Source organism: Chlorocebus sabaeus, chromosome X, assembly GCF_047675955.1.
Source record: "Chlorocebus sabaeus isolate Y175 chromosome X, mChlSab1.0.hap1, whole genome shotgun sequence".
Classification (NCBI taxonomy): Eukaryota; Metazoa; Chordata; class Mammalia; order Primates; family Cercopithecidae; genus Chlorocebus; species Chlorocebus sabaeus.
The window spans coordinates 150,075,882-150,209,064 of NC_132933.1; the positions used below are offsets into that span (position 1 = coordinate 150,075,882).

The 133,183-nt window shown below is 45.4% G+C and overlaps 2 protein-coding genes and 1 long non-coding RNA gene across 7 annotated transcripts in view; all 3 read right to left on the reverse strand.

The window, feature by feature from the left end:
- Positions 1-7,680: 7,680 nt before the first annotated feature.
- Positions 7,681-13,231, reverse strand: LOC140710808 (uncharacterized). Its single transcript, XR_012091875.1, has 3 exons — positions 13,155-13,231; positions 9,527-9,668; positions 7,681-8,630 (listed from the first exon to the last, which is right to left on the reverse strand). It is a non-coding gene; the product is annotated as an uncharacterized lncRNA (long non-coding RNA).
- A 3,570-nt stretch (positions 13,232-16,801) lies between these two features.
- XG (Xg glycoprotein (Xg blood group)) lies at positions 16,802-82,099 on the reverse strand. 2 transcript variants are annotated; one of them, XM_007990946.3, is made up of 12 exons: positions 81,621-82,099; positions 81,206-81,366; positions 61,380-61,421; positions 57,725-57,748; positions 49,908-49,970; positions 42,480-42,542; positions 37,679-37,741; positions 34,970-35,020; positions 25,851-25,895; positions 24,301-24,336; positions 21,069-21,185; positions 16,802-18,206 (listed from the first exon to the last, which is right to left on the reverse strand). In XM_007990946.3, the coding sequence occupies exons 2-12, from the start codon at positions 81,264-81,266 to the stop codon at positions 18,190-18,192; spliced, it is 582 nt and encodes a 193-aa protein (XP_007989137.3). In that variant the 5' UTR covers positions 81,267-81,366; positions 81,621-82,099; the 3' UTR covers positions 16,802-18,189. The 2 variants fall into 2 exon arrangements, with proteins under 2 accessions (XP_007989137.3, XP_072870000.1); XM_073013899.1 differs by lacking the exons at positions 16,802-18,206; positions 81,206-81,366; positions 81,621-82,099 and adding an exon at positions 63,367-64,195 and having other exon boundaries at positions 21,075-21,185.
- A 13,105-nt stretch (positions 82,100-95,204) lies between these two features.
- LOC119623714 (CD99 antigen) overlaps positions 95,205-133,183 on the reverse strand; it is a 49,692-nt gene continuing 11,713 nt past the window's right edge. The window contains exons 2-11 of one of the 4 annotated variants that reach the window (XR_012092092.1): positions 123,278-123,310; positions 120,093-120,140; positions 118,403-118,447; positions 117,689-117,757; positions 115,101-115,148; positions 114,345-114,395; positions 110,773-110,886; positions 103,752-103,770; positions 98,594-98,647; positions 95,205-95,744 (exon numbers count right to left, since the gene is read on the reverse strand). Coding sequence is in view for 3 of the 4 variants with exons in the window: in XM_073013902.1 (XP_072870003.1) it covers positions 95,719-95,744; positions 98,594-98,650; positions 110,773-110,886; positions 114,345-114,395; positions 115,101-115,148; positions 117,689-117,757; positions 118,403-118,447; positions 120,093-120,140; positions 123,278-123,310 (491 nt within the window). In the remaining variant the exon portion in view is untranslated. Of the gene's footprint in view, positions 95,745-98,593; positions 98,651-103,751; positions 103,771-110,772; positions 110,887-114,344; positions 114,396-115,100; positions 115,149-117,688; positions 117,758-118,402; positions 118,448-120,092; positions 120,141-123,277; positions 123,311-133,183 lie in introns of those variants that run through there. The other 3 variants (XM_073013900.1, XM_073013902.1, XM_073013901.1) reach the window with 3 other exon arrangements.

Below are 133,183 nucleotides of genomic sequence, written 5' to 3' on the forward strand. Positions count from 1 at the left end.
GAATGAATGAGTGCACGAAAGAGAGAATAAATGAGTGTTTCAGATCTCAGCTGTTGAATGCATAGCGAGCGAGTGACTGGCTGTACGCATGCGGTGAGTGCATGCACGCGTGAGTGCATGTATGCGTGAGTGCATGTGAGGCGTGAATGAACAAACAACTACTCATGAATGAGCGAGCCAGGAAATGGATGAACCAGTGAATCAATGTTTGCGCCAAGGAGGGAATGAATGCATTCACACGTGAATGCACGAGTTGAAGGCATGAATGAGCCAATGCATGTGTGAATGAATTTAGAGATATATGCATGAATGGAGGTGTGACTGTGTGGAAAAACCAGGTGAATGCATGCATGCATGAATGAAGGCATGAATCTATGAATGAGTGAATGAATGAGTTGAATGCATGAATGATTGAGTGAACAAGTGAATTCATGCATGCATAGTGCATGAATGAGTGGAAGGTGAATTCATGCCTGCATGAGTAAGTGCATGAATGAGTGAACAAGTGAATTCATACGTGATTGAGCACATGAATGACTTAAGAAGTGAATTCATGCATGTATAAGTGCATGTATGAGTGAGTAAACAAGTGAATTCAGGCATGTATGAGTGCATGTATGAGTGAGTAAACAAGTGAATTCGTGTATGCATGAGTGCATGAATGAGTGAGCAGGTGAGTTCATGCCTGCATGAGTGAGTGAGTGAATTCATGCATGCAGTATTGAATGAGCACATGAAGGCATGCATTTATACAGGAATGAAAGTGTGTGTGTGAGTGAATGAACAGAATACATGACAAGTGTGAATATGTGGATGAATGAATGAGTGAAAAAATATGTATGAGTACACGAATGAGCTGAACAAACTAGCATGTGTGTTAATGCACGCACATGAGTGAAGATTGCAAACACTTCATGAATTAATGTATTATGTATGAGTGAACGAATGAATTGAATGCATGGACAAGTTAAGAGAGGAATGAATGAATAAGTGAAAGTGTGCATGCATGTATGAGTGAATTCAGTGAATGAATCCATGAATGTGTGAATGCATGCATGGATGAATACATGAGTTGAATGAGGGATGATTGTGTGAGTGCATGCATGGATGAGTGCATGAGTTGAATGAATAAGTGTGTGAATGCATGCATGTATGAGTTGAATGAGTGAATGAATGTGTGAATGCATGCATGGATGAATACATGAGTTGAATGAATCAATGAATGTGTGAATGCATGCATGGATGAATACATGAGTTGAATGAATCAATGAATGTGTGAATGCATGCATGGATGAATACATGAGTTGAATGAGTGAATGAATGTGTGAATGCATGCATGGATGAATACATGAGTTGAATGAATCAGTGAATGTGTGAATGCATGCATGGATGAATACATGAGTTGAATGAGTGAATGAATGTGTGAATGCATGCATGGATGAATACATGAGTTGAATGAATCAATGAATGTGTGAATGCATGCATGGATGAATACGTGAGTTGAATGAGGGATGATTGTGTGAGTGCATGCATGGATGAGTGCATGAGTTGAATGAATAAGTGTGTGAACGCATGCATGCATGAGTTGAATGAGTGAATGAATGCGTGAATGCATGCATGTATGAGTGCATGAGTTGAATGAGTGAACTTACTTGGAGAAGAAAAGCCTTCACGTGACCATCAGAAAGCGACGGCAAAGGAACCCAGATTCTTGCCGAAACTGTCAATGGCGATCAATGCAAGCTACAGTCAGGACTTCCTGATCTAGATGAATACCTAGGATGATGGATGGTCTGTGGATACCAGGCACTGTGCTGAGGGCTGTTCCTGCATCAGCTCAGCCTTGGGGACAGGTATGGGTGGTGTTTTTAGCTCTACTTCATAGATGGACCCAGAGCTGTAAATAAACAGTGGAGGCTGGCTCTGACCTCCAGCAGGCTGCATGCAAGGATTTTCCTTGCGGCTACTGGGGCTTTGTAAGATATCTGCAGACATAGTAAGCATCAAGAGGGCACCTTTATTTATTTTTTATATGTTATTACAACATTTTTTTCTGCATTCGTTTGTATTAAACAGGTTTACATATCAAATTTTACTGATGTATTTTATTTGTGTAAATGTATGGGGTAAAGTGCAATTTTGTTACATAGATATACTGAGTTGTGGTGAAGTCTGGGTTTCCAGGATAAGCATCACCTGAATAGTGTACATGGTACCTATTAAGTAATTTCTCATTCTCCACCATCCTCCCACTCTCTCACCCTTCTGTATCTCCACCGTCTATTAATGCACTGGCTATGTCCATGTGGACATATTATTTAGCTCCCACTTAGAGTGAGAACGTGTGGTAATTGACGTTCTTTTTCTCAGTATGAAAATGACTTCAGATAATGGCCTCCAGTTTCATCCATGTTGCTGCAAAAGATAGAATTTCATTCTTTTGCATGGCTGAATACGGTTCCATTGTACACATAAATCACATTTTCTGTATCCAATCACCTGTTGATGAGCACCCGGGTTGACTCCATATCTTTGCTATTGTGAATGGTGTGTCTTTTTGACATAATGACTTGTTTTCCTTTGGGTGAATACCCAGTAGTGGAACTGTTAGATCAACTGGTAGATACAATTTTAGTTCTTTGAGAAATCTCTGTACCATTTTCCACAGGGGGTCCACTTTTAAATCTGTCCAGCCTCCGAGTCATTGGGGAAATCCTTAGGAGCCAAGAAGTGCCCCGGCGGAGCCCCCTTTGCCAGTACGACCTCAGTTTTCTATCCTCTGGATGCCAGCCCCAAAGAAGAGAAATGCCAGGATGAAGCTGGCTCCTCCAAGGAAGTCTCAGTTCTTGTGCAAGGAAGGGGAGACTTTCCCAGCTTCTATGCTTTCTCCTTGTTGGCTCCAATAGTTGCCAGATGTCTGCACAGCCTCGTGCTGCCAACTCGTTCCAAGGGGCCTGTGTTGGCTTCTCATTGCTCCAGCAGGGAAACCGTGGAGTGCTGTGATCTTGCTCTGGGTAAGGGAGGATCCTCCTACGGGAAAGGGTCTTATGAGTGCTCTAATGAGAGGTGCATTTACAAATGACTCAGACAGCTCCTGCCTCCTGGACTGTTCAGAATGATGTGATTGTCAACCTGATCCCTTTCCCAAGGTTGGATGGAAGTTACTCCTGGAGTTTTTCACCAAGGCGTTTGTGGCATTCAGGGCTGGATTCTCGGTGGTGGGCCCGTCCTGTGAACCGTGGGGTATTGAGCAGCGTCCCTGGGCTCCATCTGCCAGATGCCATTAGCACACTTTCCAGTAATGACAATTAAAACTGACCTCAAACATTGCACAGTGTCCCCTGGTGGGGGCAGGGGCAGAAACAGTCTGCGACTGTGAGTCACTGTTTAGATAAATGATAAATAAATAGATAGATAATGGATAGATAAATAGATCAGTAGACACATGATAGATGATACATAGGTAGATGATAGATGAGATAGGATGGATGGACAGATGATAGATAGGATGGAGAAATAGGTGATAAATAGATGATAGATATACAGATACATAGACACATAGATGGAGATAGATGATAAACAGATAGATAAGAGATTGATGATGATGATGATGAAGATAGATACATAGATAGGAAGACAGATATTAGATAAATGACGGATAATAGATAAATAATGATGGATGATGGATGGCTAGATGTATAGACAGGTAATAGAGAAATGATACATAGGTAATAGATAAATGATGATGATAGATGAATGGGTGGATAGATGGATACATAGATAGACAATAGATAGAGTCTTTCTCAACTTTATCACTATTAATATTTAAGTTGAATGACTGTCTGTTGGGGGCGTCCTGTGCCCTGCAGGGTGTTGAGCAGCGTCCCTGGGCCCCACCCACCAAGTGTCAGGCGCACTGCTCTTCTCTCTGAGAATCTCAGGCTGCGTTTTGCTGAGAACCCTCACCCCATCTTTTGATTTTGAATTCGGGGTGAGATGTGCAGGTTCAGTCCTGGTCCGGCAGCATCAGCATCACCTGGGAAACTGTGTCATGCACATTCTTGGGCATCTGAACTCTGAAATGAGAACCCTGCGTCCCGGGGCTTCCCCGACCCGGCTATGTGAACCAGGCCTCCAGGAGTTCCCACGCGCAGCCAGGCTTGAGACGCACTGCTTGCATTTCTGAGATTTGAGGGCGCTGGGGAGGGTAGCTGGAGCCAGGAGGGCTGGAGAGGGGGGAGCATGGATTTGGTAGAGATAGAAAAGGGCTGAAACAGCCAGAGAGAAAAAGACGTTGGCGCAACTGCAGGGATGTTTAAACAACATGTTTAGGGCATGCAGGAGGCCTCTGTCTCCCAACACAAACAAGCGTAGGTGTTGCACCATTCTCTGTCCCATAAATCACCCCACCCTCGTCACCCGCCTGTTTCTCCCGTTCCACTGAGAACTGGTGCTCTGAAAGCAGAGTATAAGGCACTAAGTCACAAGGCAACGCTCATGATCCCCGGGCAAAAGGGTAGCTCCGTTTTTAAACCCGGAGGAGGCATCTTCCCCTGGGGGTTGCCGGGCTTCTGTTCCTGTGTGTGTTGGTCTCCAGGAAGCCACGGAGAGCTTGGCAGCAGGTGAGTTTTGTCGTGGGTGCATTCGGAGTAAACCTTTCTCTCCTTCCTGTTGCTGGGAACAGGTGTGTGCCAATTTTCCTAGGGAGGCATTTGAAGACAACGTCAAGACATTTATACGCCCAGGACAATTTTATTGGAGAGTTAGTTACAAGACCTTTTTAAAGTTACATGCGTGCTGGGAAAGGAAGGATTGAAACCCAGCAGGCAGCTGGGCATGGTGGCTCATGCCTGCCATCCCAGCACTTTGGGAGGTAAAGGCAGGAGGATTACGTGAGCTCAGGAGTTCAAGAACAGCCTGGCCAATACAGTGAGATCCCTCCGACTTTACAAAAAATTTTAAAAAAAATTAGCCGAGAGTGTTGGTACACGCCTGTAGTCCCAGCTACTCAGAAGACTAAGATGGGAGGATTGCTTGAGCCTGTGAGTTCAAGGCTGCAGTAAGCCATGATCGGCACTCCTGCCTGGGTGACAGAGCAAGACTCTGTCTCAAACAACAACAAAAAAAATCAAACTCAGAAGGAACAAAACAGATGTTTGTGCCAAGCTATTTGATTGCACAACATGATTGTAACAAAGTTTCTAAGAACTGAAGACAAGTACAGAATGAGAGAACACATTTGCAATACACAGAACATGCATCTACATGTATGTGTGTGGGTCACAATTGCAATTACATCTCAATATTTTATATTTTGGTAAAGATTAACATAATAATATATAATATATAAAGAACTACACTGGCAAACAACTTGACACAAAATAAGCAAATGATTGGCAGCACATGCTACTGGCTTCCCAGTCAACCATCATTTTTCCTTATTGTTGGCAGAGCCTGTATTTTTTCCCAGGGTTCCTTCAAGCTTTCTCATGCTTTTTTTTTTTTTTTTTTTTTTTTTTGAGAGGGAGTCTCACTCTGTCGACCAGGCTGGAGTGAAATGGCATGATCTTGGCTCACTGCAACCTCCACTTCCTGGGTTCAAGCGATTCTCCTGCCTCAGGCTCCCAAGTAGCTGGGATTACAGGTGCCCGCCACCATGCCTGGCTAATTTTGTATTTTTAGTAGAGACAGGGTTTCACCATGTTGGCCAGGTTGGTCTTGAACTCCTGACCTTAGGTGGTCCTCCTGAGTCAGCCTCCCAAAGTGTTGGAATTACAGGTGTGAGCCGCCATGCCTGGCTACACCTGATTACTTTTAGTTAGGGGCTGTGTGTAAATCAGGGATGAGGAATTGGGGGCGAGCCCTGAAAGAATGTCTTTGCTCTTAAAAGAGAAAATCTGGGAGGAAATGATCTTAATTGGGCTTACATATATTAGTGGATGAGGCTGTGATGGCTGGAGGTACAGCAGCCATCTTCTGCCATGAGTGAAATGGGCTGATGACTCATGAAACACAGGACTGCAAGACACAGAGAACCTGGCTACTGGAGGACATTGTTAAGCCCTCAAATTGACCCAGCCCAGAGGTCCTGAATCTAAGTACATCTTGTTATGGATGCTGTCTTTATTGCCTCAACCATTTTGAGTTGGCAGAGAGAGAAAAGGATTGAGGCAGTCAGATAGGGAGGGAGATTTATAAAACTGCAGAGATTTCAGGGGAAAAGTGCCATCACTTATAAAATCAAGCAGAAATTGTGAAACGTGTTGGTCACAGGATTCCTTTGCCCTCTTTTTTTGTTTTGTTTTGAGACAGAGTCTCACTCTGTCTTGCCCAGACTAGAGTGTAGTGGCACGATCTCAGCTCACTGCAGCCTCCACCTCCCAGGTTCAAGCAATTCTCCTATCTTAGCCTCCCGAGTAGCTGGGACTACAGGCATGTGCCACCACACATGGCTAATTTTTGTATTTTTAGTAGAGACAGGGTTTCACCATGTTGGCCAGGCTGGTCTCAAACTCCTGACCTCAGGTGACCCACCTGCCTCAGCCTCCCAAAGTGCTGGGATTACAGGCATGAGCCATCGTGCCCTGCCTCTTTTGCCCTCTTAACAATGATTAAGGGCCTTTTGTTTTTGTGCATTGTAAATGTCTATATGTTCTGTAATTAAATTACATTGCATTAAATTTAATGCTGTAATAAATTAAAATTAACATTTCTATATTTTCTGAAATTAAAATGAAGTTTTGGACTAATTAATAATTTTAAAGATAAATCCAGTACATTTTAAATATATAATGTAATTTTATGAAAAATGGGATGTATTTTTTCAAACGGAAAAATTTTCATAGGGGAAGAGTACTGTTTCACATGTTTACAAATCGTGTTAATATCTGACTTATGAGGAGATGACCAGTTTCTCAGATCAACATTTCTTACGTTGTTCAGGTTAAAGTAGGTTAAAGCAGATGAAGAAAATATAACCTCATGAAGATATATAGTTAGAAAAAGTATTTTAGTCATCTTTTCAAATCACTGTGAATGTTCTCCTTTGATGACAAAACTTGATCATCATTAGCTTCTCAAAGATAAGGTAGTGTGGAATCTGAAATCCTATCACTGAATTTTTAAAGTCTATAAATTTAAAACCCACAGGTTTATCTTAAGCTTCAGACAAACCTTTTATCCATTCATGATTCTGCCACTTCACACATGGGTCATTTGTAGAATATTGGTTCCTTGAGTTATGGAGGTCTTCCGGATGTTTTATTTCGTAATATGTATATATATATATTTTTAAAAACACATTTGTTAATATCCTTATCCATCTCATCCGAAAAGTCTTTAGCTAGAATACCAAAAGAAAATATCTCCTCTTTAATATTATTAAAGCTGTGGCCTGAACGAGGGCTTCACTCATTCATTTTCCCATGTGTTTAATAAGTCTTTAGGGCCAGGCGTGGTGGCTCAAGTCTGTAATCCCAGCAATTTGGGAGGCCAAGGTGGGAAAATCACTAGAGCCTAGGAGTTCGAAACCAGCCTCGGAAGTACAGTGAGACCCCATCTCTACAAAAACAACAAATAAATTAGCCAGGGATGGTAGGACATGCCTGTCATCCCAGCTACTCAGAAAGCTAAGGTGACAAGATCTTTGGAGCCCAGGAGTTTGAGGCTGCAGTGAACCATGATCACACCGCAGCACTCCAGCCTGGACAACAGAGCAAGACATTGTCTCAATGAATAAATAAATAAGTCTTTAATGAGCATCTACTACATGCAAGTCATGTTTCTGGAAACTGGGGACAAATCCATGCCTTTGTAGCAGTTGCATTCTAGCGGGTGATGGAGCCGGGAGAGAAACAATAAAAGGTGATACTTTATCATATGTTGGAAGTTGATAAGAGATAGAGAGAAAAGATTAAAACAGAGGATGTGGGTGAGGAAGTGCTCATAGTGGGTGGGGACCTGCGATTGAAATGGCCCCACCTCCCTGCAGCCTCCCTTTGGTCTACAGCCAATGGTGGACAGTGTGAGATTTTGCCCCCAGCCTTCCCACCAGCTCTGCTATGGGATCAAACGTTCTATGCTTGTTAGGTCCAAGCACTGTTTTCACTTTTGGTTAGGGAAAAATTGGCAGCTTCTCTTTCCATATGTCATGTCTACATCCCAGCTATTCATAAACAAGCAGTCACGTTTCATGAATACCTGTTTAGCAAGGGGCAGATGAACAGGACGGGGGGGCGAGGAGGAGACAGCTGTGAAGCAAAAACATGACAACGGCTGGCAGGAACCCAGGGAATGCATTGCATTTATATTTGGAACTGTGAGGGAAGATGCAGCTTAGATGGAGGCCATTCCAAGTCACCCAAGTGCTTCAATGTGTGGAACCAGAATAGCACGTGGTGTGAAACTCTCTCGTGGGCTGAAATGGGCAAGCTAGTTCCGTTCTCTGACAAGTCTGGTCTTCTGGACTCGGCCCCTGGAAAGCTGCCTTTCTTCCTCACTACCCCAGCTCCTCTCCCCTTACCATGGGACCTCGTGAGCCTTTCTTCAAGAGACACAGGCTCCTCTCTGCAGCTTTGTATGAAGTTCATAACCGGGGTCAGATCAAAGTTGTGGCGGAAGCCTTTATAATTCTGAAGGAAGCAGAAAAGGCATTGAATGACACCCCCAAGACTAACTTTTATGTTAAATGAAAAAAACGTTTAGCCAGTGGTAACATTTTTTTGAATGTACAATTCAGAAATGTCCACTGGGTGTCGCATGGCCCTGCTGGGAAACTACATGCTACAAGATAGTGATGCTTACACACTTTTCACCATGACAAGCTAATTTTATAGCTATGCTCGAATTGCCCATCGCTGAACTAATAACTAAGCACTATTTGAGAGACTGTCTTTATACACCTGTCAAATTCTGCAGTTACTGTTTTGACTTTTAAGTACCAGTCCCTGACGGGCACATGGTAGGGGTTATAATACACTAGACCTCCCCAGTCATCCCTGGAACTCTAATTCTATCTTTATAAACAACTCATTATCACTGACATCCTTTTTTTTGACAGGGTCTTGCTCTGTCACCTGGGCTTCAGTGCAATGGTGCAATCAGAGCTCACTACTGCTTCAACATCCCAGGCTCAAGCGATTCTCCTGCCTCAGCCTCCCAAGTAGCTGGGACCACAGGCATGTACTACCATGCCCAGGTAATGTTTAAATTTTTTGTAGAGAGAGTCTCCATGTATCACCAAGCTTGGTCTCAAACTCCAAAGCTCAAGGGCTCAAGTGACCCACTCACCTTGACCTCCCAAAGTGCTGGGATTACAGGTATGAACCACCACACCCAACCAACATCCATTTTTATATGTACATGTGTAAAGTATTTACATTATTTTAAAAGGCCGGGAACAGTGACTCACGCCTATAATCCCAGCACTTTGGGAGGCTGAGGCGAGCGGATCACCTGAGGTCAGGAGTTCAAGACCAGCCTGGCCAACATGGCAAAACCCTATCTTTACTAAAAATACAAAAATTACCTGGGCATGATGGTGGGTGCCTGTAATCCCAGCTACTCAGGAGGCTGAGGCAGGGAGAATCGCTTGAACCCGGAGGCAGAGGTTGCAGTGAGCCGAGGTCATGCCACTGCACTCCAGCCTGGGCGACAGAGTGAGCCTCCATCTGAAAAATAAATAAGTACATAAATTATTTTAAAAGCTTATTTTTCTCTTATTTTTCTACTAAAATAAAAGAATAAGCAAATGGTATTGTTATTATCTATTACTCCTACTGGCAGTAGGTCTTCCTAATTAGAACATTATTTATTAGCTTTCTAGATTGCTGTATTTTGATAGATCGATTTATCATTCTCTGGGCAAAATAATAAATTATTCTTCATTTTCCAGATGTAAAAGGATTACTTCTAAAATCACACTGAATGGAGAAGAATTTAACTAAAGTAATCAATTTCAAAAAGATTGTAGGCTTTTGTAATGTTCTAAATTTTTTTTCTTTTTTAGAGACAAGGTTTCACTCTGCTCCTCAGGCTGGAATGCAGTGGCACAATCCCAGCTCACTGCAGTCTTGAACTCCTGGCTCAAGTGATCTTCCTGCCTCAACCTCCTAAGTAGTTAGGACTATAGGCACACACCACTGCATCCAGCTAATTTGTACAAAATTTTTGTAGAGATGGGGTCTTGGTCTGTTGCCCACGCTGGTCTCCAACCTCTGGCCTCAAGTGATCCTCCCATCTTGTCCTCCCAAAGTGTTGGGATTATAGACATGAGCCACTGTACCCAGCCTGAAAAATCTAATTTTTAAAAGATCTTTGGGTATATATGAATTTTAGTGTGGTCACCCCTTCGTAAAATTTTTAGTATTTTAATTATTAAATTTAGTGACAATTAATATCCTACATTCCCTCTTTTTTATTTTGAATATTTTGTGAAATTGTTGTACAGTTTATTTTAAAAGAACTTTCATACTACAGACCTAAGAATAATATTTGAAAAAAAACAATTCTGAAGCTATAAGGCCTCCTTAATACAATATATTGTTTCTATTTTTACAGGAGACACACACACACACACGTATATAATATGTATAGTTTTTCTTTTGCACGAAAATTCTGTGATTAAAGCTTGAACATCATTAGAACAACAGAAGTGTTCTCCTTAGCTAAACTAATGAGCCTATTTCCATTTGGATTTGTTTATCCCAATAATTTCTTTCTCTGCAGCCTCAAGGTCTCATTGCATAGAAAGGTTATGAAAAAAATGAAATAAAATCCATGGTCCTCACCACAAAACATGACTTGTGCACAGAAATCATACAGGAGGAAAAGTCTGAACTCTTTAGCAAGTCCTCAAAGGCAAAAAGTGGCATCTGTGCAGTCAAGAAGCAAGTATCACCTTCACTCAAATGCCTCATATAGCTGCAGAATCCCTCACTGTATCCATTTGAAGGAAAATCATCAACCCTGTGATTTGGATCAATGAAGCCAAGCGAACAGGACAGCGGCTGCTTTTGCATGGTGCTCTCAGAAGATGTGCTTTAGATCTGTCAGAGGCATTAAAAATTTTCCTCTAGGCCTGAGTCCAATATCAGAATGATACATTTCAGAAAAACCAAGTTGCCCATTTCTGACTGTTTGGAACTTCATAGTAGAAGATATCAGAATCTTGCCATCTGCTATTTCCACCAAAGCAGGGCAGCTTTCCAAAACTGGCGCTTCATCACAGGTTTATGGGTGGAAAGAATCAAATTTATTTCCTTCCTTCCTTCCTTCTTCCCTTCCTTCCTTCCTTCCTCCCTCCCTCCCTACCTACCTCCCTCCCTCCCTCTCTTCCTTCCTTCCTTCCTTCCTCCCTCCCTCACTCTCTGTCCCTCCCTCCCTCCCTCCCTTCCTTCCTTCCTTCCTTCCTTCCTTCCTTCCTTCCTTCCTTCCTTCCTTCCTTCTTTTGACAGTCTCACTCTGTTGCCCAAGCGGGAGTGCAGAGATGCTATCACAGTTCACTATGGTCTTGAATTTCTGAGTTCAAGTGATCCTCCCACATAGCTGGGACTACAGGTGTGCACTACGACACCCAGCTAATTTTTTAATCTTTACTAGAGATGGGGTCTCACTATGTTGCCCAGGCTGGTCTTGAACTCCTAGACTCAAGCAATCCTCTCACCTAGGCCTCCCAAAGTGCTGGGATTAGAGGTGTGAGCCGCTACGCCCAGTCTAATTTTTTGGAAATCTATACCCAAGCCACTAGTTTTTCAAGGTTAGTTATTACCTTCAAATGACGCTTAACTGACATTTCTGACCATCTAAATGAACTTAACTGAAAAAAAAAAAAATCAAGGGCTGTATGAAAATAGTGTGTACTGAAAACTTCGATGGGTTCAGAGCAAGAATTTGCTTTTGGTGAAAAGAATTACATCGTTTGCTGCTGGTGGTTTTAGAATTTGAATCCTAAAGAAGAACTGTTAAAATGAGCAGGACCATATCTGTGCATGTGTGAAAAGAAATGTCATTGTTTGGAAATACTAGAGAGGAAAAAGTTTGATGGTATTTGAAATCCACTGACCCCATCACAGTACACCTCAACATGACATACGTCAGTGAGTGATATGGAAAGACCTATGAGATTTAAGAGTCTCACTTAAGATGGCGATAAAAGATGGTGTGAATGAAAATTTCCATTTTCATAGATGCATAAACGTGATTTCCCAAGAAGCCAATGGATGCAAAGAAAGAGTGAGTGAATTTAATGAACAAACACAAACAATATTAGAAAATACTTGCTGAAGACAGATCAGACTGCTGTTCTTGGAGATGATGCAGTGGATGGTGAGCCCTTGTCATTGAAGATAAATGCATTAGAAGGTGGAGACGTGCTAGAAATCAGAAGGAATGTTGATGAAACTGATTTATGTGTTAAGGTAAATTAGTCTTTAAAATCTCTGGAAGAAAAAGCAACGAAATCCACATATAATTATCTGAAAGTGGATAAAATAACAGTTGCACATACAGATTATATGAAGTCTCCAAAATGAACATGTCAGAAAACACACACACAATTTGAAAGTCAAATTCCAAAATGTCTGCAGAAACATAAAGTCTTAGTAAATTGTACTCCCCCCATCAATAAAATGAATGATCAGCAAATATTTAAGGTGAATTTATCCTGGAAAGAAGGAGGAGAATCTTCCCCAAGCAGCTCAAAACATCATCTATGCATTCAGGGAGCTGAATGCCTGTGGAATTCAAGCAAAAATTCTTCCAGCAAAAAATATCAGAAAGAACTAATGATTCTTAGCAATTATCCTGAGAGGACAAAGCTCATGCTGTTTGAAGACTTAATGAGAAAACTTGGGGGCTTGGTTAACTTAAGAAAATGTATGTATCAGAAAAAAAAAAATTGAGGGGGAAATTAAAGTTTTCAAAAAATATCTTTATGTTCTCGGTGTTCAAGTAAAGCAAGGTTTGGGGGGATGTGTAAAGGTTCTCACAGGGCTCCCAGGAATTCTCTGGATAGATAACTGGATCCCCAAGAAAAATTTAAATTTAAATTATTCCCTCAGATACTTTTTGCATGCAAAAAACACAGGGAAAGGGTTCTTCCATTAGACCTACTGGGTCCTGACAGTAATTTCTCTCCAAATGCAAGACTGACTCACCGTGGTGTTCCTCATGCTGGAAGACGATTTTTGGTTAAATAATGAAAGTATCTTTCATCTTCAGAAATAGAAGTGACTCACCATTTGCCAGAGTGCAGTCATGTGACTTCACCTACCCACAAGGAATGCTGGGAAATGTAGTTCAGCTGAGGAACCATGCCCACAGCTCCATACACCAGAAATATAGCACTATTGAAACTATTAAGACAGAAAGAAGGGATTTGGGTGGACAACGTGTGCATTCTCTAAGACTGTGTTTTTAGTTAGGTTGAACAGTCTTGACTTCATGGTCTTGACTTCTGAACCAATTCTTTTATTTTTATTTTAAGTTCCAGGGTACGTGTGCAGGAAGTGCAGGTTGTTACATAGGTAAACGTGCGTCATGGTGGTTTGCTGCATCTATCAACCCACCACCTAGGTATTAAGCCCAGCATGCATTAGCTATTTTTCCTAATGCTCTCCCTCCCCACACTCCATCTGCCAACAGGCCCCAGTGTGTGTTGTTCCCCTCCCTGTGTCAATGTGTTCTCATTGTTCAGCTCCCACTTATAAGTGAGAACATGCAGTGTTTGGTTTTCTCTTCTTGCATTAGTTTGCTGAGGATAATGGCTTCCAGCTCCACCCATGTCCCTCCAAAGGACATGATCTCATTCCTTTTTATAGGTGCATAGTATATAGCTGCGTGCGTGTGTGTGTGTGAGTGTGTGTGTGTGTGTGTACCACATATTATTTATCCAGTATATTATTGATGGGCAGTTAGGTTGATTTTGTATCTTTGCTATTGTGAATAGTGCTGCAATGAACATACACGTGCATGTATCTTTGTAATAGAATGGCTTATATTCCTTTGGGTATATACCCAGCAATGGGGTTGCTGGGTCAAATAGTATTTCTGGTTCTAGATCTTTGAGGAATTGCCACACCGTCTTCCACAATGGTTGAACTAGTTTACATTCCCACCAACAGTGTAAAAGTGTTTCTATTTCTCCACAATCTCACCAGCATCTGTTGTTTCTTGACTTTTTAATAATCACCATTCTGACTGGTGTGAGATGGTATCTCATTGTGGTTTTGATTTGCATTTCTCTAATGATCAGTGATGTTATGTTGAGCTTTTTTTCATGTTTGTTGCTTCTGAGCCAATTCTAAGAAATACCATATATATTTCAATGAGGTTGATTTTATTTACACTAAGAAAAGCTTGTTTTTTTCCCCCCAACCCCTGGGCAGCCCTTACTGCCTCCCAGGCACCACTTAGAATGCTTTTCACACATTAAGTCTTTTTTTTGTTTTGTTTTGTTTTGTTTTTGTTTTTGTTTTTGTTTTCTTTGAGACAGGGTCTCACTCTGTTGCCCAGACTGGAGTGCAGTGGTGTGATCTCCACTTACTGAAAACTCAACCTCCCGGGTTCAAGTGATTCTTGTGCCCCAGCCTCCCGAGTAGCTGGAATTACAGGCGTGCACCACCATGTCCAGCTAATTCTTTGTATTTTTGGTACAGACGGGGTTTCACCATGCTGGCCAGGCTGGTCTCAAACTCCTGACCTCAGGTGATCCACCCGCCTTGGTCTCCCAAAGTGCTGGGATTACAGGCATGAGCCACCACGCCCAGCCTTCACACATTGAGTCTTATATCCTCAACACATCTTGGAGAGGAAGATCTTCTTAGGACACCTCCCTTTTTTCCCCCGACATGGGATAACCATGGCCCAGAGAGGTGGTATAACTTGCCTAAGTTTGCACAGCTTGAAATGGAGAAGCCAGGATATGAATCTATAAATTGAGTGTCAGAGTCTGGAATTTAACCCTGACTAATCTTGCGTACTACCTCTATAGGCAAGCTAAATGAATTCCCCATCTCTTTTTTTTATTAATTAGGGGGAAAAAAACATGTACACAGCATGTGTTAATGTATGTATTCATTCCATGGGGTGGCTATAGCAACGTATTGCAAACTGATTGGCCTAAACAATGGACATTTGTTTCTTCGTGCACAGTTCTAGGGGCCAGAAGTCCAAAACCAGGGTGTCTGCAGGGCTATGCTCCCTCTGAAGTCTCTAGGGAAGGATCTGTTCCAGGGTCCTCTCCTTGCTTTGGGTAGTTCTCTGGCTTGTGGTAACATCACTCCACAGCATTCTCCTTATGTAACTACCTGTGTCCAAATCCCACGTTCTTATAAAGACGCCAGGCATATAGGATTAGGGACCCACCTCACTCCAGTATGACCTCATTTCAATAAACTAGTTACCTCTACATGAGCCTTATTTTCAATAAGGCCACATTCTGAGGTGCCAGGGGTTAGGACTTCAACATACGAATTTGAGGGGACATAAATCAACACGTATCAGTGTGTTAATACAGTGCTTGTGTGTGTGTGTGTGTGTGTAACTGGATATTCCAATTCCAGTAGTCAAAGGCAAATCAGCAGAATCATACTTTCCTCTCCCATACAACTAGAACAATTTCATATAGTGGTTTATACTTGGGTAAAAAAGTTGTTATTTTTTAGCCTGTGTAGAAAAAAATAAACAAAAATATAGCTCACGTGTTTGTGATTTTCCTCTTCACCCTACTAAATTAGTCATGGCTTCTCTTCATTCCAACACAAAGATATTTATCCATTGACCACCAAACGCATTCAAGTCCCCACAAAGGGGAGGCAAGTGTGGCTTTTAACACCATATAATTGACCCTTGAACCAGGTGGGGTAGTGAGAGGAACTGACCCTCCGCACAGTTGAAAACCCATGTATAACTTATGACTCTCCAAAAAATTAACTACTCATAGCATACTGGTTGACTGAAAGCCTTACTGATAACAGCTGAACACATATTTTGTATATGTATTACATACCATATTATTACAATAAAGTAAGCTAGAGGAAAGAAAATGTTATGAAGAAAATCATAAGGAAGTTAAAATTAATGAATTTCCTATTTATTAAGTGGAAGTGGATCACCATAAAGGTCTTCACCCTTATCAGCTTCACATTGAGTAGACAGAGGGTTGGTCCTGCTGTCTCAGTAATGGCGGAGCCAGAAGCAAATTCACATATAGGTGGACCTATGCAGTTCACCCTGTGTTGTTCAAGGGTCAACTGTACAAGCAAGGTTATCCTTCTCTAAAATACATGGAGATGACATTTTATCAAGGCTTTTCTCATCTGTTCAATTCTCACCTTCTCAGCATGAAAACAGAATACCCAAGAGGTGATCCTCATGACCCCTCAGAGAGGTTCCCCCAAGCTGTCATTATTCAAATATTTTCATTTTAAGTAGGTTGAACATCATCCTTGTCCCCCAGGTGAATTTTATCTCATTATTAGGTAACTCTATGTATTTCATATGTTCATAATCTATCTTGAGCTTTAAAAGAGATTTGTTGCATATTATTCACAGGTATGAAGGTTCATAATTTTGGGGCCACTTCTACAGCCATTTCATAAAATTTATTTGTGAAATATAGAAAAAAACTACGCAATAATCAAATCCAGTTATTTTTTCTTTTACATTTATTTAAAATGATCAAAAATGGTTTATGACAGTTTTAGAAAATGGAATGGATTAAAGGCTAAAAGTGTTTAGATTCCATTTAAGTAGGTATGTGTGTGTATATACAACTAAAAACACAGAGGCTTTTTCACAAGAATTTAATTAAGCTTATGCTGAAACTCTTATAGAGAAAATAGTAATTGAGCATCAGACATCACCACTCCTGAAAACACCTTCTACAAGAATTGAAAAGTGTTGCAGGACCTAATACTGAAGTAGGAAATACGGACTATCTTCACATTGCACAAAGGATGCATGAATCCACAATCTGAGACCCACAGCTCTGAGATCCCTAACGTGAATGATTACAGATATTTTACAAATTGGGGAGCTCTTTCAAGGGCTTTCCACTTTCAACCTTCTTTCTTTGAAGACCCCAGTTCATATTGGTGAGCATAAAACATGTATACTGGGAATTTTTATGGGTCCCGTATATACATTCCAGACTCTACATGAATGTCTCAATCTTTGGTTCTGATATTTATGGCAAAGTCTAAATGTTACATAAACATTAACCTTAGTTTCCTCAAACTATACCAATATGCCCAAACCATCCTTTTTTCTCTCCCCATAAGTATTTCTAAAAGAGAAGCAAAAAGCTAGTATACTTCTTGGATGCCTAAGGATTTAAGATTTCCTACTCTGGTGAATAGAAAAAGTATAAACCAAGGAATGCAATGTTGTTGCCTTAGGAACCAGTACTTACAGAGTATCAAAGACTACAAATACTACAAAAGGACTCAACACCTGATAATCACCATTTCTGTCTCCTATCTGCCAAAACATATCAAAACCATGTGATTTTCTACGAAAAAGTATTCCAAGATTTCCCCCAGATGGTTTTAACATCAGTCGCTTTGCCCTCAACATTTCAAAATGCAGCCTTATTTTCTTCAGGTAATAATAATTTTATGTGCAGATACATCAAAGCTGAAAGGATGCTCAAACCCTTCTTGTGGGTGTCAGAAATAATGCATCCCCACTTCATTCGCAATAATGAATGCTCAATGATTTTTTATAACATTGAAGAATTTAGCACAGGCCCAGCATCTTTGGAAACTCAATGATATTCTCCATCTCCCAGAAGCTGATAGCATCCCCTCCCCACCAAGATACTCTGCCTCCCTACTGCTCACTGCTTTGTGTCATCAACATGGTTAAGCATGTGTGTGTTATTGCACCATGAGGTAGCTGAAGATCTCAGAACAGAGAGCCACAGTCTCTTTGTGCAAATGAATGGCCAAACCAACAGATCAAGCAATCCTTTTTTAGAATGCAGGGTCTAGCTGCCTAACTTATCTCTATAACCACATCACATCCAATGAGTTGGGAATGCTTAGTGAGGCACCTCACGTACTTCACACAGAAGAAAACACTTTAGGTCATCAAATTGTGTCAAGAATAAAAGGAAATTTCCACAACAGTGATAAACAGGGTTCTTGTTTTAGTTGTTTTTCTCAAAGTAATCAGGGGATCTTAACGTCTTCAGACATTTTCTGGTTCTGAAAGGCAGATTGGAAACAAATGTCATTATGGGGGGAAAAAAGTCTATTAAACAAAGAAAAAGAAAACCAAGATCCAATTCTATGCTGTTACAGAGACTCTTGCTGTAGATTCAGCAGAAGGAAGATTAGAACAGAAAAAAAATGAAGCAGAAACAAAGTTGCACATCTTAAATATATACAATGTTTGTCTATTATACTTTAATAAAGCTAGAAGAATGAAAAATCTGCTTCAAAAAAAGAAAACCAAGATCCAACTATGTGCTGTCTACATGACACTTGCTTTACATTCAGCAGAAGGAAATAGATTAGAACAAATAAATGATGCAGCAATGAAGTTGTACATCTTAAATATATACAACGTTTATTTGTCAACTGTACCCTAATAAAGCTGGAAAAATTAAAAATAGAAAATATTTAAAAACTGTTAAAATCATATCTGGAAACAAATATTAGTTTTCTAAACATTGTTTTTTACATTTTGCTATTTGTTAAGGATTTTGATGATCTTAAATGAATTGAGTAACTTTCTTTTTGGTTAAAACTAATATTTGTAGGAATTTCTTTTTTTTAATATGGCCTTCTTGGTCTTTATAACTTCTGAAGTGGTGTTGTCATTTGCTCCACTTTACAAAATAAAAGCAAAGTACGATTCTTAAAAGTCCACATCAAGTGACAGACATCTGCTGCTATCTATGTGGCTCTGTTACTACAACTCTTTCTCTACAAAGTATGCAAGCTTCAGTGTATGGCCTCAGCAGGTATAGGGTGTGCACTGCATCACATCACCATGGATATGGTTAGTATACCATGCACATCATCCTTTAGGAGAGAGAGAAAATTAATGGCCCAACTAAGGATAGGTGGACAGCTGGGTACCATTAGCAGCAGCCTGGAATCTTAGAGTCAAGTTCACAGAGCTCTGAGCCCCATTTGATACCAAACCCCTACATAGTGCTGTCATACACATATTTCCTAGATAGTATAAAGGTTTTACAGCCAGCAAGATGATATGGGCCCAGGATCCACATAAATGTCACTGCTCACCTTGAAGAGATCTCCCTAACATTATCTCACTCTGTCTACATCCTCCTTTCTGATCTCAGGAACTTTAAGGGAAGGGAAGATAAACTTGGTGCTTGGGAATACTTGGTGAGGGTATCACTGAAGTACAATGGAGAAAGTAGACAAAATACTTACCAGGTAGCCAAAAGGCAAGAAAGAGCTTCAAGACATTACACCCCTTTAGCAAAAACATGCTTCCACCTCAGATAAATGGGGCAGGCATCATCCACGTTTTTAAAACTACACCTATTTCAGAAACTCATCGGGCCCCCAGTCCAATGATTTTCCTTTAAAAATATGGCACTAAAATATATTTGCCTTGATTATTGAGTTTGTGGATGTCCCCTGTTCCCTGCCTTTACATTTTGTGCTTGTGGAGACGGGTGCCTCTCTCTGCTCACTCAGTTTCAGCCCTTGGTTAACAAAGGCTTACACATCACTGCCACAAATACTACTGAAATTAACACGTGGTGTCTCATTAATGATGGCTGCCATGTTGGTGAAAGAGTGTTGTCACTGAACCCAAGAATCTGCTGTCAGGTTGCCAGGGAAATAAGACTGTTTTTCAGAAACTCAGTTTCCTCCCAAACTTTCAGGACGGGGTGTAATGTAGATGGAGGCTGACCCCAGAGGTTCATTAGCTAATGGTTGATACTGCCCATTTACCAGCAGAGGGAGCGCAGGGGAAGGTTTTAGGATTTTTGAGGCCAAATGCAAATCCTAAAGCAAACCCCGTAGGAATGGGCATCCCTTTCTGGTTTCCTTTAGGGACACAAAGAAGGTATGATTTAGAGGGCCCTGGGCAAACTTCAGACAGATTCTGATGTGGGTGGCCTGAGGTTTAAACCAAACCTCCAGAGACCCCCAGTTAAAGATCTGTGTCACTCTTTTGTCTACAAAACAATCCCTGACTGTTGTTTCAGAGATTTCTTTAGGGCATCCTCTGCTCTCAAATCCCCAGTGATTCTTCAAACCCAAGAAGCCACAGCAGATCTTTCTTTTCCCCTATGGTCTGAGCACAGCTTTGGAATTCCATCAAGAGGCTTAAAATTTAGTGTTTCGGTAGTTTTCTTTGCGGGTCGGGTTCTGTGGAAAACATTCACATTCAACCCAGATATTTTTCCTGACTCACCTGTGACGAAAATGTCACTGAATACAAAACAGAACAGAACTGTATTTGGCTAGTTAAATCAACCGCCATGCTTATAGTCTTGCAATGTAGCTTAGTAATTTTTTTTGTTTGTTTCTTTTTCTTTCCTTTCTTTCCCCCCTCTTTTACATCAGGCAGATAATGTGCCAGTGTCATTGTAACCAAGTTTAGGGGAAGGTACAGCTTACACCTGACCAGGAAAACCCAATCGGTGGCCAGGCACGCCTGTAATCCCAGAACTTTGGGAGGCCAAGGCGGGAAGATCACTTGAGGTCAGGAGTTCAAGAACAGCCTGGCCAACATGATGAAACCCCATCTCTACTAAAAATACAAAAAGTAGCCGGGCATGGTGGTGCACGCCTGTAGTCCCAGCTTTTCAGGAGGTTGAGGCAAGAGAATCTCTTGAACCCGGGAGGCGGAGGTTGCAATGAGCTGAGATCGTGCCACTGCACTCCAGCCGCGGCAACAGAGTGAAACTCTGTTTTAAAAAAAAATAAAAATAAATGTTAAAAAATCACATGATTAGGCAAGTTATGTATATTGAACTTAACCAGAAATAACCTTGCTAGTGACAGACATCTGAAAGTAATTTTTAAAAAAAAATCAGGCTTAGTAACAAGGAAAATAATGTTCAGAGCCAAACTTACCACGGGTCCTGAAACAATTTCTCCCGTTGTTCAGTTTGAAATAACTGGCTGCTGCTCCCAGCAGTGTCACCACCACCACAGATACGATGGGAGACACGATTTTTGCTACCATATTGCCTGCAGGAGTGGAGAAAAAGCAAAGTGCGTCTGAGAAAAAAACACGCCTGCAGGAAAACTGCTTAAATATTAGGTTGGTCCAAAAGTTATTGCCGTTTTTGCCATTGAAAGTAATGACAAAAACGGCAATAACTTTTGCACCTATCTAATAACTTCTCCATCACATCCCTTCCCATCCTTGTACTCACAGAAAAAAAAAAAAGAAAAAGTTAATTAAAAAATAAAAACGAAAAAAAAAACACCTTAGGAAGTAATTTTGTTTTCACAAAGAGCCAAGCTTGTCAACCACATTTTACCACTGAAGACATCCAAGGCCAGGATTTGCACAGACAAGGCCCTTGGCATTTTTGTTTGTTTGTTGAAGTCAATTTGTGTATGCCTTTTAATTAATTTTATTAATTTTTTCTTTTTATTTTTGAGATGGAATCTTGCTCTGTCGCCCAGTCTGGAATACAGTGGTGTGATCTCGGCTCACTGCAACCTCCTCCTCCTGGGTTCAAGTGATTCTCCTGCCTCAGCCTCCAAAGTAGCTGGGACTACAGGCCATGCCATCACGCCCAGCTACTTTTTATATTTTTAGTAGAGACAGGGTTTCACCATGCTGGCCAGGCTGGTCTCGAACTCCTGACCTCAGGTGATCCACTTGCCTCGGCCTCCCAAAGTGTGGGGATTACAGAGGCGAGCCACCGTGCCTGGCCTGATTTATTTTTTTAGAGATGGGGTGTCACTATGTTGCCTAAGCTGGTCTTGAACTCCTGGGCTCAAGCGATCCTCCTGCCTCAGCCTCCTGAGTAGTTGGGATGACAGGCACATGTCAAAACTATGTTGTGCCTTTTTAGATGTAGAACTCTCACTCACGCAAAAATATTGTTCAACGAAAAATTGCCAGATAGGCCTGCTTTCAAAGGCATGCTGGAACTCTAGACCCAAGCACACACTAGACACATGCATCTTCAGTGCCTCGATGGCAGATTCCTCCAGGGCTTTGGTACTCCTGCACAAAGAACAAGACGAAGGAGCTTGATGTGGCAAAAATCAACACTTCCAAAGGGAAAAAGGAAGACATCACCATTTCCATTTGAAATAGCCACCCTTTCCATGCATGCCTTTCTTCAGACTGGGTTGAACAGCTGGGCCAATACGCGGCATGGCATAGGTGAGGGACACAAGGCTGCTCCATGAATGAGGCTGCCATGCTGGGGGGAAGAGTGTTGCCACTGAACACACGAACCTGCTCCAGGGCTGATGCTGCGGCCCCCCCGCACCCTGCCCCCTGGGAGAGACAGCTTTCTATTCCTCCCCTCCCTATGTGCACACACTCCACAGTACGATTTCACAGTGTTCCCCGTCCAGAGGTGCAGCTGCATCTTCATTCTGAGAATCCAGGTTTAGCCAACAGAATGCCACACAAGTGAAGAGGTGGTGGCTGTAAGCCCAGGCACGCTTCTCTTCATGCTCTTGGTACCCTGCCTGGTCACCATGTGATGAAGCCTGGCCTGGCTTCCTGGAGGGATGTGACAGCCCACATGAAGCTGAGATGAGCCATTCCACCTAAGGCCCCAGATACATAAGAAGATGCAGGAAACATGGTCGAAGCGCTGGTCACACCTACAGCTGACTGCACACAAGAGAGGGAGTTCAGAAGAGACCAGGAGGACCACTAGAATGGTTTCAGCCCACATTGCTGACTCACATAATCATGAACATAATACATGCTTGTTATTTCCAGCCACTAAGTTTTGGGGTCTTCTGTGACACAGCATAGCTGACTGATACATACCTTTTCCTCTCTCCCATCTCTTACAAATTAATCAAGTACAATCAATTATTATTAAAAAGTGGTCATCCAAGCTGACTGCTTCTCTTTGCCTCCCTTGCCAAGGCTTTAATTCAGCCTGCCATCATTTCCAAGGGGTACTGAACTGGTCTGAAAGGGGGTCTCCCCGGGCCTTAGTGAGCCCCCTCAGGTCCATTCTTCACCTACACATCAACAGGGGTAGGCTCTTTCCCATGAAGGTTCTATGAAGTGCAGACTCCACCTCTGCTAACCTGGCAGTCTTTCCTGGTCACCATTGCATCCTTCCCTGGTTCCTGTTGCATTCCACACCCTGGCTACACAATTTCTGGTGTCCCCACATGTGTATCCAGCTCTACCTAATATACACTATCTTCCCTGACACCTCACTCTTCTCCTGGGCACCTCTCACCCATATTTTGGGGGACAGGCTTGGATATTGTTCTCTCCAGGAAGCCCTACCACCCTCACCTAACCCAGTCTAGGAGTATCCCTTCTGCCTTGCTACAGGATCCCATATGTTCCAGCAAATTATTCATCAGATCTGACTGTAATTACTTGTTTATTTGCCTTGCCTTTTCCATCTCTGGACCTCACTTTACACCACAGAGGGAAAAAGGAGAATCAATAAATTTTTCTAAGGATGCCAACATACCCCAAAAATATTGATACTAGTACTCTGCATGTTCATTGAAAGGCAGAGGTCAGCTTCAATCACTTTCTCATCCCCGATCATTGAAAACTCACAAGAGCCTTGGGGTTGAGTGCGTTTACTCTCAACTTAAACTCAAGCAGGCATCAGCCCAAATCTCCAAGAGTATGACTCTGAGGGAATGGGGAACCTGTTGTCCCAGCAACACAGGACACAAAGTCAGCCTTCTGGGCTTCAAGTTCTCCCTCCTTTGATCTGAGATGGGATTGACAGTGCACTCTGATGGCTTCTTTGGGCAGAGTGTTCATAACTTCCTTTCTTCTGTCCTTCTTGGGTTTCAAGTTAGTGCTGGTCAAAGAAAGGGGAGTAATGGTGGTACTGGGAGAAGTGCAATGGTCTCAGCACTCATTCACAGCCTTACTCTAAAAGCTAAGGGGCATCTTCTGCAGCGAAAACCAATGCTTGCCTCTCCTTTCTCTGAACTCTGATTGGTCCTGTGCTGAAGGTCAGATATTTTTGTTCAGAAGCTACTTTATATACAAAAAAAGTGTGAGTGCTCCATGAAAGTCGTGAGGTTGGGAAACAGAAGCCCAAACAGCTCCTCCCAGCACTGACTTAGGAGAGTGTGCTCTTATTAAAGGTTGGGACAAGGTGAGCCAATCAGTTACCTTCTGGATTGCCATACGTTGAATGGTGATCTCCACCTGTAAGCGGAAAAGGGCGTTCGTGTTTATTCAGCAGAGCTTACGGAGTGCCTTCTATTGCCGGGCACTGTCGAGGATGCGACTGTGAACACAGCACACAGATCCCTGTTTTCAGGGAATTTACATTCTTGACGGGGGAGGGGGACAGCCAAGCAGCATAAGGAGGAGGAATGTGAATGTGTATGCCATGTCTAATGGTCATTAGCGGAATGGGGATAATACCAGGGAGAGGGAGATGCAGCCTTAATTTCGGCATTGGGGAGTCTACATATGTGCGCATGCAAAACACACACAGGCTGACAACTCCATGGAGACACATGCACACACACATGCACACACACACATGCACACACACACACATGCACACACATGCATGCACACACACATGCACACACACACATACACACACACATGCACACACACACGCCATTCATCCACACGTGCCATTCATCCACACACACGTACAACACACACTGACATGCACAAATGTGTGTGCACATGCATACACACATGCAGCATGCAAAAAACGTGCAACACACAGGCAGACAAGCACGCATACACATGTGCATGCACACACGCATTTACACACATGTGCAACACGTAAATACAAACGCAACACGAAGCACACGTGCACATCCTACACATCCCCACATACACACACATGCACATACCACACACACAGGCAACAAAAGCACATATAAAGCACAATTCGCCTAAACATATACATGTACACATGTGTGCACATGTTAACACATGTATGCATAAACACATGCATGTACACACAAATATGCACACAAAAACACATTCATGTGTGTATGTGCATGCCTGTACACACGCATGTATATGCACAATCCACATGCACAGATGCACATGATATATTCGTGCAGTATGCACATGCACCACACGAGCACACCCAGATGCACACTCCTGCATCTATCCACGTGCACACATGTGCTTGCACACCCTAAATGTATGCATGTGAATGGACACACATGGGAAACATGCAATGCATATGCAACCCAAGCACAAACATGCACACATGCAAAACACACAAGCACATGCCAACACATCTGTGCACATACACAAACATGCATGTGCTCAAACAATCCACATGTGTGCACACCGACACTTGCACACGTGCACATGAAATCCACATGCACTTATGAGCATGATTACAAAAATCCACATGCACATATGCACATGCATGTGCACACAATACACACAAGCATACCTGTGTGTGAACACATGCATACCCACACATGTGCACACACATGCACCCAGTACCACCTGTAAGTGGGCCATAGTTCCTTTCAAGAAATTAAGTCCTCAGGGCATGCACGACATCTCCCCCCAGCATGGATGACCAAGGAAAATGCAAATTAGAGACCCGAATCGCCAGTTAGTTGTTGTGCATTGGATAAAAGCATCAGCTTCCCATCAGTACAGACAGTGTGTTAGTTATTTGCAAATGGACAGCTTTGCCTCACGTATTCTGTAAGACATAATTCCTTTACCATAAGTATTTCCATAACGAGAGTTGGGTCTATAGCCCCGTCTTCCTGAAGGATAGAAAAGAGACCATGAAATGCTAGATATTGCTCAGGAAATCTACATGATCTCACAGAAGCAAGCAGGTCAGCAAACCTGAAGCGAGATGCTCTTAAAGGCTGCAGAGATTCCAGTGGCTCTCCCAAGGCCAGGGAAGGTGCACAGGTGTCGTCTGGCCCTGTTTACTGTTTACACTGGTGGCTGAAGGTGCATTAAATGTACATCCCTGAGGGTCTTGAGGCCTGACATAGATGGGCAAATGTGTTTCCTTGGGTGTAAAAAAAAATGCCAGCAAATGTTGGTTAAAAAAAGAGAATAGGAAGAAAATGCAGGCCACAAATAGTAATCATAACCCATTAAAAAAAAAAAAATTCCTCCAGGTTGGGTGTGGTGGCGCACACCTGTAATCCTACCACTTTGGGAGGCCAAGGCAGTAAGACCACTTGAGCTCAGTTGGGGCCCAGCCTGAGAAACACAGTGAGACTCCGTTTCTACTGAAAAAAAAAAAAAAATTAGCTGGGTGTGGTGATGTGCACCTGTAGTCTCAGCTACTTGGGAGACTGAGGCAAAAGAATGCTTGAGCCCAGGAGGTGGAGGCTGCAATGAGCTATGATCATGTCCCTGCACTCCAGGCTGGGCTACAGAGTGAGACTTTGTCTCAGAAAAACAACAACAAAAAAGTTTTTCTACATTTTTCTAATGTGTTAAGAGCAATTTTTAAAAATACAGACTTGAGATTTGTAAACTAATGCTTTGTGCTGATTTTGAAGTGGAATGACTATGTGGATAATGGGTTCTATGGGCTGAACTATATTCCCATCCAAATTCACAGGTCACAGTACTAATCCCCAGGGCATCAGACTGTGGCTGTATTTGAACACAAAGTCTTTAGAGAGGTGATTAAAATAAAACGAGATCACTAGGGTGGGCTCTAATCCAATAGGACTACAGACCTTATAAGAAGAGATGGGGACAGAGACACACACAGAGGGATGACCCTGTGAGGACACAAGGAGAAGATGGTGTCTACAAGCCAAGGAGAGAGGCCTCAGGAGGAACCAGCCCTGCCCACACCTTGATCTTGGACCTCCGGCCTCTAGGACTGCGGGAGAATCAATGTCTGTTGTTTCTAAGCCACCCACTCTATAGTATTCTGTGATAGCAGCCTGAGATGGACTAAGACATCTCATAAGAGAAGAAGATGAGGACACAGACACACACAGAGGGATGACCCTGTGAGGACACAGGGAGATGATGATGTCGACAAACCCAGGAGAGAGGCCTCAGGAGGAACCAGCTCTGCTCACACCTTGATCTCAGACCTCCAGTCTGCAGGACTGTGGGAGAAGAAATCCCTTTTGCTTCAGCCCTCCTGACTGTAGGAATTTACTATGGCAGCCTTAGCAGACTAAAACACTGGGTGTTAGAGAAACTTGTCCACTAGTATTTAAAAACCACAAGTGCAACATTTTCTCCCCACTCTCCACAGGGAGGCCAGACTTTGGGCTTCCCTCCGCGGCCAGCCAAGGTCAACCCCCACCCCTCAGTGCTCTGCATGAAGTTAGAACAGGCCTAACACTCTTTGCCTCCTTCAGGGATTCAGGGAGAAGCCATGTAACTCATCCCATGGCGGCGGCTTGCATCCCAGCCGGCACCTCCATGCTACTGTTAATCCGAGCACTGACTCACAGCCTCGCTCTGCTGGGGCTGGAGAGCAGGGGTCCAGGCAGGAAGGGAAGCAGCGGCATCCTCGAAAACAAGCATCATGCTCCCAAAACTGGGCTGTGCCCCATGCACACTTGATGCGCTTGGCCCAGCTGGCCCTGCCAAGGACCACAGGGCTATCTGCTATTTTCCGCTTGGCCCAGCTGGACCACAGGGCTATCTGCTATTTTCCGCTTGGCCCAGCTGGACCACAGGGCTATCTGCTATTTTCCGCTTGGCCCAGCTGGACCACAGGGCTATCTGCTATTTTCCGCTTGGCCCAGCTGGACCACAGGGCTATCTGCTATTTTCCGCTTGGCCCAGCTGGCCCTGCCAAGGACCACAGGGCTATCTGCTATTTTCCGCTTGGCCCAGCTGGCCCTGCCAAGGACCACAGGGCTATCTGCTATTTTCCGGCAGTTTTGCCCCAGGGATACAGCAGCACCCTGACCAGTAAGCTTTGATCCATTTGGGAGCCAGATAATGGTCCCCAAAAAATGGCACAGTGCAGACCTACTGAGACTAACTTCACAGGAAAACAGGAAACGATCAGGGCTCTCCGGAGAGCCACTTGCTGAATCATTTCTTCCTAACTGATGAGTATGCCAGAGAACAAAAGAACATGTCCTGAACAGCCCTCTCTCTGTAGAGAGAGAATTTTCAGAACATCGTGCATGGGGTGAAAAGGCTCATTCATAGGCTGTAGGGGTGTGGGGACGGCTCACTTTATATAACACACTCCAAGGTGGGCCGGGTATGGTGGTGCAGGCCTGTAATCCCAGCACTTAGGGAGGCCAAGGTAGGAGGATCGCTTGAGCCCAGTTCAAGACCAGCCTGGCCAGCATGGTGAAACCATCTTTGCAAAAATTGTACCTGAGGAAATGATGACAGTGAAAGAGGCCAGACCTAACTGATTCCATCTTGCTTCTAACCCTTAAGCTGTCCTTGTTCATTCCCAGGCATAGGCCGAACTAACTTTGGGAAGGAATTCAGTTCACGGTTTCACTCTGAAACAAAACTGATCATAGCCTTTTCCTGAAAACACCTCCTTCTTGCCTGGGGACCAGTCGGCCTTTGTAGGACTAACAAATTAGCTACAAGACTAGAAATTATGGTTTAGGGCTGGGTGCAGTGGCTCACACCTATAATCCTAGCACTTTAGGAGGCCCAGGAGGGTGGATCGCCTGAGATCAGGAGTTCGAGACCAGCCTGAACAATACGGTGAAACCACATCTCTAGTAAAAATACAAAAATTAGTCGGGCATGGTGGCGTGTGCCTGTAGTCCCAGCTACTGGGGAGGTTGAGGCAGGAGAATTGCTTGAACCAGAGAGACGGAGGATGCAGTGCACCGAGATCACGCCACTGCACTCAAGCCTGGGCAACAGAGCAACACTCTGTCTCGAAAAAAAGAAAAGAAAAGAAAAGGAAAGGAAAATTATGGTTTAGGGGTCGGGCAGTGTCTGGCTCAAGAGTCTGAACCTCTGCAAATTGCTCCTGAAGGTAATATCACTATTGTAAAATGTAAGCCCAGTGTTTGAGATATTTTGCAGACCCTGAACTGGATGGATGAGCTGACACCACCCAGACCGGTAGTCTGGCTCAACCTGTTCTGCCATCCACCCAGGAACAGAAAACAGCAAGAAAACCCCACTCCAACCCCCTAGGGTTCCCTCTCCAACCTGACCAATCAGCCCTCCCCGCTTCCCAAGCCCCTACCCACCAACTTATCTTTAAAACTCGCCCCTGAATGCCTGGGGAGACTGATTTGAGTACTAATAAAACTCCGGTCTCCTGCACAGCGGGCTCTGCATGAATGACTCTTTCTCCATTGCAATTCCCCTGTCTTGATAAATCAGCTCTGTCTAGGCAGGGGGCAAGGTAAACCCACTGGGCAGTTACAACAGTGAGACCCTATCTCTAAAAAAAGTTCTTTCAATTTAGCTGGGTATGATGGTGTGTGTCTGCAGCTCCAGCTCCTCGGGAGGCTGAGGTGGGAGGATCTCTTGAGCCCAGGAGTTTGAGGCTGCAGTGAGCTATGACTGCACCCCTGCACTCCAGCCTGGGCAACAGAGTGAGACTCTGTCTCTAAATAAATAAATAACAAAATAATAAAAAACTACTCCCAGTGGCTTTCTGTAAAAATATTAAATTTGGTCTTTGCCTCACATTTTCAGTTAAGTTGAAACGCCTCTGCAAAAATTATAACAGTGAGAAAATCACGACAGTGAAAGAGATCTGACCTAACCGACTGCATCGTGCCTGCAGCCTTCAAACTGCCCTTGTTCGTTCCTGAACACAGACTCAGATAACCATAGGAGGAATTTACAGCTTAACATTCAAACAAAGATAACAGCCCTTTTCCGAAACAAACTCCCTTCTTCCCTGGGGATCAGACTGTCTTTGAAAGACTAACAAATTAGTCACAAGATTAGAAATTATATTAATAGGTTAGGAGCCATGCAGCCGGAGGCCACAAGATTCCAAACCTCTTCAGGTGCTCCTAGGGATGGCATCACTATTGTAAAACCTAAGGTTGAAGTTGAGATATTTTTTAAACCCTGCATTGAGATGCACCAGCCAGCGCCACCCAGACTGGTGATGCGGCTCAGCCAGCTCTGCTGTCCCACGCAGGAACAGAAGACAGCTAGAAGAACCCATGTCCATCCTCTGTCATTCCACCTCCAACCAACCACTCAGCACTCCCCACTCCCGGGTCTACTGCCGGCCAAATTATACTTTAAAAATCCCAGTGTCCAAATTTTGGGGGAAGCTGATTTGAGTCATAAAAACTCCAGTCTTGGCTAGGTGCAGTGGCTCATGCCCGTAACCCCAGCTCTTTGGGAGGCTGAGGTGGGAGAAGCACTTGAGGCCAGGAGTTGAAGACCAGCCTGGGCAACATAGTAAGACCCCATCTCTACAAAAAATTTTTAAAAATTAGCCAGGTGTGGTGGCACACACCTGTGGTCCTAGCTACACAGGAGGCTGAGGCAGGAGGATTGCTTGAGCCCAAGAGGTTAAGGCTGTAGTGAGCTATGATTTCACCACTGCAGTCCAGCCTGGGTAACAAAATGAAATCCTGTTTAAAGAAAAAAAAAGCAAAAACTGCAGTTGGTATAGGAGTTAAGAAGGAATTAATTACTTAGGCACATAGCAAGGGTATGGGAGTCCTCGGTAAGGCTTTTCTTTTAAATGAAAAGCAGCCCCAAATAATTTTCTAACAAAGAGCAGCCTGCAAAGTTGAGCTGCAGACATAGACGAGCCAGTTAGGAGCTTGCATGGGTGAATGCCGGCAGGAACTAGGGCCTAGACATGTTCAAGATGGCGGCTTCATCTTCCCTCCTCTTTGTCAGCCACGTGTACAGTAAGAAGCAGACAAGATGGCACTGACCAACTGGAAAGCCTATTTGCATAATAAGATTAGGGTGGGGCCACCAGCCTTCCCCACACACTATGTAGAAGTCATACCTGATGGAACCAATTTGTGAGCCCTATGTAAATCAGACACCACCTCCTCCAGCCTGCCTATAAAAGCTGCTGCGGTCTACAACCTTGCAACTTTTCTCTCTCTCTCTCTCTCCCTCTCCTCTCTCTCTCTCTCTCCCTCTCCCCCCCTCCCCTTTCTTCTATTACACTTTCAACTCCTTAACTCACCCACATGTGTCTGCTGTGTCCTGAATTCTTTCTCAGTGTGCAACAACGAACCCCAGGGTATGTACCCCAGGCAGCATAACTGTTTCACAGGCTCCCGTTCAGTCAGCTCTGTGTGAATTAAACTCTTTCTCTATTGCAATTCCCATTTTAATAAACCAGGTCTATCTAGGTAGTAGGTAAGGGGAACCCCTTAGGTAGTTACAGAAAGATGGTGGAAGGAACTCATAGTACGTTGAGTTGAAGGTGGTCAATTCTTTTTTTTTGTTTTTTTTTTTTGTTGTTGTTGTTGTTGTTTTGAGACAAGGTCTCAATCCATGGCCCAGGCTGGAAGGCAGTGGTGCTATCATGGCTCACTGCAGCCTCAAACTTCAACCTCCCAAGTAGCTGGGACCACAGGCACACACTTCCATGCCCAGCTAATGTTTGCATTTTTTTTGAGAGACAGGGTTTCACTATTTTGCCCAGGCTGGTCTTGAACTCCTGAACTCAAGTGATCCACCCACCTTGGCCTCCTAAAGTGCTGGGATTACAGGCGTGGGCCACCATGCCCAGCCAAAAGTGGACAGTTCTTGACCCCAGGTAATGAGCACCTTGTCACGAGCCCCCTCCCACCCTGAAGCTTGTCTGTGTCATAGGGAGTGAGTTCTGAGGATGAGCTACCTACAGGGCCACAGCCATTGCTCCTTTGAAGTGGACAGTCGAGCGTCATGCATTGCTTTCATTTTGTTAAATGGATCTGATGACAACACTCGCTTCAGAGGTAACGAAGATGACAGACATCAATTATTTACTCCAAAATATATCGCTTTGCCTTATTTTGAAATTGCCGCTCTAGGGCCAGCAGACTGAGGTGGGGAAATTGGCGTCTGTAGAGGATCTTTGCTGTTGCAGCCAGGACTTCCCTTTCTAAGCTTTTCCTGGATGTAGGAGAGAGAAACTGAGACTCTGACACCTTTACAGGTCTGAAAAGAAACATTTACCATGGTTGTCTCTGAGTGCTGCTACCTGGGAACCTTTATCTGCATAACAAGGACCCCCTTGCAGCCAGGCCTTTTCCTGTCTCCCTCTCATCACCTGGCTTGCCACCTGTTAAACCTGCTTTACCAACATCACCTATTTTGGGCCATGCTCTGAGCCCACATTCTTCCTGCAAAGAACAGCAAATAGCAAACTCAAACAGCAAAGACGTGGAATCAACCTAGGTTCCCATCAATGGTAGACTGAATAAGGAAAACGTGGGCCACGTACATTGTGGAATATTACACAGCCATACAAAGAACAAGATCACGTCCTTTGCAGCAACACTGATCGAGCTGGTGGCCATTCTCCTAAGCAAACTAATGCAGGAACAGAAAACCAAATACCATGTGTTCTCACTTACAAGTGGGAGCTAAACACACAGTATGCACTGTGAAAGGAAATTAAATTTTGTGATCCTGAATTCATTTAGTCAAAGGGAAAAGTCAAGCTGGGAACTGGGTCACACAAATCTGCCTCCCCATTTTGGTTCCTAAATAAAATGGCTACAAGATGAAAAGCTACACGTCTCCCCCATATTTTGCCCACAAAGAAATTCCTAGTGAGCTGTGAAGATTTCACCATGACAATGCAAATTGATAGCTTATCTTTACAGGTGCAGTCACCCCCGCCCACCAGACATAAGTCATATGTGATTGCTTCCCTGCCCCATTTTGTCCAGATTATCTTATGCAACATGCAGATTCCCTGCATTTTCCCTCTGCCCCATTTGTCCCTGTCATCTTATGTAAAAAACACAGATGCACTGAGCCAGACAAAAGCATGAATAACTATTTTCCCTACCTCCTACTTCCATGAAAATTATGTACTTCTCAATTTCCCACCCTTTCCCCTTTAAATTTGGAGCCTTCAAAATCATCTTCGAAGAAGGGCACAGACCGGTCTCCTGGGTGCGCGTCCTTAACCTTAACTTTGGCAAATAAATCTTTTAGACTCGTCTCGTCGTTTTTCTCGATTGACAACGTGGACACAAAGAAGGGAACACCAGACACCAGGGCCTACTTGAGGGCAGAGGATGGGAGGAGAGTGAGGATGGAAAAACTACCTATGCTTATTACCTGGGTGATGACATAATGTGTACACCAAACCCCTGTTATATATTTACCTATATAACAACCCTACACAAGGACCCCTGAACCTCACATCAAAGTTAAAAAAGATGCTCTATAAGCTTTTGCATCCCATTGGTGGTTGAGTCTTGGTTCTGAAGGTTTGCGCGTATATCCACTCAATACATTTGTATGCTTTTTCTCCTATTAATTAAGCTGCCTCATGTCAGAGATTCAGAGAAAACTTGGCTCTCACAAAGCCTAATGAGACCATATCTGAAAAAAAAAAAAAAAAAGAAAAAAAAGTACTTCCCACCTTGCCAGAGCTCTTGGCACATATTAGTTTTAACCAAAAAGATGGTTACTCAAGGCCAGGCGCGGTGGCTCACGTCTGTAATCCCAGCACTATGGGAGGCTGAAGAGGGCGGATCACCTGAGGTCAGGAGTTCAAGACCAGCCTGACCAAAATGGTGAAACTCCATCTCTACTAAAGATACAAAAATTAGCCAGGTGCAGTGGCTTATGCCTGTAATCCCAGCACTTTGGGAGGCTGAGGCAGGAGAATCACTTGAACCCAGGAAGCCAAGGTTGCAGTGAGCAGAGATCATACCACTGCACTCCAGCCTGGGCAACAAGCAAAACTCTGTCTCAAAAAAAAAAAAGGAAAAGAAAAGAAAAAAAGAAAAGAAAAGATGGTTACTCAATTCACTGAAGGTGTGCAAAACTCTTAACAAAGGGAAAATGTTAAAATGGAGACAATGGTTTAAAATCAGCCTCCAGAGTGTTTCGTTCTTGTTTTCTTTCTCAGGGATGACATTTTGTTTCAGTCCTCCTTTTCCAATCCGGAGAGGATCTGAGGGTTTCAAGGTCCCCTGATCTCCATGAGAAAAACTCAACCAAGCCAAGAGCCTGTTTATGGCTCCTGTAGAACATTGCTTTCATTCTGAGCATAATCACCGGCCAAAAGAGTTATCTTTTTTTTTTTTTTTTTTTTGAGACAGGATCTCAGTCTGTCACCCAAGCTGAAGTGCAGTGGCACAATCTTATCTCCCTCTGCTCACTGAAGTCTCGACCTCCTGGGCTCAAGTGATCCTCCTATCTCCGCCTCCTGAGTAGCTGGAACTGCAGGCACATGCCACCACGCCTGGCTACTTTTTGTATATGTGTATTTTTTGTAGAGACAGGGTTTTGCCATGTTGCTCAGGCTGGTCTCAAACTCCTGGGCTCAAGCAATCCTCCCATCTCGGCCTCCCAAAGTGGTGGGATTACAGGCATGAGCCACCGAGCCTGGCCATTGAAAGTGTTTTCTATTCTGTTTGAAGTAAGTGAGCTGCGCCCCTAAAGAATTTCCAGTTTGTTGGATGCTGTCTCTCTCTAATTAGTTGTATAGTTCTTTGCTCTGTTTACTTTTACCTAAACAAAGGTGTGTGTGTGTGTACGTGTGGCTGCACCCACCTTCCTGGGGAACAGAAGCAGAACAGTCCAGCACAGACAGGTTCTCAGGAGACCAGGCACCGGCACACAGCACCCCACTCACCAAAGACTCCAGGTAGAAGGCCCAGGGCAGAATGCAACCGGGAGCCCTGGAAAGACGACCCCTCCCACCCTCCACCCACCACCGCGTGCCCAGATGTGGAGGTACCATGCGTGTTGCCGGAGTTGTCATAACTGGAGTAGCCACCGCCGCCACCTCCTGTTAGACAGAGAAGGTAGAGTTGAGGGATGTTCAGGTGTCCTAGCGTGGCGTTTCCTGCAGGTGTCAGTCTGTCCAGCTCATTGGGAATGGCAACAAGTCGTGTGAACGTGTCACTGCCAAGAGAGCTCCAAAGAGTGACCAGTAGGGGAGAGTGAAGGGTGGCCCCACCAAAGCGTCCTCTTCCCCGTGGGAAAACTCATGCCAACACTGAGCTGTAGCTATAAAAACACTTTGCCATCACAGGACAAACATTTACCCCGGGGACTCCAAATTCACGCAGACGCACCCGCTTCCTGCCGAGAAACCAATAAGAGACCAGCCACCCCTACTCCGGATTAGGAGGACCTTGCAGCAGATGGTCTCAATCACAAATATTCTCAGTTTCTCCTTTCAAAAATAACTAGTAATTTTAGTTTATTCCTGATTGTTATTGTAATAAATTCTAAGACAGTGCTCTTTATTTATTGCAAGTAAACACGGCAGAAAAGATGACTGGATGCAATCTGGTTGTCCGAAGGATGCAGATCCAGCTTTGCAAAATATGTGGGACAAGTCCTTTATGTCTTCTAAAATAAAATTGCAAAACTAAACAGACCAGAAACCTCACATGCTTGAAAATAAAGCCTCAAAGATCACACTCTTCAGCCCAATGTTGTATGCATCTCCATCTCCTATTGTCTGTACTTGTATTTCTATATGAAAGATTCTTGGTAGACATTCACCTCCAATTATAGAGAAAACTTCATATTAGAAGTGTTTATATATGTCTGTGTGTATAAAGATATATGTACATATACAAAGGTATATATACACACACCCCTAAATGTATATATACATATACATGAAGGGACCTATATACACATATATAAAACAGTATGCATATATATAAAGGTATACATGTATATATAACAGTATAGAAACATATGTAAGCTACATATGCATACATATATGGAAAGACATTTACAAACGTGTGTATATACAAAGAATGCATATATACACATAAAATATATACTTATATAAGATATTTATACCTATATAAAGGTTATATATAGATATATAAATATATTTATGAAGATATTTATACACATAAAGACATATACATATGCATATATAAAAGTGTACATATAAATGCACACATACATATATAAAAGCATATATACATAAAGGTATATATGTGTATATATAGATATATATAAATAAAGGTGTATAATTATATATGTATAAAATATATATTTATATAACATAGACATAAAACATAAAAATCTATATAAAATGTTTATGTATGTAAAGATATATTAAAGACATATAAAGATACATTAAAAGATATACATATAGACCAGGTGCAGTGGCTCATGCCTGTAATCCCAGCACTTTGGGAGGCCGAGGCGGTTGAATCACGAGGTCAGGAGCTCAGGACCAGCCTAGCCAAAATGGTGAAACCTCGTCTCTACTAAAAATACAAAAGTTAGCCGGGTGTGCTAGCAGGCGCCTGTAATCCCAGCCATTCGGGAAGATGAGGCAGAGAGTCGCTTGAACCCAGGAGGCAGAGGTTGCAGTGAGCCGATATTGCACCACTACACTCCAGACTCCAGCCTGGGTGACAGAGCGAGACTCCGAGTCAAAAAAAAAAAAAAAGATATGTATATACATATATAAAGACATATACCTATATAAACATATATATACATGTATATATAAAGTGTGTGTGTATATATAACATATATAAAAGTATATACACATAAAGGTATATGTGTACATATATAAAGGCATTTATACACACATATAAAGAGATACACATGTATATATAAAAGTGTATATATAAATATATACATACATAAATAAAAGCACATACACATAAAGGTATATATGTACATATATAAAGATATATATAAAGGCATATATGTAATTATATATGTAAAGATATATATTTATGTAACATACACACAAAATATAAAAATATATATAAAATGTATATGTATTTAAAGATATACATGAAGATACATTTTTAAAAGATATATTAAAAGATATACATATAAATACATAAATATATATAAAAATCATATATCTGCATATAAATATAAAGATATATATACACATATAAAACATGTACCTATGTAAAGATATATATAAGGATATATATAAAGTCAGGAATATACATATATAAAAGCATAGAAAGGTATCTACGTAGTGTATATATACAAAAGCATGTATATACACACATGAAAAAACCCATATACCTACATATGTAAATGTATTTGTATATATTTAAAAGTATACATACACACAAATATGAAGATATATAAACCTTCATATACACACAAATGAAGATTGAGAAGCATGCAGCTATATAAAGGTGTGTCTGGACATATACAGCCACACTTACACTATACAAGTCTAAACAGAAATGACCACAGGTGTTTCAGTGGACCCTCCAGTTCTACCAGTTCATTTTGTTTCCATCCAGTCCACCAGCCTGGAGAGGTGGACAGATGCCCAGACCGCAAACCCCACTGATGCGGCCATGGGGCCTTCTCTGTCATCCCCTGCACCAGCCTATCGTCCACCCGTGACCAACTCTGCCCCAACCTCAGGCCTCTCACCCCACCCTCTCTGCACAAATACAATGTGTCGCGTCTGGAGAGGCTCGGCACCTACCTGCAGGCGGCCTGGGCCTGGGCGGGTAGCGTCCGTCATCACGGTCCACATCATTGAAGTAACCTGTGGGGCAGAGCACATGGCATTGCTAACGCGACCTCTCCAAAGGTCCCCTTCACACCAGGTCCGCGTTGGGGGCACTGGGACAGGTTTTGGAGAAGAGCGTTCCGATGCCAACTGGCTCTTTCCAGGACACCCACAGGCACCAGGAATTAAATTACCTTGTGGGCTGGCCGCCTGGCCTGCAAGGAGGCGTGTGCAGCACCCAGAACGTTTGCAGTGTGGTCTCCTGTTGCAGGTGTTTGCCCACCTTCCGCTCAAAGCCCTCCCAGGGCCAACCTTGAGCTGGGGTGAAGCTCAGGCTGTGGTGTCTGCCTGCCGCCTGGATCCCTCTCTCTCTCAGGGTGCCCCGTCTCCAAATCCCCTGCCCTTCCCTCCTTCCCTGGACGTTCTCCGCTGCCCCTGCCTCTGGGACCTCTGCGCGCCCCTTTCCCTCTGCTCCCTCCTGGCCGTCCTTCCTGGATGAGCCAACATCGCCTCTCACCAGGTCCTCCTCCAGCTCTCCTTCTGCCCCGCCTCCCACCTAGGCCCGTCCCCTGCTCAGAATCCTCCAACATCATCTCATATCCTGCCCCTCCCTAGTCCTTAAGCAAGCCTGGAAGGAGACTCTGGGCTTTTCCTTCTCTGCTGACGGCTCCTCTCGTCCCATCAAGCAGGCACCTCCCCCAGGCTTCTCCATCACCATAGGCACGCTCCTAACCCCACCCCTCACGTTGGCAGTGGCCGATTTCCCAGGCAGAATTCCAGTTCCTCAGGTCCTCACAATCCACTCTCCTTTTCTCTTTCAAGTTCCTGCTCAACTATCTTGTCTCAAACCAGCACCATCCCCCTGTCTGGGCTCCCCAGGGCACAGCCACTACCCACCCCAATGGATTTGTTTCATCCATTCGTTCCTGCTCCTTATTGCCCTGACACATGAGATCTACCTGCTTCCTCCCAAAAAACAGAGGCACCCGCAAGACGGAGAAGATCCCAGAGCCCTGAGAATCCACCCTGAGAGAGCTTTCTCAATAACCCAAGGCTGCTTTGCAAGCCTCATTGCCTAAGACGTCCTTTGCTGCCCTGACAAAGTTCCCACTGCCGCGTTCACCTGCGCTCCTGCCCTCTGACGGTGTCTGTCATAGACTGAACTACTTCAGGCTCAAATGAGATCCAAGGAGACCTTCCTCTTATGGTTCCTGGACCCCGAATTAAGCCTTGGCCTCTGCCTTTCCTCTCCAAGACTGATCAATAGATAAGTAATTAGGTCTTTGGTCTTGGTCTATAAGAAATCCTTGCTAATGCGCACTATTGTCACTCTGCGGGGTGGGACATGCCGATTGGGTTTATTAAGCATGTGAAATGCAAGCTGGGTGCAACCCAGCACTTTGGGAGGTGGAGGCGGGAGGACTGCTTGAGGCCAGGAGTTGGAGAACAGCCTGGGCAACATAGTGAGACCCCCCATCTCTACAAAAAATACAAAAAGTTATCTGGGCTTGGTGGTGTGCGCCTGTAGTCCCATCTGCCAGGAGTATCACTTGAGTCCAGGAATTGGAGGCTGCAGTGAGCTATGATCACACCACTGCATTCCAGCCTGAGTGACACAGAGAGACCCTGTTTCAAAAAAGAAAAAAAGGATAAAATACAAAAGGCAGAGTGGCTGTTCTGCTTTGCTTTAGCATGGACCATTCCCTCAGCACAGACGCTCCAGAAATGGGGGACTGCCGGTAAGTGAGTGCCCTAATCGGATCCTGCAGTCGCATAGGTCTGTGAAGCTGAAGTCGAGTCGCAAGCACAGAGGCTCTGGGGAGTTCAGGAGACATTGCACCTGACTTAAAAGGCTGTTTCCTAGGCTGGGCTCAGTGGCTCACATCTGTAATCCCAGCACTTTGAGAGGTCAAGGCAGGAGGGTCACTTAAGGCCAGGAGTTTGTGACCAGCCTGGGCAACAGAGGGAAACCCTGTCCCTACACACACACCAAAAAAAAAAAAAAAAGAAAGAAAAAGAAAAAATTAGCCAGGCGGGGTGCTGTGTGCCTGTAGTCCCAGCTGTTCAGGAGGCTGAAGTCGGAGGATTGCTTGAGCCCAGGAGGTGGAGGCTGCAGTGAGCTGTGATCCCAACACTGCATTTCAGCCTGGGCAACCAAGCAAGTCCCTGTCTCAAAAAATAATGAAAAAGGGATGTTTCCTAAAACAGCTTTTTTATTTTTACTGTTTTTGAGATGGAGTCTCGTTCTGTCACCCAGGCTGAAGTGCAATGGCATGGTCTCGGCTCACTGCAACTCCAACTGAACTCCATCTCCCGGGTTCAAGGGACTCTCCTGCCTCAACCTCTCAAGGAGTTGTGGTTACACGTTCCTGCCACCACTCCTGGCTCATTTTTGTATTTTAATGGAGATGGGGTTTCACCATGTTGGCCAGGCTGGTTTTGAACTCCTGACCTCAAGTAGTCTTCCCACTTTGGCCTCCCAAAGTGCTGGGATTATCCGAATAAGCCACCACGCCTGGTCTCTAAGACAGCTTTGAACAGGGAACCTCTGACATAAAGATCCTTTATTCCTGTCTTGGTGGACGAACGCTATGAATCACAAGACCAGAGCCTTTTGAGGAGGAAGAGCTATTGTAGAGCTTTCCAGGAAATGGAGTTGAAGCTCTACACCCTGATGAAGGGATGTAGAGGTAAGTCTTTCATTCATGAATCCAGCTGTTTGCCTGTTGGGACTCAAGCATTAATGACTTAACTGACCTTCATCCAGGACTCATTGTGTGCCAGGCATAGCTTTCCGAACTGGGGAATGCAGCAGTGAATGAAAGGCAAAAATCCATGCCCATGTAGAGTTCTCATTCGAATTCAAAGGAATCAACTAAACACAATTGCATAGCATTGCATGTAAGAACATATTAAGTAGTATGGAGTACAGGAACACAGAGGAAGGAACCACCTCCTGGGGGAACAAAGTCTAGGATAAAATATTGTGGTTTTGGAGACTTGCAGGAGGTGGGTGAGTGGGCAAAAGTGTGTTAGTTTTTCTAGGGAAGAAACACAATTCTTCAGTTGCAAGACCCAAGGGAAATGGCACTGGGACATACCCAAAGCTTGTTTCCTTGGATTTCATGAAGAGTGCCTTGAACCCTAGGAATATGACAACATCCAAGCAATGTCCTGAAACAATCAGAATCAGGGGAACTCCCAACGGTTAAAGTAGGTAGAGAGAAGAGGACACCCAGTGTATCGTAGCTTCCCTGATCTGCACACATTTGCCCCAACAATGGAATCGCTGAGACTCTTCCAACTTTACAGACCAGCATCTCTTTCCTGAGTATCTCACGTTCACGAGACACAATTGCCAAGGTGGAGATGGGAAGCGCTGTAGGAACACAGGCAAAGTGGCCACAGATAACTCTTGCAGAGGGACGAATAAGTGAGTAGAACACAGACCAACAACAACAACAGCAACAAAAAAAAAAAAAAACAAGAAAAATTTGCCTTCCTCCATCATAACTTGAAACGTCTTAGTGTGCATGGTTTTTTCAGTCAATGTCATAAAAAAAATTTAAATTTATTTACTATCAACTAAATGTAATCCCCAGGTGCTGGTGGATATAGCAGAACTGAACTCCTCACAAAACAATGTCTGTGCATTTCAAAAGCGACTGGTCTTTCACCATGGAGATGAGAATTTTTAAGTCATTAAATAATACTTGTATCCAACCACACCCCCCCTTTTTTTTGAGACAGAGTCTCACTCTATCACCTAGGCTGTAGTGTATAGGCACAATCTTGGCTCACGGCAACCTCCGCCTCCTGGGTTAAAGCGATTCTCCTGCCTCAGCCTCCCCAGTAGCTGGGATTACAGGCACGCATCACTCTGCCCAGATAATTTTGTATTTTTAGTAGAAACGGGTTCACCATGTTGGCCGCTGGCCTCGAACTCCTGACCTCAGGTGATCTGCCTGAGGAGACCTCGGCCTCCCAAAGTGCTAGGATCACAGGTGTGAAGCACTTCTTCTCTCTTTTTTTTTTTTTTCCTTTTGAGACGGAGTCTCACTGTGTCTCCCAGGCTAGAGTGCTGCGGCGTGATCTCGGCTCACAGCAGCCTCTGCCTTGTGGGTTCAAGCGATTCTCCGGCTTCACCCTCCTGAGTAGCTGGGATTACAGGCATGTGCCACCACGCCCGGTTAATTTTTGTATTTTTAGTAGAGACAGGGTTTCATCATATTGCTCAGGCTGGTGTCAAACTCCTGACCTCAAGTGATCCGCCCACCTCGGCTTCCCAAAGTGCTGGGATTACAGGCGTGAACCACTGTGCCTGGCCCCAGACACTTCTAAAGTGGATTTTAATACTGATTACCAGGCTGGGCCACAATAGCTGGTGCCTGTAATCCCAGCATTTCGAGAGGCTGAGGCAGAGGATTGCTTGAGGCCAGGAGTTCAAGAATAGCCTGAACAACACAGCAAGATCCTGTCTCTGCAAAAAATTTGAAAAATAGCCACACATGGTGGTACACATCTGTTGTCCTAGCTACTTGAGAGTCTGAGAGAGGAAGATCACTTGAGCCCAGGAGTTCGAGGCTGTGATTACATCACTTCACTCTGGCCAGGGCAACAAAGCGAGACACTGTCTCCAAAATAAATAATAAAATCAAATAGTAAAATAAAGTAAAACAACATAGAATCAGATAAAATGGTAAAATAACATAGAATCAAATAAAATAATAAAATAAAAATAAATAAATAAAATAAATTTAAAAATACTCATTACCTCCACTGTTGCCGGGATTGCCAGGCTGGGGTTGAGGATGTGGCTTTGGCCTTGGGTAGATATCTGTTGAAAAACAACAGGATGATTTCAGAAAAATAATGACATCTTTCAGGTAGATACCATCTATAAATAAGAATGCCAAAATACAGAAAAGATGTAACTGCCCATTGCTTTTATGGAGCTTATTCGTCATGTAGACAATATTCATAATACCACCTCAGAGCTTACAATTAAAAAAAAAAAAACTTTTATTTTTGTGCCCTAAACTTACACCACTAGTGCTTTCGCAAGAAGTCCAGGGCTCTCTGAAATGAACAGGGCAGAAAGTGTGTTGTTGACCTTTCCCTGTTTAGGGCTACTACAAATGCCAGCACCATTTACAGAAGTCAGTCACCAATATTGGGATAAAACATCTGACCTTTTGATAGTGTATTGTATTTCCATCTTGCTTGAGTTACACTCTTTCATTTGAATTTGTTTTGTTGTTGTTTTGAGATAGGGTCTTGGTCTGTTGCCCATCTCAGCTGCCCATGTAGCTCAGACGACAGGTGCACACCACCACAGTTGGCTAATTTTTAAAATTTGTGTAGAGACAGGGGCTTGCTATGTTGCCCAGGTTGGTCTCAAGCTCCTGGCCTCAAGCAATCGTCCTGTCTTGCCTTCCCAAAGAGCTGGAATCATCATAGGCATGAGCCACACTGAGCCTGGCAACATTTGAATTTCTTAAAACTTTTTGCAGTGACTTTTGCATGTTCCTGAAGTTTACCATGAGTTTTCTGCTCTAGGACTTTTTTTTTTTTAAGACGAAGTTTCACTCTTATTGCCCAGACTGGAGTGCACTGGCGCAATCTCAGCTCACTGCAACCTCTGCCTCCTGGGTTCAAATGATTCTCCTGCCTCAGCCTCCCGAGTAGCTAGGATTACAGGTGTGTGCCACCACGCCTGGCCAATTTTTGTATTTTTAGTAGAGATGGAATTTCACTATGTTGGCCAGGCTGGTCTTGAACTTCTGACCTCAGGTGATCTGCCCACCTCGGACTCCCGAAGTGCTGGGGTTACAGGCATGAGCCCCCATTCCCAGCCTTGCTCCAGGACTTTTGCAGGTGACATTCCTTCTGTCATGGCCCCTCCTGTTCCCTGCCCATCACTTTACACACTCCCTAAATATTTGAAGAATCCATTTGTCACCTGGAAAAGCATTAGCTCATCCCTCCTGTCTCAGCTTAAGTGTCCTTTGATCCTATTCAAGCAGCTGAAATGAAATCATCAGTGCAAGCTCTTTGCACAACATGAGTCTGTATCTCCAACACCTTTTTGTCACTTGGCTGGAAACTTTATTTTCTGTACCCATTTTATATTCCTGGTACCTGGCACTGCCAGTACCTGGCAAGTGCTTATGCACATTGGCTCAAGAGTGAAACTACTTTAATTCACAAAAAAGACAAGGATGTTGTTCTCAAAGTCCTTCTTCAGAATAGGCATCTCAGAACACTGGAAATCTGGGCTGAGAATGACTAGTTTTTCACTTCTCAGAATAGTCTCTCTCTCGTTCCCTTTCTCTCTCTCTCGAGACAGGGTGTTGCTCTGCTGCTCAGGCTGGAGTGCAGTGGTCAATCATAGCTCACTGCAGCCTCCATCTCCTGGGCTCAAGTGATCCTCCTGCCTCAGCCTCCTGAGTATAGCTAGGACTACAGGTATGGACCACCATGCCCTGCCTAGACTCTCTCTCTCTCTTTTTTTTTTTTTTTTTTGAGATAGAATCTTGCTCTGTTGCCCAGGCTGCAGTGAAACTGCGTGACCTCGGCTCCCTGCGACCTCAGCTCCCTGCAACCTCCGCCTCCTGGGTTCAAGCGATTCTCTGGCCTCAGCCTCTCAAATAGCTGGGATTACGGGTATGCACCACCATGCCCAGCTAGTTTTTGTATTTTTAGTAGAGACAGGGTTTCACCATGTTGGCCAGGTTCATCTTGAAATCCTGACTTCAGGTGATCCACCCACGTCGGCCTCCGAAAGGGCTGGGATTACAGGCGTGAGCTACCACACCCGACCTAGACTCTCTTTTGAGGTCTCTAAAATGACACAACTGTGGGGGATTATAGAAACTTGGGGGCCAGAGGAGTGGGGACTGGACACAAGAGAGCTTTGGTTTCCAGGCCGGAAGGCACTGCCTGGAGCTCACAAGCTGCATATCCGTGGCTTGGTTCAGGAAGTCTCTGGGTGCCTCCCTGTGAGCTCAGTCCTCCCTCAGAACGCCGTCCTCTGTGAGCCTCCCCCCCTCGTTCTCACACACAACCTCCAACTGCATGGATGCCTGGGCATACTCCTGAGGCCTCTCTCCTGGGCTTGGAGACGCCGTCTTCTCCCCGTGTCCCCACAGCGTCATCCCTCTGTGTGTATGTGTGTCCTCATCTCCTCTTCTTATGAGGTGTCTTAGTACATTTCAGGCTGCTGTCACAGAATACCACAGACTGGGTGACTTATAAACAACAGACATTGATTCTCCCACAGTCCTGGAGACTGGGAGTCTGAGATCCAGGTGTGGGCAGAGCTGGTTCCTCCTAAGGCCTTTCTCCTGGGCTTGTAGATGCCATCTTCTCCCTGTGTCCTCATATAATCTTTCCTCTGTGTGTGTCTGTGTCCTCATCTCCTCTTCTTATGAGGTGTCTTAGTCCATCTCAGGCTGCTATCACAGAATACCATAGACTGGGTGGCTTATGAACAACAGACATTGATTCTCCCACAGTCCTGGAGGCTGGACATCTGAGATCAAGGTGTGGGCAGGGCTGGTTCCTCCTGAGGCCTTTCTCCTGGGCTTGTAGACGCCGTCTTCTCCCTGTGTCCTCATATAATCTTTCCTCTGTGTGTGTCTATGTCCTCATCTCCTCTTATTAGGATACTAGTCCTATTGGATCAGGACCCACCTTAGTGACCTCATTTTACCTTAATCTCCTTCTTAAAGGCCCCATCTCCAAAGACAGTCACATTCTGAGGACACTGGGGGTTAGGACTTCATCCTATGAATTTGCAGGGAGACATAATCCATCCCATAACAGCTTGCCTCAGACAGAATCCGTGCCTGTCTTGCTACTTTCAAGACAACATGGGGCCGAGCGTGGTGACTCACGCCTGGAATCCCAGCAATTTGGGAGGCCAAGGCGGGCAGATCACCTGAGGTCAGGAGTTTGAGACCAGCCTGGCCAACATGGTAAAACCCCGTCTCTACTAAAACTACAAAAATTAGCTGGGCGTGGTGTTGCACGCCTGTAATCCCAGTTACTTGGGAGGCTGAGGCAGGAAAATCGCTTGAACCTAGGAGGCGGAGGTTGCAGTGAGCCGAGATCGTGCCATCCTGCTATTGCACTCCAGCCTGAGCAATAGAGTGAGACTCTGTCTGAGGAAAAAAAAAAAAAAACATGGATAGGAGCTGCTGGGGTCAGAGAAAAGAATTGGTGAAGTGACGCTGACATCTCTCAAAGGGACAAGAACAGACATGAGAAGCAGAGTCAACAGCTGGCCTGAGAAATGCCACAGGAGCTCATGGAAGCCAAGAAAAATGTGCTGCATTTCAAAGGGCACAGAGAGAATCTTGGGTTCCTCTAGATCAAATACTAAGGGAAAGAGACCACTGAGCTCCAAGCATGACTGGAGTCATCCTGAGAAAGCTGGCTGATGTGTGGTAAATACTTATAAATCCTCAGCCACCTATCAAGTCAATGGAGGGAGAATGAGAAAGAGAACTTGGAAAGGCCTAGGACATTCCATCTCTGGGGTCTTCCCAATGTTGCCCATCAACAATTGCCTTCGTTGTCTGAGAGACTGCTCCAGAACACCCCATCTTGGAGGGATGTTACACATTGTTTTCTAGGGCTCTTCTTCGTTCTCAAGATACACATTGGGGAATCTAGGCTAGCCTGGGCTCATTTGGGCAAGCCTGGGCAAGAACACTGGTTAAGGGGAATTTCTGCTCATGAAGCACAGTATCCATAATTAAGTACCAACCAGCTTCATTTTTCCTCTTCCTTTGGTGCGTACGTTAAATTTGTTCATTTCCTGTGTCAAATACTCCATGTTCTCATGTTCAATTGTGAAAGGAAAATAAATCTTGGGACCCCAAAATCATTAAGCCAAGGGAAAAGTCAAGCTGGAAAAAAAAAAGTCAGACCTGCCTCCCATTTTCTTTCTAAATAAGATAGCTACAAAAATTTTTTTTAAAGTTTTTTAAAAGCTACATACTGTCCTCATAATCTGAGGAAAGTAAACTGTTTTGTTTACCCTACAACAGTTCTGAGGAATTTCAGCCTGGCAATGTACACTGATAGCCTGTCTTCCCGGGTGTGGGACAGAAAGTCATCCCTCTGCTCCCCGGAGACACATGCATGTCTGATTGCTTCCTCTGCCCTATTGTTGGTGTAAAAATGCAGATTCACTGGGCCAGATTGAGGCCCAGTGAACTGTCCCTTTGCCCCGTCTCACATGTAAATTGAGTTTTCAGTGAAAGGCCCATCAAGGACTTAGAAGAATGCAACTAGTTGTCTCTTAGCCCCTGCCTCCAGTTGTCCCGCATTTCCAGATCAAACCAATGTACTTCTTACACATATTAATATCTCATGTCTCCCTAAAATGTGTAAAACCAAGCTGTGTCCTGACGACTTTGAGCACTTGTCATCAGGACCTCCTGAGGCTGTGTCACGGGCATGTCCTTAACCTTGGCAAAATAAACTTTGTAAATTGATTGAGACCTGTCTCAGATATTTTGGATCCACACAGTATTAATTGATAATTCAGGACTGCCATGTTAAAGGCATCAACATGGCTCGGTTTAAGCACAACATGAAAAACCAAAGTCGGAAAGAAAGCCTCCTCTTTGTCGGGGCAAGCGTCAGGAGATTGAGGCTTGAGTCATGGGGGTTCACCTCCCCAGCCTGAGCCTCTCTTCCCCTCCTGTTGGGGTTCATGAGTCACTTTGCTGTGGGAGGGGCTGAGTGTTCACACTCCGAAGATGGCCCGTCTTAAAGGATCTCGCATTTTAAGTTTTTTCTTTCTTTTTTTTTTTTGAGATGGAGTCTCGCTCAGTTGCCCAGTCTGGAGTGCAGTGGCGCCATCTCGGCTTGCTACAACCTCTGCCTCCCAGATTCAAGTGATTCTCATGCCTCAGCCTCCCGAGTTGCTGGGACTACAGGCCACGACTAATTTTTGTATTTTTAGTAGAGATGGGGTTTCACCATGTTGGCCAGGCTGGTTTTGAACTCCTGACCTCAGGTGATCCACCCACCTCGGTCTACCAAAGTACTGGGATTACAGACTGGCCCATCACGCCCAGCCGCGCATTTTAAGTCCTGATGAATTCTCTGGGAGGGAAGCCCACAGCAGTCTGTTTAACAGGGCGTTTACCAAGTATGTTTCAGCAAGAAACACGTTCCCTGTGGAATTCCCATGAGTACCTTGCAACATTGCCATGATCTGTGGGACAATGGTTTTCCAAAGACTAGGAGGAAATAGTGGGAGAAAAAGGTTGGTGGTGCTTGGGATTTTCATCATGAAAGGGGGAAAAAAGAAAGATAGCTGGCTAATGCAGTTAAGGGTGAGGTGGTATTTTTTGTTTTTGAGACAGAGTCTCATTCTGTTGCCCAGGCTGGAGTGTAGTGGTGCAATCATGGCTCACTGTAACCTCCCTCTCCTGGGTTCAAGCGATTCTCGTGCCTTAGCCTCCCAAGTAGCTGGGATTATAGGCGCATGCTACCATGCCCAGCTAATTTTTGTATTTTTGGTAGAGACAGGGTTTTGCCATGTGGGTAAGGCTGGTCTTGAACTCCTGACTTCAGGTGATCCACCCTCCTCAGCCTCCCAAAGTGCTGGGAATCCAGATGTGAGCCACCGTGCCCGGCCTGAGGTGTTGTTTTTCAAGTGGGTATCATCTCCCTTGGGTCTTGGTCTCTGTTTTTAATGACTCCTTGTAAGAGGAGATAATTTCTGTCCATCTGAATGTGCTGTGTCTGCAATGAATGGACACGCTGTTAAGCTGGGAAAGTATAAAGCCAGAACAAGCTACCAGGAAGCTTCCAGAACCCCTCTTGATTTAGCCAGCCTCACGCTGCTCTGCCTGGCAAACATTTAAGTTTTTAAGGTTGTTGAAATGCTGATAACTTTAATGGCCAGAATCTATCTTTTCCTTTCTTCGTTTCCCTTTCTTTTCTCTTTCTCTTTCTCTCTCCCTACAACCCACTCTTCTCTCTCTCGTTCACTCTCTTTCTTTTTTTGAATTGCATATTTTTCAATGAGTGTAATAAATCTGTGGAAAAAACTGTCTGCCAAATGTTAGAAAAAACGGAGAAACCAACTCTAAAATACATAAAGTGCACGGCACACGTGGGGTTTTGTGAATGGTTAAGCCAAAGGTATTTGGAGCACTGAAAACAAGTCAGAAAAGGACTTGTCCCGCAGCCTGATATGCTTTCTGTGATGATAATGCAAAGTGTCCTTTGAGTATAAAACCGCCTTTGCGAAAATTATGACTGAGGAAATGAGGACAGTGCAAGAGGTCAGACCTAACCAGCTCCATCTTGCTTCTAACCTTTAAGCTGTCCTTGCTCTTTCCTGGGTGTAGGCCAAACTAGCCTTTGGAAGGAATTTAGTTCATGGTTTCACTCTGAAACAAAATTGATAATACCCCTTTCCCAGAAAGGCCCCCTTCTTGCCTGGGAACCAGTCTGCCTTTGCAGGACTAACAAATTAGCTACAAGATTAGAAATTACAGTTTAGGGCTCATGCAGCCTCTGGCTGCAAGAGTCTGAACCTCCCCAAGTTTCTCCCGGGGGTAACATCACTATTGTCAAACCTAAGGTCAGTGCTTGAGATATTTTTGCAGCCCCCGCACTGGATGGATCAGCTGGCCCCATCCAGCCCCATAGTCTGGCTTAACCAGGTCTGCCATCCACCCAGGAACAGAAAACAGCACGAAAACCTCACTCCAACCCGCTATGGTTCCCTCTCCAACCTGACCAATCAGCCCTCCCCGCCAGCCGCCAACTTATCCCCAACAACTCTGCTCCCCAGATGTTCCGGAGACTGAATTGAGTCATAATAAAACTCCGGTCTCCCTTAGAGCCTGCTCTGCATGAATGACTCTTTCTCCATTGCAATTCCCCTATCTTGATAAATCAGCTCTGTCTAGGCAGCCAACAAAGTGAACCAGTTGGGTGGTTACAAGTACATCTTAGTGGTTTCCAGATGTCAAAGCAAAGGGAAAATGAGATTGTTTCTGTCCATTGGACTTTCTTGCTCCTCCCAGTGAGGAAGGAAAGTACATTCCCAGTAAGGGAACTATTACACACATATTTCAAATGCAACCAGGCTAAACCTGCTAGTAAATAAAAAGGCAAACATCATCAAACCAGACTGAGGAAGAGTTTCAGGCCTGCGGATTCTTACTTCCGCCGCTGTTGGGATTCTCGGGCTGTGGGTAGGAAGGTGGTTTCGGCTTTGGGTAGATATCTGTGGAGAAAACGACATTGCACTGTTAGAAAAGAAAATTGTCCTTCCCTTAGGAGCAGCCTGCGGAAACAAGCACATCAGCGTGACTGTCCACCTTGCAGTTTGTTCTCATTTGCTGCCCACGGTGTGTTTATAGATTGCCATTGTCTGCTTAAAAATCACTTTGCAGATAGAAAGCCTTGAATCCTGAAACTTAAAAAAAAAAAAAAAAAAGAGGTTTCCGTTTTGTTACTAGAAGTTCGTTTCTATGGCAAGAAGCCAGTGTAGCTGTCTGCCATGACGGAGCAAGCCATACAAAAAAGAAATCTAAGAATTGTCATGGAATACATTACTGACAGTCCAGCGCCTGTGATGAAGATAACACCAAACCTTCTGTTCCCGGACCAAACTGGGCTGCTATTTCTCACGGCCCAATAATGAAACACAGGTGAGCTGGGCAGGAAGCGAGTTCTTATTTCTGCAACCTGTTACAGGGAGAAGCCCTGGAAAGTATCACCAGACTAACTCAAAAGTACAGTTTTCCAGAGCTTATATACCTTCCAAGCTATGTGGATATACGTGTGTGCATTTATCTAAAGATATAAGCGATTAACTTCTTTTCATCTATAACTAAGGTGTGAGTCCTGAGGACCTTCCTCTGGAGCCTCAGTAAATTGACGTCATCGAAGTGGGTCCAGGTGCTGCGGTGATGACCCTTATCTTGTCTCCTGCTAAGTCACGGAGGTTTGGGGAGTTCCTTCAAAGCCCCAATAAGCTTGTTTGTGGAGGTCTGGGGAGTTTCTGCAGACCCCCAGTAAAACTTGTGTAATCCTAAATGGGTCCTGTTAAGAATTCCTTCATTATTTTGTCATCCTTTAAGGCCCAGGGAAGGCCTGGGAAAAACTCTTAGTGGGCTTTTGTTACATTCCAGCCATTGTATAAGGGCGCTGGCTTTTAATATTGAACCAGTCAGTCAATACTGAAACAGGTGTTGTGGGGGCCTGTGTTAGTGAGACCTGGCACACCTCCACTTCTCAGTTTCCAAGTGCTCTCACTCACACACTGTGAAAGGAACATAAATCTTGGGGCCCCCAAGTCACTAAGCTAAAGGGAAAAGTCCAGCTGGGAACTGCTTAGGGCCGACCTGCCTCCCATTCTATTCAAAGTCACCCCTCTGCTCACTGAGGCCACTGCGTATCTGATCGCCTCCTTTGGAAAGGCTCATCAGAAACTCAAAAGAAGGTAACTGTTTTGTCTCTCACCTGCTCGTAACCTGGAAACCCCCTCCCTGATTCCAGTCTTCCCGCCTTTGCTTCAAGTTGTTCCATCTTTCCAGACTGAACCAATATACTTCTTTTTTTTTTTTTTTGAGACGGAGTCTCGCTCTGTCGCCCAGGCTGGAGTGCAGTGGCATTATCTCGGCTCACTGCAACCTCTGTCTCCCGGGTTCATGCCTTTCTCCTGCCTCAGCCTCCTGAGTACCTGGGACTACAGGCGCCTGCCACCATGCCCGGCTAATTTTTTTTGTATTTTTAGTAGTGACGGGATTTCACCGTGTTAGCCAGGATGGTCTCTATCTCCCAACCTCGTGATTCTCCCGCCTTGGCCTCCCAAAGTGCTGGGATTACAGGCATGAGCCACCGTGCCCTGCCTCTAGGTGATTTTTTTAAACCACTTTTACTACAGGCTGGGCATAATGGCTCATGCCTATAATCCCAGCACTTTGGGAGGCTGAGGCATGAGGATCACTTGAGGCCAGGAGTTTGAGACCAGCCTGCGCAACATAGTGAGAACTTACCTCTACAAAAAATATAAATAAATAAGCAATAACTGGGTATGACGATGCATGCTTATCATCCAAGCTACTTGGGAGGCTGAGGTGGGAGGATCACTTGAGCCAAGGAGTTCGAGGCTGCAGTGAGTCATGATCATGTCACTGCACTCCAGCCTGCGCAACAGAGCAAGACCCCACCTCTAAAAGAAAAAAACACTTTATTACACAAGTACATGTGTGTGTGCGTTCATAATCAAGCTATAGTTTTCTTTGGTGCATGTTAAAATGGACATCAGTGTTGTCTTCCTCTGGTTACCTTTCCTCTGCCTGTCTTTTTAAACTGCTTGTGATATTTTTGAGGGGTATTCCTACTGGTGCTAGAGACCCACTTCATTCACATCAGCAGCACCGTCGCCCGTGTCCCACGATGATGTCACTGGTGAGCATTTCATGTTCTTTCTTCTCTTATGAACAATGGGGCCACCAGCTTTCCCAGCTTTCCCCCATGCCCACGTGGTTGTGCTGTTGCTGTGTGTGCACCGCAAGCAGAATCAGAAGGGAGATGTGCTCATATTCGGATGTCCCTGAAGGTCTCTTCAGGACTTTGACGGGGTTATAATCCCACCAGCGATTGGTCAGCTCTTGGGCTGTCTCAAATCGCCATTGCCACACCTTTAATTGACCTTTTTTTTTTTTGAAATGGAGTTTTGCTCTGTTGCTCAGGCTGGAGTGCAATGGCACGATCTCGGCTCACTGCAACCTCCGCCTCCTGGGTCCAAGCGATTCTCCTGCCTCAGCCTCCTGAGCAGCTGGGACTACAAGCGCCTGCCACCACACCCAGCTAACTTTTGTATTTTTGGTAGGGACGGGGTTTCACCATATTGGCTAGTCTGGTCTCAAACTCCTGACCTTGTGATCCACCCACCTCGGCCTCCCAGAGTGCCGAGATTACATGCGTGAGCCCCCTCGCCTAGCCTAATTAACTTTTTTTTTTTTTTTTTTTTTTAGAAAAGAAAAGCCGAATTGTTTAAATTGATTTAAATTTAAACGGTGGCTTAAATTGACTTTCAATGAATATGTGTGACCCTGAGCATTTCTTACACACATCAGCTGGTCAATTGTGTAATTCCCTCTTCTTTGAATTTTTCTTTTCAGTAAATGGAATGATCATATCCCTCTTCTTTCAGTTGCCTTATAGTCTCTCTCCTCCATTTTCTTTTTCTTTTCTTTTTTTTTTTTTTTTGGCCATCCGTCTGTTTTGGTAGGAGCTATCTATACACAGTTTGTGCTCTGTAACCAGAATTTCTGCATCTATAGATCCAGCTAGTCTTGTATTGAAAATATTTCGACCGGGCGCGGTGGCTCACGCCTGTAATCCCAGCACTTTGGGAGGCCGAGGCGGGCGGATCACGAGGTCAGGAGATCCAGACCATCCTGGCTAACACGGTGAAACCCCGTCTCTACTAAAAAAAAAAAAATACAAAAAACTAGCCGGGCGCGGTGGCGGGCGCCTGTAGTCCCAGCTACTCTGGAGGCTGAGGCAGGAGAATGGCGTGAACCCGGGAGGCGGAGCTTGCAGTGGGCTGAGATCCGGCCACTGCACTCCAGCCTGGGCGACAGAGCGAGACTCCGTCTCAAAAATAATAATAATAATATAATAATAATAATAATAATAATAATATAGTATAACAACTATTTGCATAGCATTTACACCGTATCAGGAGTTATGAGTAACCTAGAGATAATTTAAAGTATACCAGAGGCTGGACCCTGTGGCTCATCCCTGTAATCTCAGCACTTTGGGAGGCCAAGGTGGACAGATTACGTGAGGGCAGGAGTTCGAAACCAGCCTGGACAACATGGTTAAAACCCGTCTCTACTAAAAATACAAAAATTAGCTGGGAATGGTGGCGCATACCTGTAATCCCAGCTACTTGGGAGGCTGAGTCAGGAGAATCTCTTGAACCCGGGAGGTAGAGGTTACAGTGAGCCAAGATCATGCCACTGCACTCCAGCCTGGGCAACCGAGTGAGATTCTGTCTCCAAATAAATAAATAAATAAAAATATACATGAACATATACTTGCGTTATATGCAAATACTACACCATTTTATATCAGGAACTTCAGCAGCTGTGGATTTTGGTGTCTGCGGGAAAGAAGGGGTCTTAAAACTAATACCCCATGAATTCTGAAGGATGACTGCATTTTGCATATTAAACTTTCCCTGGTGATATGGGCAGGAAGGAGCTTCTTCCAGTTGACAGCTCATCTTTTGACATTTTTAGAGCCTGAAGTCAGAACATTATTATTATTATTATTTTTTAAATGTAGGCATAGTCTAACCCATTTTTAAAGGTTATGCTTTTTTTTTTTTTTTTTCTTTTGAGACGGAGTCTCACTCTGTAGCCTCAGCTGGAATGCAATGGCAGGATCTCGGCTCACTGCAACCTCCGCCTCTCGAGCTCAAGTGATCCTTATGCCTCAGCCTCCTGAGTAGCTGGGACTACAGGCATGGTTATGCTTTTTGTATTTTATCTAAGAAAAACTCCTAACCCTGAGGTTATAAAATATTTCCCTCTATTTCTCAAAAAAAAAAAAAAAAATGTTTTTCTTTTACATTCAGGTTTGTAATCCACCTGTAGTTCATTTTTAAGTATTACATGAGGCCGGGTGCTGTGGTTCACACTTGTAATCCCAGCACTTTGGGAGACCGAGATGGGCAGATCACCTGAGGTCAGGAGTTCGAGACCAGCCTGGCCAACTTGGTGAAACCGCATCTCTACTAAAAATGCAAAAATTAGCCAGGCGTGGTGGCACATGCCTGTAGTCCCAGTTGAGGCACAAGAATTACTTGAACTCTGGAGGAGAAGTTTGCAGGGAGGTGAGATCACACCACTGCACTGTAGCCTGGGTGACAGAGCGAGACTTTGTCTCAAAAAAAAAAAAAAAAAAAAAAGTTTTGCATGAAGTTGAAATTTGATCACATATCATCCACAAGAACAGCCAATTGTCTCAGTCCTGCCTGTGTGGAATTTGGTTTCTTCTCTCATTGTTTTATAACTGCGACCTGTCTCATGTGGCAAGACATAATTTAGTCAGTCTGTTTCAAACCCCTCTGAACCTATGCATTGCTCAGTTTCTCTGTCTCTGAGCTACGGTTTTCATTTCTTTTTTTTGTCTTTTGAGACAGGGTCTCGCTCTGTCACCTAGGCTGCAGTGCAGTGGTGTGATCATGGCTCACTGCAGCCTCAACCTCTCTTGGGCACAGGTGATCCTCCCACCTCAGCCTCCTGAGTAACTGGGACCACAGGTGCATACCACCATGTCCAGCTGATGTTTTTTTTTTAATTTTTTGTAAAGATGGGGTCTCACTATGTTGCCCAGGCTAGTCTCAAACTCCTGGGCTCAAGAAATCCGCCAGTCTCGGCCTCCCAAAGCGCTGGGATTACAGGCGTGAGCCACCACGCCTAGCTCCACATCTTATTTCTTAATAACATTTCCATCTACAGATCCTGGTATTTCTGGGGAAACGCTTTTTAAAATCTAACACTTAGATCTTTAAATTTCCACTTTTGACTTAACCTGAGGTGCAGGCTGGGTCAAGATTCCATTATCATTCAGAGAATCATTCTTTTAGTGTGAAGAACCTCTATTTGGGCCTCAAAGTTGTTTGCACCTCGAGGGTAATTTTGTCTGATTTTGCTAGCCCAACTTGGCTTTCTTTCTATTGGTATTTGCTTTGCGCATTTTTTTTTCCTAGCTATTTTCACCTTCCCTTTGGCATTTTGTTGCAAACGCTTCTCTTGTAGATAGCATGAAACATTTTAAATTGCATCATCTAATCTCTGTCTTTTTACAGATTTATTAAATCATTGAACATCAAACAAAACTAAGGATACACTATTCCTACTATTTTATTTTACTTTTCTTCTTTTTTAACTCCTTCCTTCCTAACTTCCATTTAGTATTCAGTTTTTAAATTTATTATTATTATTTTTTTATTTTTGAGACAAAGCCTGGCTCTGCCACCCACGCTGAAGGGCAGTGGCGCAATCTCAGCTCACTGCAACCTCTACCTCCGGGACTCAAGTGATCCTCCCACCTCAGCTTCCTGAGTAGCTGGGACTACAGGCGCTCACCACGACACCTGGCTAATTTTGGTATTTAATTTTATTCTTCATTTTTTTGTATTTAATTTTATTCTTCATTCTTCATTTTCCTCCATTAGTTCAGGAGTTATATGTTCAATTTCTATTTTTAACAGGAACACTTAACCTTAAAATGTCAAAATCCAGCAACATCTAACTACTTTTACTCACTTCTTCCCTTTCTTATCCTCTCTGTGAAGGTAGCCTAATCTTTAGAAATTAAGTTTCACTTTGTTGTTAACACCAGTTATTATTTTTTTAAACAGCTAACAATCACTTAGTTTTACCGGCTTGTTTCCAATGTCTTTGGCTGGCATTGCTGTTCGCATCCTGCTGTGCTATTCAGGGTGTGAATTTCTTCTTAAGGCAGAGCGTCATTTGGAAGATTTTTCAGCAAGAATTGCAGAGCTCCTTGTTGGAAATATTTACGCTATCATCACTCTCCAACAGCAATTTAGCTGCATTTTCAATTCTTGCTTGATAGTGAATGTTTCCTGAGCAACCTATAAATGCCTGTCCATTGACATCCTGACATCTCTCATGTCAGGAAGGCCGTCAAGGAGTCTGCTAGAAGTCTGGGAGTTATTTCTTTTTCTTTTTTCTTTTCTTTTTTTTTTTTTTTTTTTTTTTTTTTGAACGGAATCTTGCTCTGTCACCCAGGTTGGAGTGCAGTGGTGTGATCTCGGCTCACTGCAACCTCCGCCTCCCAGGTTCAAGTGATTCTCCTGCCTCAGCCTCCCAAGTAGCTGGGATTACAGGCATGTGCCATCATGCCCAGCTAATTTTTTTATATTTAGTAGAGACCGGGTTTCACCATGTTGGCCAGGTTGGTCTCGAAACCCTGACCTCAGGTGATCTGCCCATGTCAGCCTTTCAAAGCACTGGGATTACAAGTGTGAGCCACCACCCCTGGCCAAAGGTTACCTTTTTAATTGAAAATAAATAAATAAATAAATTGAAGCAAAATTTACATATAATTCGCCATTTAAAAGTGAACAATTCAGGGGCATTTAGAACATTCACAGTGTTGTGCAGCCATCACCTCTGTGTACTTCCAGAACACTTTTGTCCCCCCAAAAAGAAACCTGGATTTTATCAAGCAGTCACTGTCCCTTTCCCCTCCAGCCCCTGGCAGTCACGACACTGCTTCTGGTTCTAGGGATTGGCCTATTATTGAAATTTCATTTTCATAAAAATATACACTATGTGATTATTTGTGTCTGGCTTCTTTCTCTTTGTAAAATGTTTTTGAGGCTCAACCACTTTGTATCAATGTTCAGCTCTTCATTCCTCTTCAAGGCTAAATAATATTCCATTGTGTGGATGGACCACATTTTGTTTATCCATTCCTTCCACTGATGAACATGTGAGTTATTTCTGCCTTTTAGCTATAATGAATAGTGCTGCTGTGAACATTTGTGTACATATTTTTCTTAGAACCCTTGTTTTCAATTATTTTGAGTACATACCTAGGAGTGGAATTGCTGGTTCATAGAGTAATTCTATATTTAACTTTTTGAGAATCCACCAAAGCATTTGTTCACAGTGGCTGTACCGTTTTAGACTCCCACCAGCAATGTACAAACATTGTAGTTTTGTCACATCCTTGCCAACACTTGTTATTTTCCATTTTAGATTTTAGCCATCTCAGTGAGTATGAAGTGGTGCTTCACTGTGGTTGTGATCTGCATTTCCCTAATCACCACATTTTGCTTTCAATATCTACTATCTGGTACAGTTTTTGCATCTTCATCATACACCCCACAGTTCTGTAAAACATCCTCAACCATCCCTCCATAAGCATCAGTTCAAGGACACTGCCTCAGTTTTTCCCAGCCAGAGAGTCACTCACCTGAGTTTGGCTTCTTGGTGGGTTCTGTGAACAAAGAGAGAAAATAAATGCAATATGCATTGAAGACTCAACAGAAGCACAAAGAAAGGCCATGAACGCCCTGATGAAAGATGAAAAGGGAGTGACAAAGCAATACAAAGTAAATGATATGGACACAAATTCCATGTTGTATTCAGAAAAACAGCAAGAAAACACCCTTAAAATCCATTCAAAAACAATCGACCCTTGAGGCTGTGAGGATGCCCACAGGATGGCCAAAGTAGCTGAGAACATCCAAGACAAGTAAGTGAGCTACCTGCCTGTAGAGCCACCATAGAGCTGGACGGCGGAGAGCGGGGCAGGGGGAGGCAAAAGAAAAGATGGAGAAAGACTTTCAGCTTCTAGAATGATGGCTTTTCTCACTTTCTTTCATTCACTCATTTATTCATTCAGCAAACATGTATTGCATGGATGTGGATATCAGGTCAGGAGTGCTCAGGGTGCAGCCTGTGACCACCCTGCTCAGTGAACCTGGGTGTGCAGTGCGGGTGGGCAGACAGGGGCAGGAGGAGGTTTGAGGAAGATGGCTCAAAGGAGGTGGAGTCGGCCATGGCTGGGAAAATTGGAGCTTCAGGGCTGTGCAATGGCCAGACTTCTTCCAAACAGAGGAAACAGTGTATTTGAAAGCATGGTTCACATAACAGCCTCGCATTGCCTTGGTAGGAGGAAGCTGGAACACAGGGGTATGTGTGTGGTGGGGGCATTCACTGGGGGTGCAGAAACTGCAAAAAGGAGAGTCTGAAGCTCCAAAGGGGACATACGATTTCGCATGTCCTGTATTTTAATTGAAGGTTTCCCATCGCCTTTTCTCCTTCCTGCCACCTCCCTCTCCCTTCCTGCCCTCACTTCTTCCTTCTTCCTCTCCTTCCCTCCTTCTCTCCTTTCTTCCTTCCCTCTCTTCTTTTCCCCCTTCTTCTTTTCTTCTTCCCCACCCTCCTTTCTTCCTTCCTCCCCTCCATCCTTTCTTCTCTCCCTCTCTCCTTCCTTCCCTCCATCCTTCTTTCTTTTCCTTCTTCTTCCTTTCTTCCCCCATCTGTCTTTCTTTCCTTCCCCCGCTCCTTTCTTCCTTTCTTCCATTCCTCCTTCCTTCCTTCCCTCAGTCTTTTCCTATCTCATCTCCTTTCTTCTTCCTTCCTTCCCTCCATCGTTCCCTCTCTCCTCCCTTTTCTTCCCTCCTTCTTTCCATCCTTTTTTCCTCCCTCCCTCCCTCTTTTCCTCCCTCCTTTCATTGTTTCCTTCTCTTTTCTTGCTTCTCTTCCTTTTCCCTTCCTTTCTCCTCCCACCCTCCCTCCCTCTCTCTCATCCTTCCTTTCTCCATCTTCTTTTTAAAATGTAAAATTATAAAGATTTTTTAAAATAGTGATACACTCACAGAGTTTCTTAAAGCCCAAGCAGTATAGACAGTGAAAAGCGAATACCCCACAGTCGCCATACAGGTGACTGTGGTTCCTGTGCACTGGGGCTTCCTTCCTATATGGAAGGGCTGTGGATGAGCAGGCACATGCCTGCCCATTCATGGGGGGCTCTTGGTAGCAAAATGATGCATTCAAAGATGTGTTTGCAGGCACTGGCAGTCTTCCAGGTGAGCAATGAAAAGGTAGTAACAGGTGAGTGGAAAGGAAGTTTATTTCTGTGATTTTTAAAAAATCAACATGAAATTCACATATCATAAAATTTGACATTTTAAAGTGTACAATTCAATGGCATTTCATATCTTCACAATACTGTACAATCACCACCTCTATCTGTTCCAGAACTGTTTCATCCCCCCAAAAGGAGACCCCATAACCACGAGCAGTCCCTCCCTTTTCTCCCCTCTTCCAGCCCAACAATCGCTAAGCCACTTTCTGTCTCTCTGAATTTGCCTGTTCTGGATATTTCATATTAATGGGATCCTACACACTGTGGCCTTTTGTGCCTGGCTTCTTTCACGGAGCACATTTTCAAGGCTCGTGTAGCATGCATCAGAACCCCTCTTCCTTTTTACAGCCAAATAATATTCTGTTGCATGGAGGGACCACATTGTGTTCATTCATTCATCTCCTGATGGACAGTTGTGTTGTTTCCACCCTTGGCTTATTGTGAAGATTGCTGCTGTAGACATGGGTACACCAATATCTGTTTGAGCCCCTGCTCCCAGTTCTCTTGGGTACCTGTCTAGGAGTGGAACTCCTGGGTCACATGTCAGTGATCTTCCAGATCAGTAACATGTCTCGTTCTGTATCTGAGCCCACCAGCCAGCCCCTCCTTCACTATTGCACAGGGTTCTCTTGCAGCTATGCCTCATTCTTTGTCCAAACCAAATGCTGGTGCTACACACTCGGTCTGAATTTTGGAGAAAATCCCCCAATGCTTCCAAAGTGGTTGCAACCACACACCTGCCTCCAACTCCCACCCCTCAGTCTGCCTTGACAGGGTAGGATTCAACCTTCATCTTTTCTAACTTGATGGGAGAAATGGCAACTTCATGTTGGGGTGGGTCATTACATTTTCCTCTTGCACTGACAACAATTTTGTATCTGCTTTGTAGGATCATTATTAGCAAAAACATCACTGTGCGCAGAAAACTGGGAGAGAGATGAGTTCCTATTGTCTTGTTGTCGGCTTTTTAGGATCAGATCTGGTTATCATTCTCTATTCCTCCAACAAACACCATTATGTAACTGCCCTGGTCGACCAGTTGTTCCCAGTGCTAAAGCCCAACGGAGTCTTCCTCTGTGCACATAAAAATTTATTTTTCTTTCACAATAAATGTTTGAATCTCAATTAGACTGTCTGCCTCGAGCAGGACTTTCTGCAGGGCCCAGGATGCGCATTTTCAGCCTTCTGGTCAGTCAGAAACGTTCCAGCTGACCTTGAACTGATAAAACACAGAATGGGAAGATTCCAGGTCCTCAGTACCCTGGAGAAGAAAAACTCACAGCCCCATGAGTGAAGGTAACCAGAGAAGCTGATGGGAGAACAGAATGAAGTGTGCTCTGGGAGGAGAGATCGGAGGCCGTGGATTGGGACCAGGGTGTAGGACAATGAGGGATATGAAATGAAGCGTAAGAAAAGCAGAAACTGGGCCGGCCATGCTGGTGCACGTCTGTAATCCCAGCATTTTGAGAGGATTGCTTGAGCCCAGGGGTTCAAGACCAGCCTCGGCAGCATAGTAAGAATCCGTCTCTACAAAGAAAAGAAAAGAAAAAAATAGCTTGGCATGGGGGCACACACCTGTTGTTCCAGCTACTTGGGAGGCTGAGGTGGGAGGATCACTCGAGCCCGGAAGTTGAGGCTATGTGGTAAGCTATGATTGCACCACTGCACTCCAGCCTGGGCAACAGAACGAGACTCCCATCTCAGTAAAATAAAGTAAAATAAAATAGAATAAAATACTAGCATATTCCTAAACCACAGGTTTAGAAGCACAGACCTACCAAGAAATGAGTCTGAGACATTTAGAGAGTGTGTAAATGTTTGTCTCGAGGCGTTTGTAATCTCCCAGGAAGAACAGAGCTCTCAACAGCAAGAAATTCCCAACACTGGCCCAATCCAACCCCAAAGTAACTATACAGCTGATGCTGTTAGATCCAAGCTGAAAAGGGAAGGCTCCCCTTGAAATATCGGCACTTACCGGGGTCATCAAGGGCGTCCGCCAAGTCAAAGTCTCTTTGACCTATTGGGAGCAAACAGGGCATAAGTCACCCCATGATAGAAAAGCCAGAATCCCACTTGTTCCTCACCTCACGCTGCTCCTCTCCTCCTGCAAGCCTAGGGTCACCCAGAGCACTAAAACTAACCTGACTATGAGCTACGTGGGAGATGCAACCACCACCTCCACCTAGTCCCAGAACATACTCATTACCCAAAAGAAGACCTTTGTCCGCATTCAGCAGTCACTTCCCCTTCCGCCTCCCCAGCCCCTGACAACCACTAATCCACCTTCTGTCTCCATGAATTGTCTGTTCTGTGAACTTCATATAAATAGACTCCTACAATATGTGGTATTTTGTGCCTTGCTTCTTTCACTGAGCATGATGCTCTTGAGTTGCATTCACGTTGCAACTTGTGTCAGAGCTTCATTCCTGCTCATGGCCAGGAAACTTTGAAGGAAGCCTCTCTCCAAGCACATAGACTTCTCTCCTGGACTCTGGACTGTACCACTCACAGCTTAGGACTGGCACTTCCTGCCCCCCCTCCCCGGCCCACACAGTCTATGTTGAGAGGGGCTGCCCTAGAAGAAGGTGAAGCATAACAATGTGAGGATCCTGGATCCCTGAGAGACTATATGGAGCATAGGACACCTTTGCCACCTCACCTGGCTGCAACACAAAAGAGAGACAAACTTTTCATTCTTTGGGGGATGTTTGTTACAGCAGCTAGCCTATGCTGACAAATACAGGGTCAGGAAGCAACCTCTGTGGACAAGCTGAGGTTCCTACCTGATCCAAAAGCAGTTAACCTAATGAATGTGTCTGCAGCAGAGAGAAGAGAACATTCACATCTTTGTGACTCATCATTAAAAACACACTGCAGAATTTGTGAGGATGAAGAGTCCCTCTTGCTGACACATATGCACACCTTGCTCTTGTTCCTCCCTTGCCCCCTGCCAGTACTAACCTTGTAGAGAAAACACCACCAGAGAATTTATCAGGAAGTAGAGGATGCAGCCAGGAACACAGTGAATCAGCAGTTACTATGCATTGAGTTCTGTTGCAGTAATGCCAGGCACCCAAGCATCTCATCTGCCCACCCGAGGATGTTAGTATGACCAGCATGCATATTTCCCAAAGGAAGAACCTGAGGTTCCGGGACGTTCAGGGCAAGGCAGGAGCAGAGTCAGAATCTGCAGAATTGTCCAGGGGGGACAACCTCTCACTCAAACACTAAGCCATGGAGGAGACTAAGCCTGGGGGAACCAGGTGAGCCCTCGGTGCTGGCTCTCCCCCGCTCTGATGTCTGTCTCCCTCCCAAAAATCTGTCTGCCTGGGTGATGCTTGCTCTGTGGGAAGGTTCAAGGGCTCCAACATAGATTCGTACAGCCTGTGGCATGGCTCCAGCCAGATGCCACCCAGGCAGGTTTGCGGCTCCTCGTGGAGGTAATCAGGACCTCTCCAGAGCAGAAGGTGCATCCCCAGACAGGAGCCCCTAAGTCAGGACAGAGTCACCAACCTTGGAGGGAAGGGGGACTCTGAGCCCAGGGTACACACAGCTGCTGCCCCTGGGCCCAGACTGGAGGCTGGGAGCTGGTGGTGCCATTGCAGGTCAAATCCCACACAGCCATTTCTCTCGAACTCTGGGTGCCCCACATCCCTCTCAGATGATGTTCTGTGCTGCCAGTGATCACTGCAGGCTCGCCTTGAAGAACAACCCAGCCCTTCTTTGCTCCCTCCAGCATTCTCCCTATTTGTTGTTGTTTTCTTTTTGTTTGTTTTGTTTTTAGATGGAGTCTTGCTCTGTCGCCTAGGCTGGAGTGCAGTGGCACAATCTCAGCCCACTGCAACCCCCACCTCCTGGGTTCAAACGATTCTCCTGCCTCAGCCCCCTAAGTAACTGGGATTACAGGTGCATGCCATCACGCCCAGCTAACTTTTGTATTTTTAGTAGAGACAGGGTTTCACCATGTTGGGCCAGGCTGGTCTCGAACTCCTGACCTCAAGTGATCCGCCTGCCTTGGCCTCCCAAAATGCTGGGATTACAGGCGTGAGCCACTGCACCTGGCCTCCTCCAGCTCTCTTGGTCATCATGGTCCAAGCTGCTCAGACTGGGCTCAGGGACAGGAGCCGCCTCAGCCTCTTGGATCCGTGCGACATCTCTCCTCCGAGGGTGCCAGCAGTTCCAGTCAAGACACCTGTCCAGGACCCCAGAGTTAAGCGTCTCGGCTATGCACACACCCTGAGAATTTACATTCCAACCTGTGTTCACCATTGACCAAAATCTTCCACTGCGTTGTATCTCGGCCCATCCCAGCAATTCCAGGCATCCCCTCAGCAACTACTTCACAATCTCCTCCCAATCCGTGCACCCGGCCACTCCCTGCTGTTGCCCTAAATAACCAAAGGCCTCAGTGTTCTCTCTCCCCTCCCAGCCCCTCCTCTCTGAAATGCTGTTGCATAAAACAGGCAGGCGGCACGGGAGGGCTGCAGACAGCTCGTCTCATCCTGCAGCAGGAGGCCAGGTTGCAGCGGAGGCTCCTTCAGCTTTGAGATGCTCTAGATGACCCTGGGGGATGACAGGAATTGAGGGTGGGGAGTGTCACAGAGGAAGTGGAGCCTGGGGGTTTTAGGCTTTGCTTGGTTTCAGGGGTTGCACTGCAGCCAGAAGTTGCTACGTTCGTGACTCACACACACGAGGCTGCTGTGGGTCACACCCAGACCTCGTTACATAAACAAGGCGGACTCGGGCCAGCATCAGGCGGCCTGGGCACTGAGACAGTCTCCAGTCCTACATGCCAGGCAGGAAATCTATCTCCCAGGCAGGGCCCCCTGTCCTCTCTCCTCTCCAGGGAAGTTACAGCAACACCACGGCTGGGGTCCTCGTGGGCTTGGAGTAAGAACCCTGGGCTGGGAGATGTCCCAGGTAGACGATGCTAACTCCGGGGTCTCTGTCTCCAAGGTCAGGGTTGCACATGATGCTATTGCTTTCACGGGGTTTATTTTCCACCGGGAACATAAGATGGGGCAGGAACAGGAGATCTGTTTCCGATTTGCTTTGCTTATACTTAGTGAACTCAGCAGCTTTTAATCAAATCCTCGTGTTCTGGGATCCCTAAACCCCCAAGAAGAAAGCGGCCTCGTTTTGTGCTGGGACTGTGACAATGGTCCTCGCTTGCTGGCATCCTGGAGATGTCGATTAAGTGGCTCCTGTTGGTGGGTGGGAGGGCCGAGCGTTACACATGAGCCCGCCGTAAAGCTGTGCTCAGGACCCCAGCCATGTGACACAGCGCTTTGAAGCATTCTTCTGTAGCCCGCAGTCACCAAACCCCTCTTGGGCCCAAATTCCACCTCTGCCAGAGTCAAAGATGCTTCTTATTGGAGTTCCCCTGCCCCCCACCCAAATTCCTTACGTTGATTCAGACCTACACGTGGTTCAGGCTTAGGAAACAATACCGCCAGGGCAGGCCTCAGCAGCAGCCTCGGAAGCAGAAGTTTCTCTCGGAACTTCTCCAGCCCCCCTGTCTCTGAGTCCCATTCTCCCCTGAGGCACCGAAGGAACTAGAATCCCTCTTCCCAAGACGGGTCCCAGAAACAAGAACGCCTCTCCCCCAAAGCCAGCCATAAAACCTCAAAACAGGACTCTAACTGTCCCTCTAGCCTATCTGTATAAAGAGTGGCACAGGCCGGGCGCAGTGGCTCACGCCTGTCATCCCAGCACTTGGGAGACCGAGGCAGGCGGATCACAAGGTCAGGAGATCCAGACCATCCTGGCTAACACAGTGAAACCCCGTGTCTACTAAAAATTACAAAAAGTTTAGCCTGGTGTGGTGGCGGGCGCCTGTAGTCGCAGCTACTCGGGAGGCTGAGGCAGGAGAATGGCGTGAACCCGGGAGGCGGAGCTTGCAGTGAGCCGATTTCACGCCACTGTACTCCAGCCTGGGCGACAGAGAGAGAATATGTCTGGGGAAAAAAAACAAAAAACAGAAAACAAAAAAAGAGTGGCCATAAGGAAATTCCCTGACCTGCCTTGTTTGGGCGTCCTAAGACCCCCATCCCAGAGAAGCTGCCAGCCGCATACCCGGAAGGAAGGAGTGCTGCTCAGAGAGGCCAAGAAGAGGCTGGGCACAGAGGCTCATGCCTGTCATCCCAGCACTTTGGGAGGCCAAGGAGGGCAGATCATGAGGTCAAGAGATCGAGACCATCCTGGCCAACATGGTGAAACCCCGTCTCTACTAAAAATACAAAAATTAGCTGGGCGTGGTGGCGGGCACCTGTAATCCCAGCTACTCAGGAGGCTGAGGCAGGAGAATTGCTTGAACCTGGGAGGCGGAGATTGCAGTGAGCCTAGACTGCGCCACTGAACTCCAGCCTGGCAACAGAGTGAGACTCCGTCTACAAAAAAAAAAAAAAAAAAAGAGAGAGAGAGAGAGCGGCCCAGAAGAATCTAGATACACAGGCCTGGCTGGGTTTCCCCGCTCAGACCTTCAGCATTGGATCAGGCCCTTTTTGTCCAACCCTATTTCTACACAGCTATCCAGACTTGGTTGAACCAAAGCATAAAAATAGACAGTCTCCCCTTGTAACTCGGGGTCTTCATTCTGAATGCTCCCCTGTATACACGTTAAATACATTTGCATGTCTTTTCTCCAATTAATCCATCTGCTTCATGTCCGTGATTTTCAGTAACACTTCAGGGGCCACGACCCCAGAAAGTCAATATAACAAACAGCAATTTTGCCAAGCAAAGAACGTACCGTTGCTCAAATAATAATAATGCAATGTCAAGGCCAATGCCCACTGAACATTAGCTGCCACCAGCACAGCTGCCACGCAGCACAGGAGAGCAATCGACCCACAGAAAACCTCTGCTTCCCACTGAATTATTTACCTCAATCTAAAGAAGAAAATCAGCTCCCGGCAGGCTCTGAGCAGAAAATAAAAAGGAACACACAGAGACTGTCTAAATCCCTGACCCCAATTACCGCTATTGCCAGCAGAATTTGTACACCGCAGAATTGAATTAGAGTCAACTGCAGTCATCACAGGACGTGCAACCACATTAGTAAATTCAGACAGGCTCTTCTGTTTCACTATTCAATTCAATATCCTTTGATCTGCGTGCCCTGGAGAAACAAAGCCCTTTAAAGCAATTGTTCTCTTCTTTCCTCCCTTCCTTCCTTCCTTCCTCCCTCCCTCCCTCCCTCCCTCCCTCCCTCCCTTCCTTCCTTCCTTCCTTCCTTCCTTCCCTCCCTCCCTCCTTCCCTCCCTCTCTCTTTCTTTCTCCTTCTTTCTTTTTCTTCTTTTATATAGAACCTCACTATGTTACCCAGGCTGGAGTACAATGGCGCAGTCTCAGCTCACTGCAACCTCCGCCTCACAGGTTCAAGCGATTCTCCTGCCTCAGCCTCCAGAGTAACTGGGATTACAGGCGCCTCCCACTATGCTCAGCTAATTTTTTTTAATTTTTAGTAGAGATGGGGTTTCACCATGTTGACCAGGCTGGTCTGGAACTCCTGACCTCGTGATTCGCCCACCTTGGCCTCTCAAAGTGCTGGGATTACAGGCATGAGCCACCGCGCCTAGCCTTTTTTTTTTTTTTTTTTTTTTTTTTTTTTTTTTTCATATCAAATCTCACTATGTTGCCCAGGCTGAAGTGCAATGGCGCAATCTTGGCTCACTACAATCCCTACCTCCCTGGTTCGAGCGATTCTCCTGCCTCAGTCTCGCGAGTAGCTGGGATTACAGGTGCGTGCCACTACGCCCAGGTAATTTTTGTATTTTTAGTAGAGATGGGGTTTCACCATGTTGGCCAGGATGGTCTTGAACTCCTGGCCTCAAGTGGTCCACCCGCCTCGGCCTCCCAAAGTGCTGTAATTACAGGCATGAGCCACTGCCCCCAGCCTGTTTTTTATTTCCTTAAATAGGATTGTACTGGTTTTCTCTGAAGTGTGGGTTCATTTAAACCAATCTTTCTGGGGTCAGCTGCTGCGGTTGAAGCCACTTAGTGGGTCTTAAACCCATAGAACCCTTCTCAGCTTGAGGCAGCCCACAGACGGGAAAGTTCTGAGGTTCTGCAAACCTGGCACAGGGACCCCGAGAAGAACAAATCTTAACTTCCTTCGGGCAAATCCTAAGGTCTCTCTTTGACTGCAGCTCAGCAATTCAAAAACGTATATGTGAATATATAGAAAGCACATGATAATGGTTCTTGTGACTGAACTTGTTACTGGAAAGGGTCTGAAATCAGACCCCAGGAGAGGGTTCTTGGATCTTGCACAAGAAAGAATGTGTGGTGAGTCCATAAAGTGAAAGCAAGTTTATTAGGAAAGTAGGGGAATAAAGAATGGCTACTCCATAGAGCAGCCCCAGGGCCGCTGGCGGCCCATTTATATGGTTATTTCTTGGAGTTAAACAAGGAGTGCAGTATTCATGGCTCCTCTTTTTAGACCGTAGAGGGTAACTTCCTGACATTGCCACGGCATTTGTAAACTGTCATGGCGCTGCTGGGAAGGTAGTAGTGAGGACCACCAGAGGTCACTCTCGTCGCCATCTTGGATTTGGTGAAATGTGGCCAACTTCTTTACAGCAAGCTGTTTCATCAGCAAGGTCTTTATGACCTGAATCTTGTGCCAACTTCTCATCTCATCCTGTACCTTCAGAATGCCTTGACCATCAGGGAATGTAGCCCAGCAGCTCTCGGCCTCATTTTACCCAGCCCCTACTCAAGCTGGGGTTGCCCGGGTTCGAACACCTCCAACAAACTCAACTCAGGTCCACCAGCCCGGTGCAGTAAAGCCGAACCCTGCCATCGGGATTGCAGTGTAAGGAAGTGAGGCATTTATTCCAAGCTATTTAGAGGGCATCAGGCAACTTCCTTGATGCCTTAAGACTCAACCCCCTGGGTGGCCAGTAGGTGAGGGTTTTCAATGGCAAGGAGGCAGAGGTTACAGGCAAAGCCATAATACATGCAGGCTATACATTGCTTTGACCTAAAAAGGCGGGATACCTGGAAGCAGGGGCTTCATGTGGATTCAAAGCTTCTCTGATTTGCCATCGGTTAAGGAGGTGAAGCTTTGTGTGAACATTTGGGGTCAGCAAAAATGAATGCTAGTTTTGGCCCATGGGTGTGACTTCCTCCAGCACCTCCCTGCACCCCCCTCCACACCCCTCCCGCCACCTCACGCTCCAGGGAAGGAATTGAGAACCAACCTTGGCAATGAGAATTGAGGCCTCAGTTTCTCTTACTCAACTACGAGCCAGCAGATGGCATTTTTTATTTGGCGGGGATCTGGGTTCCTGAAGATCAACTCAGGGCCATATAGTAAGATGTTACCTTGGCTGGGCATGGTGGCTCACACTGGGAATCCCAGCACTTTGGGAGGCCGGGGCGGGCAGATTACCTGAGGTCAGGAGTTCGAGACCAGACTGGCCAATATGCTGAAACCCTGTCTCTACTAAAAATACAAAAATTAGGGCGTAGTGGCGCGTACCTGTAGTCCCAGCTATCTGGGAGGCTGATGCATGAGCATCGCTTGAACCCAGGAGGTGCCAGAGGTTGCAGTGAGCCGACTGAACCACTGCACTGCAATCTGGGTGACAGAGCAAGACTCCTCTCAAAAAAGGATGTTATCTTTAGTCTTTACAGAAAAGTAAACATCTTGAGGTCCTTTCTTCCTTGGCTATTGTTCTACACTACAATCACCTTCTTGCTTATTAAGCTGCTCCATGTACTTCTCAAGGTCAGTGAGGTGCCTGGAATTTCCCTTGACATTTCCCTTGAAGGAACTCAAGGTTTTCCTTTATTTCCATGCTAGGGAGAGTGCCTGGCAGGCCCCAAAGAGACGTGTCTTTGCTCCTTCTCACTCTCTCCCAGGACGGCATGATTCACAGAACAGAAAAAATTAAATAATATGATTAGGTTAGGACTGTAGGTTACAACAGAAAATGACAAGGAAGGCTGCTGCCCCAATGGGGAATCTTATTCCCAGTGGGCCTTGTTTGCCAAGGGATGAGTTCCATTTTATCCCCATGGATAAGATGAAATCCATTCTGTTTTCTAATTGGTTATGAAGTTTTTGTTTGCAGCAGGGCAGGAAATCAAACACAGCAGGAGTCTCCTCCTGCACACCTCAACATGAATATCCAGGGACTCCCTAACACTCACGCTCACCGCGGCTGTAGACGCTGGAGCTGAGCAGGCCGCCCTGGTGCGTGATCTGCTCCTCAGAACCCATGAATCCTCCACGGTCTCAGCATCCGAGCAGCCCAGCCTCCCCCCAGAAGGTCAACCAATTGGCCCCGCTCTTGACTTCCCAGTGACCGTATTATGCAGTTGCAGATTGAAGCTGTGTTGGAGCCACTATTGGTAATGAGAGTTCAGGCCTCAGTGTATGTCTGTAGCACAACAGACAGTGTCTCCAGAGGTTGAAGTATTTGGTTTCAAAGAGGAGGGAATCATCATTCATCACAAAAGGCAAGACATCTTTGGTGCAAGGAAAACTTGAGGAAAATACCACAGACCATGCAATGGGGTACTGGTCAATGGTGTGTGGTAAACCAGTCTTCCCAGAGTGGCGTGCACGCGGATCCCTTAGGACATGGGTGACACACAGACTGTGCTTCAGCAGGTCTGGCTGGGCCCACGGCGCAGTGTTTCTCGTCAGCTCCCGGGGGATGTCAAGGCTACAGATCCACGGATCTCACTTTGCAGGACAGAGGCTTGGTCATGGCTTCCCAGAGTTGCTACAATAAAATCCCAAAGACTGGGCAGCTTAAATAACAACCTCGATTCCCTCACAGTCCTGGAGGCTGGAAGTCTGAGATCCAGGTGTGGGCAGGGCCGGTTCCTCCTGAGGCCTCTCTCCTGGGCTTGTAGATGCCGTCTTCTCCATGAGTCCCCATGTGGTCGTCCCTCTGTGGATGTCCGTGTCCTCATCTCCTTTTCTTATGAGGTGTCCTAGTCCATTTCAGGCTGCTGTGACAGCATACCATAGACTGGGTGGCTTATAAGCAACAGACATTGATTCTCTCACAGTCCTGGAGGCCGGAGGTGTGAGATCAAGGTGTGGGCAGGGCTGGTTCCTCCTGAGGCCTCTCTCCTTGGGCTGTAGATGCCGTCTTCTCCCTGTGTCCTCACGGGGTTGTCCGTCTGTGTGTCTGTGTGTCCTCATCTCCTCTTCTTATGAGGTGTCTTAGTCCATTTCAGGCTGCTATCACCGAATACCATAGACTGGGTGGCTGATACACAAAAGACATTGATTCTCCCACAGTCCTGGAGGCTGGACGTCTGAGATCAGGGTATGGGCAGGGCTGTTTCCTCCTGAGGCCTCTCTCCTGGGCTTGTAGACGCCATCTTCTCCCTGTGTCCCCATGTGATCCTCCCTCTGTGTGTATGTCTGTGTCCTCATCTGCTCTTCTTATGAGATGTCTTAGTCCATTGCAGGCTGCTATCACAGAATACCATAGGCTGGGTGGCTTAGAAACAACAGACACTGATTCTCCCACAGTCCTGGAGGCTGGGATTCTGAGATCCAGGCATGGGCAGAGGGTCATCCCTCTGTGCATGTCTGCGTCCTCATCTCTTCTTTTTATAAGGTCTGCAGTCCTGTTGGATCAGGGCCCAACCTAGTGACCTCATTTTGCCTGAATCACCTCTTTTTTTTTTTTTTTTTTTTTTGAGACAGAGTCTAGCTCTGTCGCCCAGGCTGGAGTGTAGTAGCGCGATATCGGCTCACTCTGCAATCACGAGATTGCAACCTCTGCCCCCCAGGTTCAAGCAATTCTCCTGCCTCATCCTTCCAAGTAACTGGGACTACAGGCACGCCCAGCTAATTTTGTGTGTGTGTGTGCTTTTTGTATTTTTAGTAGAGATGGGGTTTCACCATGTTAGCCAGGATGGTCTCCATCTCCTGACCTCATGATCTGCCTGCCTCAGCCTCCCAAAGTGCTGGGATTACAGGCCTGAGCCACCGCACCCCACCTGAACCACCTCTTTAAAGACCCCATCTCCAAACACAGTCACAATTGGAGGTCCTACAGGTTAGAACTTCCATTTGTAAAATTGAGGAGGGTACCATTTGGCTCACAACAGAGTTAAATCATGGGACATGGTCAACAACAATGGGGATGCCATTGGACAGCCTGGTTCAGTGGAGACAACCAGGCTTTGGCAATTTGGAGAGACAGTTTCATCTCAGCAACATCACGTGCCTGGCCCATGCCCTGAATAATACTCTTCCTTAATTTTTTTTTTTTTTTTTTTCTGTGACAGTCTTGCTCTGTTGCCCAGGCTGGAGTGCATCGGTGCTATCTCGGCTCACTGCAGTGCAATGGCGCAATCTAAGCTCACCTCTGCCTTCCGGGTTCAAGCAATTCTCTCACCTCAGCCTCCTGAGTAGCTGGGATTACAGACACATGCCTCCATGCCCAGATCAGCCCAGAATCCAGCCACATGAAGATTCCAGATCAGCCCAGAATCCAGCCACATGAAGATTCTGGATCAGCAGGTCTGTGTGGGGCTATAATTGCATTTTTTGTGATTATAATACAATAAGAAAATATTTTTTAGAAAAACCTCAGGAGGCATTCATTCGGGTTTAAGGAAATGTTCTTAGGTTGAAATGCACTTCTTTCTTTTTCTTTCTTTTCTTTTCTTTTCTTTCTTTCTTTCTTCTTTCTTTCTCTTTCTTTGTTCTGCTTCTGCTTGTTCCTCTTTGTCTTCCTTTTCTTCCTCCTCCCCTTCCCCTTCCTCCTTCCCTCTTCCTCTTCTTCCTCTTCTTCTTCTTTCTTCTTCTTCCTCTTCCTCTTCCCCTTCCTCTCCTTCTCCTCCTCCTCCTCCTCTTCCTTCTTTTGACAAGGTCTAGCTTTGTTGCCCTGGCTGCAGTGCAGTGGTGCAATCGTAGTTCACTGCAGCCCTGAACTCCTGAGCTCAAGGGATCTGTCTGCCTCAGCCTCCCAAGTAAGGAAAGCAAATGTATTTTAGATAGATAGGTCAATAGATAGGTAGATGGGATATATGATTGATTGATAGATAGATAGATAGATAGATAGATAGATAGATAGATAGATCAATAGATAGGTAGATGGGATATATGATAGATAGACAGACAGACAGATAGATAGATAGATAGATAGATAGATAGATAGATAGATAGATAGATAGATAGATAGATAAATAGATAGGTAGATGGGATATATGATAGAGAGATAGATAGACAGATAGATAGATATTGAAGATAGATATTGGAGATAGATGAACAGATAGATAATAGAGAGATAAAGAGATGATAAATAGATAGGTAGACTTTTGAGATAGATGAAAGACAGAGATATAGGTATATATAGAGTTAGATATAAACATATCTTATTGGTTCTATTTCTTTGGAGAAACTTGACTCATATACATATTAACAAAGATCAAGAAGAAGAAAATTTTAAAAATCACCCCAATCCCAGCATGTGCTGTTTTTTGGGAGACAGATAGATTTGCAAATGTTTTTTAAGCTTTTATAAAATCTAATTTTGCCACATAAAAATGTGAAGATTTTTGTGGATGCGATGACTCCTCTTGGGTTTTTAAACATCTGAAGCACTCCCAGAGGCTGGGATTCACAGGCCACAGCAGAGTTTCCCAGCCTCAGCACTGTGGCTGGACACATGGCTGACAGGTTTAAGTGCCTCTGGCCCCTGATCCATTGGGAGAATCCCCAGAAGCTTAGCAGTGTCTGGGAGAGCTCCATCTGGAGGCAGAACCCCACTTTTCTACCCTCTGTGTGCCAATAAGAGAGAGGAAAATGACTGGAATGGGGGGGCCTCAAAGGAAGGGTCAGTTGTTATCCAAGGAAGGGGAGACATTTCTTGGACTATGTGCTCCAATATTTGCCAGATGTCTTCACACTCAGGTGCCAAATAGCCATGGACTGTTTCTGCACAGCCCCTTCCTACTCCAACAAGGAAACTATGGAAAGCTTAGCTTCTGGGTTATATGTGCAATGGCTCTATGCCGTATGAGGGAAAGATCCTACAAGTGCATTCTGATAGTCAGATCCATTTAAAAATGCCCCAGACAACTATACCATTCCTCCTATACTGTACGGTACAACTATACCTCCAGACAACTATACCTCCTATAGTGTACAGGAGCATGACATTTCCAACCTGTCCCCTTTCCCAGGGTTAGAAGTTATGACTAACAGCAGGTTCTCCACTACAGCACTAATGACACTTGGAGCTGCATAACTCTCTGTCATGGGTGCTGTCCTGTGCACTGTAAGGTGTTGAACAACGTGCCTTGTCTCCACCCACCAGATGCCAGAACACCCATCCCAGTGCAACTACCAAAACTGTTTCCAGACATTGCCAAGTGTTACTTGAGGAACACAATTATCCCTGGGGAGCAGAAGAATGTCATAGATAGATGATGGACAGCTAGATAAATAGGCTGATAGATGGATGGATAGTAGATAGGTAGGTAGATAGATAGATAGATAGACAATCAGATAGATAGATAGATAGATAGATAGATAGATAGATAGATAGATATGAGAGTTGAATAGTTGGAGAAGTAGGTAGAAAGATAGATACATAGATAATAGAGATGAGAGTTGGATAGTTGGAGAAGTAGGTAGAAAGATAGATAGGTAGATAGATGATAGACAGATAGATAGATGATAGATGATAGACAGATAGATAGGTAGATAGATGATAGACAGATAGATGATAGATGATAGATAGATAGGTAGATAGATGATAGACAGATAGATAGATGATAGATGATAGATAGGTAGATAGATGATAGATAGATAGATGATAGATGATAGACAGATAGGTAGATAGATGATAGACAGATAGATAGATGATAGATGATAGACATGAGAGTTGGTTAGGGAAGTAGATAGATAGACAGACAGATAGATAATAGAGATGAGAGTTGGATAGTTAGATAAGTAGGCAGAATAATAGATGATAGAGAATCAATAAATGAGAAAATTTTTGGCAGATAGATCAACACATAGATTAGACAGATAATAAGTGGATATAATAGAGACAGATAGATCAATGGATAATGATAGATAGATAGATAGATGATTGATAGATAGATAGATAGATAGATAGATAGATAGATAGATAGATGACAGAAAAATCATTGACAGAGATAGATAATAAACGACAGGTAGAAAAATCATTGACATAGATAATCAATAAATGACAGATAGATAATAGGTGGATATAGTAGAGACAAATAGGTCGATGGATAATGGTAGATGATAGATAGGTCTATAGATAGGCAGACAGACAGACAGTATCTCTCATGCTAAGGCAACATTCCTCAACCTCAGTCCTACTGACATATGAGGTTGGATCATTATTTTCTGTGGGGCATCCTGTGCACTGCAGGGTGTTGAGCAGCATCCCTGGGCTCCACCCGCTAGTTGCCAGGAGCATCCCTGCCTCAAGATATTGACAAGTGTCCCTGTGGATAAACATGATCCCTGGTTGAGAATGGCTAGATGGCAGCATCTGTACCTGGGGCTGTCACCTTGGGCCTGCATAGATTGAATGACACATGACCGAACTGGAGACCACAGAGCTGCCTCCCCACTGTGGCAGGGATCCATGAGACTCCACCCAAAGGTAACCAGATGGTTGCACACAGAGTCATCATCTCTTAGAAGAAGCACATAGCTCCACTTGGGCATCGCCTGGGGTGCTTCTTAAGATGCAGGTCTCCCAGCTCCCAAATGCCCGACCCACGCCTACTGAATAAAGACCTCAGTGGGTGGGGACCGGGATGGCGCTTTTAATACCTCCTCCCTTCAAGGTGATGACCTGCACATCAAAGACAGAGAATCACCGCACTAAATGGCTGCAGTGCCCAAGGTAACAATGGCAGGGAAATGACCCATTTGTAGTTCCCTTTCCAAGCTACAAATTTGCTAGATCAAAGGATGGTTGCAGAGAAGGAGGGGGCAGGGAGAGAGGCGGCACCAGAATGGAAGCAAGTCAAGAAAAAAAACTGAGACATAGGATGAGGCTGGTGTGGTTTGGGGTTCTGTACCCTGGCATGGTATGGCTTCTTACCTTAGGCGATCATCAAAACTTTTTTTTTTTTTTTTTTTTTTTTGAGATGGAGTCTTACTCTGTCACCCAAGCTGGAGTGCAGTGGTACAATCTCAGCTTATTGCAACCTCTTCCTCCCAGGTTCAAGTGATTCTTCTGCCTGAGCCTCCTGAATAGCTGAGATTACAGACAATCCCCACCATGCCTGGCTAATTTTTGTGTTTTTAGTAGAAACAGCGTTCTGTCATGTTGGCCAGGCTGTTCTCAAACTCCTGACCTCAAGTGATCCACCCAGCTTGGCCTCCTAAACTGCTGGGATTACAAACATGAGCCACTGTGCCCAGCCCACAACTTCTCCATATCCCAGTTTTTAGAAGTCAACTAAACAGCCTGTGACAACCTAACGCAGCAAGTAATGAAAAGTACTTGGCACAACACCTGACTTATCTTTACTCAACAGGAAGTACTCAGAAATATGATGTGCTACTGTTCAGAGGTCTGAGTGGTCTTTTTCATAAGTTTTTTTAGTCTCTACATAGAAACACAGCTCTGTACAAACGCACACACATTTTAAGTCATGTTGATACGGACAGGAGGCAGGAAGATACTAGATAGAAGAGGGCAGTTCCCCAGCAAAGGCCCCACCCTCAAGCCTGGAAACCTGTCGTCCTAAATGGAAACAGGCATTCCTATTTTTGTACCCAAATGTTGCCTTTTGATCCACCATGCACCCTGTCCTGTACCCATATAAACGCCAAACCCCAAACCCCAGACCCCACGTGCAGACAGACTGATGAGCAGAAAAGCAGAGGAACTGAAGAGCAGCACAGCAGAGAAGGAGAGAAGAGAAGGAACATCTGAACACTGAGAGGTGTTCAGCTGGGGATGGCTGGAGAAGAGATCAGCTGCAGGACAACCAAACTTCAGGGGAAGATCATCTTCCCACTCCATCCCCTTTCCAGCTCCCCAACCATCCCACTGAGAGTCACCTCCATCTGGCAACAAACATTTCTGCATTTACCATCCTTCAGTTTGTTCATGTGACCTGATTCTTCCTGGACGCTGGACAAGAACCCAGGTACCAGCCAGGCGCAGTGGCTCAAGCCTGTAATCCCAGCACTCTGGGAGGCCGAGACGGGTGGATCACGAGGTCAGGAGATCGAGACCATCCTGGCTAACACGGTGAAACCCCGTCTCTACCAAAAAAATACAAAAAACTAGCCGGGCGAGGTGGCAGGCGCCTGTAGTCCCAGCTACTCAGGAGGCTGAGGCAGGAGAATGGCATAAACCCGGGAGGCGGAGCTTGCAGTGAGCTGAGATCCAGCCACTGCACTCCAGCCTGGGTGACAGAGTGAGACTCTGTCTCAAAAAAAAAGAACCCGGGTACCAAGAGGGCACTGAGCTAGTTAACACTTAAGCCACCTGCAGATGGCAGAGCTAAAAGGGCACCGTAACACACCCACTGGGGCTTCAGGGGTCACAGGCACCCACCCCTAGATGCCACCATGGGGCCCAGAGCTCAAACACACTCATGCTAGCTGCTGTATCTGCCTATCTGCAAGCTCTGCCTCCCAAAAGAGGTTTCAGTGTGTGGTGGTCAAACAGATGAACCACATCCCTGTCACACGTCCTGTGAGGGGGGTCAGGAAACTCTCAGGTTTCAAATCTGATAAGGGAATAATGTACAATAGACTTGGAAGAGACTGTCTTAGCTGGTGTATATCCTGGACATGTATCCTTTTCTTTTCTTTTAATTTATTTTTAATTGATTCATAACAGATGTACATAGCTTCAGGGTACATGTAATAATTTAATACATTTATATAATTTGTAAAGATCAAATCAGTGTACTTGGGATATCCATCCACCTTAAATATTTGTCTTTTCTTCATGTTAGAACCATTCCAACTCTTCTATTTTGAAATCTACAATAGATTATTGTAAACTAAAGTCACCCTACTGATTATCTAACACTAGTGCTTATTTCTTCTATCAAACCCTATAATTTTCTTTTTTTCCCTCAATAAATGACATTTCATACACTGCCCTTTGAGGTTTCCACTTCTGGTTCTCAGCTGTTAGAAGTAAACATGTGCCATGGTGGTTTGCTGCACCTGTCAACCCGTCACGTAAGCATTAAGCCCCACATGCATTAGCTATTTATTCTGATCAATAATCTGTTTTCTTAAGTACTTCGTAGCAATCATCCCACCAGCCTTGCAGAATGTTTCTTGGGAATGTGCTCCGTTTCCAGCTGGTGATGGCTGAGGATGTAACAGGGTCATCTGTGCATTTAAGGAATTACCCAGGACATACCCAGCTGTTGAGTTCACATCATCGTATTTACACAGAAGGGCCCTGATCCAGACCTCCCTTTCTTTCCAGTCCCTCCTGTAACGTCCCTATGGGGCGCTGCTTGTGTCAGACGCACTGGAACCAGAGCGACTCCATCTTGAAAAGGGGCTGGGCAATAGAAGGCTGAGACCTACTGGACTGCATTCCCTGATGAGTAAGGCATTCTGAGTCACAGGATGAGATTGAAGGTCTGCACAAGATACAGGTCATAAAGACCTTGCTGATAAAACAGGTTGTAGTAAAGAAGCTGGCCAAAACCTACCAAAACCCAGAAGGTGACGAGAGTGACCTCTGGTTGTCCTCACCGTTACACTCCCACCAGCACCATGACAGTTACAAATGCCATGGCAACGTCAGGAACTCTGCATGGTCGAAAAAGGGGAGGCAGGAATAATCCACCCCTTCTTTAGCATATCAAGAAATAACCATAAAAGTGGGCAACCAGCAGCTCTCAGGGCTGCTCTGTCTGTGGAGTAGCCATTCCTTTCTTCCTTTACTTTCCTAATAAACTTGCTTTCACTTTACAGACTTGCCCTGAATTCTTTATTGAGCGAGATCCAAGAACCCTGTCTTAGGCTCTGGATCCGGACCTTTTTCCTGTAACACCCGGAGAAGGGATGATTCTGATTTTCAGAAGACAAGGCTTGGGATAGAGCAGGATGCTCATTGGAGTCTTCCCAGAGAGAGCTGCAAGACAGCGCAGATTCTGCTGCCAGCTGCCCCCGTCCAAATCCTCAGTGCCTCAGTTTACCCATATCTGTGAGGGTTAATACTGAATGTCAACTTGATCGGATTGAAGGATACAAACTAACGATCCTGGGTGGGTCTGTGAGGGTGTTGCCAAAGGAGATTAACATCTGAGTCAGTGAACTGGAAGGGGCGGACCCACCCTCAATCTGGGCGGGCACCCTCTCATCAGCTGCCACTGTGGCTAGAACATAAGCAGGCAGAAAAATGTGAAAAGCGACACTGGCCTAGTGTTCCGGGCTACATCTTTCTCCCGTGCTGGATGCTGGCACATCAGACTCCAAGTTCTTTGGTTTTGGAACCTGCACTGGCTCTCCTTGCTCCTCAGCCTGCAGATGGTCTATTGTGGGAGCTTGTGATCGTGTGAGTTCATACTTAATAAACTCCTCTCTCTATATCTATTTCTATTGCATGAGCTCTGTTCCTCTAGAGAACCCTGACTAATACACCATCTGTAAAATGACATCAGGCACGACACTCCCGTCATAGGGCTGAGGGACAATCAACTAAGTTAATCCATGCCTAGTGCATAGGAAGTGCTGGTGTCATTCAAAGAATTTAGCACGGGACACGGTGTGGTGGCTGATGCCTGTAATCTCATGATTTGGGGAGGCCAAGGCAGGAGGATCGTTTCAGCTTAAAAGTTCTAGTCCAGCCTGGACAACATAGTGAGATCCCATCTCTACAAAAAGTTTTAAAAACTAGTCAGGCATGGCGGCAAATGCCTGTAGTCCCAGCTACTCTGGAGGCTGAGGTGGGAGGTTTGTTTGAACCCCTGGGGTGAAGGCTGCAGTGAGCTATGATGGAACCACTGCACTCCAGTCTAGGTGACACAGTGGGCCCCTCCCTCAAAAAAAGTTAAAACACATTTTAAAAAGAAAACATTTTATGTCATAAGTGCGTTTAATACAACTACCCTACCAAATGCCATAGCTTAGGCTTACCTGCCTTGAAAGTTCTCAGAACACTTCCATCAGCCAATGGATGGACAAATCATCTAGCACAAAGTCGACTTTGTAATGAGGTTTTGCACACCTCACATAATTTATTGAATATTGTACTGAAAGTGAAAAACAGAATGGCTGTATGGGGCCGGGCACGGTAGCGCACACTTTTAATTCCAGCGTTTTGGGAGGCCGAGGCAGGTGGATCACCTTAGGTCAGGAGTTCGAGACCAGCCTGGCCAACATGGTGAAACCTAGTCTCTACTACAAATACAAAAATTAGCTGGGTGTGGTGGGCAGGCTCCTATAATCCCAGCTACTTGAGATGCTGAGGCAGGAGAATTGCTTGAATCCAGGAGGTGGAGGTTGCAATGAGCTGAGATTGTGCCATTGCGCTCCAGCCTGGACAACAGAACAACACTACATCTCAAAAAAAAAAAAAAAAAAAAGAATAGTTTTATGAGTACTCAAAGTACAGTTTTAGTTTGTACTGAATGCATACCAATTTTGCACCATTGTGAAGTTGAAAAATCTTAAATTGAACCATCGTGTCAAACCATCGTAAGTTGGGGACTGTCTGTATACTGCACTTTGTAGAAGTTGATTGGCCCAGGGGGATATGTTTAACCTTTGGCTCTTACTATGAATGATATAAACTCCTGGAAGCACTTTTCTGGGGAGGTGGGTTTACTGTTGAACATCTCCCTGTAAACAGAAACTAATGAATGCATTGCCGCATCGTCCACTCGCTAGGTGAGATCTGAAGACAGCACGGAATAATAAAAAATTCTCACTGCAGATCCCAGACTATGTCCACCAGGATCTATCCATCCCAGCATTGCCTCTGCCCGTAAACAGCCAACTCCAATCTTAATGACATCCAAGTCTTTAAACAGGATAAACAGGAAGTGCTGCCACAGGAACATCTGAATGATGTGTTTTCATTCCTAACAGAAATACTTCTCCCTGTTCAGATTCGCCTGGGTATTCCCTTCTCTGGAATCGCCACATTAAAATGACCAAAGAAACTTACTCAATTGTTGTTCAAATCCTATTCTTTATGAATTCATTGGAGTTTCTCAAAGAGGTCCTCACACGGAACTAAAAACTCTAATCTTGGAGTCTGGGACAGCCAGCCTGCAAGTTCATGTTGAAGTTTTTGAGGTAAAACTATTCAGGTGGTTTTCATTTGCAAGAATGAATGACAGTATTTAGGAAAAGGTTTAAAAATCTGAACAAATGCAACCCTTCTGGCAAATGAATCTCTAATAATTCGCCCCATGGGATGAAGTAGTTTCAGCTCTATTTTTACCATATGGAAATGGTCAGAACTAATTTTTAAAATCAGAAAGAAATGATTGACATTCCCCATATGCCCAGTCACGCTTGAATCGTGGAGTTAAACAGGTCATTTTTTAAACGCTTGGGACACACGGATCAAAACAGGAAAATATGGTGAATATCTAAATTCTATCAGCTAACATCCTGCCCTTCTGGATCTCATTCCCAGTTTCCAAATTGGAGCAGCCCGTCTTCTCCCTCCCCTCTCAGCCACCCATCGCTCTTAGTCTCCTTTCTAATCCCATTGGGCAAATTATCCCCATTCACTTCATAGCACCTCCTTTGGAAGGAGTTTCTTAAAGCAAGAAGAGAAAAATCCACGCCCAGGCAGATCTCCCGCAAAGCAAAATGCCTCTTACCTCGGGCGTGCATTAGAAAACACAGGAACGCAAGACAAGGAAGTCCCCACCAGCTCTCCATAGTTTGCTTCAGGATGCAAGAACCTCAGCGGACTCCCCAGCCAAGCGGATTGTGAGATCTGGCCTCTCCACCCTCCTGTTGTTGACTTCTGGTCTCCCAGCTTGGAAGGAAGGGAAGGGATGTCTTCAAGTGGAAAATATGAACCGAACTGCCAGAAACAAATGGGCTCCAAGCTCAGATCCCACACTCCACAGCTGAAAACCTGTGGGACCAGTGTAGGCACGCTCAGTCACGTCTCGGAGCCAGCCTCCCCGGGCTGCCCCACCAATCCGCAGCAGCGCAGAGGATGGGGACACCGGGGTGGTTCCCCAGCGCCAATGGGCAGCTCAGGCTTCTGGAAGCCGGCACACTTACTTGGCAACTCTGCTCGCTGCGGGCGTGGGAGCTGTAGCAAGTTCAAAGTCACCAACCCAGAAACCAGAGAAGACACTGGCCGCCTGTATCTTCCTCCTGCAGTACGTGATCGTCCAGCGATACCCAGTGTGGCGCTAACTCACACGTCAGTGCAAAGACCTCAGTTGAAGTCTTGGCTTTTATACCTAACAAACTCAGCGACTTCCGAGACGGATTTATCATCCTCAGCCTTCAGTTGTCTTGTAGATGGCAGAACTAATATTTCAGCAGAGACTGTTGTTCAGGAAAAGCAGATGACACGTGGCTTTTGTGGCTTTCACTTAAATCTGAGACATTTTATCTAACTACCAAAATTTACATCTTCTATTTGAAATCTCCCTGGAGAAGAAATATGACTGGATAGCTCAGTTTGATGATTAATCCTGCTTTCACAATGGTTATTATTATATTTTTCCCTGCAGATCTGTGACTGTGTCTAATTTATCCATATACAACTCGTAGGTTAACCCTTACACTCTACCTACCCCGAAGCAGTAGGCAAGAACTTACAAAGTTAGCATTTGCAAACAGCTTTGAAGTCCTCTGGTAACTAGATTAGCTGCAGGAGAAAGGGGAAAGTCAGTCTTAGTTATGAGGGCAGCTTCTGAATTCCTGGAGAAGCAGAATTCATGGCAAACAGACCCCAAAGGAGAAATAAACCTTGGACTTTTCTCTCTGCAGATGTGAGCACTTGGAAGTGCTACATCTGTTCATGTTGTTGATCTGGTGTTTGGGATTTGTCTTCTATGTAATATCTTCTTTCTTTCCTTCCCTCCCTCCTTCCTTCCTTCCTTTCTTTTCTTTTTTTTTTTTTTTTTTTTTTGACAGAGTCTCACTCTGTTGCCCAGGCTGGAGTGCAGTGATGTGATCTCGGCTCACTACAAACTCCGCCTCTCAGGTTCAAGCAATTCTCCTGCCTCAGCCGCCCAAGTAGCTGGGATTACAGGCACCTGACACCACGCCCGGCTAAATTCTGTATTTTTAGTACAGACAGGGTTTCACCTGCATTGCCCAGGCTGGTCTTGAATTCCTGACCTCAAGTGATCCACCTGCCTCGGCTTCCCAAAGTGCTGGGATTACAGTCACCGTGCCTGGACTGCAACGTCTTTATAAAGGTAAGCTACTTGGATGGATTAAGTTCCTGTGCAAACAGGGGTATGTGTGTATGTGCATTTGTGTGTGCGTGTGTGTGCACGTGCGTGTGCATGTGTGTGGGTGTGCATATTTGTGTATCTGCGTGCGTGTGCATGTGTGCACGTGAGTGTGTGCATACGTGTGCACGTGCGTGCAGGTGGACGTGTGCATGTATGTGTGAGTGTGTCTGTGAGTGTGTGCATGTGTGTGCATGTGTGTGTGCACATGTACGTGTGTGTGCATGTGTATGTGTGTGCATGTGTGCGCATGTGTGTGCATGTGTGTGCATGTGTGTGTGCGCATATGGGGGAAATGCTCTAAGGCAGTTAGCTTGTGCAATCTCTAAACTCTGAATGGTGGAGTCCAGAAAGCAGTTGATGCATTTAGAAAGATACTTCCTTCAAAGTCCCCTGACCCTAAAGAGGACTGACACTGTGACACCTGCTACAAAGTGGATGGAAGTCAAAAACCGGATGCTGAGTTACAGAAAACAGACACAGAAGAACGCATTGTGTAGGATTCCATTTCTCTGAAATGTCCAGAACAGGCAAATCTGCAGAGAGTGAAAGCGCATTGCTGGTTGCCAGGGGCTGGGAAGACATGGGAATGGGTATATTATGAGTTGCATTTTGTCCCCCCACAAACTTCATATATTGAAACCCTACCCTTCAGTACTTCAGAATGTGACTTTCTTTGGAAATAAGATCTTTGCAGATGTATTACTTTGGTGCAAAAGCAATTGCAATTTTCACCATGACTTTTGTTTGTTTGTTTGTTTGTTTGTTTGTTTGAGACACAGGCTCACTCTGTCACCCAGGCTGGAGTGCAGTGACTCGATCTCTGCTCACTGCAACTTCTGCCTCCTGAGTTCAAGTGATTCTCCTGCGTCAGCCTCCTGACTAGCTGGAATTACAGGCATGCACCACCACACCCCGTTAATTTTTGCATTTTTAGTAGAAACGAGGTTTCACTATGTTGGCCAGGCTGGTCTCAAACTTCTGACCTCATAATTCACCCACCTTGGCCTCTCAAAGTGTTGAGATTACAGGCAGGAGCTAGCATGCCCAGCCCCTCGCCATTACTTTTAAAGGCGAAAACCGCAATTACTTTTGCACCAACCTAATCATTAGTTAAGATGAGGTCATACTGGAACAGGATGGACCCCAATGCAATATGATTGGTATTTTAAAAGAAGAGAGAAATCTGGACACCGACATGCACACAGGGAGAAGGCCTTGAGAACATGAAGTGGGAGATTGGGGTGATGCACCTACAAGCCAAGGGATATTGGCAGCAAACCACTGGACGCAACAGGAGGGGCATGGAATCCATTCTACCTCACAGCGTCAGAAGAAATCAGCCCTGCTGGCTGGGCTCAGTGGCTCACGTCTGTAATCCCAGCACTTTGGGAGGCTGAGGCGGGCAGATCAGTAGAGATTAGAAGTTCGAGACCAGCCTGGCCAACATGGTGAAACCCCATTTCTACTAAAAATACAAAAATTAGCTAGGCATGGTGGCATGAGCCTGTAATCCCAGCTACTTGGGAAGCTGAGGCAGGAGAATCGCTTGAACCCGGGAGGCAGAGGTTGCAGTGAGCTGAGATTGTGCCACTGCACTCCAGATTAGGCAACAGAAACAGAGTGAGACTCTGTCAGAAAGAAAGAGAAAGAGAGAGCAAGAGAGAGAGAGAAGAAAGAAGGAAAGAAGGAAAGAAAGAAAGAAAGAAGGAAGGAAGGAAAGGAAGGAAGGAAGGAAGGAAGGAAGGAAGAAAGGAAGGAAGGGGAAAAAGAAAGAGAGAAAGAAAAGAAAGAAAGAGAAGAAAGAAAGGAAGGAAGGAGAAAAAGAGAGAAAGGAAAGAAAGAAAGAAAAAGAAAGAAAGAAAGAAAGAAAGAAAGAAAGAAAGAAAGAAAGAAAGAAAGAGAGAGAAAGAAAGAAAGAGAAAGAAAGAAAGAAAGAAAAAGAAAGAAAGAGAAAGAGGAAGGGGAAAGGGAAGGAAAGGAAGGAAGGAAGGAAGGATGGAAGGAAGGAAGGAAGGAAGGAAGGACGGACAGATGGACGGGAGGGAGGCAGGGACCCACCCTGTTTGGGACCCACCCTGTTTGCACCTTGATTTCAGACCTCTATGCTCCAGAACTGTGACGCTTAACTGTCTGTTTTTCAAGCCCCCTCCCCAGTTTGAAGCATGTTTTTATGACAGTCCCCAGGAAGCCAATATAAAAAACAGCTGCTAATGCGATTTCTTTTGGGGGCAGTGAAATTATCTTGGAACCAGGTAGAAGTGGTGGCCACACAACACTGTGAAAGCAGCAAGCGCCCTGAGTTGTTCACTTTAAAATGGTGAATTCTCCTGTCATCCCAGCACTTTCGGAGGCTGAGGCTGGTAGACCACCTGAGGTCAGGAGTTAGAGACCAGCCTGGCCAACGTGATGAAACCCATCCCTACTAAAAATACAAAAATTAGCCAGATGTGGTGGTGGCTGCCTGTAATCCCAACTACTTGGCAGGTTGAGGCACGAGAATCACCCGAACCCGGGAAGTGGAGGTTGCAATGAGACGAGATCACGCCAGCCGGGGCAACAGAGACTCCGTGTCAAAAAAACAAAACAACAACAACAAAAAACAACAGTTAATTCTATGATTTGTGAATTTCACCCTAATTTAAAAAAAAGTTTCCCAAAAGGTAGTGAGGAATTAGGTTAAATGGTTGAATTCAGGAAATCCTCTCAGATTGCAAAATAATTGCTATGATTGCCACCATGCCCACCATGTGCCAGACAGTGTTGTATTTCACATGCTTCTTAAGGCAAGAGTAGACAAGCTTCCCTGTAGGTCAGATAGTAAAAGCATTTACCTTTGCAAACCGTGTCGATTCTGCCGCAATATGGAACCAATGTCTGTGTGCCAAGTGGCCTTGATGGACATAAAAATTTGAGTGTCACATAATTTTCATGCATTACAAAATACTATTGTTCTTTGGAATTTTAAAAATTATTCAGACATGTAAAAACCATTCTTGGCTGGGCACCGTGACTCATGTCTGTAATTCCAGGACTTTGAGAGCCAGCGGCAGGCGGATCATTGAGGCCAGGAGTTCGAAACCAGCCTGGCCAACATGGTGAACCCTGTCTCTACTAAAAACACAAAAAGTAGCCGGGCGTGGTGGCGCATGCCTATAGTTCCAGCTGCTCGTGGCTGAGGCAGGAGAATCACTTGAACCCAGGGGATGGAGGTTGCAGTGAGCCAAGATCACACCACTGCACTCCAGCCTGGGTGACAGAGTGGGACTCCATCTCAAAACAACAATAACGACAATAATAATAACAAAATTCTTACCTTGAAAGCTGTACAAAAACTCACTGTGGGCAGATTTGGCGCCAGGGTTCTAGTTTGCCGACATCAAAGCTGTGTGTCGCGCGAGTCCTGTGAAACACAGTTTTACCGCCTCTGCTTCACTAAAGTAACCACAAGGACCACGTGGCCACATAGCTCATCTGCAGCCAGATGGCTGGTTGGGGCAGGCTGTGTGCCCAGCGGTAACACACGCAGGCTCCAGATCAGAGCACGTTAGGGGAAAAGGATTCTACTTCCCCGCTCGAAGCCTCAACTGATCAAATGCTGGGAGCTCACAGACACGGCAGAATTTACAAACCTGATTTTAATTTTCACATCCTCGATACATTAAAAAGTGCAAATGTGCCTCCTTTTCAATGTTCATGGGATGCTCCTGAAAATTCACAATTGCACTACAAAGAAAGCTTTAGCAAACTGTTTTTTTTTTTTAAGTAGAAACAAGACAGAAGAGATGCTGTTGCTGTAAAATTGGAAATAAGACTAAGAATATTCTAGGCCATGCGTGATGGCTCACACCTGCAATCCCAGCACTTTAGGAGGCTGAGGCAGATGAATCACCTGAGGTCAGGAGTTTGAGACCAGCCTGGCCAACATGGTGAAACCACATTTCTACTAAAAATACAAAAATTAGCCAGGTGTGGTGGCGTGTGCCTGTAATCCCAGCTACTTGGGAGGCTGAGGCAGGAGAATCACTTGAACCGGAAAGGTGGAGGTTGTAGTGAGCTGAGATCAGGCCACTGCACTCCAGCCTGTGGGACAGAGTGAGACTCTGTCTCAAAAACAAAAAGTAATAAAAAATAAAAGAATAAAGATATTCTTATTCTGTGTCACACTAACTTCCTGACTTTGTGATTCACCCTGGCACACATACAGACATGGATACAACAGGTCTAAGATAAAACCAAGAAAAAATCAATCTATTCCTTTCTTAGGAATGTTTGTCAGGAATGGGCAGGAATTAGGTAGAAAGGTGTGTAAATGTTTCATCGTTTGTAGACACTGCCTGTGATGGTTCTTACTGACTGTCATCCTGATTGGATTGATTGACACAAAGTATTGCTCCTGGGTGTGTCTGTGAGGGGGTTGCAAAGGAGATGAATGTTTGAGTCCTCGGGCTGGGAAAGGCAGGCCCCCCCGACCCTAATCTGGGTGGGCATAATCTAATCAGCTGCTATCGAGGCTAGAATATAAAGCAGGCAAAAAAATGTGAAAAGAGACACTGGCCCGACCTCCCAGCCTACATCTCTGTCCCGTGCTGGACGCTTCCTGCCCTCAAACATCCGACTGCAAGTTTTTCAGTGTTGGGACTGGGACTGGCTCTCCTTGCTCCTCAGCCTGCAGACGGCCTATTGTGTGAGCTTGTGATCATGTGAATTAATACTTAATAAACTCCCCTTTGTGTGTGTATATATATATATATATTCCATTAGTTCTGTACCTCTAGAGAGCACTGACTAATATACAGCCAAATCACTCCCCAAGGAGACTGTGCAAATTCACAGCAGTAACATTGAAAATGGATAATGAAACCAGGAAAGCAAACAAAGCAACAAGATCACCCAGATATTTTTAAAAACTTTTCATGTTGGGTTGACAGGAAACAAAAGCCAAAAATGCTAAATACTAGAAAATGACCATGATACAAACTGTCCATGAAAGAACCTGAGAGCTTGCAGCACGCAGACGAAAAGTTAGAATCTCACGTGCTTACAACATGAAGCAAGAAAGAATGAAAATACATGGAATGAACATTCAACTCAAGAAGTCATCCTGCGGGGAGAGTGGATATCACATTAAACCCCAGAAAAGCAGGTGGAGGAAATGAATGCATTAAAAATTGAGAAATGATTTGTCACACAATTTAAACATTATTTGAGAAAACTAAAATTGACGAAGATAACCAACTAAAATAATGACAGCACAAAACAAGAAGAATGCGAGCTTCTCCACACACTTGGAGAATGTGGAAGGATTATAAACAATTACTTGGCTCTAATCTGCACTGTGATATTTGAAAACCTAAGTAAGTACGAATGACTTTCCAATGAAGAAGTAGAAATACAGACAGTTTTGTTTTTTTAAAAAATTCATTTCCTGGCCAGGTACAGAGACTCATGCCTGTAATCCCAGCACTTTGGGAGGCCAAGGCGGGCAGATGACTTGAAGTCAGGAGTTCGAGACCTGCCTGGTCAACATGGTGAAACCCCATCTCTACTAAATATACAAAAATTAGCCAGGCATGGTGGTGTATGCCTGTAATTCCAGCTACTCGGGAGGCTGAGGCAGGAGAATCGCTTGAACTTGGGAGGTGGAGGTTGCAGTGAGCCAAGATCGTGCCACTGCACTCCAGCCTGGGCGACACAGTGAGACTCCATCTCTAAATAAATAAATACAAGTGTCTCTCCATTAGACAGAAACAAAAGCCCTTTGCCCCCTCTAAAACACACACAGACACACACACACACACACACACACACACACACCCCACACCCCATGCCCAGAAAACTTTAGCCAATCAGATTTTCCATAACAGAAAGAAGAAAATCCACCAAAATCTATGTATGAAGAAAGCACAATATTGAAATATATTACGTGCAAACATATAACACACATGAATTTGACTTTTGAATGTTGACACAATAATCCTAAAGAAAATAACAAAACTAAAGTGTAACACCAAATAAGATTGAAGGATGATCGATTTTATGTCATTATATTTAATTCACCAGATTAATAGGTCAAAGTAGAAAACCACGCAGTCATCATGTTGCATCCCAAAAAAGCACTTGACTGAATTCAATGCCCATTCCTGACAAATGTTTAAGAAAGGAATAGACACATTTTTTCATTGTTTTATAGATGAAAACCTGTTGTAACCTTCACGAAAGTGTTAGAAGAATATTTTTTTCATGAATTTTTTTTTTAAGATGGACTCTTGCTCTGTCGCCAGGCTGGAGTGCAGTGGAGCGATCTCGGCTCACTGCAACCTCTGCCTCCCGAGTTCAAGCGATTCTCCTGCCTCAGTCTCCCGAGTAGCTGGGATTACAGGTGCCTGCCACCATGCCCAGCTAATTTTTGTATTTTTAGTAGAGACGGGGTTTCACCATGGTGGCCAGGATGGTCTCAATCTCCTGACCTCTTCATCCATCCACCTCGGCCTCCCAAAGTGCTGGGATTACAAGTGTGAGCCACCGCACCCGGCCTTTTTCATGATTTTATATATGAAAGCCTTTTGTATCCCCACAAAATTGTTAGAATAATTTTTTTCATAATTTTATATATGAAAACCTGTTGTATCCGCACAAAGTGTTAGAACAATAAATACATTTTTTCATGACTTTATATATGAAAACTTGTTGTATCTCCACAAAGTGTTAGTAGATGCATTTTTTTCATGATATATGAAAATCTGTTGTATCCCCACAAAATGTTAAGAGAATAGACACATTTTTTCATAATTTTATAGATGAAAGCCTGTTGTATCCATGACTGTATGTATGCCCGTATGAATCATGAATGAAGGAAGTTAGCATGGCACAGAATTAACATAAGTAGGTAGTTTAAATATATAAAATATGAAAGGTACAAATCAATATAAAAATGTGAAAACGCTGTGAAGAGATACAAAAGAAGTCAACTAAAAAAAGAGATGTATCGGGCCGGGCACAGTGGCTCAAGCCTGTAATCCCAGCACTTTGGGAGGTTGAGGCAGGGAGATCATGAGGTCAACAGATTGAGACCATCCTGGCCAACATGGTGAAACCCCGTTTCTACTAAAAATACACCAATTTGCTGGGCATGGTGGTGCACCTGTAGTCCAGCTACTCGGGAGGCTGAGGCAGGAGAATCGCTTGAACCCGGGAGGTGGAAGTTGCAAGTGAGTTGAGATCACGCGCCACTACACTCCAGCCTGGCGACCGAGTGAGAGTCCATTTCAAAAAAAAAAAAAGAAAAAGAGAGAGAAAGATGTATTTTATTCTAATACTCTAGACTATAAACATTCCTAAATTAATCTAAATTTAATATAATTCTTATAAAAATATTAACAGGGTTTTTCTTAGAATGGGCAAGCTGATCCTAAAATACAAATGAAAAATTAAACAGCAAAAGACGGCCACGAACATCCTGAAAAGATGAATGGGAAAGGCAGTGAGCCTTGTCATACATGAAAAACTATCATTCTCAAGCTACCGTCATTAAAATCATGTGGCATTACCTCATTTGCAGAGTGATCAGTGAGAGACAGGAGAGGACAGAAAGTCTCCCCACCAACCCCTGGGACATACAGGAAGTTAGTGTGTGATGTAAACTGCATTTCAAATCAGTGGGAAAAACATGGAGTATTCAGTAAATGGTTTGAGAATAATGAGATTACCCCATGGTGGGGGAAATACTAGATAGAGATGCATCTCTTCCTCTTTCCTATACAAAAAGTGCATCCCTGGGAGCCCAAATATTTTAATGTAACAGAGAAAAAAATTCCCACAAAAGTTTTAGAAGAATATGAGTGTTCTTTTTTTTTTTTTTTGCCCAGTAATGTTGAGTATGGGCAAAGCTGTTCTAAATATTACAGGAAGACCAGAAACCATTAATTTAACCACATAAAAATAATAAATACTAGAATGAAAAATAAAATGCCACTTAAAGATTCAAAAGGCTAAGGATAAAGTGAAAAGGCATACTTGCTGTCTACTTCACTAAAGGCACTATCTTTCATACGTAAAGAGTTCCTATAGATCAATAAGAAATGGACTGATAACACATAAAAATGAACAAAGTGCAGTTCAAGTGGTTTCTGGAAATGGCTTCTCAACACACAGACCCTCAACCTCAGTCAAGATAAGAGAAATGCAATGTTAACAGAGTTGATTTGATATCATTTTTCAACTGAGAGACTGGCAGTGACCAGAAAGTTTGCAGGGCTCCTAGGAAACAGATCTGAAGCATCCTTCGAGTCCTGTGAATTTGCACAATGTCTGGGGGAGTGATTTGACAGTGTCCATAAACAATTAAACATGCATTTTTTTTTAACCTAAGAAAGCTACCTTTGACATTTATTACAACAAATTCACTTACATGAGTTCACAATCATGTACTTCCTAAGATGTACAAGATGGACCACATTTTCCCGACACTGAAGACTTGACCACAGCTTAAGTGGTTTGGTTGAATACATTATGGCCCAGGTTGCAATGGATCTTCTGCCTTGTTAAAAAGAATGAATGTGTCAAGGGTCTTTTTGTTTACTGACACTGCCCAGCAGGTACTGAAGCTCGGTAAACAGTTGCAGAATAAATCACAGAAAAGCCTCTCTCCTTAAGAAGTTAGAGATTGGCTCTCACACCAACAACTACCATACTATTCCAAACACTATTATTTCAAAAATTTATAAAGTATTTTATTCTATGTTCTATTAGTCCTTAAATAACATTTCTTTCTTTTTTTTTTCTTCTTTTTTTATTTTTTTTGAGACAGAGTCTTGCTCTTTCACCCAGGCTGGAGTACAGTGGGGCGATCTTAGCCCACTGCAACCTCCGCCTCCTGGGTTCAAGTGATTCTCCTGCCTCAGCCTCCCAAGTAGCTGGGACTACAGGCGTGCATCACCACACCTGGCTAATTTTTCTATTTTTAGTAGAGTCGGGATTTCACCACGTTGGCCAGGCTGGTCTCAAACTCCTGACCTCAAGTGATCTGCCTGCCAAGGCCTCCAAAAGTGCTGGGATTACAGGTGTGAGCCGCCGGGCCCAGCCCTTAAATAACTTTTTAATCATCATTCCCCAAATCATTGGACTTTCTTTACATAGAAGTTCCAAAATAATGAAACAAAGAGTTGTTTTACCCAGGTATTTAATGATCCAACAAGCCATATAATTTAAACTTTATTTTTCAAATAACCCACTTTCAATAAAATCATGTTTATTTTTATGTCCATGAGAAATTAAAATGAATCATCTACAAAGATGGACATCCACTCTCCACAAAAAAATAAGTCTTGTTGACACATTTCTTGGAAGTATAGATTTGTTTATAAATAAGCCCTAATTTGACATATCTTTAAAAAAAAAAACCCTTTTTTTAACTATTCTTTTTATTATTCTGCTTCTTGTTTAATGAGCCGTTTCTGTGGATAGTATGATTATAATACTTACAAAAATGTCAATGTTATTCATAGAATGACAACAGATTCAATGTATTTTTTCTTTTTATTATTCTAAAGTTAGTTGGTGTGAAGAATCTGACCTCGAAGACAATTCTTGATGCTTCATTGGGGCAGACTAGAAACACCACCCTCTAACTTTATAACAAGTGATGGTCACTCCGCAAAGTGGCCAGGCATGCTGGTTAATCCAGCTTTCGGCCCTTGAAGATTCACCAGACTAAGGATTAAGTGAAAAAGAATATGTACCACCTACTAAGGGCACTACCTTTCATATGTAAACAGTCCCCTATAGATCAATAAGAAAAGGACCCAACACCCGTATAAAAACAAAGGGCAATTCAAATGTTTTCCAGAAATGGAACGCAGATGATTTTATGAAGAGAGTCCATTTGATATCATTTTTCAACTAAGAGATTGGCAATAATCAGAGAGTTTGTAGGGCTCTTAGGAAACAGATCTGAGACATCATTCAAGTCCCAGGCACTTGCGAAACTTCTATGGGGAATGGACTGACAGTATCCTTAAAAAATTAAACATTCACATCCGTGGTCGGCCCCCTCAAGGGTGGACAGGATGAGGCATTTGTGATGTGTCAATACATCCTGGAGAATCTAGAAGGTCATCTCCACACACCTGCACCACAGGTGGCATCCTATAGGTATTTGCTCAAGGAAGCAATGAAAGGGTAAGATAAATAACCAAGGGGTTCCCGCCACTGTATTCACCCGATTTCACACACTCCAAGTTACCACTAGTATCAAAATCAGAAGAAATAACTCCAATGCCAGAAAAAGCCAGGTGAAAAGGTGTTGCATCCTCAACAGCAGGGAGACTGCCCGGATGACCCCCAACCAGAACTGAAATTGAAGGCAGAGTTTCTGAGCTTAGAAATGGGAAAGACCCAGCATTTATGACTGACTTCTTCATCCAACCTCTTCCCCCAAATCAGACGATTTTTGACACGGGTATGGTAACACCACACCTTTGCATAGACAGATTCATGGGAAACCTAGCTTTTGTGACGTGCAGCAGTTTTTAACACCGTCATCAGTGGCAAAATGAACATTCCCTTGCAATTGCCTTTCTCTGCATGACTATTTTAACAGCTTCACGTTAGCCTGCCTGTGCGACAGAGGACATACTGGTGATATCCTCATTTTCCGGTGGAGGAAAGTTTATGATGTCAATCCCATTCCGAATATCAGGACTTTAGATCTCTATAAGATTAGCACAAAATGCAAGTGAAGCCCTCTCCAAGCTTTCATAGAGACATGTATTTTGAAAGCCTTAATGGGGAAACAATTCTCAATGTGGAAGAGTTGTCATGTATTGTAGAGAAGAGAACAGGCTTTCAGTTAATCCCAACTTGTTAGAAAGGGTACGAGGGTTTTCTCAGCCACAAGGCTGTTACCCCCACATTAAACCCAACCTTCACATCGAAGTAGTTCCACACTGTGTAAAGACTGGACAGACTGTTCGTAAATTTGTGATATTCAACCCATATGAAACTCAAGACAACGCAGGGAAGTATCTAGGTGCAGGTGAGTATCAGGATGCAGGAAGTACCTGGATGCAGGGAAGTACTGGAAGCAGGGAGTATCTGGACTCAGAGGGTACCTGGATACAGGGGGTAGCTGGATACAGAGAATATCTGGATGCATGGAACATCTGGATGCAGGGAGTTCCTGGATACAAGGGAGTATCTGGACGGAGGAGAGTAACTGGATGGGAGGGAGTATCTGGATAGAAGGGAGTATTCAGATGGAGGAAAATATCTGGAAGGGGGTGTGTGGAAGGAAAAGCATACATGAATAGAAGAGAGCAACTGGATGGAAGAAAGTATCTAGATGAAAGGGATTATCTGGATAGAGGAGAGTATCTAGAAGGAAGGGAGTATGTAGGTACAGGAGAGTAACTGAATGGAAGGGAGTACCTGGATGGGAGTATCTGGATGCAGGGGGCATCTGGATGCAGGGAGTACCTGGATACAAGGGAGTATCTGGATGAGAGAGAGTATCTGGAAGGGAGTATGTGGATAGAGGAGAGTGGATGGGAGTATTTGGATGAAGGAGAGTATCTAGATGGAAGGGAGTAATTGGATGAAAGGGAGTATCTGAATGGAAGACAGTATTTGGATGAAAGGAACATCTGGATGCAGGGAGTATCCAGATATAGGGAGTATCTCAATGGAGGAGAGTACCTGGATGTAAGGAGTATCTGAATGCAGTAAGTACCTAGATTCATAGAGTATCTGGATTCAGGGGAATAACTGGACGCAGGGAGTATGTGAACTCAGTGGGGGTACCAAAATGCAGGCAGTATCTGGATGCAGGAAGCACCTGGCTATAAACCAAAATCTGGATGGAGGAGAGTATCTGGATGTAGGGAGTATCTGGATTCAGACGAGTATCTGAATATATAGAAGCATCTGGAAGCAGGGAGCATCGGGACTCGAGGGGGTACCTAGCTGCAGGGAGATTATCTGGAAACAGGGACTATCTAGATGGAGGAGAGTATCTGGATGTAGGGAGTAGCTGGATTCAGATGAGTATCTGAATATACAGGAGTATCTGGAAGCAGGAAGTATCTGGACTCGGGGCAGGGTACCTAGCTGCGGGGAGAGTATCTGGAAACAAAGTATCTGGATGGAGAAGAGTATCTGGCTGGGAGTATCTGGGTGCAGAAGAGCACCTGTCCCAATGTGGCAGGACACGGGAAAGGAAAAGAGCCCAACAAGGACATTTTGGAAATAAAGAGCTAACACTTAGGCTGAAAATTTGCCTTAAAGCCCCAGAAAAAGAACTTGGAACCCATCCTGTAAATTACCACAGCCTTCTTTAACATCCACCCACAGCAAAACATTTAAGTAAAAAAAAAAAAAAAAAAAAAAAAAAAGTCCGTGGTTTCTAATTTCTTTTTATTAGTCTGACATGAAAAAGAAATATCCCTACAAATGAAAGAAATATTGAAGAAACAAATTGAAGGGCTTACCTTATTTTAATAAAAAAAAAAAAAAACGTCAGGGCTACCAGGGAAGTTTCAGACGTGCTCAATGGACACGTGATTTGTAAACAGCCGAGATTCTGGGGGACGGGGGGGTGCCTCGGTGGGGTTGACATTTGAGTTACGGGGACTTAATAATGGCCAGCCTTTCACATCCCATGGGAAACCCCTCTCCCCCGGGCCTTGGAGAATGGGAGTCCGAGTGCCTATCCCCCTTTGGATGTTTCATCGTTAGTAAACATCATCCACCCAGCAACAACAAGCAAAGCACATGGCAAGATTGAAACAAAGAATCCGCCGTGAACAGAAGGCCTCCGTCTCTGCTCTCACGCAAGTGTCCTTCGGGGAGGAGCCTCAGGCAGCTGTTCTAACCCTGCCGCCAACGCCTGGGCTGTTTCTGCCGACAATCTTCTATTTCTCTAAAAGAGTACGCTGAACTGTGAGAGACAGAGAGAAGAGAAAGTCATTCCCAGTTCCCTGAGCACTCACGTGGACACAGTTCCTAAAACTTTCAGGAGCCGGTGGTTTTATTTCTGCATAAGAAAAATGGGCCCAAAACTCATCACGAAAAAGCAAAACCCTAACTCTCAATCAACTCAATCGATTTCACTGAATGATGCCATTCATATATAAAAAAAAAAAGGATACTGCAGAAAAAGCAGAAGGAAAATGGCAGAAGGCAATTTCCACTAACGACGTCACAGAGACAGTAACAAATGCCTATAACTTACCAAATGGAAGAATAAATCTTCTAAATGAGAGTGTGCAGTTTTTACTGATTTGCAATTACGCCAGGCTGAGATTTTCTGGTCCGTTCATTTAAGTTTTGGAAACTTTATTCTGCATGCCAGTCTTAAAATTACTTTGGAGGGAGAAGCTGGGATTTGGAAGAAGGAATTAAGAACAATGGTATTTTTCTTTCAAAGAGGCTGGCAGAAAACACTGGAATGCCAAGCCCTTCAGGTAATGAGGGCCCCACACATATATACCAATGTACTGGCTAATGAAGCCAGACAACTTCATTAGTGGGCAGAAGAAAGCTTCCTTTTCTCTTCAAGATATAGCTTGTTCTAAACATCTTTCCCTGACTCGAAAGAGCAGTCAACAAGACACTAACTTTCTTTTATTATTATTATTATTATTTTTGAGACAGAGTTGTGCTCTTGTTGCCCAGGCTGGAGTGCAATGGCACGATCTTGGCTCACCACAACCCCCGCCTCCCGGGTTCAAGCGATTCTCCTGCCTCAGGCTTCCAAATAGCTGGAATTACAGGCATGTGCCACCACCCGTGGCTAATTTTTTTTTTTTTTTTTTTAAAGTAGAGACAGGGTTTCTCCATATTGGTCAGGTTGGTCTCGAACTCCCAACCTCAGGTGATCCGCCCGCCTCGGCCTCCCAAAATGTTGGGATTACAGGCATGAGCCACCGCGTCTGGTGAGACACTTAACTTTCTAGAAGTCTCTATCTTTAAAACTGAATGCCAGGCATGGTGGCCCATGCCTGTAATCCCAGCACTTTGGGAGGCCAAGGTGGGCAGATCACTTGAGGTCAGGAGTTCGAGACCAGTCTGGAAAACATGGTGAAAGCCCGGTCTCTACTGAAAATAGAAAGAAAATTAGTGGGGCATGACGGTAGGTGCCTGTGGTTCCAGCTACTCAGGAGGCTGAGGAAGGAGACTCACTTCAACCCGGGAGGCGGGGGCTGCAGTGAACAAAGGTCGCACCACTGCACTCTGGCGACAGAGAGAGACTCCATCTCAAAAAGAAAAAAAATTAAAATACTTTAAATCATTTCACTAAAAATACATCTCAATTTGACAGCTCCTATTAAAAATAAACGTTGCATCTCTCAGGCAAATGAGAAGGTTCCAATTATGTACAAATGAAAGACAAAACACACGCACATATATACACACAGAAGTGTCTTTCTTGCCATTTTCTTTTTTTTGTTTGTTTTGTTTTTTTTTGTTTTTTTTTTTTGAGACGGAGTCTTGCTCTGTCGCCCAGGCTGGAGTGCAGTGGCCGGATTTCAGCTCACTGCAAGCTCCGCCTCCCAGGTTCACGCCATTCTCCTGCCTCAGCCACTACAGGCGCCCGCCACCATGCCCGGCTAATTTTTTGTATTTTTAGTAGAGACGGGGTTTCACCGTGTTAGCCAGGATGGTCTCGATCTCCTGACCTTGTGATCCACCCGTCTCGGCCTCCCAAAGTGCTGGGATTACAGGGTTGAGCCACCGCGCCTGGCCTTTTCTTGCCATTTTCAAAAGTGCTTCTAATGGCAAAATGCCTTTTACCCTGAGAAGCTTCTCACGAATTAAATAGTCTCTTCTTAACCACATTTTCCACCTGGTTGAGAGGAGTTGTAGAAAGTGATAGCAGGCTGGGTGCGGTCGTTCACGCCTGGAATCCCAGCACTTTGGGAAGCTGAGGTGGGAGGGCTGCTTGAGGTCAGGATGGGCAACATAGTGACACCCTGTCTGCCAACCTAGTGAGACCTTGTCTCCACAAAATAAAAAAACAAATCAGTCGGGCATGGTGGTGCACGCCTGTGGTTCCAGACAATCAGGAGGCTGAGGTGGGAGGATCCCTTGAGCCCAGGAGGTCAGGGCTGCAGTAAGCTATGATCATGCCGCTGCACTCCAGCTTGGGCGACAAAGTGAGACCCTATCTCTAACAACAAAAAAAAGTTGACAGCAAAACTTGACAAGTTATATTTCAGGAGATACATTTCAGGAGGACTTTTAATTCCCAGTGCACGCCAGCCAGCTGTGGACTTCCTGATGATGCAACAATCGTGTGCCACTTGGAACTTTTTTTTTTTGAAATAGTCTCACTGTGTCATCCAGGCTGGAGTGCAGTGGCACGATCTCGGCTCACTGCAACCTCTACCTCTGGGGTTCAAGTGATTCTTCTGCCTTAGCCTCCCAAGTAGGTGGGATTACAGGCGCCCACCACCACACCCAGCTAATTTTGTATTTTTAGTAGAGACGGGGTTTCACCATGTTGACCAGGCTGGTCTCGAACTCCTGGGAAAACTTCCTTAATATTTTGTTAAACAGAGACTTAGGCACATATAGGTCTTCTCTGAAGGCCCAGGCCCTAGGAAGTTTATACATTCATTGTCTCTTGAAAGTATCCCTCAAAAGCAACGAGACATAAAGGAAGACCTTCAAAGCCATGCAACCAAATTTGAGAATGTGAGCAGGACAGCAAGTTGGGAGAGCATGGAGAAGATAAAATGGGAACACTGGCCACGTGTGCGAACCGCTGTTCCCCGTCCTTCTTACCAGCTGGCTCTGCATTGGCGTTCTGGTGGCTCTCCATGTCCACCTCCCCTTGTTCTGCTGAAAACAAGAAGAAAACACACAGAGAGGCTCAGTGCAACAGAGAACCCTCTCCTCAAAATACACACAAAATACTTGGGCTTTCCTGAGGTTGACGCTCCTATTGCTTGGATGAGAGCACTCAGTTCTGAACCCCAAGACCCACTGGGAATATGGAGTCTAACACTCAACTCAGTGAAGACTTTGCCAGTATTTTTTCTTTTTCTTTTTGTATGAGACGGAGTCTTGCTCTGTCACCCAGGTTGGAGCGCAGTGGTGCCATCTCCGCTCACTGCAAGCTCCGCCTCCCGGGTTCACGCTATTCTCCTGCCTCAGCCTCCCAAATAGCTGGGACTACAGGCACCCGCCACCACACCCAGCTAATTTTTTGTATTTTTAGTAGAGATAGGGTTTCACTGTGTTAGCCAGGATGGCCTCGATCTCCTGACCTTGTGATCCATCCGCCTCGGCCTCCCAAAGTGCTGGGATTACAGGTATGAGCCATCGCGCCCGGCTGCCAGTATTTTTGCATGCATGGCACAGGCAGAGATAAACTTCAACAGGGTAATCCAAGCAGCTTTATTTTCCTCTATTTTAAGGGTTGCTTTCTTCTCCCTAAACACTGAGGAACACGCACATGGAAGCCCTTTCTATACATATACAAATAAAAGTACATGCATCTATGAAAATAAGATTCTTAATAACTGCCCCCAAACTCATCAAACAAATGCACACGGCTGGGTGCGGTGGCTCACGCCTGTAATCCCAGCACTTTGGGAAGCTGAGGCAGGTGGATCACTTGAGGTCAGGAGTTCGAGACCAGCCTGGCCAACATGGTGAAACCCCGTCTCTACTAAAAAATACAAAATTTAGCTGGGTGTGGTGGTGTGCACCTGTACTTCCAGCTACTCAGGAGGCTTAGGCAGGAGGATCGTTTGAACCCAGGAGATGGAGGTTGCAGTGAGCTGAGATCGCACTACTGCACTCCAGCCTAGGTGACAGGGCGAGACTGTCTCAAAATAAAAATAAATAAATAAAAACAAATGCAGAGGCTGGGCACAGTGGCTCACACCTGTAATCCCAGCACTTTGGGAGGCCCAGGTGGGCAGATCACAAGGTCAAGAGATCAAAACCATCCTGGCCAACATGGTGAAACCCTGTCTCTATTAAAAATACAAAAATTAGCTGGGCGTGGTGGTGTGCACCTGTAGTCCCAGCTATTTGGGAGGCTAAGGCAGGAGAATCACTTGAACCCAAGAGGCGGAGGTTGCAGTGAGCCAAGATCATGGCACTGCACTCCAGCGTGGGTGACAGAGCGAGACTGTCCCAAAATAAAAATTAAAATAAATAAAAATAAATGCAGAGAATCTCAGCAGATTAGCATCTTTTCAGTACCTGGGGAAACAGGACTTTCTTTCTTTATATACCCCCCACTGATCATCCTTCTCAGGTTGAATCGGCTCTCCTACCCCGCCTTCTACCTCCCCCAGAATGCAGAGTGAGATAAGTGAGGACTCAGACCACTAAGAGCCGCCCAGGCCACCAAAGGACAAGAGAGCCAAGGGGTCTTGTGTGCCCAGTTTTCTTCCTCCTCCAGCATTTTTCCCCGTCTTGTTTCTATTCCCAAATTTATTTTTTTTAAAATTATTATTAATATTTTTTTGAGACAGAGTTTTGCTCTGTCGCCCAGGCTGGAGTGCAGTGGCACGATCTCAGCTCATTGCAACCTCCGCCTCCTGGGTTCAAGCGATTCTCCTGCCTCAGCCTCCAGAGTAGCTGGGATTACAGGCATGCACCACCATGCCCAGCTAATTTTTTGTATTTCTAATAGAGTTGGGGTTTCACCGTGTTAGCCAGGATGGTCTCAATTTCCTGACCTTGTGATCCGCCCGCCTCAGCCTCCCAAAGTGCTGGGACTATAGGCCTAAGCCATGGCGCCTGGCCCTCTATTCCCAAATTTCTATTTAAAAATGTTTCAAACATGCCACAATGCAAACAGGGTCATCTCCCCAAATGTTGTCGGTGTCGCTTCTTTTCCGACGCACAGCATAAGCCAACAGAATTGGAAACGCGTAAGAGATGCACATATCTATATGTATTTATTTCTTTCCAGTGTTGGTATGAAGAAACACCCACGTTTTCAACACAAAGGGAAGCGGCAGAAGCAGCTCATCGAATCTGTGGCCATGCGTTTCCCACTCACAAAGACCGTACTATTTGTAAAACGGCCCCATCTGTGGTTCGAATGCCTTCATAAAGGGACACGTTTGTATGGTGCAGCAATGTACCTTTTTTTTTTTTTGAGACAGAGTCTCGCTCTGCCACTCAGGCTAGAATACAGTGGCGTGATTGCGGCTCACTGCAACCTCCGCCTCCAGGGTTCACGCCATTCTCCTGCCTCAGCCTCCCGAGTAGCTGGGACTACAGGTGCCCGCCACCACGCCTGGCTAATTTTTTGTATTTTTAGTAGAGACGGGGTTTCACCGTGTTCGCCAGGATAGTCTCAATCTCCTGACCTCGTGCTCTGCCCGCCTCAGTCTCCCAAAGTGCTGGGAGTACAGGTGTGAACCACCGTGCCGAGCCAGGAGTGTAACTTTTAACGACAGCAGCAGAGGCAGCCTCACCAGTTTATACTACACGAACTCATGGTTTCAGCCGTTCTTCCCTAACCACTAAATGACTCCCACAAAAAGAGGCCCAAGTTCTATGATTTAAGAAAGAGAGGAAAAACCCCCAAAGAGGAGAACATTCGAAATGATCTGAAAATATTCAGCACAAATGTCATTTGTTCTGCTGGTGGCAAGTTGTCAACACGGGTGCATTTTGCAGCCAACTGTCCTGGCTAGAAACTGAAAACGTGCATTCATTTCAGAGGACAAATAATTTCTCCTCCCCCCTCATTGGTTAAAAAGCATAAAAGATATTCTTTTTATTCCTGTTAATTTTATAAACCACTACATAAAAGCTGGCAAGTTTTAAAGAGGGAAAAAGTCAATTGAAAAGAATAAAGTCTCACAAGGGCAAAGTCCATCTGGGGCAACAGTTCCAATATCACAGACCTCTCAGGAGAACTGGTCTCATGAGATGCTCCGTACACCCCCACCCACGTACCCTTCCTGTCAAAACTTAGACCAAGCACACCACATCTGACAAGTCAACTTCAAACAATTCGTGGTGCTTTTCTTTCAGGTTAGAAATCATTTTTAGCATTAGAACCATTAAGCAAAGTAATATGCCTTTAATGGGTCCCTATGCTTTGTGAATATATATTTATACACACACACACCATGCACTTGGGGACAATGCTGAGACCATATACCTGCGGATCGCTGTCTATCAGTGGCTAATCTTTAAATGGTGTTAGGACAGACATTTTGGGAAACACACAGGACATTCTGGACTCAGTCCTGTGGTCACTAGGGGGCAGCTTTCATTGCATCAGACTTGAGACACCTTGGGACACATCCTTCAAAGAGTGGGGGGCTGTAAAGGTGACCTCTGTGAGGTGACCAGACCCATGTGGGTCAGGGTTTTGTGCCCTCACACCATACAGTGCCCCAACACAGGAGGATCAAACCATCCGTGCTCAGCTAGAACTACAGCTAAACCATAAGGGAGGCTGTGCCTCATTTCCACAAGAGGGCAAATAAGAAAAGTAAAATAAGAAAAAAGCAAAGGAATATGAAAAAAGAGGAAAACAAGAAAAAAAAAAAAAAGAAATCAGTAAAGTCAAAGAAATAAGAGGAAAAGAATGAAGAAAAATGGAGAATAAAAGTAAAAAAAGAAAAATAAGTAAAATAAGTAAGATTAAAAAAGAAAAAGCAAAAAGGAAAACAAATAAGAAAAAAGAAATAAGAGAAAAAGAAATAAGAAACAAGAAAAGTAAAAGGAATAAGAAAAAAGAAAAAGGGCCAGGCACAGTGGCTCACGCCTGTAATCCCAGCACTTTGGGAGGCTGAGGCAGGCAGATAACCTGAGGTCAGAAGTTCGAGACCAGCTTGGCCAACATGGAGAAACCCCGTCTCTACTAAAAATACAAAAATTAGCTGGGTGTGGGGTGGTGTGTGCCTATAGTCCCAGCTACTCAGGAGGCTGAGGCAGGAGAATCGCTTGAACCCAGGAGGTGGAGGTTGCAGTGAGCCAAGATTGCACCACTGCACTGTAGCCTGGGCAACAGAGTGAGACTTCATCTCAAAAAATAAATCAAAGAAAAATGAAAAAAGAAGAAAAGCAAAAAAAGAAAAAGAAATAACATATAACAAAGAAGAAAAGTAAAATAAATAGAAGGAAAAGAAGTAAGAAAAAATGGAAAGAAAGAAAAAAAGAAATAAGAGAAGTGAAAGAAAAAGAACAAGTTGGTGGACTTCAGAAACGGAAGGAAAATCCAGGTACAATCTGTGTGTTTCAGGCATATGGGAGAATCTGAAGAAGATGCCCGGGGAGGCTCTGTGCTCAGATGTGTGAATAGGGACCCGACCACCCACCAATTCCCAACAGGCCTTAGAATGTGAAGATCAGGAGATGTTCGGGTGATTGCTCAACATACGAATTTTGTTTTTCTAGGAACCAAGATATGCACCTGTTTGGAACACGGATCACAGAAAGAGTTAAGAACCGCTTCATAGGAAGTGCAGTGAGAAATGCAAGTCAAGGGCTGAAAAGGTTGAAGATTTAAAAATCCATGCATGACCTGGAAAGTCAAATCCTTAGGACGTGAGTGAGCTTAACCTAGGATACTGCAGGGAAGTGGGTGGCCACCCCGGGTCCCAGTTTGTTCCCTTGGCAGGGATGGTCTTGGGGACAAAACTCATTAAAACATGAAAGTCACTGCCCTGTTACATTTACGTTTAAAAGAACATATCTGTACTTCTCTTCATTTTCTGAAGCTCTTATGCAGAAATATGATTTGCTATAATGAGCTTCTGTGCATCAACAAAGGCAAAAGCATATGGAATTGAAGGCAGAGAATCCGTCATGTGAGTGAGAATCCCATTGTGGTGGGAATTTGCCAGCGGGGCGAGGGGAGTGGCAGATGGAAGGGTTTGCTTTAAGGCTGCATCTTAGCAGATAAAACGATTACGGTCAGGATGCTCCGCAGGCCTGGGCTGGGTTCTCTGCTCACCCCTAGGTCTTCAGCTCATCTGAAATGGAAGGTTGAAAGAGACAAAAAAATAATAATAAAAAAAGTAAACTGGTGCTAGGTCTGCTTTTGCTGTGCGCTGGGGCCCCCAGCAGCAGGGAGGTGTTAGAAAGAGCTGCTCTGAGCAAGGAGGTAACGGGATAAGAGGCTGAAAGTGTGAGAGCGGGAAGTGGAAACCAAAATTAAGGAGTGGAGGAAGGGAGAGACAGAGGAAGGCAGGGAGGGAGGCAGGGAACAGGGAGGGCAGGAGGGAGGAAGGAAGGAGGGATGGGGGAAAGGAAGGGAGGAAGGCAGAAAGAGAGGGAAGGAACAAGGAGGGAAGGAGGTTGGAAAAAAGGAAAGGGGGAGGTATGGAGAGAGGGAGGAAAGGAGGGAGGAAGAAGTGAAGCAGGGAGGAGGGAAATGAGGGAGGGAGGAAGGGAAGGAAGGAAGAAAAGGAGGGGGGAAGGAGGAAAGGAGGGAGAGAGGAGGAAAGAGGCATGTAAGAAAAGGAGAGATGGATGAAGAGAGGAAGAATAGAGAGAAGAAAAAAGAAAGGAAGGAAGGAAAGGAGGAAGGGATGGAGGGAGAAAAAAGGAAGGATGGAGGGAGAAAAAGGAAAGAAGGAGGGAGGGATGGAAGGAAAGAAGGGAGAGAGAAAAAAGGAAAGAGGTACATAAGAAGAAAAGCGAAGGAAGAAAGAAAGAGGTAGAGAAAAGGAAGAGAGAAAAAGGAAAAAAGGAGGAAACGAAGGAAGGATGGAAGGGAAGGAGGGATGGAAGGGAGGGAGGGAGGAAGAAAGAGAGAGAGTTCAAGAAAGAATGAAAAGAAAGAATTGAGGGCAAAGGAAGAAAGAGAAAAGCAGGGAAGGAAGAGAGGAAAGAAAGGGGGAGGGGTAAAGAAAGGAGGAGGGAAGGAAGAAAGGCAGAGAAGAAGAGAAAGAAGGAGGCACGGAGAGCCAATAGCCCATCTTGCCAAAGCCTCAAGAAACCCACTGTGAGCCCAGGACCCTGGTAAACAGAGCGTTAGGACCAGCCACCACACCCAAAGGACAGCGTCCTTAACACCCCATGCCAACCACGGAAGCTGGGCTTGGTGAGAAGCGGTCAGGCTCCGTGGGGTTAGTGGTCTGAGCCAGGTCCTCCATGAAGCCAACACACCCAGATGCGAAGTCACAGACCCCGAGTGCATGAGAGAAGCAGCTTAAACAGGCCCCTTCATATCATGTGGACAAAAACCAGGGGAAGCCCAAGCACCACAAACTCAAATCTGTAGGAAGGGAAGAAGGGAGGCTGGTGCAAAAGTAATTGTGGTTTTTGCCATTATAAGTAATGGCAACATAGCAAGACTGTGTCTCCACAAAAAAAAAAAAAGGTAAAAGATTAGCTGAGAGCCACCACACTCAGCTAATTTTTTTTACATTTTTTGTAGACACGAGGCCTTGCTATGTTGCTATTACTTTTAATGCCATAACCCGCAGTTAGTTTTGCACCAACATATAACAGACAGAGCCGTCTGATTCCACAAGGAGTTTCTAATCCGTGAGCCCCAAAACCTAACACTGCAAAGCTTCTCGATAAATCTATATCAAGCTATGGGATTTGATGATGGCATCTCCTTGTTGGAAAGATGCGGAAGACTCACCTATGTCTACCCACTTGCCTGGGACTAATTTTAATGCAAATTTAACAAACACTGCAAATTTCAATGCAATGACACAGTCCTGGAAAATGAGTCTGTAACGGTATCCCCAAAACTGGGCATGGTTTCTTTTCTTTCTTTTTCGGAGATAAAGTCTCGCTCTTGTCCCCAGGCTGGAATGCAATGGCTTGATCTTGGCTCACTGCAACCTCCGCCTCCCGGGTTCAAGCGATTCTCCTGCCTCAGTCTCCCAAGTACCTGGGATTACATGTGTGTGCCACCATGCCTGGCTAATTTTTGTATTTTTAGTAAAGCCGAGGTTTCACCATGTTGGTCAGGATGGCCTCAAACTCCTGACCTCAGGTGATCCGCCTGCGTCAGCTTCCCAAAGTGCTGGGATTACAGGCATGAGCCACCGCACCTGGCCCATGGTTTCTTGAAGGACCAGGGCATGCTATACTCACATCCTTCTTATGAAATCTCCAAGCTCCCATAAACCTATGGGATTGCAAGATCTCAAAATCACCATCCCAGAAATCAAACCCATAAAGCAAAATCCTGCCACAGAGGCTGAGGGCTCTGACTTCTTTCGTCTTCCGGATACCTTGATCCAACATTGCAATTCCATGTCTACTAATAAAACTGTGTCACTGAGATAAACATTAAACTCATTTTATAATTCAGGTATAAAAACCAAGATGTGAGTGGACGCAGTTGGAAAAGTCCTCTTTTGAGGCAGCGTCTTGGTATTTATAGAATAGAGCCTTGTTTTCGTTTTCTTTTTTTTCTTTTTTTTTTTTTTTTGAGACAGAGTCTCGCTCTATTGTCCAGGCTGGAGTACAGTGGCACAATCTTGGCTCACGGCAACCTTCGCCTCCCAGGTTCAAGCAATTCACTGCCTCAGCCTCCCAGGTAGCTGGGATTATAGACACCTACAACCAGGCACAGCTAATTTTTGTATTTTTAGTAAAGATGGGGTTTCACCATCTCTTGCTTCTCTTATTATGCTTTATTTATTTTCTTTTTGGTCCTTTGATTTGTGCATTTACAAAAGGCCAAGAAAATCAATCCCTGGACAACTAGAAAGCAAACCAGGAATTGAAAGTTGGACCTTCTGTTAATTTGGCATCAGAATAAAAGACTTATGGAAAATATTAGAAGAAAATTACCCTAGCATCTCAGTAGTATAAAGTGAATCTTGGACTCCCCTGAGTCAATTCTTCAGAAAGGATGCTTTTTTAAAAAAAATTATTTTGGGGGCCGGACGAAGTGGCTCACGCCTATAATTCCAGCACTTTGGGAGGCCGAGGCGGGCAGATCATGAGGTCAGGAGATCAAGATCATCCTGGCTAACACGGTGAAACCCTGTCTCTACTAAAAATATGAAAAATTAGCTGGGCGTGGTGGCACGCGCCTGTAGTCCCAGGTGCTTGGGAGGTGGAGGCAGGAGAATCCCTTGAACCTGGGAGGCAGAGGCTGCAGTGAGCCGAGATCGCGCCACTGCACTCCAGCCTGGGTGACACAGAGAGACTCCGTCTCAAAAAAAAAAAAAAAAAATTAATTTTTATTTTTATATCTAGAGACAGGGTCTCTATCTGTCGTCCAGGCTGGAGTGCAGTGGTGCAATCATGGCTTACTGCAGCTTCCAATTCCTGGGCTCAAGCAATCCTCAGGCCTCAGCCTCCAGAGTAGTTGGGACCACAGGCATACGCAAGCACGCCCAGCTAATTTTTTACATTTTTTGTAGAGATGAGGTTTTGTTATGTTGCCCAAGCTGATCTTGAACTCCTGGGCTCACGCGATCCTCTTTCCTCAGACTCCCAAAGTGCTGGGATTACAGGTATGGGCCACCAGGCCGGGACACATTTGCTTTTGTTCTTGAAAAATCTAGGAAAATTGTTTCTACTCAGTGAGATCTTTCATTGTTCATGCCTGCCCCACCTCCTGCAATAAATGAAGATAATGCTCCCACCCGAGACCAAGACCCAGGGCTGGGGGCGCGGATAAGGCAGAGGAAATATTGTTTTTCCTTTTCCCAACTCTATTTCCAAATTTTTGACCAAATCAAGCCTATTAACCCTCCTGGGTGCCTTCCCAAGTTTGTGTGTCTTGGGATGTGACATGGTGAGGCTCTGTGTCTCCACCCACATCTCATCTTGAATTGTAATTCCCATAATCCCCACGTGTCAAGAGAGAGACCAGGTGGGGGTCACTGAATCATGGCGGAGGTTCCCCCATGCTGTTCTCATGATAATGGGATGGTGCATTGCGTCCCCTTCTGCCATGATTGTAAGTTTCCTGAGGCCTCCCCGCCCATGCTGAACTGTGAATCAATTAAACCTCTTTCCTTCATGAATTACCCAGTCTTAGGCAGTTCTTCATAGCAGTGTGAAAACAGACTAATACAGGAGGTGAATATGAAATAGCATTACAAGATCCCAAAAGTTCCTAACACCGCATACACAAGGTAATAAACATCCTTTGCAACTCATGAATCCAATTTGGGTTGACCCAAAGATTTTCAGAGAATCATCAGTCAGAGATTTTGTAGTTTAATGCGAAAGTGTTCAACAATTATCTGGGATTCTAAAAAAGAGCTAGAGGCCAGGTGCTTTGACTCACGCCTATAATCCCAGCACTTTGGGAGGCCAAGATGGAGGGATCACCTGAGGTCAGGAGTTCGAGACCAGTGTGTTCAACATGGTGAAACCCCGTCTCTACTAAAAACATAAAAATTAGCCGGGTGTGGTGATGCACACCTGTAATTCCAGCTACTTGGGAGGCTGAGGCAGGAGAATTGCTTGAACCCAGGAGGCAGAGGTTGCAGTGAGCCGAGATTGCACCACTGCATTCCACTCGGGGTGACAGAGCGACACTCCGTCTCAAAACAAACAAACAAACAAACAAAAAAAAAAACGAGAGTTTGAAATAAAACATCTAGAATATTACACATCCTGTCCTAGCAAACAAGCCTTCCTTACCTCCTGGTTGAATATTACACTGTGAGTTGAACAGTTTCAGAAAAGAAAAAGAAATGTCATTGAAAAGGAAACACAAATTCCCTTCCATTGTGTCCCTACTGTTTTAACCTCTCTGCTACTTCTAGAAGCAGCAAGAGGGGAGAAGAATGTTTTGCTGTTTGCTTTTTTCCAACGTGGTTCTAATTGTAGGTCTCATAGGCATCTCCTTGAAGGTGGTAATCTGTCCATTTGGGCCTCGCTCAACACTGCCATTCAATCAGCCAAACAGCAGCTGGGCACGGTGGCTTATGCCTGCAATCCCAGCACTTTGGGAGGTCATGGTGGGCAGATCACCCAAGGTCAGGAGTTCGAGACCAGCCTGACCAACATAATGAAACTCCATCTCTACTAAAAAAACAAAAATTAGCCGTGCGTGGTGGTGTGCACCTGTAATCCCAGCTACTTGGGAGGCTGAGGTGGGAGAACCCGGGAGGTGGAGGTTGCAGTGAGCCGAGATGGAGCCATTGCATTCCAGCCTGGGTGACGGACTGAGACTTCATCTCAACAAATAAACAAACAAACAAACAAACAAACACCATTCCCACTAGTCCACCCACCAGGTAGGAGGCAACTGTCTTCCACACACTGCCCAAAACCCCACAGCAAGAATGGCGATATAAACACCAGCAGCTCGTTTAAAGTCTTGAGACCTGAAAGCTGTTTAGGACTCTCCATTTTACACTCTAAATAACGGCTGTGGAGGTCAAATGCTGGAATGATGGAAGATTGCGGGGAAACTCCAACCCTACGGTCTACCTTTGTCCATACCAGCATCTATTCAAATGTTCTAGGAATCTCCCTAAAATCTTCAGGAAGCAGTGCTTTGGGTGGATGACATCAGTGACCAAGAATGAGTCAGGACTTAAGATCTAAGTAGGGTGAGACGTTCAGACACCCAGAGGCGTGAAGGACCCCAGGGGCTCCTCCATAAAACCGTAGTTGTTGGCCGGGTGTGGTGCCTCACACCTGTAATCCCAGCACTTTGGAAGGCTGAGGCGGGTAGATCACTTGAGGTCCGGAGTTGGAGACCAGCCCGGCCAACATGGTGAGACCCAGTCTCTACTAAAAATACAAAAATTAGCCAGGCGTGGTGGCGGGCGCCTATAATCCCAGCTATTCAGGAGGCTGAGGCAGGAGAATCGCTTGAACCTGGGGGGCTGGAGGACGCAGTGAGCCGACATGGCGCCACTGCACTCCAGCCTGGGCAACAAAGCAAAACTCTGCCTCAAGAAAAAAGATAAAAAATAAGAGTAGCTGTTCCCGGTCGATGAGATCCCTGCAAACCACACTGCTTGGTCATGCAAGAGGGAGGCCAGAGCTAAATATAACTGCCCAGTGATGCATGCACGTTAGCTGTGTTCCAAATAGCAGGGTTTACTTCCCAACTTCATGGTGGATCCTAAATGATTTAGGGACTTTTGAATACGAGATCCCAAAGAGCCTGCTGACTGGCCTAGGAGGACTGCAATGGTGAGTACGTGCTCCTCCTAATTCCCCCGTAAATTTTAGTCCCGACCCAAGAAACTTCCCAGGTCCTAGGTGCTTGTGGGTTTTCAGTAGTAACAGAAAGGGAGTGCTGGTTTTTGTTTTGTTTTGTTTTTTGAGACGGAGTCTCGCTCTGTCACCCAGGCTGGAGCGCAGTGGTGCAATCTCGGCTCACTGCAAGCTCTGCCTCCTGGGTTCATGCCATTCTCCTGCCTCAGCCTCCCGAGTAGCTGGGACTACAGGCGCCCACTACCACACCCGGCTAATTTTTTGTATTTTTAATAGAGATGGGGTTTCACCATGTTAGCCAGGATGGTCTCGATCTCCTGACTTCATGATCCACCCATCTCGGCCTCCCAAATTGCTGGGATTACAGCTATGAGCCACTGTGTCCGGCCTTGTGCTGGGTTTTAACTTAACTCTCCTGGGTGAAGAAAGGACCGTGACAGGCCACTCATCACGGCTCTCCTCCTAATGATGACATTGATTGTAAATAACAAGGCAGGAATCATCAGAGCTAAGTGTCTTCCACGTTCGCTCTCTGCAGGGGAACTTGTGGAGGCTTTCCTGCAGGACTGTCTCTAGCCCCCGCAACCATTCCTCGGCGTATGTACCAACCATTTCCCACTTTGTGGACGTAAAAAACCCAAGCACTGCAGCAGTGAGGAACTTGTAACCTTTCACACAACGAAACACAAGGCAGAACAGCCCTGGAATCAAAGCCAGAAGGTCTGATTCCAAAGTTTTAGTGGTTTCACGAACCACCAGTCATCATGCACCTGTTTGGTGCCAGCCCGAGTTTGGTCTCTGCCTTTTAAAGAAAGCAGTTTTCCAATCAGCAAGGCATGAAGCAGCGGCACTGGCGGAGCGAGCCTTACCGTTTTCTTTGAAGCACAGCTTCTTTTTCTGGTAAGCAATAAAGCTAGAGATGGCTCCGGCCACGGCGACCACGACGGCCCCCACAATCCCGGGGATCACACCTGGGGCGTCCGCTGCAGGAGGAAGCACACAGCATCATGACTGAGACACGCACGGTGCAGAGAAGATCCCAGGGAGCAGTGGCTGGCAGAGACAGTCAGTCTGAGAGCACCAAGATCCTCAGAACATCTCAGTCACCCGAGCTGACCGATTTGCAAAGGGAGCACGCCGAGAATGGTACACAGGAAGGCAAAGCAAGGCACAGTCTCCCATCGCCAGTCGTGCTGGGCAGACCTGGTCGGACCGTAGAGGGAGTGGAGCAGGGAGAAAAGAGACATGAAGAGGGGCCAGCGAGGTACAGGAAGAAGCTCAGCAGAACCAAGGCAGAGACAAAGACAGACAAAGACCTACGGAAAGAGAGAGCTGGGTCTGGGCGCAATGGCTCACACCTGTAATCCCAGCACTTTGGGAGGCCAAGGCGGGTGGATGGGTGGATCGCCTGAGGTCAGGAGTTCGAGACCAGCCTGGTCAACATGGTAAAACCTGTCTCTACGAAAAATACAAAGCTGGGAGTAGGGGCGTGCGCCTCTAATCCCAGCTGCTCGGGAGGCTGAGTCTGGAGAATCGCTTGAACCCGGGAGGCGGAGGTTGCAGTGAGCCGAGATCGTGCCACCGCACTCTAGCCTGGGTGACAGAGCAATTCACCATCTCAAAACAAAACAAAACAAAAAAGAAAGAGAGAGCTGGACATCAAACCTGGAGGAAAGAGCCCAGGTAGGGGCAGAAGATGAAGAAGCAAAGACCTGCAATGCTTGGTGCTTTGCCATAGCGTTCTGTATCGTTAGAATATTCCTTTTTCACACCCTGAAAACAGCTTTGGGTTTCAATGCAAATATTTTAAATCCATATCTATTTAATTATTTATTATTATTGTTTATTATTTTGAGATGGGTTCTTACTCTGTCAAACAGGCTGCAGTGCAATGATGCAATCATAGCTCACCGCAATCTTCCTGGGCTTGTGAGATCCTCCCACTTCAGCCTTCCAAGTAGCTGGGACTACAGGTGTGCACCACCATGTCTGGTTAATTACTGTGGTTTTATAGAATTGGGGTCTTGCTATGTTGCCCAGTCTGATTTCGAACTCCCAGCCTAAAGCAACCTGCCTGCCTGGGCCTCCCAAAATGCTGGGATTACATGCATGAGCCACCACACCCAGCCTATTTTTTAAAAAATGTCATTCCAGCAATAATTCTTTTTTGTTTTTGGGAGACAGAGTCTTGCTGTGTTGCCCAGGCTGGAGTGCAATGGTGCAGTCTCAGCTCACTGCAACCTCTGCGTCCCGGGTTCCAGCTAGTCTCCTGCCTCAGCCTCCCAAGTAGCTGGGATTACAGATACGTGCCACCACCACTGGCTAATTTTTTTTTTTTTTTTTTGAAATGCAGTCTTACTTTGTCACCCAGGCTGGAGTGCAGTGGCACGATTTCAGTTCACTGCAGCCTCTGCCTCCCGGGTTCAAGCAATTCTTGTGCCTCTCGAGTAGCTGGGACTATAGGTGCATGCTACATGCCCTGCTAATTTTTGTATTTTTTGTAGAGATGGGGTTTCACCATGTTAACCAGGCTGGTCTCAGACTCCTGACCTCAAGTGATCCACCCACCTTGGCCTCCTGAAGTGCTGGGATTACAGGCGTGAGCCACCACACCTGGCCTAATTTTTGTATTTTTTGTAGAGAAGGGGTTTCACCATGTTGGCCAGGCTGATTTTGAACTCTTGGTCTCAAGCAATCCTCCCGCCTTAGCCTCCCAAAGTGCTGGGATGACAGGTGTGAGCCATGAAAGTGCTGGGATGACAGGTGTGAGCCATGGCACCCAGCCAATGAAGAGATTCTTAATTCCAAATGCCAGATGTGAGCTTTAGAGGACCCTTCTCCAGATAGAATCTTCTCTGCCCTCCATGACGGGGAAGGAGAATTGTCTGACTTTCAGCAAAAACACTGGCTCCAAACATGGTCTGTGGGTGGTGTGTTCACTCGGCCAGTCTTTAATATGTGCAAGACACAGTCATGTCATGGAAAGACTTTTCCAGCTTAGCTACCCCTCCCTGATGAAGTGGCATAGTAAACACGAACTCTCCAGAAGGCCAAGAGCGACGGCCTGCCATAAACATGCCAGACATGGCTTTTCTTAGCTATTTTTTTTTAAATGACCTTGCAGTCCCAGGTGAGGGCTACAGACAGATTACTACCTCTTCAAAGAAAGCCTAGAATTCAAGAACTGTATCCATAAAAATAATAACTACCTAAAACAAGGGTAGACTACCCACTTTTCTTTTTCCGCAAACATTTTAAGAATTCACATTTTATCAGCGATTAAAATGGCAAACAGGTATTAAAATCTTTGGCCAAGTTAGTACCTCTTCTGCCAAAGAAGCTGCTTAAAACCAGGCATTTTGCTAGAAGCAAAGTCCATGAGAATTTGAGAGATGTGAGACACTAAAATACGAAGCTATTGTCCTCGCCCTCCCTCTCTTCTGTCTCTCCTCTCTCCTTCCCTCTTTCCTTCTTTTCCTTCTTTTCTTCTGTTTCCCTCTCTCCTTCCTTCCTTTCCTCCCTTCTCCTTCATTCCTTCCTTCCTTTCCTCCTCCCTTCTCCTGCTTTCCTTCTTTCCCCCCCTCCCTCCCCTCTTTCCCTTCCCTCCCTCCCTCCCTTCTTCTTCCTCCTCCCTTCCTCTTTTCCCTCCCTCCGTCTTTCTTGTCCTTCCTTCCTCCCTCCCTCCTCCCTCCCTCCCTTCCTCTTTCTTTTCCTTCCTCCCTTCCTCCCACCCTCCCTTCCTCCTCCCTTCCTTCCTCCCTTCCCTCTCTTCCTTCCTTCTTTCCTTCTTTCCTCCTTCCTTCCTTCTCTCTCTCCATCCCTCCTTCCTTCTTTCCTTCCCTTCTTCCTTCCTCCCTACTTTCTCTTTCTCTTACCTCATTTTTTTTTTTCTTTACAGTTTTAAAAGGAATTCTTTCTGTTGTTATTTTCTTGTCCCATCTAAGGGAAAAGGTTATGAAAAAGGAGACAGGAGATACATCACCAGCACTTTCATGGAGAACATAATGCCTGTTACAGCCAGGGTGGAAGCAATCCACATTCCCACCTCCCACTTGGTCACTGACGTTCTCAAGGGCCAAGTGCAACCGAGGATGCCACGTCACAAGCTTCTGATCGTTAGGGTGAGTGTAGGAGCTTTAGTAAACACAAGGACAAGGCTAAGCATGATGTAGGGATCAGATCGCCAGCCAGAGCATCATGGGCAGGTGACCAAATGTAAAATCTGGGTCACGTGGGCACCTGGAACAGGGCTGGTTTGCTGGGGGGACCTCTGTGGCTATACCACTTGGGAGCACTGGGCACAGAACACCCGTGTCTCCTGCCAGTAGCTTCAGGAGGCCGATGCCAGTGTAGTCTGCCAGCTCTCAGACATTCTGCTTCCCCTTCTCAACATCACATGGGAGAGACAAGAAGAAAAACGGCAGAAGCCAGGTGCACCTACCCTCCTCCCCTTCTTTCCTGTGGCTTCCTCCACCATCACCGCCTCCTTTTCCTGCAACACAAAAGCAACGTCTGCTGACAATCTGTACCTGGAAGATTTGGGATCAAGGAAAAATTCACAGCCAGGACTGTGAAGAGGCTGGGGTCCTGCTTCTTACACTCTACGGGGATACATGTTACCCAGCTACAGAGCTTGAGTCCTGCCTATTACACTCTGTGGGGGTGCATGTTACACAGCTGTATAGCTGGGATGCTGCCTGTTACACTCTATGGGAGTGCATGTTACCCAGCTACAGAGCTGGGGTGCTGCCTGTTACACTCGAGGGGTACTCTGAGAACCTGTACTCCCAGGCATTATCTCTTTATTCTTAGGGCTTTAATATTCACGTTCCTTAAATTACAGAAAACAGCCCAATAAAACGAAGCTGAAACAACACTAGCTATTCGCAAGAATACACAGGTGAATGGATGGGTGAGGAGGTGGTGAGAAGGGCCCATTCAACAGGCCCTGTCCCTCAGAAAAGTGGGGCAGCTGCCTGGGCCCTGAACTCTTCTCCCAGGACCGATCCTCTATGGGGCGGCCTTTACTTCCCACATCCTTGAAGCCTCAGCAAACGGGCAGTTCCCACAGAAATGACTGAACATTTCACTGTGAGTTCACAGAGGGCTGAGAGTTTAGACCCTGTAGTGATTCTGCAGAGCAGGTGGGCATCATGGGATGGAGAGAGAAAAGAGACAGAAAACAAGGTAACTGTACCTTCTCCACCTGAAACGCCATCTGCAAGGTCAGCATCTGAGAAGCTACCTAGGAAAGAAAATACAGCATCATCTGTCAACCTGGAACTCCTCCAAGGGTTTTCATGTCTTAGAATAAAGGAAAAACTCAGGAAAACCAGCCTGTTCATCAACATAGTGAAATCCCATCTCTACTAAGAATATAAAAATTAGCTGGGTGTGGTGACAGGCACATGTAATCCCAGCTACTTGGGAGGATGAGGCAGGAGAATCACTTGAACCCTGGAGGTGGAGGTTGCAGTGAGCCAAGATGGCACCACTGCACTCCAGCCTGGGCAACAAGAGCTAAACTCAGTCTCAAAACAAAACAAAACAAAAAATCATAAATAAAGTGGAAAAACGTGAGCATAATATTGCATGCTGGCAATATTGAATGTCTGTAAATAAATGAAGGTTTATAAATCAATAATGTCATATCAGAATATAAGAATAAAAGGCAAAGCATACAATACACAAAATAAGAAGTACCCACGACCAATGGATGCAGGTTGTTTTTTTTTAATTTTAGAAGTAAAGTCATGAAACCAGGAGAAAGTTGACAGAATATTTCACACTATTTGCAAAGGTTTCCTAGGTGATAACTAATATTGGAGATGGTGTGAAGACAGGGACATTTGCACACACCCCTGGCATCAAAATAAATTGCTAAAATTCTGCAGCAAATTAAAAACCAGGTCAAAAGCTATACAAGTACTCATACACATTGATCTAAACAACTTGAATGCTAGAAATTTCTTCGAAGGAATAAAAATAGTGCATGGAGTTGACTCAGATTTGCTTTGTTAATTCATAATTCTAAAATGCCAGAAGAAACACAACATTTTCAGAATTAAAGGAAGTATATAATTATATATGTAGTATGTAATAGTACATGATTATTAGTAAAAGTCATACGATAGAAATGATTATGTGACATGAAAAAATGTTCATGGAATATCAGTAAGCAAAAAGTAGTGTTACAATGCAGTATAAACAAAAGACTTGGAACTTTGCTTAAAATTTATTTCATTTAGATTAATATATAGGCTGGGTGAGGTGGCTCGTGCCTATAATCTCAAGAGATTTGGGACGCTGAGGCAAGAGGATTGCTTGAGGCCAGGAGTTTCAGACCAGCCTGGGCAACATACTGAGACCCCATCACTACAAAAAATGAAAAAACTAACTGGTCACGGTGCTGTGTGCCTGTAGCCCCAGCTACTTGAAAGACTGAGGCAGGGGAATCTCTCTAGCCCAGGAGTTGGAGGCTGTGGTATGCTCCTATGTTTAACATGATCATGCCACTGTACTCTAGCCTGGACAACACAGTGAGACCCTGTCTCAAAAAAAAAAGATACATAAAATACTAGCACTAATCGCCATCAAAATGTCAACAAGATGTGGACATCATTAATATATTTCTGTGTTAAAAATTAAATATGTAAACAAAAAACCCTAAGCATATAAACTTTCAACAATCATTCAGCTAAAAAAAAAACTGGTGCTGGCCGGGCGCGGTGGCTCAAGCCTGTAATCCCAGCACTTTGGGAGGCCGAGACGGGCGGATCACGAGGTCAGGAGATCGAGACCATCCTGGCTAACACGGTGAAACCCCGTCTCTACTAAAAACACAAAAAACTAGCCGGGCGAGGTGGCGGGCGCCTGTAGTCCCCGCTACTCGGGAGGCTGAGGCAGGAGAATGGCGTGAACCCGGGAGGCGGAGCTTGCAGTGAGCTGAGATCCGGCCACTGCACTCCAGCCTGGGCGACAGAGCAAGACTCCGTCTCAAAAAAAAAAAAAAAAAAAAAAAAAAAAAAAAAAAAAAAACTGGTGCTATTCAAATTACACTGAAAATGCTGTAATATGTCAGAAAATATTTTTTTTTCTTAAATATTTAAGGGCAAAAAGATTTTTTTTTTTGCTTCTAAAAATACTAGCTTCTAAAAACACTAGCTTCTCCATAAGGAATGTGTATGCCAATACTTTTCTCTTTATTAAGTCTATATTTAAATTCTTGTATTCAATTTTTTAGAAGTTCCATAAGATGGAACTTGGAAGTAAAAGTAGCAAACTAGGCCAGGCACAGTGGCTCATATCTGTAATCCCAGCACTTTCGGGAGGCCAAGGTGGGCGGATCACTTGAGGTCAGGAGTTCAAGACCAGCCTGGCCAACACAGCAAAACCCTGACTCTACTAAACATACAAAAATTAGCTGGGCATGGCAGTGTGTGCCTGTAATTCCAGCTACTCAGGAGGTTGATGCAGGAGAATCACTTGAACCCAGTAGGTAGAGGCTGCAGTGAGCCAAGATGGCACCACTGCACTCCAGCCTGGGTGACAGAGCAAGACTCTGTCTCAAAAAAGAAAAAAAAAAAAAAGCAAACTAAAAATAAAATCTAAGCTGAATATCTATTTTTGAAAGGTACATTTTCCACTCCATGAACACAGGCATTACACTGCACAGGCAGTCAACAGTAAGCACACACTCATCTGAAATCACCTCCTCTCAGCTGACATAAATATCACTGAATTCTGAACAACATGGAGACAGCCCACAGGGTCAGAGACTCTTACCAGAGGAACCAGCCTGGTTGGGGTTTGGATTTGGCTTCGGCTTGGGTGGGTTCGGTGGTGGTGGGTCGTCTGTTTGTGAAAGATGAGAGTTGCAATTATCAGTGCCTTGCAGTAAAGAAAATGAAACATCCGTTTACATAGACGGTTCCCTCCACAGAAATTGGACCTTGGCCTTTGTCCTGGTGGGGATACCCATACACACAGTCTCCTGCCAATTTCCTCCCATCAACTTTGAGCCACGGTTCTGAATTTCAAGTATGTTCAATAAAAATTAAAGCGGGTATCCACACCAGCTGCAGAATTTCTGGGGCCAAAATAAAAAGGTGGGACCCATTTTTCAAATTCTGTTAAGTATTCGAAGACGGCGACACCAGAACAGGAAACCAGTATGGTGCCCATGTCAAACCAACATGCCATGGGGTCCCATGCCACTGCACAGGTCACATGCTTGTGAGGCCAGCCCTGGCCAGGGTAGGCACACGTGTCTCATGTCCTTCCAAAGGCTGTAACAGTTTTAAAATAAAAGCACATGTGCTGGTTGTAAAGAAAAACCCAATGACAACAGCAAGAACAAACCAACATACCTCTTCCCTAGGTTTCCACTGTGAAAGCTGGCCCCTTTATAATTTAAATGGGAGAATTCTCTCTGAAATGATCATAATTGGGTGATAATAAGCAGGCCAGCAGCAGAAGAGATTAACGGATAATACTCACCATTTCCTCCATCAACAACAGCATCTCCTAAGTCAAAGTCATCCCCTAAAAGAGGGAAAAAAGCAGTTAATACCAAATTTCAGAGAGAAACAAGGAAGGAATGATCGTGAACAGATCGAAAAAACACCACAGCCCCACATTCCTGAATACTTTTCTGAATATCAGCTTGACCAGGATCTTAAGTGAATTCCTGACCATTTTTACATCACTATTCTCTCCGACTAAAAGAGTAAAAAACAAAAAGAGACACAGAGAGACAAAGAGCTAGGAGAGAAGCTCTCAGAGGAGGGGCAGGGGAGAGAGAGACAGAAATAAAGTAATTTATAAATGAATTGTGTTGCCTGGACCAAGGTGAAATTCTAATTCCGCCTGCACATGATTTTCTCCTGTTGACTCCCCATCCCATCACCCTCTCCTCCCAGGTCCCTAACAACTTTGGAAAGGCAGACCCTAAGAGAAGAGGACAGATGACTGTGATCAGATTTAGGCTAGAGGGTGTCTCAAATGCGGCTCTGGCAACCCACATGTGCTCTGCAATGGACGTGACAATTCACCATGGCCTCAGATCTTGTCTTCTAGTAGGAAGAATGATTTTGAATACCCAACTAAGATGGAGGAATGGTTGCTGGCATCCACCCAACAGCACATACTGAGCCATCCTGAGTCACGTATGGGAATTTCCAGTCCCTTCCTCAAGGAGACTGTAATAGTACAAATCCAGACGTTCAACACCTACTCATTGGGTGCTGTCTGCACGATTGCATAGTTCAAGGATCTGGGGACACGGGGTCCCTTTGCTCATGAGCTGACACTCTAGACAGGAAGTCCAATAATGAAGTGGAGCTATTAATGTTTTATATTAGAAAACTCAGAAGTGCTAAGACAAGACAGTGATGCCGTAAGTTTGGGCATCATTTTTACTCTGTTTATCCACCAGTGGGGTTGACCCTTGGGCAATTCCATCATGTGGCCCTTGTTTCTGACTTTTGTTTGAAAGAACAGCATTGAGAACAAATGAGGTGTGTGCCCACAAGTTGAGAGATGAGGTGGGGGAGGTCTCAGCACCAAATGCTTTCTCTCCCAGGAAGTGGAAATCTAAAGACAAAGGCCAGGTGTGGTGGCTCACGCCTATAATCCCAGCACTTTGGGAGGCCAATTGCCTGAAGTCAGGAGTTCGAGACCAGCCTGGCCAACATAGTGAAACCTCATCTTGACTAAAAATACAACAATTAGCCAGGTGTGGTGGCTGGTGCCTGCAGTCCCAGCTACTGAGGCAGCTGAGGCAGGAGAATCACTCGAACCCGGGAGACAGAGGTTGCAGTGAGCCAAGATCACACTACTGCACTCCAGCCTGGGAGACAAGAATGAAAGAATGAGACGCCATCTCAAAAAAAGAAAAAAAAGGGGGCGGGGGGAGAAAATCTAAAGACAGAGTAACTCAGATCCTTAGAATAAAAGCACCCGGAGATGTTGTCCCAATGACCCCAAAACATTTCACATCAGCAACCATTCTCTCCCTGGAATCACCAGATGCAATGTCCACATCCTAACACATTTCCAGCATTAACCAGACTCCACCCGGAGCACTCCAATCACTTCTCTCTTCTTTCTAGTTGCCTAAGTCCCGTCCTGCTGTGAGAGAAAATGATTTGTTCTTTGTCTTTGCATTCTAGGAACACGTCCTTCTCACCAGCACTGGGCTTCTTGGGGGTTGCAGTGGGTTTCTTGTCTTCTTTCTCTAAAGAGACAAGACATTTTAGTCAGTCAAAGTTGCAGCTGGGAAAACAAGTGTCAACTCTTTTGTGGTTAAGGCTGTTTCATTTTCTTGGAAACAGTTGTAGAATGTTTTTAGCATTGTTTTTCCTCTCCAGCCCAAGTGAGCTGAGCTTCACAGGATAACTCTTGAGCCCAGAAGACAAGCACAGAGGCTGCTACCAGCCATGGCTTCCACAGAGACTAGGGGCCCCTCCTCCCCTTTTGTTTTGAGACCAAGTCTTGCTCTGTCACCCAGGCTGTAGTGCAATGGTGTGGTCTCCACTCACCGAAACCTCTGCCTCCTGGGTTCAAGCAATTCTCCCGCCTCAGCCTCCCGAGTAGCTGGGTTTACAGGCACATGCCATCACTTCCGGCTAATTTTTTGTATTTTTACTAGAGATGGGGTTTCACCATTTTGGCCAGGCTGGTCTCAAACTCCTGACCTCAGGTGATCCACCCACCTCAGCCTCCCAAAGTGCTGGGATGACAGGTGTGAGCCACCGCGCGCCCAGCCCTTCTCCACTTCTTGACATTAAATGGGACTGTGACCAAGATGTAAGCCAGGAAGGCAGGAGAATGGCAAAGCTAGGAGAAAAACTGCCCTTTCAGAGCCCAAGATCTATCATGAGAAGGAGACACTGGATTGGTGGTTGAAAGGCTGTTCACATTTCTCATATGAAACACACTTTTGGTTCCGTCAGGCCTCTGCCTAGGCTGCCCCCTCTGGGAATGGAAGTCAATCAGGCAAATCAGGTGGAGGTTTTAAGACTAAGGGCACCTCCCACTGCAGTGAACACCTGTTCCCAAGGGCCAAGAAGGGGTAGGTGATCAGGAAGGAGATGATCCCCATTAGCACTGTTTCTCTCAAACCATCGGCATTGCACCACAGGACATAAAATTAAAAGCTGGCCACGTGCAGTGGCTCGCGTCTGCAATCCTCTCACACCTCAGCACTTTGGGAGGCTGAGGCGGGAGGACTGCTTGAGCTCACATGGTCAAGGCTGCAGTGAGCCAAGATCCCACCACGGCACTCCAACCTGAGCAACGTAGTGAGACCCCGTGTTGCTCACTGTACCAGGTGAGGTGGCACATGCCTGTAGTCCCAGCTACTCAGGAGGCTGAGGTGGGAGAACTGCTTGAGCCCAGACGGTCAAGGCTGCAGTGAGCCAAGATCCCACCACGGCACTCCAACCTGAGCAACACAGTGAGACAGTGTCTCAAAAAAAAAAAAAGTAAAACATAAAAAAGTGAAGAGCGTGGCCAGGCTCAGTGGCTCATGCCTGTAATCCCAGCACTTTGGTAGGCAAAGGTGGGCAGACCACGAGGTCAGGAGTTCGAGACCAGCCTGACCAACGTGGTGAAACCCCATCTCTACTGAAAATACAAAAACTAGCCAGGCATGGTGGTGCATGCCTGTAATCCCAGCTACTTGGGAGGTGGAGGCAGGAGAATCACTTGAACCTGGGAGGTGGAGGTTGCAGTGAGCCAAGATCGCGCCACTGCGCTCTAGCCTGGGCGACAGAGAGAGACTCCATCTCAAAAAAAAAAAAAAAAAAAAAAAGTGAAGAGGGCTTTCCTGGGTTGAAGGGCATTCCTCCAAAATCCACATCCACCCCAAACCTCAATAGGTGCTCTTATTTGGAAACAGGGTCTTTGCCGTTGTAATTCGTTAAGATGAGGTTAGAACAGATTAGGATAGATCCTAATGACTGGTGCCCTTATAAGAAGGAAATTTGGATACATGGAGACACAGGGAAGAGACCAGTGTAGACAAAGGCAGAGCCTAGAGTGATGCGGCCACAAGCACAGGGACGCCTGGAGCCCTCAAAAACTGGGAGAGGCAGGAAGGCTCCTCCCCTAGAGCCACCAAAAAGAACTGGATATAACTGCAGTGGATTGAGCAGTGGTTCCCCCAAAAGACATATCTACATCCTAAAGCCTAGAACCTGGTATTGAGACTTTATTTGGAAATAGGGTCTTTGCAGATGTGCTTGAGAAGGATCTTGAGAAGAGGTTATCCCGGAGTATGGTGGCCCTAAACCCAATCACAAGTGTCCTTGTAAAAGAAAGAAAAGGAGATAGAGACACAGAGGAGGAGGCCCCATGGAGAAGGAGGCAGAGACTGGAGTGATGCGGCCATAAGCCCAGGGACACCTGGAGTCCCCAGGAGCTGGGAAAGGCAGGAAGGACCCTCCCCTAGAGCTCCCTAGAGGGAGAATGGGTCTGTCTACACCTTGATCTCAGACTTCCGTCGTCCAGGTCTGGAAGATGGTAAATCCCTGTGGTTTAAGTCCCCAGTTGGTGGTACCTTTTTATGGCAGCCCCAGAAAACAAATACAAAGGGATGACAAGATCCAGAAGCAGACAGAGTGATAAGACGGATACCTTCAATTCCTTTTCCCATGCCCTTCACCGAGGGCTGTGGGTGAGGAGCGGGAGACAGGAAGAGCTGCAGAAAAAGGAAGGAGTGGCCCCATGGAGAGAGCGGGTGCCGATTGCGAGAGGGAGGACGCCAGGACTGGACGCCCCTCTCTCCAAGGGGACCTCCATTTGCTCACCTCCTCTAGCCCCTTCCCCAAGCACCTGGCAAGTTTTCGCTCGGCCTTTGACCATCACAGGAGTGTGAATTATTCCACCAGGGTGGTTCGTTTATCTTAACGAGGGCATCTTGCTTTTCCTTGTCATCTATGAATCTAGTTTTTATAATAAGGCAGGTGGACACATAGAGGCAGACCTCCTTCACTGCACTTTGTCTTAAGGTGCTTTGCAAATACTATGTGTTTTACAAACAGAAGGTCTGCAGCAACTCTGCGCCAAGCCAGACTCTCGGCATTTTTCCCAACAGCACATGCCCCACTTCCTGTCTCTGTATCTGCATTTTTTAGCAATAAGTTATTTTCAGTTAGAGTATACTGTTTTTAGAAGTAATGCTATTGCATACTTAACAGACTACAGTCGAGAGTAAATATAGCATTTATATGTACTGGGAAGCCAAAAATTGCTATGACTCCCAGTACTGCGGTGTTCTAGAACTGAGCCAGAAATGTCTGGGATATGCCTGTATTTACTATGTTAACATAAAATATTGACAGGATTTTAAAAATTGATGTTGTTACTCACCAGGAAGGGCATCAGATAAATCGAAACCATCATCTAAGAGGGAAAAAAAGAATCAACTTAGAAACAAGAAAAATAAAAATAAATTTGAAAATTATAGAGATAAAAAATGATAGGTGATTTTCTTGACTTTTGTGACATTTAAAACAGCAACTTAAAAAAATTTACAAGGTGCTGTGATTTCTCTTTTCATTCTAAATATTCACTTTCATGCCTAAAAGAAAGAATATGTTAGCCTAGGTTTTAAAGAAACAATGACCTTCGAGCTTAGTAGAAATTAAAATAGTGGGAAAACGTGATCATTTTGTGTATTATTCTTAAAAGGTAGTTCCTTTGAAACAGAGGAGTAACAATTTTGAATATGTACTGAAAAGAACATGGGGAACAAAATTCTCCCTTTTTTATTGGCAACGGTCCTGTAATTACAAACCAAAATATAGTGGAAACACTAGACAACCCAGAAAGACACATGCATTATGCATTAAAAAAAAAAAATCTCACGGAATCTCACAGAATGAGGAAATTGTCACACTCAATTATTGATAGGCTATCCTGTTTCTACAGTTTTTAATTACAAGAATTTCAATGCTACTTCAACGTGGCCATCTCTGGTGCACTGAAGAAAAGCCAAATTCAGGCAAATTTGGAAAAGTCGACTTGGACTGTTTGGTTCACTGGAGGAAGAGTTAGGATAATCGTCAACATCCAGCGTCCCCACTCGTCGGCACCAAAGGCGTGCAACACCTCTCAACCGTCAGGAAGCACCTGGCAGTGGGTGCTGAGGGGTCCAAGAACAACCCATGGGAGCCCTGTGAACAACAGAAATGTGTCCAGTTCCACAGCAGGTGCAAACGACCAGGCTATGCTCCTGTGTGTGTAAATGAAGAGTGCATGCATATGGACAGGGCTGTGTGTGTGCGTGTGCATGTATATTTGGGCATTTGCAGTGCAAACGTATGTATTTGTGGGTTTTGTGTGCATGCATGGGGTGTGTAGGTGGGTTCTGTGTGTGTATATGTGTATGTCTTGTGTGTGCATATATACACGTGCATGTATGAGTGGGTTTGCATATGTGCATATGTGTGGGCGTGTTTTGTGTAACTATGGAGGTGCATTTTGTGGGTTTGTGCCTGTGTGTGTGTGTATGCAGTGTGTCAGTGTTTTCTGTGTGCATATGTGTCAGTACATGTTCGTGTAGGTTTGTGTGTGCATATGCAGGTGTGCGTAGTGTGTAGGTGCTTCTGTGTGCCTATGGATAGTTGCATGTATGTGTGGGTTCTGTGTGCAAATGTGTAGGTGTTATGCATGCATATGTGTAGGTGCATGTATATGTGGGTTTGTGTGTGTATGTGTAGGCGGATGTAGTGTGTATGTGTTTTTCATGTGCATGTGTGCAATTACATGCATGTGTGTGCATGTGTCAATGTGTGTATATGTGTAGGTGTGTTTGTGTGTGCATCTGTGGGTTTGTGCGTGCATGTGTAGGTGTGTGCATTTGTGGGTTTGTGCGTGCATGTGTAGGTGTGTGCATTTGTGGGTTTGTGCGTGCATGTGTAGGTGTGTGCATTTGTGGGTTTGTGTGTACGTGTGTAGTGTGGTGTGTTTCCATGTGTGCATATGCATAGATGCATGTATGCACGTGCTGTGTGCACACATGTAGTTGTGTGCACGTGTGCGTATGGGTAGGTGTGCACAGTGTGAAGGCGTGTATTGAGTATGTACATATAGGTAGGTGTGTCTATGTCTGCTTGTATGTCTGTGTGTGTGTACCCATGGCTGCCTATGTGTTTCTGTGTGTGTCCACAGTAAGTAGAAAGTAGACTAAATCCTCAGAACAGCTCTGTGGGCCCCATGCCAGCAACCAGAGTGGAGTTGTTTCCACAACCTCAGAGCCCTGAAATGGCTTTTTCTACAACAGGACGTTTGCCAGACATAACAAATGCAATTACAGCTCCTCCTGCAGCATGCGGCAGATCTTTAGACAGCAGCAAGGGAGGATCCTACTGATCTGGAATAAACCATAAGGCATGTACACACACACGCATATATATATGCATTCATGTTCATATGTTTCCATAGAAATCTGTAACTGTATTTTTTGAAGTTGTATTACTTTTTCTTTATTTACATCTTACCTCACGTATTTATTTGTGGTGCACACAGTTCAAAGCTACTGTCTTAGGCATTTTCAAGCATGCGATGCATTCTTGCTAACCACAGTCACCCTGAGGACAGTAGACCCCTGAACTTATCCCTTCCTATCTGATGGAAATGTTGTACCCTTTACCCATCATTTCCCCGTTTCCCCCACCCCTCACTCCCAAGCCCTTGGTCACGCCATTCCACGCTGCTTCTATGAGTTCAATGTTTTTAGATCCCACGTAAGTGTGTCTAGGTCAGACGGTATTTGTCTTTCTGTGCCCAGCTTACTGCACTTAACATCACGTCCTCCAGTTCCATCCATGTTGGTGCAAATGGCAGGACTTCCTTTTTTTTTTTTTTTTTGAGACGGAGTCTCACTCTGTTGTCCAAGCTGGAGTGCAATGGTGCAATCTTGGCTCACTGCAACCTCCGCCTCCTGGGTTCAAGCAATTTCTCCTGCCTCAGCCTCCTGAGTGGCTGGGATTACAGGTACCCGCCACCACACCCAGTTAATTTTTTGTATTTTTTGTAGAGACGGGGTTTCACCATGTTGGCCAGGCTTTGTGTGTGTGCATGTGTAGGTGTGTGCATTTGTGGGTTTGTGTGTGCATGTGTAGGTGTGGGACACAGAGTCCCACCCTCACCATTTTCTCCTCGGGTGACTAACACTTAAGACAGCTTCCCAAACACCACCCCACAGAGAGTAGGGAGGAAAGGGGGGTGACCAGCTCTTGATTTCATCCAAAGGTGGGCCCTCTGAATCACCCATGATCAGGCGTTCACTCCCTGGTAAAATCTGGTACTGCAGACACCTCTGAGGCTAATTTTCCAGGTGTGTGAGGGAGGCAGTCCCCCAGGTGTGTGAGGGATGCAGTCCCCCAGGTGTGTGTGAAGGGATGCACTCCCCCAGGTATGTGAGGGACGCAGTCCCCCAGGTGTGTGAAGGGATGCAGTCCCCCAGGTGTGTGAGGGACGCAGTCTCCCAGGTGTGTGTGAAGGGATGCAGTCCCCCAGGTGTGTGAGGGACGCAGTCTCCCAGGTGTGTGTGAAGGAATGCAGTCCCCCAGGTGTGTGAGGGACGCAGTCTCCCAGGTGTGTGTGAAGGAATGCAGTCCACCAAGTGTGTGAGGGACGCAGTCTCCCAGGCGTGTGTGAGGGATGCAGTCCCCCAGGTGTGTGAGGGACGCAGTCTCCCAGGTGTGTGTGAAGGGACGCAGTCTCCCAGGTGTGTGTGAGGGACGCAGTCTCCCACGTGTGTGTGAAGGGACGCAGTCTCCCAGGTGTGTGTGAGGGACGCAGTCTCCCAGGTGTGTGTGAAGGAATGCAGTCCCCCAGGTGTGTGAGGGATGCAGCCTCCCAGGTGTGTGGGAGGGACGCAGTCCCCCAGGTGTGTGTGAAGGGATGCAGTCCCCCAGGTGTGTGAGGGACGCAGTCTCCCAGGTGTGTGTGAAGGGATGCAGTCCACCAGGTGTGTGAGGGACGCAGTCCCCCAGGTGTGTGTGAAGGGATGCAGTCCCCCAGGTGTGTGAGGGACACAGTCTCCCAGGTGTGTGAGGGACACAGTCTCCCAGGTGTGTGAGGGACGCAGTCCCCCAAGTGTGTGTGAAGGGATGCACTCCCCCAGGTGTGTGAGGGATGCAGTCTCCCAGGTGTGTGTGAAGGGATGCACTCCCCCAGGTGTGTGAGGGACGCAGTCTCCCAGGTGTGTGTGAAGGGATGCAGTCCCCCAGGTGTGTGAGGGACGCAGTCTCCCAGGTGTGTGTGAAGGGATGCAGTCTCCCAGGTGTGTGAGGGAGGCAGTCCCCCAGGTGTATACAAATGCACATGCTACTGGCTTGAGGCCTCACGGAGAAGCAAACCTAATCAATGATCATGAGGAAGTAAAGGAATCTCTGTAAATGAAGCTGTCGTCTCCTAACTCAGTCCGCTGGTCTCTTTATTTCCTAGGACTCATCTCCCAATTCATCACATTCCCTGAGCTTTCAGGTGGTAGGCAGGAAATGGTGGGCTCACAGCAGACACACCCACTTTCTTTTTTGCTCCTGAAAACGACCTCCGGGGCTACCAATGTGAAGAAAACACCATCAAAACCCACCCAGCAGGAGCTGCAACCATGCCCTTAGAGAAGGAGCCTGGTGAAGAAGTCAGGTGCCCATGTTGAATGTTCACGGTGTTCAGCTTCTCTGCAAAATTGCAAAGAGACCACACCCTCGGCAGAACCCCCTACTGCCACTGCGGTTTCCACCCGGCCCTCTCAAAGCTCCAGATGTTCTGGGGACAGGGCAATGACTCATCCGGACAAGGCGGAATGGACCACAGATGGCATGAGTCAGTCTGACAAGACACTTTCTACTGATTCAAACCATGTTTTCTTTTTCACATCAGCCAGGCAACTCAAAAAACAGGATGAACCTCGAGTGAAGTCCCTGAGGCCACATGGGGTGTGTGAGTTCCTCAGAAATGTGACCAGGGCTTGCACTACGTAGGAATGCGCTCAACCGTGGCAAACTCAGGAGGAGAGCCGGTACCTGGGTTCTCTTTTTTCTTTTTCTTTCTTTTTTTTTTTAGGCAGAATCTTGCTCTGTTGCCCAGGCTGGAGTGCAGTGGCACAATCTCAACTCACTGCAACTTCCACCTCCTGGGTTCAAGTGATTCTTCTTCCTCAGCCTCCCAAGTAGCTGGGATTACAGGCATGTGCCACCACATCCAGCTAATTCTTCTGTTTTTAATAGAGACGGGGTTTCACCATGTAGGCCAGGCTGGTCTCAAAACTCCTGGCCTCAAGTGATCTGCTTGCCTTGGCCTCCCAAAGTGCAGGGATTACAGGTGTGAGCCACTGCGCCCGGACACTTGGGATATCTTAAACCCCATCATCACACCATTCAGGCGTTTCTCATAAAATTAAAAGTTATCTGGGCGTGGTGGCACACGCCCATAGTCGCAGTTACTTGGGAGGCTGAGGCAGGAGAAATGCTTGAACCCGGGAGGTGGAGGGTGCAGTGACCCGAGATCACACCACTGCACTCCAGCCTGAGTGACAGAGTGAGACTCCATCTCAAAATAAATTAATTAATTAAAAAATAAAAATCAGGCAGTTCCAAGATTCTTATAACTTTCAGATTTTCATAAGAATAACACAATCACTACATAGTAACAGCAGCAGCCAGGGATGTCCTTTATGTGGGGCTGTGTGTGTGCCTGCAGCGTTCTCAATAATACTGTTAATCTTCACTAAGGGTGGGAGGATGAAGATCCCGCCACTGGCCTGGGTGTGCCTGCTGGAAAATGTCCGATTCACTCAGCCCCACCATCAGCCCGGGGTGCTCACACCTGCTGATGGCCACTGCAGTACTCATCTGCTCCTGCTGCTTTTTCACGCCCTTTTCCAAAGCCCTCTAAACACAAACTTTCAGGACATTGTAGAAAAGGAGGAGGAGGAGGTGCAGAGGGCACATGTGTGCTCTTTACTCATTGCTGAGTCTTTTTTTTTTTTTTTTTTTTGAGACGGAATCTCTTTCTGTCACCCAGGCTGGAGTGCAGTGGCGCGATCTCAACTCACTGCAAGCTCCACCTCCCGGGTTCACGCCATTCTCCTGCCTCAGCCTCCCGAGTAGCTGGGACTATAGGCGCCCGCTACCACGCCTGGCTAATTTTTTTGTATTTTTAGTAGAGACGGGGTTCATCATGTTAGCCAAGGTGGCTCCTGACCTCGTGATCTGCCTGCCTCGGCCTCCCAAAGTGTTGGGATGACAGGCAAGAGCCACTGTGCCCAGCTCTTTTTTTAATTTTTTTGGAGGTCGGGTGGAACCAGTCACATGGTCTGCCCCTGAAAACTTTCATTCTAGGTTTGAGGGGCCTCAGGAAGGGTCCCCAACCTAGAGATAACTGCAGTACAAAGAAAGCTCAGAACGGTGCAAGAGAAAATGCCTCCACATTGGAGTGAGCACCAGAAGTCCTCCTGTGTGGAGACAGCAGGAGGCAGCTGATACATTTCATTTTACCGTTTTATTCAGATGGTCGACGCACCCTTATTTTTCTGTTGCTTAAAACCAAATTGCTCTGGAAGTATTGTTCTCTTTTTCGAGATGTATCATTTAACACAGGGGAGATGATTGGTCACAGGATACAAAGTCTCCATGAGACAGGAGAAATAGCTTGAGGAAAGCTCAGAGACACCATGGCGACTGCAATTAGTAACAATGGCTTGAATATTCGAAAACGACTAAAGGAGCCCATTCTTAAGTGTTCTCACCACACAAAAAAGTGCTGGGAAGTCTGTGCGGTTATGCATATTTAAATCCATTTCACCACGGATACATACATCAAGACACCACGTGCAACCGCATAAATAGATACAATGGGTATTTGTCAATTAAAAGAAATTAACACATCATTTACAAAAATCTAGCTCCGGCCGGGCGCGGTGGCTCAAGCCTGTAATCCCAGCACTTTGGGAGGCCGAGACGGGCGGATCACGAGGTCAGGAGATCGAGACCATCCTGGCTAACACGGTGAAACCCCATCTCTACTAAAAATACAAAAAACTAGCCGGGCGAGGTGGCGGGCGCCTGTAGTCCCAGCTACTTGGGAGGCTGAGGCCGGAGAATGGCGTAAACCCGGGAGGCGGAGCTTGCAGTGAGCTGAGATCCGGCCACTGCACTCCAGCCTGGGCGACAGAGCAAGACTCCGTCTCAAAAAAAAAAAAAAAAAAAAAAAAAAAAAAAATCTACCTCCGAGGTCTTACCAAACATATTGTAAAATTACAGAAAAGAGCTTAATAGTGTCATAAATTGTTTCAGGAATACACTGCAGTGTCACAGCCTCAGAAACACTCCAGTGCTGGGTCCAGGATGTGTGCCAGTGACTGAATATCTGAGTACAGAAAACACAAGTGCCAGGAATTACGGACAAGTGCAAGGAACTCCAAGTTCACCGAACACCCTACACTTTCGATTGAACCGCTGAGTCCAGCACAATGTGTTCCCCCCCATGGAAAGCTATGAACGCAGTGGGTGACAGTGGCCACTGTGCCTGGAAACACTCTCTGCTGGTGAACTATGGAAAGGAAAGGGATTCGTGTTTCTAGCAATAAACTCATCTGTCTTCTTAGCTTGAAAATTATATATAGGTGGCCGGGTGCAGTGGCTCACACCTATAATCCCAACACTTTGGGAGGCCAAGGTGGGAGGATCGCTTGAGCCCAGGAGTTCAACAGCAGCCTGGGCAACATGATGAAACCCCGTCTCTACAAAAAATGCAAAAATTAGACAGGTGAAGTGGTACACACCCGTGGTCCCAGCTACTTGGGAGGCTGAGGTGGGAGGATGGCCTGTGCCTGGGCGGGAGGTTGAGATTGCAGGGAGCTGAGACTACACCACGGCACTGCAGCCTGGGCAACAGAAAGACACTCTGCCTCAAAAAAATAGGCAGGGCGTGGTGGCTCACTCCCGTAATCCCAACACTTTGGGAGGTCGAGGCAGGCAGATCATTGAGGTCAGGGGTTCGAGACCAGCCTGGCCAACATGGCAAAACCCATGTCTACTAAATTAGCTGGGCGTGGTAGCATGCACCTGTAGTCCCAGCTACTTGGGAGGCTGAGGCACAAGAGAATCTCTTGAACTCGGCAGGTAGAGGTTGTGGTGAGCCGAGATTGTACCACTGCGCTCTAGCCTGGGTGACAGAACGAGACTGTGTCTCAAAAAAAAAAAAGAAAGAAAGAAAGAAAAAAGAAAAAAAAATGATATGCAGGTGGTTAAACTGCACACGCTTCCTTGTCTGGGGTGGCCTAAGGTACAAGGTATCATCTCGGCTTCATCCTAACTGGGACAACAGCACGAGGGTGTAGACGGGACGGAACAAGCTCTTTTCTGTAATTTTACAATATGTCTGGTAAGAAGTGGGAAACTTTCTTTTGTTCTTGTGCCATAATTCTGGGAATGTCCCCTGAGCTATGCCAAGTTTCACAAGAGGCCAAAGAATGGTGTGAATGTTTAGGCTGGGCTGAGCACACCTCACACCGGCAGATCTCAGAATCACCCTGCCAGGGACCTGGGGAGATGTGGAACCCCAGGTCTCACCCCCAGACATCTTCATTCTGTGGTGTGGGGTGAGGCTCATGAGCCTGCATCTTTAACAAACTCCAGGGTGATGCTGAAGGACCCTGCCTTCAGGAGTTCTGGGGCTCAGAGGACAGCAAGGCAGGGCTGCTCGGGGTTCCCTGCTCTCTGTCCCAGTCACCCCTTCCGCAGGCAGATGCTAGCCCAGATCCCATTCCTACAGGAAACTGAGTCATTACCCCCCAACGCTAACGTGGAAACACCGGAAACTGACTTAGCGCCCTCAGCACTTTTTCCAACTTCATGCCAGTCACTCCCCGACTGCTGGTCTCCTCTCAAAGTGCTCTCTGCCCTGCCGTTTGGGGCTTGCTCGAAATAAACCCTCCGCCGGTCCCAACTATTAGCAGTTCACGGAGCCCTGTGTGTCTCTGTAAAATGACGCAAGGCCAACACACACACACACACACACACACATTTAACAGCTCAGTTTGTTGACTACAGCTTTGTTATTCAAAGTACTTACATTTTATAAAGTCTCAGTGAACACTGAATTAGTGAATAGTGAACTATTGCTCCTACGTAAAGCCAGGGTTGCGTTCCCAGAGGTCATCAACCAATCACTACCTAAGTGCGTTTTAGGTGGGTTTCTGTTTAAAGACAACGTAGTGAATAGACATTGTGGAGTCACTCATATTGATCTCGAAGCCAACTTCACTATAACTCGTGCCTAAATGACGCTCATCAAATGTGTATTTTCCCCAGGAGACTGTGCCACTTTCCTGTACTTAGGGACGCTAGGTAGCATGTCAGCACCGACTTGGGGATATCTGAAAGCGCAAAATCACTGACAAAAAGCACGAAAACACAAAACACAGGACACCGAATAGACCTGAAAAGAACCCTGCTGACAGTATGTGCTGGCCTGAGAAGGCAGTGTCTGGCTTTGCTGAACCTCCACTGAGAACATGAGCTACTGAGAAGCTCAATTCTGGCCAGGCGTGGTGGTTTACGCCTGTCATCCCAGCACTTCAGGAAGCCAAGGTGGGTGGGTCACCTGAGGCCAGGAGTTCAAGACCAGCCTGGACAACACGGTGAAACCCCATCTCTACTAGAAACACAAAAATTAGCCAGGCATGGTAGTGCATGCCTGTCATCCCAGCTACTTGGGAGGCTGAGGCAGGAAAATCACTTGAACACAGGAGGCAGAGGTTACAGTGAACCAAGATCATGCCACTGCACTCCAGCCTTGGTTACAGAGGGAGACTCCATCTCAAAAAAAAGAAAAAAGAAAAAAGAAGTTCAATTTTTTTGCTGTTCTGTGCATGAACAAAATCGCCAAAGATAAGGAGAGGAATATAAAAGGTAACTATTGGGTCCTGGGCTAAATACCGCAGTGATGAAATAATCTGTACAACAAACCCTTATGACATGTGTTTACCTAAGTTACAAACTTTCACATGTATCCCCGAACCGACAATGAAAGTTAAAAAATAAATAAATACAAATTTCAAAAAGGCCGAGTGCAGTGGCTCACGCCTGTAATCCCAGCACTTTGGGAGGCTGGGGTGGGTGGATGACAAAGTCAGGAGATAAAGCCCATCTTGGCCAACATGGTAAAACCCCGTCTCTACTATAATACAAAAAATTAGCCGGGCATGATGGCGCGTGCCTGTAATCCCAGCTACTCGCGAGGCTGAGGCAGGGGACTCAC

Bases quoted from the DNA above. Each gene is read 5' to 3' on its own strand.
- XG (XM_007990946.3), bottom strand. From the start codon at position 81,266: ATGGAGAGCTGGTGGGGACTTCCTTGTCTTGCGTTCCTGTGTTTTCTA. The intron at 49,971-57,724 runs GTGAGTGACTCT...TTTTCTCCACAG, and splicing joins CACCAAGAAGCCAAACTCAG to ATATCTACCCAAAGCCGAAA. The intron at 42,543-49,907 runs GTAAGAATCCGC...GTTTTTCAACAG, and splicing joins GAATCCCAACAGCGGCGGAA to ATATCTACCCAAGGCCAAAG.